At 43.9% G+C, this 144,179-nt stretch overlaps 1 protein-coding gene and 1 pseudogene across 1 annotated transcript; both read left to right on the top strand.

Annotated features, from left to right (window-relative positions):
* Positions 1–31,710: 31,710 nt before the first annotated feature.
* Positions 31,711–110,916, top strand: LOC121290916 (annotated as a pseudogene).
* An 8,296-nt stretch (positions 110,917–119,212) lies between these two features.
* LOC121290915 (lysozyme C-1-like) lies at positions 119,213–129,704 on the top strand. The gene is made up of 3 exons (XM_041211963.1): positions 119,213–119,342; positions 120,860–121,042; positions 129,631–129,704. The coding sequence occupies exons 1-3, from the start codon at positions 119,213–119,215 to the stop codon at positions 129,702–129,704; spliced, it is 387 nt and encodes a 128-aa protein (XP_041067897.1).
* The last annotated feature ends 14,475 nt before the right edge of the window (positions 129,705–144,179 follow it).

The raw sequence follows: 144,179 nt of genomic DNA, 5'->3' as shown, positions 1-144,179 counted from the left end.
AGAGTGAGTGTGTGTGTAGGAGAGAGAGAGTATGTGTGTGTGTGTATTTGTGTATGGGAGAGTGAGGATGTGTGTGTGGGTGTGTGTGTATTTATGGGTGAGTGAGTGTGTGTGTGTGTATGGGAGAGAGAGTATGTGTGTGTGTGTATGTATGGGAGAGTGATTATGTGTGTGCGTGTATGGGAGAGTGAGTATGTGTGTGTGTGTATGAGAGTGAGTATGTGTGTGTGTGTGTGTATGGGAGAGCGACTATGTGTGTGTGTGTGTATGGGAGAGTGATTATGTGTGTGTGTATGGGAGAGTGAAAATGTGTGTGTGTGTATGGGAGAGCGAGTATGTGTGTGTGTTTGTGTATGGGAGAGCGAGTATGTGTGTGTGTGTGTATAGGAGAGTGTATATGTGTGTGTCTAGGAGAGAGTGAGTATGTATGTGTGTGTGTGTGTGTGTGTATGGGAGAGTGAGTAGGTCTGTGTGTGTGAGAGAGTATGTGTGTTTGTATGAGAGAATATGTGTGTGTGTGTATGGGAGACTAAGTCTATTTGTGTGTATGGGAGAGTGAGTATGTGTGTGTGTGTGAGAGAGTGAGTATGTGCGTGGATGGGAGAGGGAGTATGTGTGTGTGTGTGTGTGAGGATGAGTATGTGTGTGTGTCAGAGAGAGAGTGAGTATGTGTGTGTATGGGAGAGTGAGTATGTGTGTGTCTATGGGAGGGTAAGTATGTGTGTGTATGAGAGAGTGAGCATGTCTGTGTGTTTATGGGAGAGTTAGTTTGTGTATGTGTGTATGCGAGAGTGAGTATGTGTGTGTGTGTGTATGGGAGAGTGAGTGTATGTATGGGAGAGTGAGTTTGTGTGTGTGTATGGAAGAGTGAGTATGTGTGTATCTATGGGAGAGTGAGTATGTGTGTGTGTGTATGAGAGAGTTAGTATGTGTGTGTGTTTGTGTGTGTATGAGAGAGTGAGTATGTGTGTGTGTATGGGGGTGTGAGTATGTATGTGTGTATGGGAGAGCGAGTATGTTTTTGTGCATGGGAGAGTGAGTGTGTGTGTGTGTAGGAGAGAGAGAGTATGTGTGTGTGTGTATGTGTGTATGGGAGAGTGAGGATGTGTGTGTGGGTGTGTGTGTATTTATGGGTGAGTGAGTGTGCGTGTGTGTATGGGAGAGAGAGTATGTGTGTGTGTGTGTATGGGAGAGTGAGTATGTGTGTGTGTGTATGAGAGAGTGAGTATGTGTATGTGTGTGTGTATGGGAGAGCGACTATGTGTGTATGTGTGTGTATGGGAGAGTGAGTATGTGTGTGTGTGTATGGGAGAGTGAGTATGTGTGTGTGTGTATGTATGAGAGAGTATGTGTGTGTGTGTATGGGAGAGCGAGTATGTATGTGTGTGTGTATGGGAGAGTGAGTATGTGTGTGTGTGTATGTATGAGAGAGTATGTGTGTGTGTGTATGGGAGAGCGAGTATGTATGTGTGTGTGTATGGGAGAGTGAGTATGTGTGTGTGTGTATGTATGAGAGAGTATGTGTGTGTGTGTATGGGAGAGCGAGTATGTATGTGTGTGTGTATGGGAGAGTGAGTATGTGTGTGTGTGTTTGTATGAGAGAATATGTGTGTGTGTGTATGGGAGACTAAGTCTATTTGTTTGTATGGGAGAGTGAGTATGTGTGTGTGTGTGAGAGAGTGAGTATGTGCGTGGATGGGAGAGGGAGTATGTGTGTGTGTGTGTGTGAGGATGAGTATTTGTGTGTGTCAGAGAGAGAGTGAGTATGTGTGTGTATGGGAGAGTGAGTATGTGTGTGTCTATGGGAGGGTAAGTATGTGTGTGTATGAGAGAGTGAGCATGTCTGTGTGTTTATGGGAGAGTTAGTTTGTGTATGTGTGTATGCGAGAGTGAGTATGTGTGTGTGTGTGTATGGGAGAGTGTGTGTGTATGGGAGAGTGAGTTTGTGTGTGTGTATGGAAGAGTGAGTATGTGTATATCTATGGGAGAGTGAGTATGTGTGTGTGTGTATGAGAGAGTTAGTATGTGTGTGTGTTTGTGTGTGTATGAGAGAGTGAGTATGTGTGTGTGTATGGGGGTGTGAGTATGTATGTGTGTATGGGAGAGCGAGTATGTTTTTGTGCATGCGAGAGTGAGTGTGTGTGTGTGTAGGAGAGAGAGAGTATGTGTGTGTGTGTGTGTGTGTATGTGTGTATGGGAGAGTGAGGATGTGTGTGTGGGTGTGTGTGTATTTATGGGTGAGTGAGTGTGTGTGTGTGTATGGGAGAGAGAGTATGTGTGTGTGTGTGTGTGTGTGTATGGGAGAGTGAGTATGTGTATGTGTGTGTGTATGGGAGAGCGACTATGTGTGTATGTGTGTGTATGGGAGAGTGAGTATGTGTGTGTGTGTATGAGAGAGTGAGTATGTGTATGTGTGTGTGTATGGGAGAGCAACTACGTGTGTATGTGTGTGTATGGGAGAGTGAGTATGTGTGTGTGTGTATGGGAGAGTGAATATGTGTGTGTGTATGGGAGAGCGAGTATGTGTGTGTGTTTGTGTATGGGAGAACGTGTATGTGTGTGTGTGTGTGTATGGGAGAGTGAGTATGTGTGTGTGTATGGGAGAGTGAGTATGTGTGTGTGTGTATGGGAGAGTGAGTATGTGTGTGTGTATGGGAGAGTGAGCATGTCTGTGTGTATGGGAGAGTGAGTATGTTTGTGTGTATGAGAGAGTCAGTATGTGTGTGTGTATGTGTGTGTGTATGTGAGAATGAGTATGTCTGTGTGTGTGAGAGAGAATGTGTATGTGTATGAGAGAATATGTGTGTGTGTATGAGCGAGTGAGTATGTGTTGGTGTGTATGGGAGAGTAAGTATGTTTGTGTTTATGGGAGAGTGAGTATGAGTGTGTGTGTGAGAGAGTGAGTATGTGTGTGTATGGGCGAGGGAGTATGTGTGTGTGTGTGAGAGGATGAGTATGTGTGTGTAAGGGTGAATGAGTATGTGTGTGTGTATGGGAGAGTGATTATGTGTGTGTGTGTCAGAGAGAGAGTGAGTTTGTGTTTGTGTGGGATAGTATGTGTGTGTGTGTGGGAGAGTAAGTATGTATGTGTGTATGAGAGAGTGAGTATGTGTGTGTGAATGGGAAGGTGAGTATGTGTGTGTATGAGAGAGTGAGTATGTCTCTGTGTGTATGTGAGAGTGAGTATGTGTGTGTGTGTTTATGGGAGAGTGAGTATGTGTGTGTCTATGGGAGGGTAAGTATGTGTGTGTATGAGAGAGTGAGTATGTCTGTGTGTGTATGGGAGAGTGAGTATGTGTGTGTCTATGGGAGGGTAAGTATGTGTGTGTATGAGAGAGTGAGTATGTCTGTGTGTGTATGGGAGAGTGAGTATGTGTATGTGTGTATGCGAGAGTGAGTATGTGTGTGTGTATGGGAGAGTGAGTGTGTGTATGGGAGAGTGAGTATGTGTGTGTGTATGGGAGAGTAAATATGTCAGTGTGTTTGGAAGAATGAGTATGTGTGTGTGTGTATGGTAGAGTGAGTATGTGTGTATGTATGGGAGAGTGAGTATGTGTGTGTGTGTATGAGAGAGTTAGTATGTGTGTGTGTTTGTGTGTGTATGAGAGAGTGAGTATGTGTGTGTGTATCAGAGAATATGTGTGTGTATGAGAGAGTGAGTATGTGTGTGTGTATGGGAGTGTGAGTATGTATGTGTGTATGGGAGAGCGAGTATGTGTGTGTGTATGAGAGAGTGAGTATGTGTTTGTGTATGGAAAATTGAGTATCTGTGTGTGTAGGAGAGAGTGAGTATGTGTGTGTGTGTGTGTGTGTGTGTGTGTGTGTGTATGGGAGAGTGAGTATGTCTGAGTGTGTGAGAGAGTATGTGTGTGTGTATGAGAGAATATGTGTGCGTGTATGAGAGTGTGAGTATGTGTATGTGTGTATTGGAGAGTAATTATGTGTGTGTGCATGGAAGAGGTAGAATGTGTGTGTATGAGAGAGTGAGTATGTCTCTGTGTGTTTGGGAGAGTGAGTATGTGTGTGTGTGTGTGTTTGTATGTATGAGAGAGTGAGTATGTGTGTGTGTATGGGAGAGTGAGTATGTGTGTGTGTGAATGTATGAGAGAGTATGTGTGTGTGTGTATGGGAGAGCGAGTATGTATGTGTGTGTGTATGGGAGAGTGAGTATGTGTGTGTGTGTATGTATGAGAGAGTATGTGTGTGTGTGTATGGGAGAGCGAGTATGTATGTGTGTGTGTATGGGAGAGTGAGTATGTGTGTGTGTGTATGTATGAGAGAGTATGTGTGTGTGTATGGGAGAGCGAGTATGTATGTGTGTGTGTATGGGAGAGTGACTATGTGTGTGTATGAGAGAATATGTGTGTGTAGGAGAGAGTGAGTAAGTGTGTGTATGGGAGAGTATGTATGTGTGTGTGTATATGGGAGAGTGAGTATGTGTGTGTGTTTATGGGAGAGTGAGTATGTGTGAGTGTGTGTGTGAGTGTGTGTGTGTATGGGAGAGTGAGTATGTGTGTGTGTGTATGGGAGAGTGTATATATGTGTGTGTAGGAGAGAGTGAGTATGTATGTGTGAGTGTGTATGTGTGTGTGTATGGGAGAGTGAGTAGCTCTGTGTGTGTGAGAGAGTATGTGTGTTTGCATGAGAGAATATGTGTGTGTGTGTATGGGAGAGTGAGCATGTCTGTGTGTGTGTATGGGAGAGTGAGTATGTGTGTGTGTGTGAGAGAGTGAGTATGTGCGTGGATGGGAGAATGAGTATTTATGTGTGTATGGGAGAGTGACTATGTGTGTGTGTGTCAGAGAGAGAGTGAGTTTGTGTGTGTTTGGGAGAGTAAATATGTATGTGTGTATGAGAGAGTGAGTATGTGTGTGTATGAGAGAGTGAGTATGTGTGTGTATGGGAGAGTGAGTATGTGTGTGTGTGTGTGTGTGTATGGGAGAGTGAGTATGTGTGTGTGTGTGTATGGGAGAGTGAGTGTTTGTGTGTGTATGGGAGAGTGAGTACGTGTGTGTCTATGGGAGGGTAAGTATGTGTGTGTATGAGAGAGTGAGCATGTCTGTGTGTTTATGGGAGAGTTAGTTTGTGTATGTGTGTATGCGAGAGTGAGTATGTGTGTGTGTGTATGGGAGAGTGAGTGTGTGTATGGGAGAGTGAGTTTGTGTGTGTGTATGGGAGAGTAAGTATGTCTGTGTGTTTGGGATAATGAGTATGTATGTGTGTGTGTGTGTGTGTGTGTGTGTGTGTGTGTATGGGAGGGTAAGTATGTCTGTATGTTTGGGATAATGAGTATGTGTGTGTGTGTATGGGAGAGTGAGTATGTGTGTGTGTATGGGAGAGTGAGTATGTGTGTGTGTGTATGAGAGAGTTAGTATGTGTGTGTTTGTGTGTGTATGAGAGAGTGAGTATGTGTGTGTGTATGGGGGTGTGAGTATGTATGTGTGTATGGGAGAGCGAGTATGTTTTTGTGCATGGGAGAGTGAGTGTGTGTGTGTGTAGGAGAGAGAGAGTATGTGTGTGTGTGTATGTGTGTATGGGAGAGTGAGGATGTGTATGTGGGTGTGTGTGTATTTATGGGTGAGTGAGTGTGTGTGTGTGTATGGGAGAGAGAGTATGTGTGCGTGTGTATGTATGGGAGAGTGGGTATGTGTGTGTGTGTATGGGAGAGTGAGTATGTGTGTGTGTTTGTGTGTGTATGAGAGAGTGAGTATGTGTGTGTGTATGGGAGTGTGAGTATGTATGAGTGTATGGGAGACCGAGTATGTTTTTTTGCATGGGAGAGTGAGTGTGTGTGTAGGAGAGAGAGAGTATGTGTGTGTGTGTATTTGTGTATGGGAGAGTGAGGATGTGTGTGTGGGTGTGTGTGTATTTATGGGTGAGTGAGTGTGTGTGTGTGTATGGGACAGAGAGTATGTGTGTGTGTGTATGTATGGGAGAGTGAGTATGTGTGTGTGTGTATGGGAGAGTGAGTATGTGTGTATGTATGGGAGAGTGAGTATGTGTGTGTGTGTACGAGAGAGTTAGTATGTGTGTGTGTTTGTATGTGTATGAGAGAGTGAGTATGTGTGTGTGTATGGGAGTGTGAGTATGTATGTGTGTATGGGAGAGCGAGTATGTTTTTGTGCATGGGAGAGTGAGTGTGTGTGTGTGTAGGAGAGAGAGAGTATGTGTGTGTGTGTATGTGTGTATGGGAGAGTGAGGATGTGTATGTGGGTGTGTGTGTATTTATGGGTGAGTGAGTGTGTGTGTGTATGGGAGAGAGAGTATGTGTGCGTGTGTATGTATGGGAGAGTGAGTATGTGTGTGTGTGTATGAGAGAGTGAGTATGTGTGTTTGTGTGTGTATGGGAGAGCGAGTATGTGTATGTGTGTGTGTATGGGAGAGTGTTTATGTGTGTGTGTGTATGGGAGAGCGAGTATGTGTGTGTGTATGAGAGAGTGAGTATGTGTGTGTGTATGTGTGTGTGTATGTGAGAATGAGTATGTCTGTGTGTGTGAGAGAGTATGTGTATGTGTATGAGAGAATATGTGTGTGTGCATGAGAGAGTGAGTATGTGTGTGTGTGTATGGGAGAGTGAGTATGTGTGTGTGTATGAGAGAGTGAGTATGTGTGTGTGTGTATGAGAGAGTGAGTATGTGTGTGTGTATGTGTGTGTGTATGTGAGAATGAGTATGTCTGTGTGTGTGAGAGAGTGTGTGTATGTGTATGAGAGAATATGTGTGTGTGCATGAGAGAGTGAGTATGTGTGTGTGTGTATGGGAGAGTGAGTATGTGTGTGTGTGTGTGTGTATGTATGGGAGAGTGAGTATGTGTGTGTGTGTATGGGAGAGTGAGTATGTGTGTGTGTGTGTATGGGAGAGTGAGTATGTGTGTGTGTATGAGAGAGTGAGTATGTGTGTGTGTGTATGAGAGAGTGAGTATGTGTGTGTGTATGTGTGTGTGTATGTGAGAATGAGTATGTCTGTGTGTGTGAGAGAGTATGTGTATGTGTATGAGAGAATATGTGTGTGTGCATGAGAGAGTGAGTATGTGTTGGTGTGTATGGGAGAGTAAGTATGTTTGTGTTTATGGGAGAGTGAGTATGTGTGTGTGTGTGAGAGAGTGAGTATGTGTGTGTATGGGCGAGGGAGTATGTGTGTGTGTGTGAGAGGATGAGTATGTGTGTGTATGGGTGAATGAGTATGTGTGTGTGTATGGGAGAGTGACTATGTTTGTGTGTGTCAGAGAGAGAGTGAGTTTGTGTTTGTGTGGGATAGTATGTGTGTGTGTGTGGGAGAGTAAGTATGTATGTTTGTATGAGAGAGTGAGTATGTGTGTGTATGAGAGAGTGAGTATGTCTCTGTGTGTATGTGAAAGTGAGTATTTGTGTGTGTGTGTATGGGAGAGTAAGTATGTGTGTGTGTGTATGGGAGATTGAGTGTGTGTGTGTGTATGGGAGAGTGAGTGTGTGTGTGTCTATGGGAGGGTAAGTATGTGTGTGTATGGGAGAGTGAGTATGTGCGTGTGTATGGGAGAGTGAGTATGTGTGTGTGTGTATGAGACAGTGAGTATGTGTGTGTGTGTATGGGACAGTGAGTATGTGTGTGTGTATGGGAAAGAGAGTATGTGTGTGTGTGTATGTATGGGAGAGTGAGTATGTGTGTGTGTGTATGGGAGAGTGAGTATGTGTGTGTGTGTATGGGAGAGTGAGTATGTATGTGTGTATGGGAGAGCGAGTATGTGTGTGTGTATGAGAGAGTGAGTATGTGTTTGTGTATGGAAAAGTGAGTATCTGTGTGTGTAGGAGAGAGTGAGTATGTGTGTTTGTGTATGTATGAGAGAGTATGTGTGTGTGTGTATGGGAGAGCGAGTATGTATGTGTGTGTGTATGGGAGAGTGACTATGTGTGTGTATGAGAGAATATGTGTGTGTAGGAGAGAGTGAGTAAGTGTGTGTATGGGAGAGTATGTATGTGTGTGTGTGTATGGGAGAGCGAGTATGTGTGTGTGTGTATGAGAGAGTGAGTATGTGTTTGTGTGTATGGGAGAGTGAGTATGTGTGTGTGTGTATGGGAGAGAGAGTATGTGTGTGTGTGTATGGGAGAGTGAGTATGTGTGTGTGTGTATGGGAGAGTGAGTATGTGTGTGTGTGTATGGGAGAGTGAGTATGCGTGTGTGTGTATGGGAGAGCGAGTATATGTGTGTGTGTATGTATGAGAGAGTGAGTATGTGTATGTATGAGAGAGTAAGTATGTGTGTGTGTGTATGGGAGAGTGAGTATGTATGTGTGTGTGTATCGGAGATTGAGTATGTGTGTGTGTGTTTGTGTGTGTATATATGAGAGAGTGAGTATGCGTGTGTGTATGGGAGAGTGAGTATGTGTGTGTGTGTGTGTGTGTGTGTGTGTATGAGAGAGTGAGTATGTCTGTGTGTGTGTATGGGAGAGTAAGTATATGTGTGTGTCTGTGTATGGGAGAGTGAGTATGTGTGTGTGTGAGTCTGAGAACCCTTAGATTAGTCATGAGCTGGTAACTTGAAAGAATAAAACAATATTCAAAATAATCTCCACACCCACAGCCCACGTATTTTTGTTCTTTCATAGGAAGTGGGCATCGCTGGCAAGGGAATCATTTGTTGCCCATCCCTAACTGCCCTTGAACTGTTGGCCTGCCAGGCCATTTCTGAGGGCAGTTAAGAGTTAGCCACATTGCTGTGGGTCTGGAACCAGGTAAGGACGGCAGACTTCCTCCCCTAAAGGGCATCAGTGAACCCGATTGGTTTTACAACAATCGATGATAGTTTTATGGCATCATCACTGAGGCTAACTTTCAATTGCAGATTTATTAATTAATTGAAACCAAATTTCACCAGCTGACATGGAGAGATTTGATCCCATGACCACAATGGTATTGACCTAGGCTTCTGGATTACCAGCCCAGTGACATTACCACTACCCCAACGTTTTTGGAAAGGCAAGGAGCATGGCCAGGATTTACGCCCACTCTCGCCCAGTGAGAGATTACATTCCCGCCAAACTGAATGGAGATTTAAATGTCTCCACTGGGTGGGTGGGTGGTGTGCAGTACACTCACAATGACTGGGCTGTAAATTCTTAGCCCTTAATTGTACCTTAAAGCAAAATACTGGAGATGTTGGAAATCTCAGTGAAAATAAAAGTTGGCAGTTCAGTGACTGAAAGAACCCTCTTTATATGGTCTATGTTTCAGAGATGAGGGTACTTGCTGACTGGACTGTCCCAGACGCTGCTACTTAGTGTCCTTCAATTCTCTCACACAGAGTTGATTGTAACACCGAGCTTTCTGGAATTTTCACCCAGTAAAATTGAGGGCCCTTCCCATTCAGAAGGAGGAGGGAAGATTCCTTACTCCCGAGAGCCTCTTAAGGCTGCACTGACAGTGAAAGAGCAGAACCCGGTTAATTCGCTGTGTGCTGAGTTGTGCAATGTGCACTCTGCTGTACACAGTACCACTCAGTCACTGTGGCCTCCACCAATAAGGAATAAAAGGACACCAAAGGTTATGGGGGAAGGCAAGAAAGTGAAGTTAAAGTCAGGATCAAATTGATGGGCAGGCAAAGACTAGATGACCCATCAAACCTGTCCCACACTCAGGACAGTTCAAGTGTCATAACAAGATACCTCCTTAGTCCTTCCCCATGTTATTGACTGTCAGAGCGGGCTTGAGGAGCAAATGCCTGACCCCTGCTCCTATTTCTTATTTCTCATGTTATGTTCACCATCAATTCTAATTCTCCTTCAACATCACACAGCATTCAGACTTAGGTGTGCTTTGCTGTTCCTTAATCCTCATTGGGTCAAAATCCTAAGATTCCCTATCTAACATCACCAATGGAGCTCAAGTAAGTAACAATTTAAGGAGAAAATCTCTCACCTCCTCCTCAGGGCAACTAAGGATGGCAAAAATATGCCCTGAGAAAGAGTAATACAAGGGATCCTAAGAAAGAATGGAAACTAGCCCTGAATTCCTAAATTGACGGGCAGGTGAAGACGAAATGATCCATCAATCCCGCCCCACACTCAGGATGGTCTGAGTGTCATAACAAAATATTTCCTTAGTCCCTCCCCATCCCCCCACACCCACTGCCTCTCCTTGTAATTTCCTAGGAGAGAAGTTTAAAAAGGACCAAATAAATGTAACAAAAATATCCAATTTCATGATTCAGATGTTTGATGAGTTTAACTTTTAGTTTGAGGATTGAAATTTCTACATGTGAGATAATGGAAGCACCTGGTTTGGGAGGCTGGTAAACAGACCCGAAAGTAATTGCAACGAAAGGCTGGCCTGTGTTTGTTTAATCAGGTCAGATTTGGAAGTGGGAAAACACTAAATAACAGGTAACCCTTTTCTGAGTCTTTTGGTGGGGACTGGATGTCTACAATTGTCTTTATCAGGGGTTTAAATTATTCAAATGACTTTGATTCTGGAGAGACAGGTAATGAAATAAGTTGATATTAAAACTGATATTAAGATGTGCGTTAAAACCTTAAAAGGAGACAAATGTAGCTGTTAGCGTTAATAGCTTTAAGTGTAGCTGTAAGAGCTCCTTCCAAGCATGATGGAAAATATAGCCAACACATAGGCATGATGGGTATGGTATTGTGGGAACCCAAGTTAATGACCTTCACAGGATGAGTTAGAGTGGTAAGAGCATAGACTGAGAGACATTAGGACCAAGGCATTTCCCAGCCTCCCAGTCAGATAATGAGACATCTGCTCATTAGATACATAACTGGAGATTGTGCTAGGCAGCACAGTGAAATGTAATTATTAACAGATAAATTGTGTCACAGACTTTGTATTGTGAAAGAGGGCCCTTGGAAAGGCAGTGAGGGCTGATCTCCCAGCATATGCTTGAATAAACCTTTGTTTGTTTCGAAAACTCACAGACTCGGGCGGCCTCTGTTTTTTAAATTCATTCATGGGATGTGGGCATCGCTGGCTGGGCCAGCATTTATTGCCCGTCCCTGGTTGCCCTTGAGAAGGTGGTGGTGAGCTGTCTTCTTGAACGGCTGCAGTGGTGTAGTTGGCAGGATCCTTGCAATACCGGGCACCGGCACCGGATCGAACGTTGAGAGCGGAGCACAGGTGAGTATGTTCATTTACCACCCATTGGACAGGGCAGTTGGCGCTCGAGCAGCACGCTAGTGGGTCAGTCTAAAGATCTAAACCAGCAAATGCCTCTGTGAGGATCGTAATTAAAGGTAGTGTGGTGCTATGAGCACAATTTGGATCCTTGGGTAAACAAGAAGGAAGGGATTATTGTAATTGCTTCTAGGGTAAACTAAAAGTGCAGTGAGAGAACTGATGCAGTAAAATGGTATTGACCGTTTCCAAGTGTCCAGTTTAGTTAAGAAAACCGGTGCGGTAAAATGGTACCGACCATTCCCTGGTGTCCGGTGGAGTGAAAGATGGGCAGGGATCCATCTCCTAGTAAGGAAGCACTACTAGTAGCCGGACCATAAGCACAACATCTGCCATGGCAGACAAAAAATTAGAGTAGGGATTCAGAAGGTCTCCCAATGTATTTTTGGTAAATACCTTAAAAAAAGAATTGATCTAAGTCACAAGAGCTGTTTATTCTGGAGAGACAGAGAGAGAGAGAGAGACACCCCGAGGGGGGTTAACAAGCAGTGACAGACAGGCAGGAGCAGAGGAAATGTGAGCTTCAGCCGTTTTCATTGTCCCTGTAGGTAGAGTCTCAAATGTCCCTTTACTCCCCCCACTGCTACCTGAAGTTTCATTTAGAATATGAAAGTTTTAAGTTGTTACGATGAATGTTATAAGAACGGAAATCCATACCATTATATATATGTGTGTGTTTATGCACAATGAGGTTTTTGTGTGCAAGGAAGATGTTGTATGTGAGCTTTAATGTGTTTTCTTCCCTAAATTGTCACTTGTGTGTGTGGAGTTCAGCACTTTGAGCTAAAGCCTTAGGTTGTGAGTTGTGTTAAAGGAAAAGTAAACTCAAACATTCCAATGTTTTGAGTATAAGGCTCGAGTTGAGATTTCTGTCCAAAATCACAGTTCAAAAGCATTTTGAAGATAAAACAGGGATTTCCTTGGCTCGAGGCGAATCAGCCTTTGCACCACCCCATTGCAGACCAGCAAGGAGGAGCTCTTTCCACCAGCTTCCAAACTGACTGGAATGGATGAATTAATTTTAACTCATTCTAAATTTTGAGGAAAAATTACCTTGAAATTCAGAAGGATTCTAGGGACACAAAAAGACGTAGGCACATAGTCTAGGTGGTTTCTATGGATGAAATAAGAAATAAATATGAAAGGAAATCTGCAACTCAAAAGCACTGTTATTTGAAACTTGGCATAATCTTGAGATGTGAAAAGTGCAGTGTAATTTAGCAAGTTACTTCTGAGTAACTAGGATGCTATCCAAGATAAAGAATATGTGTTGATAAACTTGGGGGGCTTTTAATGTGGATACAAATTTACATACATGAGAAAGAGGTAGTTTTAATTTTGATGGTGTGCACGACAGTTCTTATAAAGTTCGGGAGGTTCGGTTCCCGACAAAGTTCTCAAAAGGGAGTTTTTAATTTTAAAAGGTTTGACAACAATTGACGTTGATTCAAACACTGCAAGCTTTTTGTATTCGTAAGTCTGTACCCAAAATATAGGGCAAAATTTTAGCTCGGCAGTTGGGTAGGCACCCGACCTGTTCTAGCGTGAAATGATGCCCGTTAACATTGGCCGATCGCGTGGATGTCAACACGCAGTTGCGCGATAGTTCGGTCGGCGGGCGCCTGTGCTGGTGCCGGCAGTGCGCCCGCTGACAATTAAAAGGCCTGTTACGTCCATTAAGTTATCAATTAACATGAGGTTTTCACTGCCCGTCCAACTTAACCATTGGCAGGCAGGCAGACGGAAATACCAAGCAGCTTTTGCATTTTCTTTTTTTGGAAAGCTCGTCCAGGGGCAGAATGAGGTTTCCGAAAGCAAAATGCCGCTCACGTTTCAGGCTGGATGGTCTTTAACTGGCCCGCCAGCGTGAGATAGCTGTGCTGTGCTGATCGCAGCGATGGTCGGCTTTCTTGGCCCACCCGTCAAGGGCAAAACCCTGCCCTTAAAGTTAAGCGCAAGGTCTTGACAAAGTTTGGCAGAGACCAATTTTTGGCAGAGTTAATGGGCAGAATTTTGCTGTCAGTGAGCAGGGGTCGGGGCCCGCTCGCCGGTGCATAAAATAATGCAGGATGATGTTGGGCAGAACCCCCGATGTCATCCCGCCCCTTTTAAATTTTCAGGTAGGCAGGGGTGCAGCAAAATCAGCTGTCCATCCGTCGACCTGTCAGTGACCAATTGTGGCCATTGACAGATTCATTTAAACAATTGAAGGACCTGCCCATCCAACCTTAAGGTTGGTGAGCAGACCAGGAGCCCCGGCAGGCAATAGAAAAAACATGAAACCTCATCCACCGGCGGGATGAGGTTTCATGTAGGATTTAAACAGTTTAATAATGTTTTACTGTAATTTATGAACATGTTCCATCTCATGTGACATTGTCACATGAGGGGGGACGTGTTAAGGATTTTTTTTTTCTATTTTTAATCCGTTTAAAAGTGTCAGCGATCTACCTGAGGCTGCACTTAGCCTCAGGGAGATGTGCACTCTTTCTTGCGCAAGCAGGAAAGAGCAAGCTCTCGCATTTGGGGAATCTCCCCCCTCCCCCGCCTGCACAGGAAATGCATAGCGCTTCCTGCCGGACGTCATGCTGGACAGGCTTTAATTGGCCCGTCCATTTAAAATGGCAGCGGGGCCCACTTCTCCAGCGGGGATCAGCTCCCTGCCCCCCCTGAGATTGGGTCGGGCCTGACAGCCAGAAAATTCTCCCCTATGAATCTGGAATAATTTTAAAATGAAAGCAAGGTCAGACACAATCCGGTAGGTCACTTTTGCCAGACTGTTTGCCACGGTATCCATCCAATCCATTTTTGTGTAAAAGATGGGCAAGCTCACATTTCTGATAGACATACAGACTTGCCCCTGTGAGCAGGGCACTGAGAATGAGAAAGGTCTTGATCTTCCTGATCACCACATGAGGTGCAGTTATCCCTTTTGCCATTGGGTCAGGAGTCTGGGCCCTACACCCCACCACCCCCCCACCCCCCCACCAACTCCCCCACAAACCCTGCCCACCCCCCTCCCCCACCCCAAACAAGTGGACCATTATTACATTCATCAAATACGTTGAATTAAAAAAAACAACCAGTCTCCGAACAGTCTCCGAATTTTGGCTCCAATTCTTCAAAAGCATGAGATTTCCAGGAATATATTTCAAAATTTTCTCCTACCAGGAAGCTCGACAATCCATTTTTCTCTGAAAATGGTTACTCAGTTATCAGAAGATAACAAAGGCCGTTTGCTCCATGCAAATTCAAAGCTCTAATTTCCCCAAACTCACATCCAACTGAACTGTGAGCAAGTCCAGTGTTTCTCTCCTAGTCAAGTTGACTACAGAAAATCTTGCATTTATGTAGCGCCTTTAACCTAGAAGAACATCCTAAGGCATCGTGCAATTGTTGACACTGAACTGAAACAGGGCTCAGGAGGACAGGAAACCAAACACTTCGTCAAAGATGTAGCATTACGGTGCATTTTAAGGGAGAGGAGAGAGAGAGGTGGAGAGGCAAAGGGGTTTAAAGAGGGAACTCCAGAGCTTAGGGCATAGACAGCTGAAGGTACAGCCAATAATGGTTTAGTGAAGGAAGTGGGACATCCACAAGGAGCCAGATTTGGAGCATCACATGGTTCTTGGTGGGATGTAGGCCTGAGGAGGTTACAGAGATGAGGAGGGGGTGAAGCCTTGGAGAGGTTTGAACACAAGGAGGAGAATTTTATAATCAAGATTTAATGGACCAGGAGCCAATGTAGGCAATTGCATAAGTTGGGCCTGCTCTTATATATCAGAAGCTGGGAATCCTGCGGTGAGTAACTCACCTCCCACAGGTTGGCAATCAGGAGGTTGATGGAATACTCTCCATTTCCCTGAACGAGGGCGGCTCCAACAACACTGAAGAAGCTCAACACCAACCAGGACGAAATAGCTCACTTGATCGGCACCCCATCCACCATCTTAAAAATTCACTCCCTCAACCACTGGCACACAATGGCAACAGTGTGTACCATATACAAGAGGCACTGCAGAAACTCACCAAAGCCCCTTTGACAGCAACTTCCAAACCTGTGACCCTCCCACCAGGAGGAACAAGGGAAGCAGCAGACAGGAACACCACTTCCTGCAAGTTTCCCTCCACCTCAGCAATCCCCACATGAATAAATAAAAAAAGTCTTTGCTCTAACCATTTTGGAAAAGGGTTTTCACCTCAGCTGAACCAAGAACCTGGACCTTGCCAAGCCAACCCTTACCCCTAATACCTGGTGTTCAAAAGAATTATAAAGAGACACAATAATCTCTCATTTCTTCAAATGCTCTTTTGAAGTTTGTTTTCTTGTTTTCTCTGCACTTTAGCTTCCATGGGAGTTTCCTGAAGTGCCGTCAAGAACAGATTATTTATAAGAAATGCGGCTCTCCTCTCTTTTCAAGGACATGTACTATTCCTTTGTCCTCAGAAAGAACACACCACCACTCCTTAGCTATCAGGAGATAAGGAAAGAAACATGGGAACAGGAGGCCATTCATTCTGTTGAAACTCAAAACTCTAAAGCTACCCAATAGAACTTTAAACTGATCCAATGTTTATCATCTGGCACTTTCCCCAAACACTCATTCAGTCCATTACAACATCAGCTTCTTTCAAATAACTCTCATTTATATCCCATTGTTCTAACTGTCCTTCATTTACTGGAGTAATAGAGAAGAATTTCCCATTTCTATAATTACCAACCCATCATTGCAAAATAAATCGAGGGTTTTGGAAGGCCCTGTGCAGGGTGGTCAATTCCTGCCCTACCCCTCACCCACCTTCAAAGTCTGCCCTCCCTAAATTTAAAACTTGGTCCATGAATCACGCTTCTCTTTCAAAAACCTAATTTTGAACACAATCATATTATGGTAACCCTGTTAGTAGGTGTCCCCTCACAGTTAGTTTTTTGATCAATTCATTACTAAATCTAAAGTGCCAAGTTCTCTTGTTGGTTCAAGACTGTATTGTTCTAGAAAGTTGTCTTGAACGTACTCAAGACATTCCCTTCCCTTGGGACTCGAGCTGTTCTGCTTTGCCTAGTCTTAATGAAAGTTAAAGTCTCCAATTATAACATTTCTGCCCTGCACCAAGCTTCTCTGATCTCCATGTTGATGTCATGGATTCCACCTTCCATAACAGCACTTCCAACATGTCTTCCTTTCTCCTCATCCAAGGATTACCCCGAATGTGGTTGACAGGGCCCTCCACCATGCCCAAACAATTTGCCATAATTATGCCCTCACCCCTTCCCTTCCCCTTCTCTGTCATTTCCACCAACTCCAGCATGACACCACCACCAAACACATCTTCCTCTCACCACCCCCTGTCAGCATCCTGAAGGGTCTGTTCCCCCTGCGACACCCTGGTCTACTCGTCTATCAGCCCCAATACCCCATCCCCTTCTTATGGCATCTTCCCTTGAAATTGCAGGAGGTATAATACCTGTCCCTTTATCTCTGCACTCCTCACTATCCAGGTGAAGCAGCAATTTAATTGTATTCCTTTCAATTTAGTCAATTGTATTCACTGCTCACAATGCGGCCTCCTCTACAATGGAAAGATCAAACACAGACTGGGTGACTGCTTTGCAGAACAGTTTTGCTCAGTCTGCAGACGTGACCCTGACCTCCTGGTCACTCTCCATTTCAATTCACCCTCTTGCTCTCATACTCACATTCCTGTCCTCGGCCTGCAGCAATGTTTCAGCGAAGCACAACTCAAACTGGGGGAACAGCACCTCATCTTCCGATTAGACACTTTACAGCTTTCTGGACTCAACATTGAATTCAACAACTCCAGGCCATGAACTCTGTCCTCCATTTTGTATTTTTCCCTCCACTGCCAGTCTGTACCTTGTTCTCAGGTGCTGCTTTCAGACGGTGCTGACCTTTATTCTGTTTCCTTTTTCATTCATTCATGGGATGTGTCGCTGGCTGGGCCAGCACTTACTGCCTATCCCAAACTGCCGTTGAGAAGGTGATGGTGAGCTGCCTTCTTGAGCTGCTGCAGTCCATGTGGTGTAGGTACACCCACAGCGCTGTTAGGGAGGGAGTTCCAGGATGTTGACTGGAGTAACTGTAACTGTAAAGAATGTGGTGGCTGTAGCTTTAAGACTCATTGTACTGTGTAGCATCACGTGACAGTGTGAACGAATCAGCCCTAAGCGCAGGGAACCTTAGGGAGGGGCGGAGCTTTGTGTCTTGTTGTGGATCTTGATGGAAACATGTAAGTGCTGCTAAAGCCCTGTAAATAAAGTTCACTGTTTCTTATGATGAACATGTCTGGAAAATCAAGTCTGTAACAACTGCCAATCAGGATAAAGTGGTTCCGGTGCTGTCCCTCACCCAGTGAATGTGAATAACTTGTTTGAAACAGAAGAAAGCGTATGCCACTTTTTGGCAGGATCGATCCCTTTGACTCATCCACAGGGGATTATGGAGCAGCTCGATTTCTTTTTCCAAGCAAACAAATTAACAGTGGAGGAGAAATGGAAAGCAATTCTCCTAAGCACCTGCAGAAGTAAAACTTATACTTTAATCCATAGTTTGACGGCCCTGAACGCTCCTGATTGGTAGACCTCGTAAAGGGTCATTTTCATGCAGAGGTTCAAATTTAATTCGAGAGGAAACACCCAGGGTGAGACCATCGTAACTTTCGTAGCGAAGTTGAAAACAGCTAACTGAAAATTGTGACTTCAGGGAGGTCCTGAGCGACATGCTAAGGGATCATTTGATCTGCACAATGATGTCATTCAACGACAGTTATTAGCTGAAGTTAGTGTCGATTTTAAAAGAGCAATGGAAATAGCTCTTGCCATGGAAAGCATCGAGTGGGTTTGGCAGGCCTTCCAGGGTGTACAAGATGGTGCCGTTTTCCAGTTGGGGTGGTAAACCAGGGAGTCAGCCGCAAAGCGTGCGGCTGTACCTGTTACCCAAAAACTTTAAAAATATACCAGAGACAGCTCAGCAGCAAATCTGAAGATGAATTGCTTTCGATGTGAAAATAACCATGTCCCTGCAACTTGCCTTTTTAAAGAGGTGGAGTGCCATTGTTGTCATGATAAAGGGCACATACTGAAGCAATGTAAAGCAGGGCTGAGACAGACTCCCAGGCAGAAACTAAACTGATCAAAGTACATAATGTGGAAGCACCAGAAATCACCGATTCCGAAGTTTATTCTCTGTTTAATATGAAAGTAGGGAAAAGAGAGCCAATCACTGTTACTCTGCAGGTCAATGGAAAACCTTTGATTATGGAAGCGGATACTGGTGCATCAGCCACTGTAGTGGGGGAGCGCACGTTCAAATATTTAAACGAGGCTACTCACAATTGAATATGGGGCAGACTTCAGCCAAATTGAAAATGTATACTGGTGAAGCCATACAAGTGACAGGTATTGTCACTGTACCTGTTTATTACAAGCACCAGAAAGCATAGATCCCTGTGATTTGTATTGGAAGGTGAAGGACCAAGCCTTCTAGGTCGTAATTGGTTGAGGGGAATTAACCTTGATTGGCCAGTGAGATTTCAAAAAATAGCCGGAGGAGTTAGAAAAGGGACAAGGCAAGTACTTCAGGAAGGGCCTGGAGAGTCAAAGGACCTTAACAGGGCGCAAGAGCGTGTAGCCATTCAGCAACCAGGAAATTAAAACTGTCTTAAATAGCAGCATGGAAGAACAGCAGGAGAAACCCAAGGGGACTCTGCTGAATGACAGAATTCAAGATGAAGCGAGTGAGCTTCACAAAGAAACGGAAAACCTGCTGAGAGACCTTCACACACACTACACAGAACCCTCAGGTCAAAGTTTGTACCTCTGGAAAATTACGTAGAGAAGCAGAATGAATTTAACATCACTCTGAACAAACTGAAGAACCCGTTGGCAGAGAAGACGCAGCAATGTTCGAGTTTCCAGGAGGAAGCCAACAGATACAAGAAGGAGATAAAAGAGCTTAAGAATCAGCTGAGCGAAACAAAAGAGGCTTCAGAAGGAAAAGCCTTGGAACTTCCCAAAACGCAGGAGAGTGATGAAGCCAAGGGTAGCTCAAACCCTGAGCTGAGCCTAGTTGAGGTTTCACCTGAAGAGAAGCCTAAGCGACCACGAAGTCAAAATGAAGGATGAGACCAGACTCTGTGGTAGACAGAAGAAGACAAGATGGAAGCTGGTTTAGAAAAGACAATGAACAACAGCCCACACTACAACAGGTTCAACATCTTCAGACTTATTTATGAAGTGTTGCCTTCATACAAGATTAAGCCTAGTACTTCCCAAGTTGGATGGGAAGGTAGAGAACAGTCAATGGAATCAAAAAGTGACTCATGATTTGCACAGTTGAGAGCCAGAATTTGCTGTCGGTGAAACTGTGTTTGTACAAAGCTTCGGTATTGGATTGAGTTGGTTATCTGGTGTAATAACCTCTGTGGCTAGACTGTTGTCACACCATGTAGAAATGGAGGGCTGGATCACCCAAAAACACATGGCTCATTTGAGAAGAAAGGAGATGCCCTTACAAACCGATGTTCCACCTGTAACTATTGTAGAACCGGTGGACCTGGTTGTGATTGATCAACCAAGGATAGACATACCTTATGTCTCTGACAGAGTGGATGACACTGAACTGCCTGGGCCTAAGGAGGTACCTGGTGTTGCTGCAATTCCAGAAAGTGAAGATTCAGTAAGAGATTCCAAAGTCATGGAGTTACGATGTTCCACCTGGATCAGCAAAATACCTGAACTTATAGCTTCATTACCCGTGTATATATTGGTAATGTCATGAATGTAGTTGTTCTTGTAAATACAAATTGCAAAAAAAAAAAAATTAAAGGGGGAGGAATGTAGTAAATGTAGCTTTAAGGAATATAGTGACCAGAGCTTTAAGACTTATTCTACTATGTAGTATCACATGACATTGGGAATGAATCAGCCCTAAGCATGGAGAACCTTAGGGGTAGAGTTTATGTCTAGTTGTGGATCTTGACGGGAGCATGTAACTGCTGCTGAAGGTCTGTAAATAAAGTTCACTGTTTCTTATGAGAAACCTGTCTGAAAAATCAAGTCCATAACATTGACATGGTGACAGTGAAGGAATGGCGATATATTTCCAAGTCAGGGTGCTGAGTGGCTTGGAGGGGAACTTCCACATTCTGGTGTTCCCACGTGTCTGCTGCCCTTGTCCTTCCATATGGTAGCGGTTGTGGGTTTGGAAGGTACTATCTAAGGAGCCTTGGTGTGTTCCTGCAGTGCATCTTGTAGATGGTACACACTGCTGCCACTGTGCGTCGGTGGTGGAGGGAGTGAATGTTTGTGTATCGGGTGCCAATAAAGCGGGCTGCTTTGTCCTGGATAATGTCAAGCCTCTTGAGCGTTATTGGAGCTACACTCATCCAGGCATGTGGAGAGTATTCCACCACACTCCTGACTATGCCTTGTAGATGGTGGGCAGGCTTTGAGGAGTCAGGAGGTGAGTTACTCACCGCAGGATTCCTAGCCTCTGACCTGCTCTTTGGCCACAGTATTTATATGACTAGTCGAGTTCAGTTTCTGGTCAATGGTAATGCCCAGGATGTTAACACCTAATCCAGACCAATGCTTTGTTCCTTTATTGTCCCATTCCCACTCACCTTTCCTTTTACTCCAGGACAACTTTGTTATTTAATCTCCCCCACCCTCTAACTTATCCCTGACCTTCCCTTTTGCTCCATCTGACCTCCCTTCCCCTTTTTGAACAGCATAAAACCCATCATAATTCTGCCTCTGTTCAGCTCTGAAGAAGAGTCATATTGGCCTCGAAACATTAACTCTGCTTCTCTCCCCACAGATGCTGCCAGAATTGTTGAGTTTTTCCAGAACTTTCTGTTTTTATTTTGGATATCCAGCATCTGCATTGTTGCCTTTATTTCCTGCTACTTTATCCGCTATCTGGAGCTCTACAAACTCCCATCAATCTTACATCCTTTTCAATTCCTGTCAGTTTCTCCTGCCTGCTCACATTTACTGAGCTCTCTTTTGGATACAACATTACCTAATGCATTTCAACTGGTCAGAGGTCCCTAGTTGGAGATGTCTCAGTTTAAGAACCACTGTACAGTAAAGAGAATAGGTACTGCTGTATTTATTACTCATTATCTCACGGGTTAGCAACACATTGTCATACTGTAATGTTTAAACATCGAGCTGTTAGAGTGAGGGCATGATATTCTATCCTGAGCAGGACATTGAGTTAATGATAAGATGCAGAAGGTTTAGGGCTTGGACAGTATGTTTCATCCTGTGCTTTGAAGAACTGTCACACAGTGTGCACTGTTCATTATGACTCCAGAACATTAACCCACCCTGTCTCTATTCACCGTGTTCTCCTCGCTAACACCCACTCCTACCCTCCACCAGCCTCCACCTCCCTCCGCAAAAGGGAAGAGTTGCCAACACCAGAGTTCAGGCAATGGAAGTGTCCCATTGGCTCATGCTGGCAGTGGAGGAGGAACATGCTGTTGGCAGTTGTGAGGGGTGTAGGGGTTGGAGGGGGCAGTGACCTCTTTACAGGAATGAAGAAAGACACATCACAGCCCCTCCCATTGGGTTTAAGGCAGAGATATCTGCCACTCTTTCCCACAGAAGCAAAACCTGAGGGACAGCCTGGTCACCAAGCCTGATTCCTTCAAGCACACAGTGAGTCAGTACAGTTATCCTTCTCTGTAACTGGGCTGTGGGTTAGGAAAGGGAATCCCCATGTTGATACGCCTTGAGGAGTCATTTTAAAGAAACCTACATCTGACGTGTAAAATTCTGAAGGGACTTGATAGGGTTGATGCTAAAAGATTGTTTCTGTTGGTCGGAGAATCAAAAACATAGGGACACAGTCTCAGGATAAGGGCTGATCATTTAGGACTGAGATGAAGAGACATTAATTCACTCAAAGGGTTGCAAGTCTTGTAACCATGTTAAATGCTTTGCAAGATCTGAGTTCAGAACCTTGGGTGAAGCTGGCTCCAACTCTATCCCTGTCAAGTGTAAAATGTTTAAAATTCATTCATGGGATGTGGGTGTGGCTGGCTAGTCCAGCATGAATCCTTCATCCCAAATTGCCCTTGAGAAGGTGGTGGTGAGCTGCCTACTTGAACCGCTGCAGTCCATGCGGTGTAGGTACACCCACTGTGCTGTTAGGGAGGGAGGTCCAGGATTTTGACCCAGCGACAGTGAAGGAACGGAGATATATTTCCAAGTCAGGATGGTGAGTGACTTGGAGGGAAACTTCCAGGTGGTGGCGTTCCCATGTACCTGTTGCCGTTGTCCTTCTAGATGGTAGTTGTGATGACTATGGAGCAGACAGGTTTCATGAAGAAACGGTTCAACTTCATTACAAAGATATTTTTAGTGTTTGCACACTCAGCCAGATTTCTCATCAGAAAGGTCTCATCAAGACCCCCTCGGATTGCCCACGCTAAGAGCTCACTGTTCAGAGCCCCCACAATACATCACATGACCTGTGATTGGCAGGAGGGAGTCATTATACATCCACATTTCCTCCCTCTTTAGTTTTTTACAATTACTTTTCACAGAAGAACATATAAACAAACTGACAAGTTCAGGTGATTATAAATCAAGTCTCTGAGGTGTTCTTCTCATACGCTTCCTATAAGAGGTTCCTGAACAGGATCTGGAGTTGGAGTATGACACATATCATCGGAACTAGGCAGTTCAGGATTTGGCAACTCTTCTGAAACATCTGGAATGTCTGTTCTAGGTCAATCACACACCTCAGAAGTCGACGGTTCAACGTTAATGACAGGTTGATCAGCTAATTGTTGGAATGTCGCTCTGGCACGGATGTGATCTACGTGCTTACGGACAATTCTATCTCCCACTCGTCCTTGGAAAGGTAATGCAGCAGTCTCTGAAACAGCGGCTCCCGGAGCCCAGCAGGGTCCACTGCCGAAAATTACCGTGTCACCTACACTAAACGTGCGAGCTTTACTGTGTATGTCATAGTTAAATTTCTGATAACTCTAGTTCCGCACTACCTTCCCCTCTAAATTTGGAAACGCCAAGTGTAAACGTGTACACAGACAACATTTCATTAATTTCAGTGTTGAGCCCATTGTAGAATGTGGCATTGTACGATAACTGAAGAGAAACCAGGAAAGTCGAGATTCCAGAGTGCCTTCCGATAATATTTTCATTCCAGACTTAAAGTTTGTACAGCCTCCTCAGCTGTACCATTCGACGAGGGATGCCAAGGGGCTGTTTTAATATGTCGGATTCCATTCAGACCCATAAATTTCTGGAACTCTGTGCTGGTAAAGGCTGTACCATTATCAGAAATGACAATTTCAAGTAGGCCATTTATGCTAAAACAGTGACATAGCTTCTCAATAGTTGCGCTCGATGTGGGTGATTTGATTTTCTACACATATCCCCATTTTGAAAGTGCATCAACAATTAACAAGAGCATGGTACCGAAGAATGGTCCTACGTAATCAATATGTAGTCGAGCCAGGGGTCGACCAGGTCACTCCCACGGATGCAGGGAAGCTGAAACAAGCAACTTCTGTTGTTGCTGACAATGGAGACAGTGCTTGACCATGCTTTCAATGTCACTGTCAATGTCTGGCCACCATACCCAGTTTTATGCAAGCTTTTTCATCATTAATATGCCTGATGCGCATTGTGGACCTCTTTCAAGAGTGGCTCTTTACCTTATGATGGGACAACAACTCTTGAACTCCGCAACAAAATTCCATCTTTGCAGCTTCATTCTGTGTTCCTGACATGGAACAGTCTCAATCTTTCAGATACAGATGAGTTTGACCATCCTTGCAAAACACAGTCTCTGACTTTCGACAATATTGGATCTCTGTCCGTCCAATTTCTAATTTGTTTCATGCACACAGGCAAAGAATCCGAGAAATCCAATAATAGTGTTAATTCTTGCGGAACAGGAGAATATAGAATACTATCTGGTAACTGGAGACAACTGAGTGCATTTGCATTTGCAAAGTGTAGGCCAGGGCAATACATGCAAGTATACTCGTACGCAGATAATGTCAGAGCCCAGCATTTTATTCTTGCCGATGCTATTGGTGGACTGGCCTTATCCTGACTGAATAATTCCATTAATGGTTTATGACCCGACACAATGGTAAAATGTCACAGAATCACAGATTCATACAGTGCAGAAGAGGCCCTTTGGCCCATCGAATCTGCACTGACACATGAGAAACACCTGACGTCCCAACCTAACCCCATGTACCAGCACTTGGCCCATAGCCTTGAATGTTATGACGTGCCAAGTGCTCATCCAGGTACTTTTTAAAGGATGTGAGGCAACCCGCCTCCACCACCCCCCCAGGCAGTGCATTCTAGACCGGCACCATACTCTAGGTAAAAAAGTTTTTCCTCACATCCCCCCTAAACCTCCTGCCCTCATCTTGAACTTATGCCCCCTTGTGACTGACTCTTCAACTAAGGGGAACAGCTGCTCCCTATCCACCCTGTCCATGCCCCTCATAATCTTGTACACCTCGATCAGGTAGCCCCTCAGTCTTCTCTGCTCCAACGAAAATAACCCAAGTCTATCCAACCTCTCTTCATAACTTAAATGTTTCATCCCAGGCAACATCCTGGTGAATCTCCTCTGCACCCCCTCCAGTGCAATCACATCCTTCCTATAATGTGGTGACCAGAACTGCACACAGTACTCCAGCTGTGGCCTCACCAAGGTTCTATACAACTCCAACATGACCTCCCTACTTTTGTAATCTATGCCTCGATTGATAAAGGCAAGTGTCCCATTTGCCTTTTTCACTACCCCACTAACATGCCCCTCCGCCTCCAGAGATCAATGGACACACAGGCCAAGGTCCCTTTGTTCCTCAGAACTTCCTGGTGTCATGCTATTCATTGAAGACTTCCTTGTCAAATTACTCCTTCCAAAGTGTATCACCTCACACTTTTCAGGGTTAAATTCCATTTGCCACTTATCTATCCATTTGACCATCCCATATATATCTTCCTGTAGCCCAAGACACTCAACCTCACTGTTAACCACCCAACCAATCTTTGTGTCATCCACAAACTTACTAATTCTACCCCCTACATAGTCATCTATGTCATTTATATAAATGACAAATAATGGGGGACCGAGCACAGATCCCTGTGGTACGCCACTGGACACTGGCTTCCAATCACTAAAGCATCCTTCTGTCATCACCCCCTGATTCCTACAACTAGGCCAATTTTGAATCCACCTTATCAAATTACCCTGTATCTCATGTGCATTTGCCTTCTTTATAAGTGGGACCTTGCCAAAGGCTTTGCTGAAATCCATATAAACTACATCAACTACACTACCCTCATCTACACACCTGGTCACCTCTTCAAAAAATTCAATCAAATTTGTTAGGCATGAATTCCCTCTGACAAAGCCATGCTGACTATTCCTGATCAAACCTTGCCTCTTCAAGTGGAGATAGATTCTCTCCTTCAGAATTTTCTCCAATAGTTTCCCTACCACTGAGTGAGACTCACTGGCCTGTAGTTCCCTGGCTTCTCCCTACAACCCTTCTTAAATAGCGGAACCACATTAGCTGTTCTCCAGTCCTTCAGCCAGAGAGGAATTAAAAATTTGGGTCAGAGTCCCTGCGATCTCCTCCCTTGCCTCCCTCAGCTGTCTGGGACACAAATCATCTGGGACCTGGAGACTTGTCGACTTTTAAGCCTGCCAACACCTCCAATACCTTGTCACTCCTGATATCAATTTGCTTAAGAACCTCGCAGTCTCTTTCCCTGAGTTTGATGCCTTCATCTTCATTCTCTTGAGTGCAGACAGATGTGAAGTATTCATTCAACACTCTAGCGATGTCCTCTGGCTCCACCCATAGATTGCCCCCTTGGTCCCTAATGGGCCCTACTCTTTCCCTGGTTATCCTCTTCCCATTGGTATACTTATAGAATATTTTGGGATTTTCCCTACTTTTATCAGCCAGAGCTTTCTCATATCCCCTCTTTGCTCCCCTAATTGCTTTCTTAAGCTCCACCCTGCACTTTCTGTACTCCACTAACGCCTCCACTGATTCACTTCCCTTGTACCTGCTAAAAGCCTCTCTTTTCCTTCCCATCATATTCTGAATATCTCTGGTCATCCATGGTTTCCTGGGCTTGTTACTCCTTCCTATCACCCTCGGGGAACATGTAGAGCCTGTACCCTGCCCATTTCCTTTTTGAACAACCTCCACTGTTCCTCTAGATTTCCCCACAAGTAGCTGTTCCCAGTCTACCTTGGCTAGATCCTTGCTTTATTTTACTAAAATCCACACTCCCCCAATCCAAAACATTTTTTTGCAACTTGTCGATTTCTTTGTCCATAACAGACTTAAACTGTACCATGTTGTGGTCGCTATTGCTAAAATGCTCACCCACCACCACCTCAGACACCTGTCTGGCTTCATTCCCCAGAATTAGGTCCAGCAATGCTTGTTGGACCCTTTACATATTCACCTAAAAAGTTCTCCTGTACACATTTCAAGAAATCTACTCCATCCAAGCCCTTATCACTATGTCTATCCCAATTCATGTTAAAAAAGTTGAAATCACCTAATATTGTTATTGTTTTTACACACCTCCACAAATTGTGCACATTTTGCTCCTCAATCTCCCGCTGACTATCTGGGGGTCAATAATAAACACCTAACAATATGGCTGCCCCTTTTTTATTCCTAAGCTCTACCCACAAAGCTTCATTTGATTCCCCCTCCAAGATATCATCTCTCCTTACTGCTGTAACTGACTCCTTACCTAATAATGCAACACCTCCTCCTCTTTTAACCCCTCCCCTGTCTCACCTGAAGATTCTATATCCCGGAATGTTGAGCTGCCAATCCTGCCCTTCCCTCAACCATGTCTCATTGATGGCTACTATATCATAATTCCATGTGTCAATCCTCACCCTTAACTCATCTGTCTATGTAGGTACTGGTGAAACTTTTTTACACCAAATACTACAGATAATCCTTCTATTTCTAACTGAGAATAGCTTTCCTCAGCTTTGGAAAGAGTTCTCGAGACATAGCCAATGGGCTTTTCTGATTTATCTTCCATTTTATGTGATAAAATGGCTCCTACACCGTAAGTAGAGGCATCACATGTTAATACCAACTCTTTTGATGGGTCATAGTGCACCGATAAACACAACAAACGCAGCAATTTCTTTGCTTTCACAAAGGCTTCTTGCTGTTGTGAACCTTGTGAACAACGGTGGTTCTTTTTTAGCAGCGAGTGTAATGGAGCCAAAACAGTTGACAAGTTGGATAAGAAGTGGCTATAGTTGTTGATCATACCTAGGAAGGACTTGAGTTCTGTTACATTGGATGGTGGTGTGGCATCTTTAATTGCCTGAACTTTCTCTTCTACAGGATGCAATCCCCTGGCGTCCACCGTGTGACCTAGATAAGTGACTTCTGGCCTTTGAAATGTGCATTTTTCCTTCTTTAACCTGTACGCCGGCTTCCATGAATTTCTTAGCGCCTCCTCCAGGTTGGTCAGGTGTTCGGTCTTGGTTGACCCAGTAATGAGAACATCATCCAAATGCACTACCACTTATGGGAGTCCTTGCAAAGACTCTCTGTTGTTCCCTGGAAAAAAAGCGCATACTTGAGACTCCAAAGGGTAGGCGAGTGTACTGATGGATATCCTTGTGTGTGTTAATAATCACGTGCTATCCAGTTCTAATTGTTGGTTGGCATGGCTCATGTCCAATTTCATACAGAACTTGCCTCCAGCCAGCTCGTCTGTCTTTGGAATGTCGTACTTATCTAGTTTTTCTGCCTTATTTAAAGACAATTTATAGTCCCCACAGATGTGTGTGGTGTGGTCAGGCTTAACCACTGGAGTTATGGACGCTGCCCATTCCATGAATTGGACAGGTTGGGTGATGCCTAGCTTTTCTAGCTGGCACATCCGCCATTTCTTTCAATGTACAAGGCACAGGCCTGGCCTTAAAGAAATGTGGTGTCACCTGAGGAGCAACATGTATCTTGGTGTGCCACGCCTTTTAACTTCCCGAATTCACCCTGAAAAACCATTTTGTATTTCCTTAGAATTTCTGGGATTTCATCAGATTTGAGGTGAAATATCTCAGACCGGTCGAGTTTGATCTCCTGTCGCCAATTCCAAACTAAAGGACTGGGTCCCTCTCCTTTCACTATTATTACAGGCTGTTGGTCTGCCTGCCACATGTAAGTGACTGGGACAGTGGTGATGCCCTTCACTTGAATAGATTCTTCCATTTCAGTTCTTAATTTAGCAACTGTCTGCTCCAAGTTTATTGGCTGCCTTCCTTCATTAAGGTACCTGAAAGTGTGCTTTCCTATCACTGTAGTTGAGGCACCAGTATCCATTTCCTTTGTCGGTGGCTTCTCATTCACTTGTACTGTCACACGCTCAGTCTTTACAGCAGTCACATTATATAAGGAGTAAACATCAGTAGTAGCAGTTTCAGCCTTTGCTGTGCCCGTTACTTCTATCAAGTTTGTTTGCTATTTTGCAGACTGCTTCAATTTTGTCCAGCATTGCCTAACCACATGACCCTTCTTAGGACAATAATGACATTCTGCCTCTCTGAATTTACAGGCATCTGCTCCGTGGTCACCTCCACACCTGTAGTAATTTTGCCTTGAAACCAATGATGAAGCGTTTCTGTTCGGCTTCTTAATGTTTCTCACAGCGGCCATTGAATTAGGCTCTAATTCTGCGGGTCTGGCTTTCACACCTGGCTCGGTGGCAGGTTCCCACCCAACATGTGTACAAAATGATGAGGGGAATCGATAGAGTGGACAGGATAAAATTGTTTCCCTTGGTGGAGAATTCTAGAACCAGAGGACATAGGTTCAAGATAAGTGGCAGAAGGTGTAGGGGGGACATGAGGAAGAACTTTTTTACGCAGAGTGTAGTGGGTGTCTGGAATTCGCTGCCCAAGTTGGTGGTAGAGGCAGAAACTCTGAACTCTTTTAAAAAGTACCTGGATCTGCACCTTAAGTGCTGTAAGCTGCAGGGCTTTGGGCCGGGTGCAGGAAGGTGGGATTAGAAAGGGCACCTGGGTTTCCTCGGTCTGGCATGCACAAGATGGGCCGAATGGCCTCCTTCTGTGCTGTAACTTTTCTATGGTTTTATGGTGCTAACATGAAGTACGGCGTCATTATCCATGTGTTGCAAAGCCTGCGAGTCTCTGGCGGCACTTTCCATAGTGAGGGAGATGTCGAGGGTGCGTTTAAAATCGATATTGACATCGGCAGGCAATCAGCGCTGACTTCCCCTCGCCCCTCATTTCCCACGGCGCACAGCATATCCTTTAAAACGTCTCTGAAGTTGCCGTGTTCTGTTAACTGCTTGAGGTTCACTACACAGTTTGCGATGGACCCTCCCGGGGCCTGTCTCCTGAATTGAATTTAAAGCGCTGCGTTATCATGAATGGCTTCAGCTAGATGTGCGTTTTCAATAGGTCCACCAACTCGCCATATGACTTGGAGTTGGGCGCGCTCGGGTCTGTCAGGTTACCCATCAAGTTGTACGTTTTAGAGCCACATACACTTAAGAGGATCGTTTTCCACTTTTCTTCTGTGGTTATTTCATTTTCTACAAAGTAAAATCCGAGGCACTCAGCATGCTGGCTCCAATCTTCAATCTTAGCATCACAAGGGTCGATTCTTCTAAAAAGCGGCATGGCTGGTAAGTAGATTTTATCCTCGTCGCCAAATGTCTTGACTCTATGCAGCAGACAGGTTTCACCAAGAAACAATTAAACTTCATTGCAGAGACGTTTTTAGCGCTTGCACGCTTGATCAGGTCTCGTGTCAGAAAGCCTGCCCTCCCCCGGATTGTTCACACTAAGAGCTTACTAGGTAAAGCCCCCACAATAGTGGGTCATAGATTTGGAAGGTGTTGTCTAAGGAGCCTTGGTGAATTTCTGCAGTGCATCTTGTAGATGGTACTTACTGCTGCTACTCTGCTTGGATGGTGGGGGGAGTGAATGTTTGTGAATAGGGTGCCTATCAAGTGGGGCTGCTTTGTCCTGGGTGGTATCAAGCTTCTTGAGTGTTGTGGGAGCTGCACTCATCCAGGCAAGTGGGGAGTGTTCCATCACACTCCTGACTTGCGCCTTGTAGATGGTGGAACTGAGATGATTGACCTCCAACAACCACAACTATCTCTTCCTTTGTGCTAACGATGACTCCAACTAGTGGAGAGTTTTCCCCTGATTCCCAATGACTCCAGTTTTGCTAGGGCTCCTTGTTGTCACACTCGGTCGAATGCTGCTTTGATGTCAAAGGCAGTCACTCTCATCTCACCTCGGGAATTCAGCTCTCTTGTCCATGCATGAACCAAGGCTGTAATGAGGGCAGGAGCTGAGTGACTCTGGGGAAACCAAACTGGGCATCAGTGAGCAGGTTATTGCTAAGAAAGTGCTGCTTGATAGCACTGTTGATGACCCCTTCCATTACTTTACCGATGATCGAGAGTAGGCTGATGGGGTAGTAATTGGTTGGGTTGGATTGTCCTGTTTTTTGTGGACAGGACAAACTTGGGCAATTCAATGCTGGGTAGATGCCAGTTTTGTGGCTTTATTGGAACAGCTTGGCAAGGGGTGCGATAAGTTCTGGAGCATAAGTCTTCAGTACTATATCCGGCATATTGTCAGGGCCCATAAACTTTACAGTATCCAGTACCTTCAGCCATTTCTTGATGTGGAGTGACTTGAATTAGCTGGGGACTGACATCTATGAAGTGATCTGGAGGAAGCCGAAATGAATCTTCGACTTGGCACTTCTGGCTGAAGATGTGCTGGGCTCCTCCATCACTGAGGATGGGGATATTTGTGGAGCCTCCTCCTCCCCTGAGTTGTTTAATTTGTCTACCGCTGTTGCACTGCTCTGAAGTGCAGACATTCAGATAACAATTTAAACTGAGGCCTTTGATGCCGCCTCCAGTTAAGTTAATAATTAGCCTTGGTGCACAAAGGGCCATAGGCATCTTTCTCCTTTAGAGAGAAGTGGTGGAGCAGGAGGTGGAACGGCAGAATGTGAAAGAGGGGGGGATGAACAGGAAGAAGAGGGATAGTAAGCCCTTTTCTTCCTGGGCTCCATGTGAATGAAGAATTCCAGAGAGAACAGGCCTGAGGAGCTGAATGACCTCCTTCTGTTCCTGTTCCTCAATATGTTTTTTTTTTCACAACCCAGCCTCACATATTAAGAATGTGTCACCTGAACAATGTAGTGAGAGGCTGCTGGAACACAGGAGACTGGACCCAGCCTTCAGAAAGAGAGAGGGGAGGAAGTAGACAAATCTGTCCTGGTTCCCAGCTGTTTCTCTTCCTTCCCCTTCTATCACAATCTGATTATTGTTCAATCGGTGGGACACCGGGTAATTTAAAAACATTTTCTTTCTTTTGCTGTATTCCAGATTCATCTTTGAGGAACTTTGTGAGCTGAGCACAATATTTCTGTATAAGGGCAGAATCGATCCCAGACTCCAGCCTGTGCCAATGAAGACTCTCGTTGTTCTCAGTGTCCTGTTTATGGTCACAAGTGGCAAAGTCTATGAGAAATGTGAACTAGCCCGGATTTTCAGGGATAATGGATTAGATGGATTTGACGGACACAGCCTGGCTAACTGTGAGTCTCACTTCATCAGCACTATTTAACGGAGCTGAGTGCACTCAAACATCCCCGCTGCATCATCCAAGGCTTCCCCTTTACCTCATCTCCTCCCACGATGGTGATAATTTAAGGCCGCAGCTTCCTGTCGGTGGATGAGAGAGTAAAACACAGTGTGTGGTGCGGGGTTGGACTGTACAGGACTCCAGCACAATCACTGATGTTAGCTTGGGTGAGGTGACTGAACTGTGCCCCAGGATATTTGAGGGGAAAAGGAGAAGGAGCTGGAAAAAAGTCTCAGGGCAGGATTTTCCACCCTTGCCTGCCACCAGGATCGTCCAGTCCTGCCGAAAGACAATGAACTTTTGGTTGAGCCACTGAATCCCCCACATCGGGTACCCCCACAAAGGGAGTGGAAAATCCCGGCCTTACCTTTGTCCAGTTTTGTGCAATACCTGGTCATAGAGAGTAACGAACAAATGTGGGAATTTATGCTGCACCTGAGGGAGCGTCAAGCAGGTGGAGGGGTGTAATTGGGGGCATTAACAGCAGCCTCGTGCCCATCACATGCCTCACCCACACTCACCAATTGAAGCTCTTAAGTGACCAATTTATGACCACTGAAGGGCCTCTTCCCACCAAAGCTGGGACTCCTCCTGGCGAGGAGGTCGAAGCCAATTGTCTAAGCCGCCGGTGAAACCTGGCAGCCTGGGTACCCAATGCAAGCCACCCTCCAAAGCATTCCTACCCTGCATACGTCCCTCCACCTGCCCCGGGAACCATGGCCATCCATCTCCCTCACCAGAGCCTGCAAACCCAGCCCTGGTGGAACCCTAGACTTACTTAGAACCATGGAGCCATAGAAAAGTTACAGCGCAGGAGGAGGCCCACCTTGTCCATGCCAGCCCGAGGACACTCAGGTGCCCTTTCTAATCCCACCTTCCTGCACCCGGCCCAAAGCCCTGCAGCTTACAGCACTTAAGGTGCAGATCCAGGTACCTTTTATAAGAGTTTAGAGTTTCTGCCTCTATCACCAACTTGGGCAGCGAATTCCAGACACCTTCTACCCTCGGCGTAAAAAAGTTCTTCCCCCCTACACCTTCTGCCACTTAGTCCGGGTTCCATCACCGGTCCTCATCTATGGGACTGCCTGCAGTACCCGCACTGGTCACCGCTCCCTGTGGCACCACTGGGACAAGTGAACTGCCAGCCATTTGAATGGTTGGCAGCTTTCGGAGGCGGGTCTTCCTCTCCAATGGGGGTGGAAATCCCACCTCAAGCCAATAAAAAGCCATTCAATAACAGCAATATAAATGGTCTGCGAGTGAGAGAAGGGGGCAACAGAGCAAGACAGAGATAGAGGGACAGAGAAAGACTCTTTAACCAAAATTAAATGGAGCAGCTTTAGGACAAAGGCAACTGAGGGAAGGAGAAAGTAAATGAAAGATGGTTTCTGCTACAAGTGAACTTGAGGCTGTGGCATCATCTAGATTTCTGTAGGTGGCAATGTGTGTAGGCCAGAGACCCTGAATTAACATCCTGCCAAATTAGAAAATTGAACTACCCCCATTTGTCAGAGAGAAGCTGGATCAATGAGATCGAAAGATATAGAAAGATATGTTGATGGGGTGAGATGAAGTAAAGTGGGAAGAGGCTCAGATGCAGCATAAACACCAGCAGAGAACTATCGGGCCAAATGACCTGTTTCTGAGCTGTAAGATATTTTGTCATGAATTGTTTTATTGTGGCAAATATAGAAGGAATTCACCGATTGCTCTCAGAGCAGAGAATCTGCTGCCCACGACTGGCCATCATGTGACTTCATACATCATGTGGTTCACTGTTTAGGCCATCAGAATTATTAAAAATCGCTACAATCACTTGGTATGTATAGCTGGGCCAGAAGTAGGGTTGTCAACTCTGGTTCGATGTGTGATATACTTAAGTATATCTAGTCAATGCTTATAAGTATATGCTTCTTATACTTATATTAAGTATATATAAGGGGGCTCTGTTGCCCCCTTCTCTCACTCGCAGACCATTTATATTGCTGTTATATACTTAAGTATATATTAAGTATAATATCAATACTTGATTTTTGATCAAGGATTTGATCAAAGATTTGATAAAAAATATTTTAAAAATGTCTCCTGTGATCTTGCTTCTCAGAGTTTCAGACAGCAGTGTCTTACAAATTAACTTTCAATTCCTGGATGGTTGGCAGCTCTTGCATTAAGTGCAGTTTTGTCAGTATTAACCTGCTTCTTGGGACAGTTAACAAAAAGAGCAAGAGTTTAACATGAGAAAAATTGGTGTGTGTGATATGTTCTAACCAATATTGTTCTTGTACCATTTTAATTTTAGGGGTGTGCGTGGTTGAAAGTGAAAGTAAATTCAACTCAAATTTAAAAAGAAAAATGACCAAGTATGGGATTTTCCAGATTAACAATAAGAGATGGTGTGATGATGGTACCACCATATTCAGCCACAATCTCTGTCAGATCAACTGTACCAGTAAGTCAACCAACGCTCCATCAACTGTGCTTATTATTTTGGCTATCAGCTGTCTCTCAGTGGGCAGCCCTCACAACCTCTGAATCAGAAGGGTGTAGGTTCACATCCTGCTCGAGAGACTTGAGCGCAAACTCCAGGCTGGTATTTCCTGATGCAGTGCTGCAGGAGTGCGGCATTGTAGGACGTTCTGAGTTTTGGATGATATGTTAAACTGAGGCCCTGTCTGATGTAAAAGACCCTACGGCCGCTGTTTCCAAGATGAACAGGGGAGTTATCTATCATGTCCAGGGTGAATCTTTCTCCCTTAACAAATATCACCGAAGGAACAGATGATCAGTTTATCTTAACATTGCTCTTTGTGGGAGTTTGCTGTGTACATTTTTACTGCCAAGTTTCGTACATCACAATGGTAACTACACTTCAAAAAATATTCCATTGATTGTCAAGCACTTTGATATGTTCTGAAGATGTGAAAGGTGCTATATGAATGTAGAACACAAAATCCCATCTTCACATTGAGGATATCCTCCATCATGTTGTGTGGCACTAATAAACTGCCAAATAAAATAGATTTCAAAGAGAAGGGCAGCATTTGATGCAGTGTGCCATCAAGGAGCCCTAACAAAACTGAAGTTAATGGGAATTGGGGAAGAGTCGCTGCTGGTTGGAGTCATACCTAGCATAAAGGAAGATGGTTCTGGTTGTTGGAGATCAATCATCTCAGCTCCAGGACTTCACTGCAGGAGTTCCTCAGGGTAGTGTCCTAGACCCAACCATCTTCAGCTGCTTCATCAATGATCTTCCTTCCATCATAAGGTCAGAAGTGGGGATGTTCGCTGATGATTGTACAATGTTCAGCACCATTCATGACTCCTCAGATACTGAAGCAGTGCATGTCAAAATACAGCAAGACCTGGACAACATTCAGTTGGGCTGATGAGTGGCAAGTAACATTCGCAGCCAGACAATGACCATCTCCAACAAGAGAGAATCTAACTATCTCCCCTTGACATTCAATGGCATTACCAACGCTGAATCCCCCACTATCAAAATCCTGGGGATTACCATTGCTCAGAAACTGAACTGAACTAGCCGTATAAATATGACTATGGCTATAAGAGCAGTTCAGAGACGAAGAATTCCCAGGGTGCTAAAGGAGGTGGCCATGGAGATAGTGGCTGTGTTGGTTGTCATCTTCCAAAATTCTGCAGATTCTGGAACATTCCTGACAAATTGGAGGGTGGCAAATGTAACCCCATTATTTAAAAAATGAGGGGAGGAAAAACAGGGAATTACACACTGGCTAGTCTAACATCAGCAGTGGGGAAAATGCTAGAGTCTGTTATAAAGGATGTGATAACAGGACACTTAGAAAATATCAGCAAGATTAGACAAAGTCAACATGGATTTACGAAAGGGAAATCATGTTTGACAAACCTACTTTTTTGAGTTTTTTGAGGACATGGCTAGCAGAATAGATAAGGGAGAAGCAGTGGATGCAGCGTATCTGGATTTTCAGATGTCAGGAAGATATAATAATTCTTGTAACATTATTGAAATTTATTGTAAAATAGAGTAATAGTGAAATGTGTGTGTGTGTGTGTGTGTGTGTGTATATATATGTGTGTGACTTAATTTGATTGAAGGCAAATTATTCTGAATACTATGATGTAGACCTGGTAAACATGGGGGACGTTTAGACTGTAAGGTATAAAAGGACATTTGCATTTTCAAATGAACCAGGCTTGGTTGTTTTTAAAAGAGGAGTGAAATGTATCACCTAGCCAGGTGAAGTTTAGAAACAGTGTGTTTATTTTTCTCAAAGATTACTGGTGAAACTTAGTACTATGAGAGATTTTTATTATCAGGAAGGAAAAGTCCAAAGACATAGTGAAACAATGGGTATTTGCATTCAAAAGCGAAAATATGTATAAAGGAGTGAAGGCTGTGTGTAAGGGTAGGCAGTTTAAGATTCAACAATGTAAAAGGTTTTCAGCCTGTATGTACCAAACTGCTGCCCCCAGGGACTGAATTTAAGAGAACTCACTTTGAGTTCAGCTGCTCAGGATATTGTTTATTTTGCCTGGGCCTTTTAAATCTATGTGTTTTACTGTTGCCTCAGCAAAGGTGTAACTGGGAATCAGATTAACTTGGGGATTTAAAAGTTATTGTAGCAGTAATTTGTAGGCATATGCATGTGCTTGCAATCTTTTCTTTCATTAATAAATATTTAATTTAGTTTTATAAAAATCCTCTTAAGACCCAGTGGTCTTATTATTACTGAATTCAAAGCCCGTATCTCAAAACATACAAATTGAAAGTTAGTTGTGACAGTTGGTTCAAGTTCTCCTCTGGAACTTGAACAGCTCAGCATTTACCGTATGCTATGTCATAACAAAAATTGGGGGCCCTTTGCAGAATTTATTTTAAATTTGTTGATTGGGCTGGAGCTGGTGAATCTTAAGGTCATGAGTGCGAGAAGCACTTCATATTCAGGGGTTGGTGTGTAGTTGGTTTTTATGTAGTGGCAAGACTGCAAAATGTCTTTGACAATTGCTAAGTCTTAAACAAAAACAAAAACAGAATTACCTGGAAAAACTCAGCAGGTCTGGCAGCATTGGCGGAGAAGAAAAGAGTTGACGTTTCGAGTCCTCATGACCCTTCGACAGGTCTTGTCTAAGTCTTGTCTAAGTCTTGTCTGGTAGTTGAATGGAATTGGCAGATAATTTACAATTAGGATAACTTGCAGGGGTAGAGAAATCAGACATAATTGAAGGTGCAGCACAGCATTTAAAATTGGAATTGATATCTGACACTAGTGAGCCACAGCTGGGAGTAGTGAGGCTTCCGTTAGAAACGAAAAGGCTTGCATCTGAAAAAGCAAAGGAAATGAAAAGAAACTTGAGCTAGAGGCAGCAGAAAAAGAAAGGGCAGAAAAAGAAGGAGCATTTCAAAGGGAGAAAGTGGAAAGACAGGAGAAAGAAAGGAAGCTGGAACTGGAATTCCAGGCAAGAAAGAAGGATAAAGAAAGAGAGGCAAGGGAAATAGAGAAGAAAAGAGAAGCGGCAAACCAGCTTAAAAGGCTGGAATTTTTCTTTTTAATTTTGAGGAAAGTCCTGATGAGGAAAAACTTTTAACCTAAAACCCAGTGGGGAGGTGTTTAAATTTGTAGAAGCTGTTCCAAAGTTTGAGGAAACAGATGTTGGAGCATATTTTATTTCTTTTGAGAAGATAGTTAAACAGATTAAATGGCCACAGGAAAACTGGACATTGTTATTACAATGTAGGTTGGCGGGTAGAGCACATGAGGTTTATGCTTCACTGTCAGAAGAGGTATCGGTGAATTATGATGTGGTAAAAAAAGGCTATTTTGAGTGCATATGAGTTGGTTCCTGAGGCCTACAGGCAGAAATTTAGGAATATGAGAAAACAGCCTGGGCAAACTTATACTGAGTTTGAGAGGGTAAAACAAAGTAATTTTGACTAGTGGTTACAGGCAGTAAAGATAGAGATGACATATGCAGCCCTTAGAGAAGTATTTAAAAGTTTAGTCCTTTTGGTAGTGAGAACTCATGTGGAGGATCAGAGGGTTCAAACGGTAAGACGAACAGCAGAGATAGCTGATGATTATGAGTTAGTTCAGAAAAGGATTGAAAGTGGGAAGATAAAAGCAAGGTGGGTAGTCAGGGAAGAGAAGGAATTGGTGGAAATTCCCAGGAAGTTTTTTCTCAGAATAGAAAGGAAAGTGCTGAGGTTAGAAGTGACATTCAAAAATTGAAGTGTTTTCATTGTAATAAAGTTGGACACACAAAATATGTGTGCTGGAAATTGCAGGGAAAATCTGTTGAAATTATAAGCATGCAGAAAAGTTCTGGAAGTAAAAATACTGTGGGTTCTGAGGCACAGGTTTGTGTACAGGTAAAACAGGAAAAATTAGTGATAGGTAAAGAAGTGGGAATGTGTTTACAATTCACCCAAGAGAGTTCGGAGGAGCAAGTTGCAGAGATGTTTAAAGATTTTGTGTGTGAAGGGGCAATCCTTCCATGTACAGGGTGGAGTAAGTAAAGATGGTAAAATATTAAGAGACGCAGGGGTTATTCAATCCTTAATGTTGTGGGACGGTGATATTTGTTGTTTAGAGAGAGTATTGCAGGAACAGGTGATAATAAGTGGGGTTCATGGAGATGCTAAACTTTGTGCAAGGTAAATTTAAAGAGAAAATGGAAAACAAGCAAAATGACTGCTGGAGTAGTGGAAACTTTGTCCATTGCAGGGGTTCAATTTATTCTGGGTAATGATATGGCTGGATCACAAATGTGGGACATGCCTATGATAGTTGAGCAGCCTGTAGAAGTGTTTCCAACAGAAGTGTTGCAGAGAGAGCAGCCTGGATTGTTTCCAGGTTATGTGATAACAAGATCACAGGCTCATAGGTTGAAACAAGAAGAACAGGAGGATCAAGGGCAAGGAGAAGGTATTGAAGTCCAATTAGCTGTCATTGTGTTTGATAAAATTGTTCAGGAGGAAAGAACAGAGGATAATTCAGCTGAAGTATTTAACTCAAGGTGGTTAGTGGAGTTACAGAAAAAGGATTTGCAAATGCGACATTTATATCAGACAGCTTACTCAGAGACAGAGGCAAAATGTATTCCAGAATGTTATTACCTGAAGGATAATGTTTTAATGAGAAGATGGAGGCTGCATCATGTTTCAGCAAATGAAAGCTGAAGGGAGGTACATCAGATTGTTATCCCATTTAGGTGTAGAAATGAGATTCTGAGGATTGCTCATGAAATTCCAATGGAGCACCTTTAGGAATTAGAAACACACAGACGAAGATACAAACATGTTTTTATTGGCCTGGATTGCATAGGGATGTAATCAAATTTTGTAGAACACGTCACATATGTCAGGCGATAGGGAAACTACAAGCAGTGTTTAAGTCGGTACCTTTAATTCCAATTCCAACATTTGAAGAACTTTTTACTAGGGTAATGATTGATTGTGTAGGACCCTTCCCTAAGATGAAAAGTAGAAATCAGTACTTACTAACATTAATGGATGTGTCTACCAGGTTTCTTGAAATAATACCTTTGAGAAACGTTACAGCAAAGAAAATTGTGTTAACCAGTTTTTTTCACAAGATATGGTTTACCTAAAGAAATACAATCAGATCAGATTTCAAATTTTATGTCACAGCTGTTTAAGGAAGTAATGAACAGTTTGGGAATAAAATAGTTGAAGTCAACAGATTATAATCCAGAGTCACAAAGGGCTTTGGAAGGATGGCATCAAACTTTAAAAACTATGATGAGGGCATATAGCCAGAATTATCCACAGGATTGGAATAGAGGAATTCTATTCTTGTTATTTGCTATTAAGGATGCTTCTAATGCATCGACTGGTTTTAGTCCTTTCAAATTAGTTTATCGTCATGAGGTAAGGGGACCACTGAAATTGATTTCTGAGAAATTGGTGGGTCTAAATTCTGCAACTACTCTCCTAGATTATGTATCAAATTTCAGAGAGAAATGAGACAGAACATGTGAGTTGGCTAGGGAACACTTAAAGATATCACAGCAAGTGATGAAAGTGAAAGCAGGCAGGAAAGCTACAGCTCAGAATTTTGTTGCTGGAGAGAAATATTAGGTTACTCATTAAATGCAAGATTTAGTGGGCCTTACAGGATTGAAAGGAAGCTGAGTGAAGTGAATTATTTAATAAGTACTCCAGGTAAACACTCCAGATAGAAGAAAGAAGCAGAGGGTATGTCATGTAAATATGCTTAAAAAGTACTTTGACAGGGAAGAGGACCAAAAAGAGGTGTTAGTAGTCTTATTATTATTGAATTCAAAGCCTGCATCTCGAAACATACAAATTGAAAATTAGTTGTTTCAAGTTTCCCTCTGGGATTTGAACAGCTCAGCATTTACCATCTGCTGTGTCATAACACAGGAATAAAGTCTCATGTAAGTGGTTAGTATCTAAAATTAAAGCACATGGAATTGGGGATTGGGGGATAATAAAATGACACGGATTGAGAATTGGTTAGCAGGCAGGAAACAGAGAGCGGGAATAAATGGGTCTTTTTCAGAGTGGCAGGCGGTGACTGGTCGGGTACCGCAGGGATCAGTGCTTGGGCCCCAGCTATTCACAATATATATCAATGATTTGAATGAGGGAACCAAATGTAATATTTCCAAGTTTGCTGACAGCACAAAACTTGGTGGGAATGTGAATGGTGAGAGGGATGCCAAGAGGTTTCAAGGCAATTTAAACAGGTTGAGTGAGTGGGCCAAGACATGTCACTTTGGTAGGAAAAACAGAATGGCAGAGTATTATTTAAATGGTGATAGATTGGGAAATGTTGATGTACAAGGGACCTGGGTGTCCTTGTACATCAATCACTGAAGGCAAGCATGCAGATGCAGCAAGTAGTTAAACAGCAAATAGTGTATTGACATTCATTGCCAGAGGACTTGAGTGCAGGAGCAAGGGTATTTTACTGCAGATGTGCAGGGCCTTGGTGAGATCACACCTGGAGCATTGTGTGCAGTTTTAGCCTCCTTTCCTATCAAAGGATATACTTGCCATAGAGGGAGTGCAGCGAAGGTTCACCAGACTGATTCCTGGGATGGTAGGATTGTTGTATGAGGAGAGATTGGGCCGACTAAGCCTGTGTTCACTGGAGTTTAGAAGAATGAGAGGAGGTTTCATTGAAACGTGTAAAATTCTGACAGGGATGGACAGGCCGGATGCAGGGATGATTCCTCTGGCTGGTTGTTCTAGAACAAGGGGTCACAGTCTCAGGATATGGGGTAGGCCATTTAGGACTGAAATGAGGAGAAACTTCTTCACTCAGAGAGTGTTGAACCTTTGGAATTCTCTGCCACAGAAGATTGTGGAGGCCAAGTCACTGAATATATGTAAGAAGGAAATAGATATATTTCTCAACTCTAAAGTTGCCAAGGGGTATTGGGAGAGAACAGGAGTATGGCGTTGATATAGAGGATCGGCCGTGATAATATTGAATTGCAGAGCAGACTCAAAGGGCTGAGTGACCTACTCTTGCTCCTATTTTCTATGTTTCTGTGTTTCTATGAATTCTGCAGTACGTAGCTCACTTCCTGACTCCCCAAAGCCTGTCCACCATTTAATAGGCACAAGTCAGGAGTGTGATGGAATAATCTCCACTTGCCTGGAAGAGAACCTCTTATTGTGGGTTTATCTTGACATTTGTAGGCTTCTTACTCTTGAAGATATCTTGCTGGAGGCAATGGTCTTTTGTTCAAAAACATTTATTGATGTGCTAAATATTTACAAAGGTTAAATTATACAAGATGTAGCTGGAACTGCTCTCTGGGATACTACACACTCATCTCCAATCAGTGAGTGACAACACTATGACATAGCTCCTTGCGCACATGCTCAGTAGTTATCATTAGAGTTAACCCTTTACTCTACATCTCCCCTGAGTCTTTATCCCCATGCTATTATATACACATTCTCCTACACGATCCCCCAAAGTTCCTTCTCTTAAAGGGAGAGTTTCTTTGGTGGCTTCACCAGTCTTCCTGAATGAGTGTGGAGCTCCTTCTGAGGTAGATGAGAATCTTGTTGCTCCGTGGTCAGTTTGGGAAGGGTTGTCACTTCTGGTCTCCTTCATTTGTGGTCCTGTAGGAGTAACATTCTCTTGAGACTCAGGGTTTTCTGCCCATGCTGTTAATGGTTTTCTGTCCATTGAAATTAAGGCAGATCTAATCCTCCGAATAATGCCTGACTGAGTTTTGACCGGATATGATATCGGTTGTTGTAGTAGCTGAAGATATAGCCTCTCTGGCTGTCTACCAGGGATCACGTGATGTTCTTTGAGGATCCAACCAATGAACCCTAAATGTGAGCAATCCAGGGGTAGCGGGGCTTCCTGATGATCGATCACGTAGCATCTGAAAAGCTCTCTGTAATAAGGTTTATCTGTTTCTTGTTGAAACCTGTCCATTCTGTCAAGTCATTACATTCAGCGACGAGGGTAAAATAGCTCCAGTGCTGCACCTCGCCTTGTTAACGTGAGTCAGAAACACGGAGTTAAGTTGTCAAGATGGAGTTTTGTTATGGGGATCAAGAGTTGTCATCCCATCACAAGGTAGGGAGCCACTCTTGACAGAGCTTCACAGTGCACATCCAGGCATTTCAAAGATTAAAATGCTGGCACGAAGCTGTGACTAGTGGTCAGACATTGACAGTGACGTTGAAAGCATGGCCAAGCACTATCTCCATTGTCAGCAACAACAGAAGTTGCCTGTTTCAGGTCCACTGCATCTGTGGCAGTGACCTGGTCGACCCTGGGTTAGACGACGTGTCGATTACGTAGGACCATTCTTAGGTACCATGTTTCTGTTGGTCGTAGATGCACATTCAAAATGGATGGATGGAAACAAAGTCAGATTACCAACATTGAGCACAACTAGTGAGAAGCTGCATCATTGTTCTCGTAAACATGGCCTGTTAGAAATAATCGTTTCTGATAACGGTACAGTCTTTAGCAGTACAGAGTTTCAGAGATTCATTAAATCAAATGCAATCAGACATATTAAATTATCCCGATGTCATTGCTCATCAAATGAGCTGCACAAACGTTCAAATCTGGAATGAAGAGGTTGTCAAAAGGTACTCTAGAAACTCGACTTCCCCGCTTTCAATTATTGTATAACACCACATTCAACTATGGGTTCAACACTGTCTGAATTATCAATGAAACGCTGGCTACATACAAGGTTAAGTCTGGTGGTTCCAAGCTTAGAGGGGAAGGTAGAGAGGAATCAGAGTAATCAAAAATTGAATCACGTTATACATAGCAAAGCATGCACATTCACTGTCGGAGACACAATAATCATGCGGAATTTCATAAGTGGAGCTTTTTGGTTTCCTGGAGCCATTGTCTCAGAAGCTGGTCCCTTCTCCTTCCAGGCAGAAGTGGAAGACAGAATTGTTCGAAAACACATGGACCATATTTGTGACAGAGAGACATTCCAACAACCAACTATTCCGCCATTGAACCATCAATTCCTGTGGTGACAGATCGACCTAGAACAGAAATGCCCAATGTCTCAGTAGAGTTGCCAAACCTGAACTGCCACTTTCTAATGATGTATCTGGTGCTGCAGTTCCTGATCATGTCGATCCTGTGGGGGAACCACAAGTGGTAGAGCTATGCGGCTCTAACCTCTGAGACTTAATACTTAATGACTTGAAGTTGTATATCTACATATGTTGTTGGTTATTCAAATGTTCTTCGTAAATAGAAACTGTAAAAAACTAAAGGTGTGGGGGGGAATGTAGTAACTGAAGATATAGCCTTTCCTGCTATAGAATTGAATGGTCTTGATCCTTATGCCTCTGGTTAAACATACCAGCATGACTCACTGGGTTGGCTTCTTCCTTCTTCCTAGCTCGATCGTGGTCTTCCCCCATGACATTTGGTAGCAAGATGTGGGGTAGGAAAGTAAGTTTGGTCTTCAGACTATGGCCCATCTGAAGCTCACATGTGGAAAACACATCACCTGATGGTGTGGTGCGATGACCAAGTGCAGAAAGCTCAAATTTATCACTCTTCTTTAGTAAGCCTTTTGTAGTGCCTACTCCTTTCTCAGCTTCTCTGTCAGACTGAGGGTATATTGGGGAACTTTGGGCATGCACAAATCCATATGACGCTGTGAAGGATTGGAAACCGTTGCTGGTGAATTGTGTTCCATCATCAAAGATGACAATGTCCGGAATGCCATGTGTAGAGCATGTCTTCTTCAAGGAGATAATAACAGTTTCAGAGGTAGGGCCATGTGACTTTTGTACATCCATCCAGCAGGAATAATAATCTATCACTATAAGAAATATTTTCCCTGTCTAGTTGAACAAATCCAAGCCAGGGCATTTCCAAGGCCTCGATGGGAAGGATGAGGTCAGGAATGGCTCTTTCTGCTCCTGCCTGTGGATGACACAGGTGACACCGCTGGAGACCATCTGATCAATAGAGTGTAAAATCCCTGGCCACCATACTGACTGCAGTGCCCTGGCTTGACACTTGGTTATGCGAAGGTGCCCTTGGCGGATCTTCTGGAGGAGCTCCAGGCAGAGAGCACATGGTACCACCCTCTCACAGCGTACACCAGAAGGTCCTCTATGATGCTAAAGTGGTGCCACTGTCTGAAATATTGCCTCAAGACAGGGTAACTTGGAATGTATTCTGGCCACCCGCCCAGGCAGAATGTGTAAATGTGGATGCGCTCTTCATCTTGTCTTTGGGCACAAAACTCACAGAATTTCTGGCCTGTTGCCGGCTAATATTTGGTAGCCAAGGCTGTGAAGACTTCAACTTCTGCTATGGGGGCTTGATCTTCCAATGCTGGGTAAATGCTGGATATCCTGCACACAATGTATCAGCTGTAGTCTGATATTTGCCCTGTACGTACTCTGTGGGAGCATTGTACCGCGAGTCGATGTTGGAATCGCTGAATCCTGAGCGGCACCTTTGCAATTTCTTTTGCGTTCAACAGGATTACTAATAGTTTATGATTGGTCTAAATCTTAAAGTGCAGGCCCAATACATCATCAGAGAGTTTCTCACATGCCTAAGTCGCTGTGAGGGCTTCCTAGTCGATCACAGCATAGCGCTATTCAGCTTCGGCTAATGACCTGGACACACAGTAAACAGGTCTTCTTTTGCCATCATTTTGGACCTGGAATTGCACTGCTCCCATTCCCATTGCAGATGCATCAGTTGCCACAGTTGTGGGAAGTTCTGTGTCATAGTGAGCCAGGACCTCTGAGAATGTTGAGCAGAAAAGCCAGCATAGCTCTGATTATAAAAGTTGGTGAAGTCAATGCAAAAACACAAGATACTGAATTTAGGACGGAATTCCCCACACTACATTGCTTTTCCTTTACTTTCACTGGGCCAAAATCCTGGAACTCCCTTCCTAATAGCACTGTGGGTGTACCTATACCACATGGACTACAGTGGTTCAAGAAGGCAGCTCACCATCGCCTTCTCAAGAGCAATAAGGGATGAGCAATGAATGTTGGCTTTGCCAGCAATGCCCACATCCCATGCATGAATAAATTAAAGAAACAATCCTTTTCTGTGTTTCAATCTCCCAGCCCTGAGTTGGGTGGTGGTGTCGAGCTGTGGAAGGATCAAGGGGGAGGGCGGACACATTTCCTGGCAGAGAGGCTGACTAGTGACCAGGTCCTACTCTCCCATTTGTGTGTCAGCTCAGGGATCTTGGAGAGGTTCTCAGGCAAGGGAACATTCCCAATCTCTCCCAATTTGTAAAAAAGTGCTGAAGCTCCATGAGTTGAATCCTTTGAATTGAATCTGGGGTTAGGATCTCACTGCTTAGGGTGCACAATTTTTAACCCTTGCCCTGGTACAGACTCCAAATACCCCAACTTTAATTCAATCAGGTTGGTATAAATTACAGATGAACAACATCTACGCATACCTCTCAGGAAATGGTAAGGGCCATCTGGATAGACCTTGCTGGCAATAAGTGACTGAGACAATAGGAGCAGAAGCAAAAGGTAACTTGCATTCCTCTTTTGCCATTCACAACTTCAGGACATACCAAAGTGTTTTTACATATGAACATATAATTTAGGAGCAGAAGTAGGCCATTTGGCCTCTCAAGCCTGCTATGCCACTCAATAGGATCATGGCTGATTTGAATGTAACCTCAACCCCACTTTCCTCCATACCACGATAACCTTTCACCCCCTTGCTTATCAAGAATCTATCCAGCTCTGCCTTAACAATATTCAAAGACTCTGCTTCCACTTCCTCTTGAGGAAGAGAGTTTCAAAGACTCACAATCATCTGGGAGAAAAAAAAATTCTCCTCTTTTCTATTTTAAATGAGCGACTCCTTATTTTTAAGCAGTGACCCTTAATTCTACCTAATCATCCAGAAGATGATTGAATAATTCCAACCTCCAGAACATAGTATTGGCAGTGATTGGGATTGGTTCTATGCACATTATTTGTAGGGTGTTACTACCCTCCACTAACTGTATTTTGCTGCAGAAATTGCTGTTCCAATAACAATTCTCTTTTTAAAGAGAGCCTATGGGCTGGATTTTATGCTGTCTGCTAATCTCTGTTTTCTGTAAAATAGACTGTTCGCTGTGAGTCCTGCCCTAATTCTGAGTTGCTCTAGCCCACCCTGCGCTTCCCCGAACACATTGGCTGGCGCAATGGTGTCACTGTTGTAATGCTGGAACTGCAATAGATTTAGTTATTCCTTTCTATAGGTTTGTTGGATGATGATATCACTGACGACATTGAGTGTGCCAAGGAAGTCGCCCTTTCCCAACTTGGAATAGAGAACTGGTATGCTGATCCCTTATTCATTACTTTTTTCTTTCGCTAACTCTTTGAACATTCGTGTTGAGAATTCAAAATGGTGGAAAAAACAGATCTGAATGGAACCCCCAGCTGAAGGGCCAGTTCAGGACAATATCAAGGGGTGAAAAAAGTAAACCAAATCAATAAAACCACAAAATGGTGACATTACATCAAGAAAACAAGAAATTGTACTTTATTCTTCTGTTAATAAACCTGCCATATGTCTTATGTGCTGGAAGATAGGCTGTTGGGGGTGTAAGTATGGGAGTTGGAGTAAGAGCCAGAGTGACTGTAAGTCTAACGTCAACAGTAAGAAATGGTTTTAATATGTCAATGAACCAAGAGGAAGTTCAATCAGTTCTACATAAAACGATAACAGGAGTAGTTTTAATTTAGGATTTTTTTTAGCTCAAAGGGGGATATATGCAGGTTGTAAAAAGGTGTAAGTAAAGAAGGGAAGGATAAGATAATTTTTTTAAAAAAACCTAAGAATTAAAGTAGAGAAGAGCCTAATCATGTCTGGGAACAAAAGCGTTTCTAAAGAGACTGGTTGAGACAATAGATCAAAGGGAAGGAACACATTTAGGAAAATAATGAAGCCTATGGGGGTTGGGGGAGTAGCCATTTAGATCTCCCAGAAGACAGCAGGATAGCTGGTCAGGCCTGCCAGAAGACAGTGTGAACAAGGCCAGATCGGGAGAGCCAGTTGCTGTCAGCCTCAGAGGATACTCCAAGGAAAAAGGCACCGTGTGGTAAAAATTATCGGAATTCTATAGATTTTGAAATCTGTAAGGATAGTTACTGAACAGAAAATGGGAAGGTTAGCTCTAAGCATAGTTAAGATCTTGTGGAACTGTTTTAAATTAATGTTTACTGTGTGAAGCCATTCTTGTGTTTAAGTGTAATTGTGTTTTTATTTTTTAAAAAAACATGCACTCTTCTATAAAAATTATCACAAGTAGTTGGGGACATCATTTTCTGATTTCAGAACCTCTCCTCATATTATACAATTTGCAAAAACCATTTTGGTAAGTTTCCCTCCAGGATTTGGGCAACTGAGCAATTACCATCAGCCGAGCCATAGTAATTAAAACTCAGGGTTCAAAACTAAAGATGAGGTAATAAGACCGGATGATGAGGAGCTCCAAGACTTTGAAGAATCAGTAAGAAGAAAATGGCAACGTGATGAGACGTTCTAAGATTCTAAGGAAATGAAAGAAAAACAGTGATTTTTCTCCACAATTTAAGGAATAAAACCAGATCGGCCACCCACATCGACCCAGGCACCAGGAATGACAATGGCACTCTCAGCCCTGTCAAGCCTGAAAAATCCTCCTGATTAATATCTGGGGACTTGTGTCAAAAATTGGGAGAACTGTCCCACAGGCTAATCAAGCAACAGCCTGATATAGTCATACTCACTGAATTATAGCTTACAATGTTCCAAACACCCCAATCGCCATCTCTGGATCTGTCCTGCCATTGGGACAGTATATATGTCCTGTCCCACGGGCAGGACAGACCCACCAGATGTATATAGTTGTGCAGGAATTGGTCCTGATAGTTCTCAACATTGACTCTGGACCCCATAAAGCTCCACGGCACCAGGTCAAACATGACCCTCTAACCTCCGCCCCCTTCAGCTGATGAAACATTACTCTTCCATATCGAACACCAGTTGGAAGAATCACAGAGGGTGACGGGGAACAGAATGTACTCTGGGTGGGAGACTTCAAAGTCCATCACCTAGAGTGGCTCAGTAGCACCACAACTGACCGAACTGGCCAAGCCCTGAAGAACATAACTGCTGGACTGAGTCTGTGGCAGGTGGGGAGGGAGCCAACATGAGGGATAAACCTTGTCCTCACCGACCTGCCTGTGGCAGATGCACCTGTCCATTACAGTATCAGTAGGAGTGACAACCGCACAAGTCTTGGGGAGATGAAGTCTAATCTTCACATTGAAGATACCCTCCATCGTGTGTGTGGCACCACCACCGTGAAAAATGGGATAGATTGTGAACAGATCTGGCACCTCAAAACCGGGCAACCATGAGGCACTGAGGTCCATCAGCAGCACCAAAATTGTAATAAACCACAATCTGTAACCTCATGGCCCAGCATATCCCCCACTCTACCATTACCACCAAGCCAGAGATCAACCCTGGTTCAATGAAGAGTGCAGGAAGGCAATCAAATAACCTACTGGAGAAGAAAGCTCCACAAATATCCCATTCCTCAGTAATGGAGCAAACCTGCATAACAGTGCAAAAGACAAGGCCAAAGCATTTGCTACGATCGTCAGCCAGAAGTGCCAAGAGGATGATCCATCTCGGCCTCCTCTGGGGGTCCCCAGTACCACAGATGTCAGTCTTCAGCCAATTCGATTCACTCCATGTGATATCAAGAAATGGCTGAAGACACTGAATATAGCAAAGGTTATGGGCCCTGACAATACTTCAGCAGTAGCACTGAACACTTGTGCCCCAGAATTTGCCAAGCTTTTCCAGCACAGCTACAATACTGGTATCTACCTGACAATGTGGAAAACTGCCCAGGTATATCTGTCCACAAAAAGTAGGACAAATACAACCCAACCAATTATTGCCCCATCAGTCTACCCACAATCATCAGCAAAGTGATGGCAAGTTTAGCTGACGAGTGCTATCAAGCAGCACTTACTCAGCAATAACCTGCTCACTGACACTCACTTTGGGTTCTGCCAGGGCCATTCAGCTCCTGACCTCACTATTGCCTTGGTTTAAACATCGAAGAAAAAGCTGAATTCCCGAACTCCTGAACTGCCCTTGACACCAAGTCAGCAATTGACCAAGTGAGGCATCAAGGAGCCCAAGCAAAACTGAAGTGGTTGGGAATCAGGGGAAAAATCTTCACTGGCTGGAGTCACATCTAGCACAAATGAAGATGGTTGTGTTTTTTTTTTGATTCATTCATGGGATGTGGGTGTCACCTGCCAGGGCAGAATTTAGTACCTATCCCAAGTTGAGACGGCATTTGTTTTTTTTTTAAGAGTCATTACTCTTGAAAGACCCATTGCTGTGGGTTTGGAGGCCAGCAGATTTCCTTCCCTAAAGGGCGTTAGTGAACTGGGTGGATTTTTACAATAATTGGCAATGGTTTCGTGGTCATCATTAGACTTTTAATTCCAGATTTTTATTGAATTCAAATTCCATGAAGTCAGCTCACAACCACCTTCTCAAGGGCAATTAGGGAGAGGCAATAAATGCTGATCTAGCCAGTGGTGCTCACATACTGAAAGAAAAGAATTTGCTTACAGCAGCTTCCTGTAAGACTAACAATCCGATCGGAAGGTTGTGGGTTCAACCGAGATAAAACTTTGAGCACATTATGTATTTTTTTCACATATACATGGGTTTTGGGTATCGCTGGCTAGGCTAACATTTATTGACCAGCTCTGATGTCCTTTGAGAAGGTGATGGTAAGCCGCATTCTTGGACTGCTACATTCTTTAAGGTGTAGGTACACCCACAGAGCTAATAAGGAGAAATTTCCAGGATTTTGATGAAGTGACAGTGAAGGAATGGCGATATAGTTCCAAGTCTCCTGACTTGGATGGTGAGTGATTGGGAGGGAAACTTGCTGTTGGTGGGGTTAAGGTGTCATCCTCCAGACCTGCACTGTTGACGTGTCATCACTCAAATGAGACATTGTACTGCATTCTTATGTGGACATAAATAATCCCGAGGAGCAATTGATCACTCCTACAAAGTCACTAAAAGAGATTCTCTGTTCAATTATCTCATTCCTGTTTGTTTGGATCTGCTAGGTGTAGACTGGCTGTCATTCAGCCCAACTGGTCTGCTCTGTTGTTTATCCTCCTTTCATGCACACTCTCAGTATTTTTACTTCACCCAAGTGGAGGCGATGGCACAGTGGTATTGCTGATGGACTAGTAACCCAGAGACTCACAGCAAATGGTGGAATTTGAATTCAATTAAAATCTGGAATTAAAAGTCTAATGATAACCATAAAACCATTGTTGATTATTGTAAAAACCCATATAGTTTGCTAATGCCCTTTAGGGAAGGAAATTTGCTGTTCTTACCTGGTGTGGCCCACGTGTGACTCCAGACCCACAGCAATGTAGTTGACTCTTAAATGCCCTCTGAACAAGGGCAAATAGGGATGGGCAATAAATGCTGGCCTAGCCAGTGATGTCCACATCCCACGAATGAATAAAAAATACATAGAGTGGCTGGGACAAACAATCTGGATACATTTAAGGGGAAGCTGGATAAGTACATGAGGGAGATAGGAATAGAAGAATATACTGATAGGATTCGATGGAGTCATGTGGAAGGACACTCATGACATAAACACCAGCACAAACCAATTGGGCTGAATGGTCTGTTTCTGTCCTATCATTACTATGAAATACTATGTATAAATGCTGTGGGCTTCTACTTATTCAGTGTCCTTGTCCCTTCCACACTGACATTGTTTTCCATTGCAGGCCTGGCTGGAGAAAGAGTTGTTTGGGGCGAGATCACAGTCACATTCTGGATAATTGCCAACTGTAAAGATGGAAGAGACTGCTCTCAGCATTCCGCTTTGTACCCCTCCTATCGCAGCACGACACTCTTTACTAGTTAGCTTTGCATTGCTGGGACATTCACATCTCATTAAACTACACTTGCCAGAGATGGTAAGCAGTCAGGCCCCTGGGATCGTTTTCTACACATTTAGTTGGTAGGGCTGGGGCAAGCGGGGTCAGGAGTTATGACTTCCTTATCTGATCACCATTTGGAGGGAGGTCATGTGGACCTGATCCTGGAGATGTCCATTCCCTGCATCAGTGTGAATCACCATCCAATGTGAATCCCAAGGATTATTACCATGGAGTCCCTGAATCTGTTCCCTTCTCTCTGCTGAGTGTGAGGAGTTTGGAGGAGACTTTGATCAGCTTCAATGTCCCTGGGCTGTAGAGGGAGAAAATAAAGCAATGAACTGCCCCTGGTACAGTGCATCTGAACCCCAAGTGACGATGTGACACTTTTGGGACCTGAGTCTGGTTTCAAAACCTCCCTATGCTAGGAGAGTGTGATGGTGAGGGACAGAGAGGGCTACCATGAGACGTGTTAACTTGTCCCAACCTTGCACCAATTCTCTTCATTGCTTCCATTCTGCTTCTGTAACGCTTCCAGCTCCAGCTTTGTGGGTAATTTTTTTACAATTGTACCCACAAGAGTTTGAAATAAATAAATGCAGCAACACAATCTAAGAGGTCGGTGTCCATAACATTCTTTCAACAACAACCAGTTGTCTTTAACATAGTAAAACATCCTAAAATGTTTCAGAGAGGCATAATCAGATTTAAACAGAAAGTTCTGGAAATACTCTACTGGCCTGGCAGCAACTGGAGACAGAGAAACAGAGTCAACGTTTCAGGTCAATGATCCTTCTTCAGATCTGGGAATAATTAGAAACACAATAGCTTTATGTAGGTCAACTGGGAGGATAGCAAAATAACAAAAGGGAAGCTCTGTGAGAGGGTGGAAGATGGAAGACATTAATTAACAAAGAGAGTGGTAATGGGACAACTATAGGCACACAAGATGGGTCTAGAGGAGGTGAAAATGGCTGAATAATGAACAGACGTTCTCCACAAGAAAAACAAGAGCAAAACTAGATTAAAGCTGAAGTATGCAAAGAAATGGAAGCAAAATGGAGGCAGAGGTTATAATCAGAAATTGTTGAATTCAATGTTGAATCCTGAAGGCTTGAGCGCAACTAATCAAAAGATAATATGCTTGTAATGATTTAACATACTGAACAGGTTTCAACTTGAAACAGATAACTTTATTACAGAGAGATTTTCAGATGCTACATGCTTGAACCAGGTCCTCGACAAGAAAGCCCCGCCCCTGATTACCCACGCTTAGGGCTCATTGGTTGGAACCTCCAAAAACAATCATGTGACCCCTGGTAGTCAGTAGGAGAGGCTATACCTTCAATTATTACAATTTCTCCCCTTTTAATTATTTTGCAGTTTCTATTTACAGAGAACCTTTGAATATCCCACAACACATACATATATACAACTCAGGTGATTAAAGGTTAAGTCTCTGAGGTGGTTTCCTTATTTGGTTAGAGTGGTGTAGCTCTACCACTTGAGGTTCTTCCACTGAACTGACATGATCAGAAACTGCAGCAACAGGCACATTATTGGAAAGTGACAATTCAGGGTTTGGCAACCCTACAGAGACATCAGGCATGTCTATTCTAGGTCTATCTGTCACCTCAGAGATTAATGGTTCAATGTTAATCATAGGCAGAATAGTTGGTTGTCTCTCTATTCCTTAGATGACCCACATGTTTTCAAACACTTCAGCCTTCCACTTCCACCTGGAATGACAAGGGGGGACCAGTTTGTGAGACAATTGTACTTGGAACACAAAAGGCCCACTTCCAAAATTCCACATGAAAACTGTATTGCCTACAGCAAATCTTTGAGCTTTGCTTTGTATATCGTGGTTCAATTTTTGGTTACTCTGATTCTTCTCAACCTTCCCCTCTAAGCTTGGAAACACCAAGCTTAATCGCATATGTAGCCGGCGTTTCATCAGTAATTCAGACAGCGTTGAACCCGTAGCCGATTGTGGCTTGGAACGATAATTGAGAAGAAAGCGAGGAGGTTGAGTCTGTAGAGTACCTTCTGATAACATCTTCATTCCAGTTTTGAAAGTTTGTACAGCTTTCTCAGCTAAAACATTTGATGATGGAGGATGTGGTGCTGATTTAATATGTCTGATTCTATTTAAACTCATGAGTCTTCGGAATTCTGTACTGGTAAAGGCTGTACCGTTATCCAAAACGATGACTTCTGATAGTATACTATATCTACCTCCATTATTAGTGGCTTCCCATTCACTTGGATTGCCGCAGCGACAGGTTCAGATTTTACCACTGTGACATTGTATAGGGAGCAGATGTTGGTAACGGCAGCTTCAGGTTCTGTTGTATTATTCAATTCAATCATGTTGGTTTGCTGCTTTATGGGCGGTTTTGATTTCACCCTGCGTTGCTTTATTATGTGGCCTTTCCTATGGCAGTATTGGCATTCTGCATCCTTGAATCTGCAGGCGTCCAGTCCATGGTCACCCCAACATCTATAACAGATGCATCTTGGGGTGGCTGCTGAAGTGTTTCTACTAGGTCTTTTCACTTTTCGAACAGTGGGCATTGCCTCTCGCTTCCCTCCTGTGTCTCTGGTTTTCACGCCATGCCTGGTGGTAGGTTCCTGCCCCACATGGAGAACAGCGCCATGCTGTATGTGTTGTAAAGCCTGCGAGTCTCTCGCAGCACTTTCCATGGCTAGTGTTAGCTCCATGGCATGCTTCAAATCAATGTCGACTTCTGCGAGTAAACACGCTGTAAACTCCACAAACCAACCAGTCCCGCAGCATATCACTGAGCATGTCTCTGAAGTCGCAGTGCTCAGTCAGCGGCTTCAACTTCACTATTCAGGTTGTGATGGACTCTGTCGGGGCCCTTTCCCTGGAATTAAGCTTAAACCTCTACATTATTACAGGTCGCTTTGGCTGAAAATGCACTTTCCTGACATCTACTAATTCATTAAAGGACTTAGAATTGGATGCGTTCAGAGCTGACAGGCTGCGGATTGGATTGTATGTCATGCTACCACATAAGCTCAGGAGGATTGCTTTCTGCTTCTCCTCCGCAGTAATTTTGTTTGCTACGAAATAAAAACCAAGGTGCTCTTCATATTGGCTCCAGTCTTCCATAAACACATCAAAAGGATCGATTCTGCCAAAGAGTGGCATGGCTGGTGAGTGTTCATTACATTTCTCTTAAGACCTGATGTACTCACATTAACAAGTCGGAGCTATTTTACCCTCATCACCAAATGTAATGACTTGACAGAGCAGACAGGTTTCAACTTGCAACAGATAACTTTATTGCAGAGAGCTTTTCAGATGCTGCATGCTTGGTTCTCAACAAGAAAGACCCGCCCTCTGAATTACCCACACTTAGAGCTCATTGGTTGGAGCCTCCAAGAATAATCACGTGACCTTTGATAGCCAGTGGGAAAGGTTATACCTTCAATTACTACGGTGCTGTTCCTAGAGATTTTATGCAGCTTCATTGGCACACTACAGCCGGGTAAGAGTAAAAATATAAGCGTGAGAACAAGGTGGAGAATTTAAATGTCAGGCCTTCAAAAGTAACGACTAGGGGAACACTATTGTGGTTCTGGGAGGGAGGGGAAGGGGTGAGAGCATACAAAATGATTTGGATATGGCACAACCTCACCACAATTGGGATAGGGGTTGTGGGTGTTGGGAGACAGTATCTTTGGTTGAGAAATTTTGAGTATTTTGCTTTTATAATCAGATAATATTTGGCATCAATCTACATAAGAAGATACTAAGATGGGTGATGAAAATCTTTGTTGAGTGAATAAGTTTTAAGAAGCATCTTAAAAGAGGAGAGAACCACGGTTTAGGGAGGAAATTCCAGAGCTTTTGTTTCATAAACAGTCACTTGGTACAACAGAATTTGAGTATTGATTAAAAAAGAGACATGTCAAAGCTTTTCATCTTGCACTCATCAGAAGAGAAATGTAAGAGCACCAAATCTCAAAAGGAACAGCAACTTATACTGTGTGAGAAGAGGCTACTGATTTGTTACCCTGATTTGTTGACTCAGATTGACCAAGGCATTGCCATGGGGAATGAACTAGGTAATGGCTGTCCCCCAGGCCACAGGCCCTATGTAGCCCTAACTGCCAGCCCATCTTATGGCTTAAGGAGAAACTCTTTGAGGCGTGAGAGGAGAGCCATGGGGAACTTAACCAGTGAGAGCCAGAGCCATCCTGTACTGGAAAATGAACACAACATTTGTTGGGTAAATTTCAGTTGGACACTTGTGTAAATGGTATGTTAATTATATTGTTTAGATACACTGATGAAGGGCTTCATTTAATTAAGTACTTATCTATAAAGAGATGTTGCTGGGGCACTAGGTTGGCAAGTAGGAAGCAGGCATATATAATTGCTGCATTCTGTAAATAAACCTATTATCAAAAAAAGTATGAGTACCTAATTTCATACTACACCAACTGGCTTGGGATCGACATAAGAACTTGAATGTATTTGGGGGTTCAAAACCTTTGGCTTTGTCAACCTGCACCTAAGCTCTCCAGATTTAGATGAACAGAGTGTGTCAGTCAGGGGTAGCAATCCATATCTTGACCCTGAATTTGTTTCTTGACCCTGATTTACCAGCGCCATTGATCTCTCAGTTGCCCCTTCTTTATTCTGCTCTGGCAGTGCAGCATCTAACTCTAAAGTAATTTGTTGGTGTCTTTAATTGTCGCCGTTCCCAGAAAATGATTGAGGAGTTCAAATTCTTGTTCTACTCTCGCTCAGCATGTTCACTTTGTGTGGAGCTTTCCTGAGTATCACATGACATGTAATGTGGATTCCAAGGGAGCACCAGGGTTGTACACTCTTGCTTTGTGTCCATCACCTGGCGATTGTAAATACTGATCTCCTATTGTGGATATCTTGCAGCAGAGGCAGGAAGTATCAGGTGTGACATCGATAAATTTTGATATAAATGGTTGAACCTGTGCAACAGCATAATCTGTTTCCCGTTACTCACCAGACGCAATCATGTAGGCCACAAACTGAAGGGACATTGTGCATGGATCACTTCTCTACCCCTGTGAAGTTTAAAGTGAAAAATACTGGGGCCGGGATTTTCTGATCTCGCTGTGGTGGGACCCGTCACGGGAGATTTGCCAGCCTAACCAAAAACCCATTGGCTTTCAGAGGGATTGGATGATCCCAGTAGTGGGCGGGGCCAGAAAATCCCGCTCTTGGGAACGAAAGCAGAGGCTGAAATTATCAAAAGATCTTCAGTGCTGTTCCCAGGTGAGTCACTGGGTGAGAGCACCATTTTGGGTATCATCGCTGACACTAAGCATTAGTTTTAGTTTGATTGAAGCCATAGTTTTCATGAACCCGATTTCTCATAGACTCATAGATTCATAGACGTTTACAGCTTAGAAGGAGGCCACTCAGCCCATCTTGTCCATGCCGGTCAACAAAGTTCTGACTACACTAATCCCATTTTCCGGCACTTGGCCCATAGCCCTGGAGGCTATTGCAACGCAAGTAAATATCTAAATACTTCTTAAATATTCTTGTACCCTCAAGCCCTTGTTAAGAACCCCTAATTTAATGCATAGCAATTTGTTTATTCAATCACAGGATGTGGGCGTGACTGGTAGGGCCAGCATTTATAAACCCATTTCTGAATGCCCTTGAAAAATCTTTTTGAACACAACTAAGTGGCTTTTCAGGCCAATTCAGAAAGCAATTAAAAATCAACCACATTGATCTGAGGGCCTACGGTTACATCTGAGCCACATTTCCAGTTAAGGCAGGCAGGCACAAAGGACGTCATGTACCAGGTGGATTTTGACATCAACCCAGTAGTTTCATGGTCACCATTACAAGCTTTTCAATGCCACAGTTTTTATTTAATTATTGAATTTTAAATTTGCTAACTGCCATTGTGGGATTTGAACTCATGGGCTAGATTTTCTACTCCTCCCCACTGGTGGGCTTGAAGGTAGGGGAGAATCATTAAATCCAGCAGGCGGCCTGTCCCTTCCCCCACTACAATTATACCAGCGGCCGGTGTGGTGTTGTGTGGCCCACCCGCCAGTTGCCCAATTGAGGCCTGTAATTGTGTAATTAATTCCCACTTAAGGGCCTCATCCTGCTGCCACCTGCTAGATTCAGGCAGCGGGAGAGACCTGAGAAAAGCACCCAACCTGGCAGGTTTCTTCAGTAGACACCTGAGCCTATCAGAGTACACCCACCACCCCCCCACCACCCCCCCAACCACCCGACCCCCCGACGATTTTACACCCTGTCAGGTAGCCCTCCCTTGCCTTTGCCTCTCAAACTCCAAGCCCCCAACCTCATTGCTGCCACCCCCACCCACACTCTTTCCAGGGCCTACCAGCTCAGCATCCAGAGAGACCCCCAAATTCTGACCCAAACCCCGATCCAACGCTGCATGTCTTTGTCTTGAAGGCCTCTGATTGGCTGGCAGCTCTGAGGTGTAACTTCCTGTTCCTGAATTTGGCCATTAAATGGCTGCAGGAGAGCTGGTGTTCCCCTCCGCAGGCACCCCCCCACTTCCCCCCACCGACCTTTTAACTGGGGGTTGTGTGGAATCTGATGCCTTGTATTATTCAGCACCATATATCTGGATTGTAAGTCATGGTGTCTGGAGTACCACAATGCTATTTTACCCTCGCTATTTTATTTTCTTACCCTATGTAACGTTTCCAAGATTCAGAGTTCAAATCCCTCAATTTCAGTACATAACCCATGACTTGCTATCAATTACATATAAATCATCAGTTGATTAGATTCCAACAAGTGCTATCAAACAACATTTTCTCAGCAATAACCTGCTCACTGACACTCAGTTTGGGTTCCATCAGGGTCACTCAGCTCCTGAACTCCTTACAGCCTTGGTCCAAACATGGACAAAACAGCTGAGCTCGAGAGGTGAGACGAGAGTGACTGCCCTCGACATCAAGGCAGCATTTGACTGAATGTGGATCAAAGAGACCTGGCAAAATTGAAATCAGTGGAGTCGGGGGAAAACTGCTCTCCACTGGTTGGAGTCACACCTAGCACAAAAGAAAACGGTTGTGGTTATTGGAGGTCAATCATCTCAGTCCCAGGAATTTACTGCAGGAGCTCCTCAGGGTAGTGTCCTAGACCCAATCACCTTCAGCTGCTTCCTCAATGACCTTCCTTCCATCATAAGGTCAGAAACGGGGATATTCACAGATGACTGCAGGTTTTTCACGATTCCAGAAATACTGTGTTTAAGAACATAGGAACAGGAGTCAGCCATTCAGCCCAGCGAGCCTGCTCTGACATTTACTACGATCATGGCTGATTATCCATTTCAATGCCTTTTCCCCACACCATCCCCATATCTGTTTATATCATTGGTATTTAGAAATCTGTCAATCTTTGCTTTAAACATACTCACTGACTGAGCCCCCTAGAGTAGAGAACTCCAAAGACTCACAATCCTCTGAGTTCTCCTCATCTTGGTCCTAAGTAGCTTCCCCTTATTTTGAAATTGTGCCCCCTGCTTCTAGGCTCCCCAACCAGGGGAAACATCTTACCTGCATCTACCCTGTCTATTCCTTTAAGTATTTTGCAGGTTTCAATGAGATCACCTCTTATTCTTCGAAAAGCTAGAGAATACAGGCCCAGTTTCCCCAACCTCTCTTCATAGGACAATCCTGCCATCCTGGGAACAAGTCTGGTGAATCTTTGTTGCACTCCCTCTATGGCAATAATGTCCTTCCTAAGATAAGGAGACCAAAACTGCACACAGTAATGCAGTTGCGGTTGAACCAAGGTTCTATACAATTGAAGCAAGACTTCACTACTCCTGTACTCAAATTCCCTTGCGATAAAGGCTAACATACCATTAACCTTCCTAATTATCGACTGCATCTGCATGTTAGCTTTCAGTGGCTTATTGACGAGGGCACGCAGTCCCTTTGTACATCTACACTTTCTAATCTCTCACCATTTAAGAAATACTCTGCACATCTGTACTTCCTATCAAAGGGGGAACATTTTTCCACATTATATTCCATGTGTCATGTTCTTGCCCACTCACTAAGTCTGTCCAAATCTTCTTGAAGCCACTTTGCATCTTCCTCACAACACTCACTCCCACTCTAGCTTTGTGTTATCTACGGACTTGGTAATATTATATTTGGTCCCCACATCCAAATCATTAATATATGGAGTGAACAGCTGGGGCCCAAGTATTGATCTTTGTGGTACCCCACTAGTCACAGCCTGCCAATGTGAAAATGACCTATTTATTCCTACTCTCTGTTTTCTGCCTGTTAGCCAATTTTTAATCCATGCCAGTATATTACCTCCTATCCCATGTGCTTTAATTTTGTTAACCAACCTCCTGTGGGGGACTTTATCAAAAGCCTTCTGAAAATCCAAGTATGCTACATCCACCAGCATCCCTTGATCAATTCTGTTAGTAACATCCTCAAAAAACCTGAACAGATTCATCAAACCTGATTTCCCATTCATAAATCCAGCTGACTCTGTCCTATCAGATCATTATTATATAAGTGTCCATTTATCACATCCTGTATAACAGGTTCCAACATTTTCCCTACTACTGATGAAAGGCTAACAGGTCATTAGTTCCTCCTTTTTTCTTTCCCTCCCTTCGTAAATAGTGGGGTGACATTTGTTACCTTCCAATCTATAGGAATCATTACAAAATCTACAGAATTGTGGAAGATGATCACTAATACATCTCCTATCTCCATAGCTCTTTCAACACTCTGGGATATAGAATATCAGGTCCTGGGGACTTATCAACTTTCAGTCCCATTAATTTCGCCAATACAACCTTCTTACTAATACTAATCTGGGAGCAGCCTGAGTCCACATGCAGAAAGTCGTGGACAATACCCAGGCTTGGACAATAAGTGGCAAGTAGCATTCATCCCATCCCATATATCCATTAGCAATACACCCATCACAAAAATGGTGCAAGGATTTGTACATACAATCACCAAGCAAGTGGTCAACCTCCTGTCAATGAGATTCTTCAGTAATTGACTAAACTGCCCAGCTATAGCATCAGATCACACTTTGTAGCTCTTTATACTTTTCTCTCCAAGATCTTTCATTAACAGCTTAACGTTGTTCTATCAAAATCTACTTTAAGTTACATTTTTCCAATGAGGCACCTAATTCTTTGACATTGGAGAGCCCGCTCTAATGTTGCACATCTGTTCTAAACTTCCTTGAATAATTCCATCATTCATAATGCTGTAAATGTCTCTAAGACTTTTAGTAGCACACAACAGCAGCTTCTTTTCCTGGTCATACATATTTCTGAGTGACAAGATAATTAATCAGTCAGTATCCCTCAAATTACTGACTTCTTAAAAGTTGTTACTCGGTGAATTAAAAAAGAGGGCTATCTGGTAAAGGGTAAAAAATTGGCTTCAAGCGGAGGTATTTTTTGTGTTTGAAAAGAAAACAAACTTTGACATCATCACTGAAAGCAGCTGAATTAGAATCTTTTAAACGTGCTCAGTCATGCCTATCTTTAATCTTCGTGATTGCATTTTGAAATGATGCTTCTTTGTTCTCTGGTCACTTTGCTTTCAAAATCCTCTCAGCCTTCTCCTGTGTTGGTTGGATACCTCCACCATCTCTTTGGTGACCCAGGTATGTTGTACTTGACACCATAAAGCAGCACTTCATAGTGTCAAAGCATCAGCGAACATTCCCATTCTGACCCTTATGGTGGAAGGAAAGTCATTGATGATGCAGCTGAAGAAGGTTGGGCCAAGGACACTACCCTGAGGAGCTCCTGCAGTGATGTTCTGGAACTGAGATGATTGACCTCCAACAACCACAACCATCATCCTTTGTGCTAAGTATGACTCCAACCAGCAGAGAGTTTTCCCCCTGATTCCCATTGACTCCAGTTTTGCTGGGGCTCCTTGATGCCACACTGGGCCAAATGCTGCCTTGATGTCAAGGGCAGTCACTCTCACCTCACCTCGGGAGTTCAGCTCTTTTGTCCATATTCGAATCAAGGCTGTAATAAGGTCAGGAGCTGAGTGGCCCTGGCAGAACCCAAACTGAGCGTCAGTGAGCAGGCTATTTCTAAGCAGGTGTTGCTTGATAGCACTGTTGATGATCCCTTCCATCAGTTTACTGATGATCAAGAGTAGGCTGATGGGGTAGTAATTGGACAGGTTGGATTTGTCTTGCTTTTTGTGTACACATTATAACTGGGGAATTTTCTACCTAGCTGTATGGATGCCAGTGTTGTAGGTCTATTGGAACAGCTTGGCTGGGGATGTGGCAAGTTCTGGAGTACAAGTCTTCAGTACTAATGGCAGAATATTGTCAGGGCCCATGGCCTTTGCAGTATCCAGTTCCTTCAGCCGTTTCTTGATATCACATGGAGTGAATCAAATTGGCTGAAGACTGGCATCTGTGATGCTGGAGACCCCTGGAGGAGGCCAAGGTGGATCATCCAAATGGCACTTTTGGCTGAAGATTGTTGCGAATACTTCAGCCTTATCTTTTTCACTGATGTGCTGGGCTCCCCCATCATTGAGGATGGGGGTATTTGTGGAGCCTCCTCCTCCTCCTCCAGTGAGTTGTTTAATTGTCCACCCCCATTCACGACTGGATGTGACAGGCCTGCAGAGCTTAGATCTGATCCATTGCTTGTGGAATCACTTAGCTCTGTGTATTACTTGCTGCTTATGCTGTTTGACATGCAAGTGGTCCTTTGTTATAGCTTCAACAGGTTGACGCTTCATTTTTAGGTATTCCTGGTGCATCTCCTAGCATGCCCTCCTGCATCTTTATTGACCCAAGGCTGATCCCTTGGCTTGATGGTAATGGTAGAGTGGGGGATATGCTGGACCATGAGATTACAGATTGTGTTTGAGAATAATTCTGCTGCTGCTGATGGCCCACAGCACCTCATGGATACCTAGCCTTGAGTTGCTAGATCTGTTCAAAATCTATCCCATTTAGCACGGTGGTGGTGCCACATAACACGACAGAGGGTATCCTCAGTGTGAAGATGGAACTTCATCTCCACAGGGACTGTGCTGGTGTCATTCCTACTAATATTGTCATGGACAGATGCACCTGCTGCAGGCAGGTTGGTGAGGGCAAGGCCAAGTATGTTTTTCCCTCTTGTTGGTTCCCTCACCACCTGCCACACTCAGTCTAGCAGATATGTCCTTTAAGATTCAGCCAGCTCAATCAGTAGTGGTGTTACCGAGCCACTCTTGGTGCTGGACCTTGAACTCCCCCACCCAGATTACATTCACCCTCAATGCTTCCTGCAAGATGTTCAACATGGAGGAGTACTAATTCATCAGCTCAGGGTGTCAGTATGTGGTAATCAGCAAGAGGTTCCCTTGCCCATGTTTGACCTGATGCCATGACTCTTCATGGGTCTGGAGTCTTAATGACACCCAGGTCAAATCCCTCCCGATTGTATACCACTGTGCCGCCATTTCTGCTGGGTCTGTTCTGCCGGTAGGACAGGACATACCCCGGGATGGTGATGGTGGTGCCTGGGACATTATCTGTAAGGTATGATTCTGTGAGTATGAATATGCCAGGCTGTTTCTTGACTAGCCTGTCAGAAATCTCTCCCAATTTGACACTAGCCCCCAGATGTTAGTCAGGAGGGCTTTGCAGGGTCGACAGGGCTGAGTTTGCCATTGTTGTTTCCGGTGCTTAGGTCAATGCCAGGTGGTCTGCCCGGTTTCATTCCTTTTAGGCTTTTTAGTAGTTTGATACAACTGAGTGGCTTGCTAGATAATTTCAGAGGGCACGGAAGAGTCAACAATATTGCTGTGGGCCTGGAGTCACAAGTGTGCCAAACCAAGTAAATGGCAGCTGGTTTTCACCCCTAAAGGGAAGGGCATGAGTGAACCAGATGGGTTTTTACAACAATTGACACTGGTTTTTATGGTCATCCTTAGACTCTTAATTCCAGATTTTTATTGAGTTCAATTTTCACCATCTGCCATGGTAGTTTCAAACCCAGGTCCCCAGAGCATTACCCTGAGTCTCTGGGTTACTCGCCCAGTGACAATACCACGACACCACCATCTCCCCAAACCGGCCTTGGTTTTCTATTTTTCTAGCCATTCAAATGTTGCTATGATTCATTACTTACCTGTTTTATGCCCCGGGTCTTCACTGAAATTAACCCCCAGTGACTTTTATTTATCGGAAAAATCAGGTCAAATTTTTCACTTGTATTCATTGCTTCATAAGTATTGGATTCTGCACAAATTTCACTTAAGTTGCAGTTTTCTGCCATGGGCACGATTCACCTGAACAAACGAAATAGGAGCAGGGATAGGTCACTCAGCCCCTCGAGTCTGCTCTGCCATTCAATAAGATCATGGCTGATCTGAATGTAACCTCAACCCCACATTCCTGCCTACCTCCGATAAACTTTCACGCCTTTGTTTATCAAGACTCTATCTGTCACAGAATCATACAGTGCAGAAGAGGCCCTTTGGCCCATCGAGTCTGCACCAACACATGAGAAACACCTGACCTACCTACCTAATCCCATTTACCATAGTCTTGAGTGTTATGATGTGCCAAGTGCTCATCTAGGTACTTTTTCAAGGATGTGAGGCAACCCGCTTCCACCACCCTCCCAGGCAGCGCATTCCAGACCCTCTGGGTAAAAAAGTTTTTCCCCACATCCCCCCTAAACCTCCTGCCCCTCATCTTGAACTTATGCCCCCTTGTTCCCTATCCACCTTGTCCATGCCCCTCACAATCTTGTACACCTCGATCAGGTCACCCCTCAGTCTTCTCTGCTCCAACAACAACCCAAGTCTATCCACCCTCTCTTCATAACTTAAATGTTTCATCCCAGGCAACATCCTGGTGAATCTCCTCTGCACCCCCTCCAGTGCAATCACATCCTTTCTAAAATGTGGCGACCAGAGCTGCACACAGTACTCCAGCTGTGGCCTCACCAAGGTTCTATACAACTCCAACATGACCTCCCTACTTTTGTAATCTATGCCTCGATTGATAAAGGCAAGTGTCCCATATGCCATTTTCACCACCCCACTAACATGCCCCTCCGCCTTCAGAGATCTATGGACACACAGGCCAAGGTCCCTTTGTTCCTCAGAACTTCTTAGTGTCATGCTATTCATTGAATACTTCTTTGTCAAATTACTCCGTCCAAAGTGTATCACCTCACACTTTTCAGGGTTAAATTCCATCTGCCACTTATCTGCCCATTTGACCATCCTGTCGGTATCCTCCTGTAGCCCAAGACACTCAACCTCACTGTTAACCACCCAGCCAATCTTTGTGTTATCCGCAAACTTACTAATCCTACCCACCACATAGCCATCTATGTCATTTATATAAATGACAAATAATAGGGGACCGAGCACAGATCCCTGTGGTATGCCACTGGACACTGGCTTCCAATCACTAAAGCATCCTTCTGTCATCACCCTCTGGTTCTTATAACTAAGCCAATTTTGTATCCACCCTATCAAATTACCCTGTATCCCATGTGCATTTGCCTTCTTTATAAATCTCCCATGTGGGTCCTTATCAAAGGCTTTGCTGAAATCCATATAAACTACATCAACTGCACTACCCTCATCTACACACCTGGTCACGTCCTCAAAATATTCAATAAAATTTGTTAGGCATGACCTCCCTCTGACAAAGCCATGCTGACTATCCCTGATCAAACCTTTCCTCTCCAAGTGGAGATAGATTCTCTCCTTCAGAATTTTCTCCAATAGTTTCCTTACCAATGACGTGAGACTCGCTGGCCTGTAGTTCCCTGGCTTATCTCTACATACCTTCTTAAATAGTGGAACCACATTAGCTGTTCTCCAGTCCTTTGGCACCTCCCCCGTGGCCAGAGAGGAATTAAAAATTTGGGTCAGAGTCCCTGCGATCTCCTCCCTTGCCTTCCTCAGCAGTCTGGGACACAAATCATCTGGACCTGGAGATTTGTCCACTTTTAAGCCTGCCAACACCTCCAATACCTTGTCACTCCCAATATCAATTTGCTTAAGAACCTCACAGTCTCTCTCCCCGAGTTTGATACCTTCATCCTCATTCTCTTGGGTGAAGATGGATGTGAAGTATTCATTCAACATTCTAGCGATGTCCTCTGGCTCCACCCATAGATTGCCCCCTTGGTCCCTTTTGGGCCCTACTCTTTCCCTGGTTATACTCTTCCCATTGATATACTTATAGAATATCTTGTGATTTTCCCTAATTTTACCAGCCAGAGCTTTCTCATATCCCCTCTTTGCTCTCCTAATTGCTTTCTTAAACTCCACCCTGCACTTTCTGTACTCCACTAAAGCCTCTGCTGATTTGCTTCCATTGTACCTGCTAAAAGCCCCTCTTTTCCTTCTCATCGTAATCTGAATATCTCTGGTCATCCATGGTTCTCTGGGCTTGTTACTCCTTCCTATCACCCTAGAAGGAACATGTTGAGCCTGTCCCCTCCCATTTCCTTTTTGAACAACCCCCACTGCTCCTCTGTAGATTTCCCCGAAAGTAGCTGTTCCCAGTCTACCTTGGCCAGAACAGTTCTGTTGAAGGGTCATGAGGACTCGAAACATCAACTCTTTTCTTCTCCGCCGATGCTGCCAGACCTGCTGAGTTTTTCCAGGTAATTCTGTTTTTGTTTTGGATTTCCAGCATCCGCAGTTTTTTGTTTTTACGTTGGTCAGGTCCTGCCTTATTTTACTAAAATCCATTCTCCCCCAATCTAAAACATTTTTTTGCAACTTGTCTATTTTTTGTCCATAACAAACTTAAATTGTACCAGGTTGTGGTTGCTATCACCAAAATGCTCCCCCACTACCACCTCAGCCACCTGTCTGGCTTCATTCCCCAGAATTAGGTCCAGCAATGTGCCATTACTTGTTGGACCCTTTTCATATTGACCTAAAAGTGTCTCCTGTACACATTTCAAGAAATCCACTCCAACCAAGCCCTTAACACTATGTCTATCCCAATTAATGTTGGGAAAGTTGAAATCACCTAATATAATTACCCTATTGTTATTGTTTTTACACAACTCTGCAAATTGTGCACATATTTGCTCCTCACTTTCCTGCTGACTATCTAGCTCTACCTTAAAAATATTCAAAGACTCTGCTTCCACTGCCTTTTGAGGGAGAGTTCCAAATATTTTCAATCCTCTGGGAGAAAAAAAATCTCTTATTATCTGTCTTAAATCAGCAACCCCTTCTTTTTTAAAACAGTGACCCCTGGTTCTAGATTCTCTCACAAGAGGAAACATCATCTCCACATCCACCCTGTCAAGACCCCCCAGGATCTTAAAGGGTTCAATCAAGTCACCTCTTACTCTTCTAAACTCCAGTGGATACAAGCCTGATCTGTGCATTCTTTCCTTATATGACAACCCACCCATTCCTTACGTTTGTCCAATAAACCTTCACTGAACTGCTTATTAAGCATTTACATCTTTGTTTAAATAAGGAGACTAGTACTGTACACAGTGCTCCAAATGTGGTCTCACCAATGCTCTATACAACTGAAGCACAATCGCCCTATTTTTGTAATCAATTCCACTCACAATAAATTATAACATTCTATTAGCTTTCCTAATTACCCACTGTACCTGCATTCTAGCCTTTTGTGATTCTAGGGCACTGGGACACCCAGGTCCCTCTGAATGCCAGAGCTCTGCAATCTCTCACCATTTAGATAATAAGCTTATTTTTCATTCTTCCTGTCAAAATGAACAATTTTACATTTGCCCAATATGTCTGACATAGATTGGCTAACAACGTTGATCAGTTAAAATACAGTTTGTGCCGGAATCCTTTGCCTTGCCAACACAAAAGTAACCTGTTCAACAAACAATCTTCAGCCCTCCGAAAACAACTTTGGTATCAAACACACTGAATCTTATCTCTGGCAAATGTTTGGTTTCCTATCAGGAACACAGGGTGTGACTGAAGAAAAGACAGGGTACAGTTACAAAGATACCCAGCACCTAAAGCATACATTTAGACAGACTGGAAAAATGTAAATTCAGATGTTATTTCTGGACACTGCCCCCATCTCTGATGAAGGTGGATTTTCATGTGATAATCATTCAAATTGCCAATGGCTGCATTCGGTTGCTGAGTTTAGGCAAATTATTTTTGGGGAGCATCATAGCCGACCCAACTCTCTCCTCATCATCAACTACTAGAAAGAAAGAAAGATTTGCTTTTCATATTGTCAGGGCCCAAAGGACTTTTGCAGTCCATTTGAAATGCAGTCATTATTGCATTTTAACAAACATGGCAGCCAACAGGCTCCCATCCAACAGCAATGCGATAATGACCAGATAATTTGTTTGAGAGTGTTTGATGAGGGATAAATAGTGGATAGGACACCATGGATAGGACACCACGGGGCACCAGGATTCTCCTGCCCTGCATTGAATAATACAGTATGATCTTTTATATCTGCCTGAGATCACAGTTCGGCCTAGGCTTGACATCTCATCTGATAGATAGTCCCACTGACATAAAAATGTTCCCTCAATGCTGCAGTCAAGTTTCAGCCAGGATTATGTACTCATATCACTGAAGTGGGATTTGAACCATAAGGCCATAAGACATAGGAGCAGAAATTAGGCCATTCAGCCCATCGAGTCTGCTCCACCATTCAATCATGGCTGATAAGTTTCTCACCCCATTCTCCCACCTTTTCCCCATAACCTTTGATCCCCTTGCCAATCAAAAACCTATCTATCTCAGTCTTAAATACACTCAATGACCTGGCCTCCACAGCCTTCTGTGGCAATGAATTCCATAGATTCACCACTCTCTGGCTAAAGAAGTTTCTCCTCATCTCTGTTCTAAAGGTCTTCCCTTTACTCTGAGGCTGTGCCCTCGGGTCCTAGTCTCTCCTACTAATGGAAACATCTTCCCCACGTCCACTTTATCCAGGCCTTTCAGTATTCTGTAAGTTTCAATCAGATCCCTCCTCATCCTTCTAAACTCCATCGAGTATAGACCCCAAGTCCTCAAACGTTCCTCATATGTTTTGCCATTCATTCCTGGGATCGTTCTCGTGAACCTCCTCTGGACCCTCTCCAGGTCCAGAACATCCTTCCTGAGATACGGGGCCCAAAATTGCTCACAATATTCTAAATGTGGTCTGACCAGAGCCTTATAAAGCCTCAGCAGCACATCCCTGCTTTTATATTCTAGTCCTCTTGAAATAAATGCCAACATTGCATTTGCCTTCCTAACTACCGACTCAACCTGCAAGTTAACCTTAAGAGAATCCTGGACTAGGACTCCCAAGTCCCTTTGCACTCCAGATTTCTGAATTCTCTCCCCATTTAGAAAATAGTCTATGCCTCTATTCTTCCTACCAAAGTGCATGACATCACACTTCCCCACATTGTATTCCATCTGCCACTTCTTTGCCCATTCTCCTAACCTGTCCAAATCCTTCTGCAGCCTCCCCCCTCCTCAATACTACCTGTCCCTCCACCTATCTTTGTATCATCTGCAAACTTAGCCAGGATGTCCTCAGTTCCTTCATCTAGATCAATAATGTATAAAGTGAAAAGTTGTGGTCCCAACACTGACCCCTGTGGAATTCCACTAGTCACCACCATCCTGAGAAGGACCCCCTTATCCCCACTCTCTGCCTCCTGCCAGACAGCCAATCTTCTATCCATGCTAGTACCTTGCCTCTAGCACCATGGGCTCTTATCTTACTAAGCAACCTCCTGTGCGGCACCTTGTCAAAGGCCTTCTGGAAGTCCAAGTAGATAACATCCATTGGCTCTCCTTTGTCTAACCTACTCAGTACCTCCTCAAAGAATTCTAACAGGTTTGTCAGGTATGACCTCCCCTTGATGAAACCATGCTGACTTTGCTCGATTTTACCATGCACTTGCAAGTAATCTGAAATCTCATCCTTAATAATGGACTCTAAAATCTTACCAATGACTGAGGTCAGGCTAATCGGCCTGTAATGAACCTATAACTATCTCAGTCAGCAGCAAGTGTGCTATCACTAAGTCAGTACCTACAGTATGGTACTTTTGCCAATCTTTTGCTGAAGTCATGAAGTCACAGTGGGCAATCAGGAAGACCCTAGGAAATCAATAACTAGCTGTTATTAATTATAGCTAGGTTTAAAGGGACAGCCACTAAACCAAATCAAACAAAAATGTATATTGCTGAAAAAAGACATTGTGTTGAAGCTTTTCGTCTTGCACTCATCAGGACAATTGCACGAATACCAATGTCAGGGAAGCAACAACTTTATACTGTATGAGAAGAGAGTGCTGGTTGGGTGGCAAGTGGTCTCTGATTGGTAGAGGCATTGCCATGGAGAATATATCTGTTAATGTTGACTGACAGTTACGTTGAAAAGAATAAAAGAAAGGGTTGTATTTTTATAGTACCTTAATAACCTCAGGACATTTCACTGTGCTTCCAAAGTTATCTCCTAACCTCACCAGTCCTCTCATGTGGACATGGACAATTGTTCTTTAGAAGAAACTGGAAACAGCCAATTAATAGTACAGAACTTGAAAAGAGAGCCGAAGCTTTTCATCCTGCACTCATCAGGACAAAGGAATACCAAATTTCAAACCATCGCTACAATTTATACTACAGGAGAAGGTGGTGCGAAAGCAACATATGTTAAAATGCAGGGGCCTGTTCTGTGCAAACAAGGACCTGTCCCCTGGGGAGGCAGGGATGTAGTGGTATTGTCAGTAGACCGGCATTCCAAAAATCCAGTGTAATGCTCTGGGGATCCCAGGTTCAAATCCCACCACAGCAGATGATAAAATTTGAAAGGCAATTTGGGATGGACAATAAATGCTGGTCTAGTCAGTGACACCCACATCCCATGAACAAATACAAAAGGAACATTTTCAAGTGTGTGCTTTTTCTGAATTATCCTGGAGCTACGAGAGCCAAGAGTTCCCCCATTGCTTTCTCCATGGCAATGCCTCAGCCAATTAGAGTCAACCTGCCAACCAATCAGCACCCTTTTCTCCTGTAGTACAAATTGTCGCGATTGTTTCAAACTTGGCATTCTTATGTTTGTCTTGATGAGTACAAGATGAAAAGCTTCACTAACGTGTCTCTCTTTTTAGCAGTACTGGAAACTATGCTGTGTGCTGCCACATCCTGCAATATATACCTTTATAAGCATAAGTAAGAAACTTTCAGAGACCATAAGAAATAAGACCATAAGAAATAGGGAGGAATAGGCCATTTGGCCCATCAAGCCTGCTTTGCCATTTAGTAAGATAATTAATCCGATTGTAGAATTAACTCCACTTTCCTGCCTGTCCTCCCTAACACTTGATTCCCTTGTCAATCAAAAATCTGTTGAACTCAGCCTTGAATATGTTCAAACACCCAACCTCCAGTGCTCTTGGTGAAAGAGTTCCAAAGATTAATTACTTTCCGAGAGAAGAAATTCCTCTTCATCTCCCTCTTAAACGGGAGACACCTTATTTTTAAACTGTGCCCCCTAGTTCTAGATTCCCCACAAGAGGAAACATCCTCTCGGCATCTAACCTGTCAAGACCCCTCAGAATCTTACATGGGCTGAACTGTACGCTGATCGGGCGGCCGCGTGCCTGACCCAATCGGGCGTGAAATCGCACAAGAAGACTTTGGGTGAGTATCCCAATGTCATCCCGTGCTCACCGCAATATTTCAGTTGGCGGACGTGCACAAAAGTCGGAAGAGCACCCGCCAACAATCAAGAAGGCAATTAAGCCCATTAACGGCGCAATTGTCTGTCATGTTACGGTGCCCTTCCAACCTTACAGTTGGCAGACAGGCAAATCGGCCTGGCGGCCTTTGCGTTTTTCAACAAATCTCATCCAACCGCAGGATGAGATTTCTGTAACGAAATGAAATATAAATAAATTTCTGTGGGCAGTCTTTTCATACGCTTAAAATTTCAGGCGATTTATTATGATGCGTGGGCACTTTTTTCAGCTTTGGAAACCTTTAGTTTTGATTTTCCAGCTCTTCAGCTCCATAAGGCAGCTCTCTGCCTTCAGGAAGCCTTCTCCCTTCTCTCAGCGCTCGCCCGCACCTGCCAGAAACGGCATCGCCCACCCTCCACCCCCACCCCCCACCCCCCCACAAGCCCGGCAGTGCTGAGCTTTGCAACACGCATTTCGCACTGGCTGGTCGTCAGTGGGCCAGCCAGTGTGGAATCACGGTCCGGGGACGATCGCGGTCGGTTATCCGTTTCCCGGTTGATCCCAGGCCCGCCGATTGCACCCGCCTGTCCAGCTGAAAATTCAGGCCCATGTTTCAATAAAACCACCTCTCATTCTTCTAAACTCCAAAAAGTATAGACCCAACCTGCTCATCCTTTCCTCATAAGACATCACTTTCCTTGCAGGAATTAGTCTAGTGAACCTTCTCCAAACTGCTTCCAATGCAAGTAAACCCTTCCATAGGTGAGGGGACCAAAACTGTACACAGGACTTGATGTGCAGTCTCACCAATGTCCTGTAAGACTTCCCTACTTTTATACTCCATTTCCCTTGCAATAAAACCAAAATTCTATTTGCATTCCCAATTACTTGCTGCACCTGCAAGCAAACTTTTCTCTGATTCATGTACAAGGACTTGCTGATTGCTCCGTATGGAAACATTCTGCAGTCTCTCTCCATTTAAATAATATTCTGCTCTTCTATTCTTCCTGCCAAATGGTCAACCTCACATTTTCCCACATTTCAATCCTTCTGCCAATTTTTTGCCCACTCACAACTTTTTTACATCCCTTTGCAGGCTCCTTCCATGCTCCCAACAGCTTGCTTTCCTACCTATCTTGGTATCTTAATAAAATTTGGCTACAATACAATCGGTCTCTTCATCCAAGGCAATAATATAGACCATAGATAGTTGAGGTCCTTACACTGAGCCCTGTGGCACTCCACTAGTTACCGTTTGCCAGTCTGAAAAGACACATTTATCGTAACTCTCTGTTTCCTGCTATTTAGACAATCCTCTATCCATGCTAATATATCACTCCCAACACTATGGACTTTTATTTTGTGTAGTAACCTTAGCTAGTCATGGGTGATGCATCCTCCTTGTAGAGTCCTTCTTTCTTTGTTGAGAGCTATGAACTATCTCCTAAATGTCTGTCACTGCTTTCCTATTCTCTTAACTTATAACATATTTTCTCATTCCACTTCAGCCAACTCTGTCCTTATACCCTTGCAATTGCTTTTATTTAAGTTTAAGACACTAGCTTCGACCCAAGTCTCTCACTCTCAAACTGAATATGAAATTCCATCATGTTATGATCACTCTTACCTAAAGGATCTTTTACTATGAGATCATTTATTAATCCTGTATTGTTACACACTACCAGGTCTAAAACAGCCTGATTGGTTTCAGGGTGTATTATTCTAAGAAATTGTCCTGAATACACTCTATGAACTCATTCTTCAGCCTAACTTTGTCAATTTGATTCATCTAAACTATATGAAGATTAAAATTTCCCACAATTATTACAGTATCTTTCTTACAAGCCTCCATTTTTTTCTTGATTTATACTGTTGGAGCCTATTGGTCTTAACGTAGAAGCATTTTAATCAATAGTGAATTCAATGATCATATGGATGGTCTCAGATACTTACTCTGGGTATTTCTGTTAGAATTGTGTGCCACTTATTAGTGGAGATATGTCAGGATTGAGAGTTATTGACTCACCATCTTAGACAATGGGCTAATCGGTGCACGATGTTGAAGAGTCATCCCAATTTCAGCACTATGGCTTTTCAAAGATCAACAGGAGACATTGAATGTATTGCTAGGAAAATAATAGGTAGGTGCATGGCAATTGTTGAATGCATGGGCACTGAGAGTTATATTCTTAACAAAAAAAGTGTTGTTTGGTGGTACAGACCTTGAGAATTGCTAACGAAAAAGTGGACAAGCCTGATGACTGGAAGAAGTCAGTCTAATAACATTGGCGGGAAAACTACTAGCGACCATTGACAAGGAAAAAATCAATTCTAACTTGGAGAAGCTCGGCTTAATAAGAGAGTTGTACAGGTTTCTTAAAGGAAAGTCATGGGAGGCTAATCTGATCGACTTCTTTGATGAAGTAACAGGACAGGTTAATGAAGTTAGGGCAATAGAAGGAATTCAATAAAGTACCACATAACAGACTTATTGGTAAAATAGAAGCACTTTGGATTAGGGGGTGCTGATTACTTGGGAACTTAATGGACAGGAGGCAGAGAAGAGTGCTTTTCTGACCGGAGAGAAGTTTTCATTGAGGTCCTCTGTAAGGTCGATATTGGGACCATTACTTTTCTTGTTATAGAAAAATGACCTAAACTTGAATAATATGAAGTAAAATTTTGAAGTTTGCGGATGTTACTAACCTTGGTAATGTAGTAAGGGATGAGATATATGGCAGCACATTTCAGGAGGTATCAGCAGTTGAGTAAAACGGACAGACGTGTGGAGGATGAAATTTAATGCTGCACAGGGTGAAGGGATGCACTTTGGGACAAACCACTTGCAGAGGTCGTACAATCTAAATGGCATTATTTTGGGGAAAGTGCAAGAGCCGGGGGACATTAGGGTGCACACTCGCAAATATTTGAAAGTAGCAGGGCAATATTGATAAGGCGGTTATGTAACTAGATGGGATATTTGGCTTTGTAAATGAAAAGACAATATAAAACTTTACAAATCTCTGGTTAGGCCTGAGCTGGAGCATTGTGTCCAATGCTGCACTACACACTTGTGGGAAGTATGTCAAAGCCTTGAAGAGGGTGCAGGGGAGCATTAACTGGTTGGTAACAGGGGCAAAGGTTTTCAGTTATATGGAGAAACAGGGATTGTTCTCCTTAGAGCAAGAGAGGATAAAGACAAGATCTTATAAGAAGGGTTTTGATAATGCGGGTAGAGGAAAACTGTTTTTTTTTCTGGTAGGTTCGTTGATAAGAGATCATAGGAAAAAATTGGCAAAAGAACTCGAGGTTAAACTTGGAGAAATGGTTTCTCACAGGTGGTTGCTAAGACCTGGAATGTACCATGTGAAAGGATGGGGAAGCAGGTGCCATAGAAACTTCCAAAAGACGTTCGTACACTTAGTCGAAGAGCATTAATTTGCAAGGGTATTGGGAAAAGGCTTAAAGTGCTCAGCTCTTTCAAAGAGCCAGAACAGGTACAACAGGCCAAAAGGCCTCCTGTTCTATGATTGTTCCATTTGACAGATCAGGTCAGCACTAAAGCTGGGCCCTTTGTGATTCTAAATTAAATGGAATTGCATAGAAATTTACAGCTCAGAAACAGGCCTTCTCACATCCATCTACACCTAACCCTATTCAAACGTCCTTCTATCCCTCTCCCCTTCAAGTGCTTAACAAGCCTCCTCTCAAACCCATGTGGTACCAAGTTCTACAGCCTTACTGAAGTATCATCATAAATGGTCCCATAGTCAGCTGGAAACAAGGTAATTTAGCAACTTCCAAACATTTGTCAACTTTATACAGCTATGTACAGGGATGGGTAAGCACGAGGTTAATTCCTGAACCACCTCTCACTGAGCTCTCATCACACGTGATCTGACACTGATGATGTATATTAGTTATTAGCACAATAGCTACTAACCCTTTCTACTAAACTTACCACTTTGTGTACCCCTTTCTGCATTCCCTATACAACTTATTGATGTCTGTCTTGTATTCACAGCCCGTAGTTTTGATCTCTCTACATCTACCTTATCAAAGCTTTCATAATTTTGCAGATCTCTATAGTAACCCCTCAGTCTTTTCTTTATGACAGGATAGTATCCCGGCCTATTCAAGCTTCCTTGATAAACATACCTTCTCAGTTCTGGTACCACCCTCGTAAAGTTACTTTGAACCTCCTCCAGTGACTGCATTCTTTTTATGATATGATGTTGTTCCAATCCCCGTAGGGGGTCGGAAGCCAAAATAGCCAACAAAATTTACCAAATGACCCTCAAATGAAGAAATTACCAGCAAGGTTCCACGAGCTCAAATCAAACATGAATAAACAGTCAAAAAAATACTTCAAACAAAATGGTAAATTTCACTTTAAGTTGTCGGTACAATGAGGAGACATCTTTCACAACCACAAGAATTTTCCTTCGCCCTTCGTATAAAATTGTCTCTTTACCCTCTCTTGCTCTAAGGAGAACAATCCCTATTTCTCCATATAACTGAAAACCTATGTCCCTGCTACCATTCTGTTAATGCTCCCCTGTACTCTCTTCATTATATAGCTACACAGTTCCACAATATGCTGTTCTTTATTCATGCAGGATAGGTCAGGAGCCCTAATCAACAAAAGCTTTCACCCTCAAGTGTCATGGGCATGATTATCATCAACAAAGCACACTTCTGTGAACCCTCTCTCCCTCGGATGATTACAGTTCTGATGGTGTAGCTTTCCAGGGTTCTTTATCAACCAACTAACCAACAACATCCCAATTTACGGTTTGGCCACTTCTGACACACAGCTCTCTACTGTCTCTGAGTTATTCACACAGCTTTCCAGGTTTCAGATCATTTTTAGTCACCTCGCACAGTTCCTCCAAGAGCTCTCGCCTCCTTTTCTGCCAAACACAAAAGCTGACTTCTTCCTGAAAGTGATTTGCTTCTTCTCCTCACAAGAATTCAGTGTATTCCTCTTTCTGTACTCCACTTTATCTTTGCGTCTGCATCTGGGTCTTATCCCTCTAGCCCCTCTGCTTGTAGCTTTCCTTTGTGTCTGGCAGCCACAGCATTCAAATCTTAACTTCCTTCCTGTTGGCATGTTCGAGGGTCGTGAGTGGACCAGTATTTTTTATAGCGTAATCCAAGAAAGCTCCAGTTGAACCCATTGAAGTCATTTTCCAACGTTCTTAAAAACAAGCTGTTAGGACTAACAAAGGCTCATTATAAGTATAACATAAATTCTCTACTTTGCAATTCTATCCCTCTAGAACATATGGTCTTATGTCACTGCTCTTAGTGATTTATGTATCAGTACCCTAAGGTTCCTTTGATACTTCAACCTTTTTAGATTCTTATTTTTCATAGTATAGGCCTGCCCTTATCTTCCTCCCAAAGTTTAACGTGTTGCGTGGAATCGTCCCAGATTGGCATTAAGTGCGGTAGCGGGTGTGAAAATGGTTGTTTTACCCGCCAGCTGCAAAGGGGGTTTTCACACTGTATTGTCCCCTTCTTGGTACTTCCCACCTGATTAATAATATACTCACAGGAAACACTGCAGGTCGTTGGCGGACAGGCTCGGATTGGCCCGCCACGCTGTGACCTCAGCGCTTCCTCGCTCTCCGGGCGCCACATTTAAAGCGCACCAGAGCGCAGCCTACTTCATCCCTTCAGACCAGGGCTGTCCCAGGTCTCAGATGACCCCGAAAGTAAAGAAGACGTCAGCCCCCCGAAATTTAGTGATACCTCTCAGGGGCACCTGCTGGACGCAGTGGAAAGCCAGCACTGTGCCCTCTATCCCAACTCTGTGGGCGCAGCAGGTCCACCAGAGTCACCAATTCAGATGGTGGACAGGTTCGGGGGAGTCAGAGATCACAGAATTCCCAGCCTCTGATCTGCTCTTGTAGCCACAGTATTTATGTTATTGATTCAGTTAAGTTTCTGGTCAATGGTAACCCCAGGATGTTGAAGGTAGGAGATTCAGCGCTAGTAATATTGTAGAAAGTCAAGGGGAGAGGGTTTGATTCTCTCTTGTTGGAAATGGTCAATGCCTAGCACTTATGTAATGCAAGTATTGCTTGCCACTTAACACCTCAAACTTGAATGTTGTCCAGGTCTTGCTGCATGCAAATGCAGACTGCTCCTGTATCTGAGGAGTCATGGGTGGTACCAAACACTGTGCAATTATCAGCAAACATTCTGACCCATTGATAGATGACAGGAATTGATGAAGTAGCTGAAAATGATTGGACATGGGACACTGCCCTGAGGAACTCCTGCTGTGATGTAAAAACAAAAAGTGCAGACACACTCAGCAGATCTGGCAGCATCTGTGGAGAGAGAAAGAGAGTTAATGTTTCGAGTACATATGAGTCTTCTTCAGAGCTAAAGACAAGTGGAAATGTGATGGATTTTATATTGTTTAAGAGGAGCCTGGAGCAGCTGGGGAAAGGTAGAAGGTCAGGGATAGGTGAGAGCTAAGGAGAGATTGACAAAGATGTCATGGACACAAGGCAAAGGGAGTGTTAATGGTAGCGTTAAAGATTAAAGAAGGTGCTGATAGTGGCATGAAGGTAAGAGCAGAATGTGTTAATAGAATGTGTTATTTCAGATTACCTCAGTCAGAAGTGCTGAGTGGATGACCCATCACAGATGCCAGTCTCCAGCCAATTCGATTCACTCCACCTGATATCAAGAAGCGGCTGAAAGCACTGGATACTGCAAAGATTATGGGCCCTGACAATATTCCGGCAATAATGCTGAAGACTTGTGCTCTAGAACTTGCCGCGCCCCTAGCCAAGCTGTTCCAGTACAGCTACAACACTGGCATCTACCCGGTAATGTAGAAAAATGCCCAGGTATGTCCTGTACACAAAAAGCAGGACAAATCCAACCCAGGCAATTCCCGCCCCATCAGTCTACTCTCAATCATCGGTAAAGTAATGATAGGGTCATCAACAGTGCTCTCAAGTGGCATTTGCTTAGAAATAACCTGCTCACTGATTCTGAGTTTGGGTTCTGCCAGGGTCACTCAGCTCCTGATCTCATTAAAGCCTTGGTTCAAAAATGTACAAAAGAACTGAACTCCCAAAGTGAGAGTGACTGCCCTTGACATCAAGGCAGCATTTGACCTCGTGTGGCATCAAGGAGCCCTAGCAAAACTGGAGTCAATGGGAAAACTCTCCACTGGTTGGAGTCATACCTAGCTCAAAGGAAAATAGTTGTGGCTGTTAGAGGTCAATCATCTCAGTCCCAGGACATCACTGCAGGAGTTCCTCAAGATAGTGTCCTCGGCCCAACCACCTTCAGCTGCCTCATCAATGACCTTCCTTCCATCATAAGGTCAGAAGTGGGGATGTTCGTTGATGATTGCACAATGTTCAACACCATTCGTGACTCCTCAGATACTGAAGCAGTCCATGTCCAAATGCAGCAAGACCTGGACAATACCCAGGCTCAGGCTGTCAAGTGGCAAGTAATATTCACACCACACAAGTGCCAGGAAATGACCATCTCCAACAAGAGAGAATCTAACCATCACCCCTTGATGTTCAATGGCATTACCATCACTGAATCCCCCACTATCAACATCCTGGGGGTTACCATTGATCAGAAACTGAACTGGTCTAGCCAAATAATTACTGCTGTTTCAAGAGCAGGCCAGAGGCTAGGAATCCTGGAACGAGTGAGTCACCTGACTCCCCAAGAGCTTGTCCATCTACAATGTGCTAGTCAGGAGTTTGATGGAATGCTCCCTACTTGCCTTGGATGAGTGCAGCTCCCATTACACTCAAGAAGCTTGACACCATCCAGGACAAAGCAGCCCGCTTTGACGGGCACCACATTCAACTCCCTCCGTTACTGATGCAGCAGTGTGTACCATCTACAAGATGCACCACAGGAATTCACCAAGGCTCCTTAGATAGCACCTTCCAAACCCATGGCCATTACCATCTAGAAGGACAAGGGCAGCACATAGATGGGAACACCACCAATTAGAAGTTCCTGTCCATGTCACACACCATCCTGACTTCGAAATATATCACGTTCCTTCACTGTCGCTGGGTCAAAACCCTAGAACTCCCTTCCTAACAGCACTGTGGGTGTACCTACACCACAGGGACTGCAGCGGTTCAAGAAGGCAGCTCACCACCACCTTCTCAAGGGCAACTATGGATGGGCAATAAATGCTGGCCCTGCCAGCGACGCTCACATCCCCTGCTGAATAAAAAGAAAATTCCAGCATCCTCCGTATTTTGCATTCATCCTGCAGTGATGTCCTGGGGTTGAGATGAGTGGCCTCCAACAGCCACAACTATCTTCCTTTGTGCTCATATGACTCTAACCGGTTATGAGTTTCCCCCCACCCTCCAAAGCCCATTGGCTTCAACTTTGCTCAGCCACTCAATCATCCTGATGTCACACTCAGTCAAATGCTGCCGTGACATCAAGGGCATTCTCACCTCACCTCCTGAATTCAGCTTGGACCGAGTCTGTGATCCAAGTCTTATGCCTCTGTAGTTATTGAAATTGACTGCAATGGCTTCAGTTTCGGGGAAATATCTGCTCAATTTTCTTACTTTGTTTCAATTAAGTGGCTGGGATTGAATCTCAGTACAAATTTAACTAAATCACAGCTTTCTCTCATGGGCACATTCAGTATCTGGTGCATCAACATTGAATGAATCACCATCCAATTAAAGCATAATTTTTTTCCAGTGGCTTTTTGCATTGTCAAGGCAAATGGCACCTTTTCAATCAACAACCTCTATCACTCCAAACACATTGAATCCTATCTTTGACTAAAGTACGCAATATTTGCTTTGTTATCAGGAGCATAGTGTGTCAGTTAAGGAAACACAGGGTGTAGTTACAAATATCTAAACTATATGTTATTGTAAACTTAGTGATTTTTAAACAGAGTGAAAAAGTATAAAGTATAAGTGTGTGTGATAAAGACACATAAAGTGTGCGTGACCGAGATAGATAGGTTCTTGATTGGTAAGGGGATCAAAGGTTATGGGGAGAAGGCAGGAGATTGGGGTTGAGAAACTTAGCAGCCTTGATTGAATGGCGGAGCAGACTTGATGGGCTGAATGGCCTAATTTCTGCTCCTATGTCTTATGGTCTTGTGATAAAGTATAAGTATTGTTGTTACTTTCAGGATTTCCCCTCCCATCTTGCTTAAAGGCACATTTCTGTGTAACAATTGTCCAAATGGGCAACGTAGATGTTCAGTTGGTGAATGCAAGCAAGTATTTATGGAGAGCATCATAGCTGCCCCAGCACCTTTCTCATCACAATAGACAATAAAAACAAATCAGCATTTATATTGGCCGGACTTTTACAGCCGTGGAGATGGGATGGTAAAATGGGGCGAGCCATTCTAAAACCCAGTGACTTCAGCAGGAGCATAAAATCCAGCTGTCATAAAATTCCGCCTATTGAGATTTTCATGCCCTCGGAATTTTGCAGAATGCTTCACAAGCAACTAATTACTTATGAAGTGTAGTTACCGTTATATAGTCAGAAAAACTGCCCCAACAACAGCGTGATAATGAACAGATAATCTGTTTATGGATGTTTGTTGAGGCATAAATATTGGTCAGGATGCTGGGGAGAATTTCCTTCTCTTCTTTGAACATTGCTTTGGGATCTTTTACTTCCAACTGTGATCCCTGGTTTCCGCAAGTAGATCACTGGTTTCATGACTCATGTGGAAGACAGCGCCCCAACACTGCAGCGACCCCTTCCTCTCTGTCTTCCTCTCCACAGATGCTGTCAGACCTGCTGAGTTTTTCCAGCTATACTTTTTTTTGTTTTTGTTTCAGATTTCCAGCATCTGCAGTATTTTGCTTTTATCTTACTGCAGCAACAACCTCAGCCCTGGATTGTCAGTCCTGGATTCTGTGTCCAAGTCTCTGAAGTGGGACTTAAACTCATGAGCATCTCATTCAGAGGCACGAGTTCGACACTGAGTCAAGGCCGACGATAAGGTATTTCTGCCAATCACCTGCTGAAATCTCTGTGGTCAATCAGGAAAAGCCCTAAGGAAATTTCTGGCAGCCATCAATTGTAACAGGATTTAACGAGACAGTCACTAAACGAAAACTTAAGCAACAAAATACACTTTATTTTGGTCACAGTGAAGGGATTTACAATTGACCAGAAACTTAACTGGACCAGCAACATAAATACTGCAGGTCAGGGGCTTGGAATTCTGCAGCAAGTAAATGACCTCCTGACTCCCCAAAGACTGTCCACCATCTATGTTTTAGCCCCTACTCTGTTTTGTATCTTTTTCTCTGTCCTCCTGATCTATGCTTTCCCTGCTGATATGAAAGGTGTGTATCTCCACGCAAGACCAGATGGGAAAATTCTCAGCCCATCAAGACTGAAAGCCATTCCACCCATTGAGTCTGCACTGGCTCTCTGATAGAGCATTCTGCCTGGTCCCACTCCCCTGCCTTAATCCTGTAACCTTGCACATTCTCTCTTTTCAGGTAGCAATCCAATTTCCTTATGAATACCTGCTGATGCAGCTCTAGTTGCTCAGATAGAAGGAAGAGCTTCAAAGGATATAGATGAGTTCAAGTTTATGGAGCATGGATGACAGGAGGTCGGCCAGGACTGCATTAGAATAGTTAGGTTGAAAGGTAGCAAAGGCACGTATGAGTGTTTCAGCACCCTATGAGTTGAAGCAGGAGTAAAGACAGGCAGAATTACAGAGGTGGAAGTAGTGATGCAGTGGATATGTGGTTGAGAACTCAGCTCAAGTTTAACTGGGGTGTGAAGGTTGCAAATAGTATGGGTCATCCTCAGACTGTGACCAGGGAGAGAGATGGAGTCAGTGCCTAGGGAATGGAGTTTATGGTGGAGAGTGAAAACAATGGCTTTGGTCTTCGCAATATTCAGTTGAAGGAAATTTCTGTTCATGCAGAACCGGATGTTAGCCAAACAGCATGACAAATCATTGATGGTAGAGGTTTTGAGAGAGGCAGTGATGAATAGAGGTGGGTGTTGTTATGTTTTATGTCTTGGAGATATGCAGAGATGATACACAAGATTCTATCTGTGTAGCAGAAGTTTTACTCAATGCTTTAAAATGTCTGCTCTCTTCACAGTACTACAGTATCTTTACAGTGCAGAAGGAGTCTATTCCACCCATCAAGTCTGTACTGGCTCTCTGAAAGAGCATTCCACCTAGTCCCACTCCCCTGCCTCATCCCCGTAACCTTGCACATTCTCTCTTTTCAGGTAGCAATCCAATTCTCTTTTGAACACCTGGATCGAACCTGCCTCCACCATCCTTTCAGGAAGCTTGTTCCAGAATCCAACCACCCTCTGCATGAAAAGATTTTTCATCACATCACAGCTTACCTCATTTTAGATTATTTTTCTAAATGACCACACCAAGGCTCAACTAATCACAAGGCGGTCAATGGTCAACAGACACATATAATGGAATTCTGAACAATTGAACAATTTAGCACTACACCTTACATGTGGGGCCTGATGTTGCATTTTTGGATAATGTCACCAACCGGGAGAATGTCGATGAGAAACAGAAGGGGATCAAACCTAGATCCATCAGCGCCCCCAGAAATAACTGTGCGGGAGCAAGGAGACAAGCTATGCCTGATGATATGAACATACTAACAAGGAGCAGGAGTAGACCATTCAGCCCCTTGAGCCTGCTCTGCCATTTAATAAGATCATGGCTGATCTGATAGTAACCTCAAATTTGCATCCCACATACCCCCAATAACCTATCACCCCCTTGGTAATTAAGAATCTATCCAGCCTCTGCCTTAAAAATATTCAAAGACTCTGCTTTTCAGGAAGGGAGTTCCAAAGGCTTTCAATCCTCTGAGAGAAAAAATTTTTGCTGCATCTCCATTTTAAATGGGCAACCCTTATCTTTAAACAGTGACCCTTAGTTCTGGACTCTCCCACAAGAGGAAACATTCTCTCCACATCCACCCTGTCAAGATCCCACAGGACCTTATATGTTTCAATCAAGTCATCTCTCACTCTTCTAAACTCCAGCGGATACAAGCCCAGCCTGTCCCACCTATCCTCAGAAGACAACCCACCCATTCCAGGTATTAGTCTGGAATTGTTCTGGCTATGACTGCATAAATCAGAATGGAAATAAGTAGGGGAGATCCGATCAGCTGTATGATAGAAGGGAGGCATTGGAGGAGGAGGATAGCGTGGGCAATGAACAACAGACAATAACTGTTGGCCTTTCCAGTGTTGCCCACAGCCTGAGACTGAATTTTAAAAATACACACTGACATAGAATTCACTTGTGAAACAGCACCAATCATTCCCTTTCTTTTCTGTAATTGCACATTTCAATTTTGAGCTTCCAGTGAATCAGCTAGAAACTGAACATGATAAATCAGTTGTTACCATCTGGTTAGGGACCAGTGACCTTTTGTTTAAAGGGCGGAATTTTATAGCGGCAGGATTTTAAGGTCCTGCCAAAGTCAATGGAGTTTAGAATGGCTCACCACATTTTATCGCCCCCTCCCCACCCTGACAAGGCCATAACATTCCAGCAATAGGGGAATAAACCCACAAGATTCCATGGTTTTAAACAAATAAATTAAACTTTTCTATACAAAGTGGAAAAGTAAACCAATTTACAACAGCTTTCTTATACTCTGATATTAGAATTACCATGAGGTAAATATGAATTAATGGACAAACTGTGGTCAAACACACCGCACTGCACATTAAATGGCATATGTGACCAAGACAGATCCCACGGATTTGTCAGCAACCCACCCCGATGTCAGTGACCACAGTGAGTCACAATATCTTGTTAAAATTCTGTCTCCCTCACAAGAGATTCCAACTCTTCACTTTTGAACATCTAGCCTCTGAATTCCCTCAAAAGCAGCTCTGCCTTGTGCTTCCTCAGATTGGCTACCTCCCAATGGTTAAATTTCTTATCTGAGATTGCAGTCCAGAGGATTCACACAAGTTAGACCCCTGCCTCTAATCACCAGCACAGCTCCAACTCTTTTGCAGACCGCTAGCTTCACTAATCTGGCACTGCCCCTGGGTTTCTCTGAACCCCAGTCTCCCAGCTGCACTGAGCTATAAATGGCTCCACGGGCTTCTCTGGGAAGCCAGAGTCTATTGGGCTTGTTCTGTTGGAAAAAATGGAGCCTTTATTGGTCCTTAATGGCTCAATGCTAATCCTGGTTGGAAATGCACTGTGTTTATGGTTCATGTTAATATTTTAGAGGAGTTGTTTAGTTCTGGGATGGTTAAAGCTTAACTGCAGAAAATTGAATAAATACAGCCAAAGCAGATAGGAACAGTTTGCTCAGAACCAGTGATCTTCCATCACATTTTGAGCTCCCCAGTCTTCTTTGAGCCCAAATTGCCTAGAGTGTGCCAACAGTTCCCTGGGCTTATCTGTGAGCTGCAAACCACACAAGGTCCAAACTGCAACCTTCACTGTAGCAAACAACTCCCTGGGCTTTTCTGAGCCCTAACTGCCTGAGGCCCACTAACAGCAAGCATCTGTTTGGTATGTAGCCTCATCCCAGCTGCAGAACACTCCCCTTCACAGCAAACACTCCAGCGAAGCCCACATCCTGTAAAATGAATAATAAAAAAAGAATGAAGGGTAGTGTCCTTTAGGGAAGTAAATCTGCCATCCTTACCTGGTCTGGCCTACATGTGACTCCAGGCTCAGAGCAATGTGGTTGACTCTTAATGCCCTCTGAAATGGCCTAGCAAGCCACTTAGTTCTCAAGGGCAATTAGGGATAGGCAATAAATGATGGCCAAGCCAGTGATGTCCACATCCCATGAGTGATTTTTTAAAAAAAATTCAATACAGGAGAACAAAGTAGTAAAACGGGAAATGAGGGTGATAGAATAGCAGGAAGGGACAGAGAAATAAAACCCAAGAATACACCAGTAGTCAAGACTAGATGTTGCAACAATAACAAAAAGACAAAACTTAAGGCTCTGTTTGTAAATGCATGTAGCCTTCATGACAAAGTAAATGAATTGATAACGCACATTGAAGTAAATAAACATGAAGGAATAGCCATTAAGGAGACATGGCTGCAGGATGAAAAGTATTGCTCCTTCAATATCAAAGGGTATATGATATTCAAGAAGAATAGGAAGCTAGGTAAAGGTAGAGAAGTAGCACTGTTGATCAAGGATGATATTTGTGCAATAGTTAGACATGACCTTGGTTCAGGAGGTCAGGGTGTAGAATAGGTTTGGGCAGAGATGAAGAATATTAGGGGAAAGAAGTCACTAGTGGGAGTGGTAGATAGCTTGCCTAACAATAACTACGAATTGGGACAAAGTATACAAGAAGAAATATTGGGTACTTGTGATAAAGGGACGGCAATAATCATGGGTGATTTTAATCTACACATAAACTGGAAAAATCAAATTGGAGGACAGCCTGGATGAGGAGTTCATAGAATGCTTTCAAGGTAGTTTCTTAAAAGAGCATGTTCTGGGACCAACCAGAAAGCAGGTTATACTGGTATTGTGAAATGTAACAGGATTCATTAATTACCTCAGAGCAAAAGGCACCCCTAGGTAGCAGCGACCACAATATGATTGAACTTTACATCCAGCTTGAAAGGGAGAAGAGTGGGTCTAAGACTAATATTTTAAACTTAAATAAGGGCAACTATGTGAGTATGAAAGCTGAGCTAGCTGAAGTGAACTAGGATACTAGGCTACGCGACGAATCAGTACAGAAGCAGTGGTAAACATTTAAGGCGATATTTCAGAATACAGAATATGTATATTCCAACTATAAAGAAAAATTCTAAAGGGAGGACCCACCATCCGTGGTTAACTAAAGAATTTAAGGAAACCATTGAACTTAACAAAAAAGCATACAACTGCACAAAGATGAATTGCAGGCCAGATGATTAGTCAGAATATAAAGAACGGCAGAGAATGACAAAAAGGTTAATCAGGGATAAGAAATTAGAGTATGAGAGTAAGCTAGCTAGAAATGTAAAAATGGATAGCAAGAGTTTCTACAAGTATTTAAACAGAAAAAGAGCAGGTAAAGTGAGTGTTGGTCCTTTAGAGAGTTAGAATGGGGAGTTAATAGTAGATGATAAGGAAATGGTGGATGAAATGAACAAAGATTTGCTTCTGTCTTCACCATAGAGAATACAAAAAACATTCCAGTAATGGCTGTAAATCAGGATGTGAAAGGGAGAGGGGAACTTGGTGAAATTACACTCACTGGGGAAGCAGTACTGAGCTAACTGATGGAGCTGCTGGCTGACAGGCCTCTGGGTTCTGATGGACATCATCCTAGGGTCTTTTAAAAGGTGGCTAATGAAGTAGTAGATCTGTTGGTGTTAGTTCCTTAGATTCTGAAAAAGATCGATCTGACTGGAAAGCAGCAAATATATCCCTTCTATTCAAGAAGGGTTGGAGGCAGAAAACAGGAAAATATAGGCCAGTTAGCTTGATGTCTGCCATGGGGAAAGAGTTAGAATCGATCATTAAGGAGATTATGGTTGGGTACTTAGAGAAACTCAAGGTAATCGCAAAGCGTCAACATGGTTTTATGAAAGGGAAATCAGGTTTAACCAATTTATTGGAGTTCTTTGAAGGAGTAACATACACGTGGATAAAAGGGAGACTGTAGACGTGCTGTACTTGGATTTCCAGAGGCATTTGATAAGATGCCACATCAAAGCTTATTGTGGAAAATAAAAGCTCATGGTGTAGGGGGTAACGTAGTAACATAGATAGAAGATTGGCAGATAAAAACAAAAAAACTGCGGATGCTGGAAATCCAAACCAAAAACAGAATTACCTGGAAAAGCTCAGCAGGTCTGGCAGCATCGGCGGAGAAGAAAAGAGTTGACGTTTCGAGTCCTCATGACCCTTCGACAGAACTTGGATTCACTCAAGTTCTGTCGCAGGGTCATGAGGACTCGAAATGTCAACTCTTTTCTTCTCCGCCGATGCTGCCAGACCTGCTGAGTTTTTCCAGGTAATTCTGTTTTTGTGTTGTAGAAGATTGGCTGGCTGGCAGAAAACAGAGAGTATGCTTAAATAGATCTTTGCCTGATTGGCAGGATGGATGGATTGACGAATGGAACCCTGCAGAGCTGTGTGCTGGGGTTTCAGCTTTTTACAACTTATATCAATGACTTAGATGAGGGGACTGAAGGCACGATAGCTAAATTTGCAGATAACACAAAGATAGGTAGAAAAGTATTTTGTGAAGAGGACATAAAGAGGTTGCAGACAGATATAGATAGGTTGAGTGAGTGTGCAAAAAGATGGCAGACAGAGTATAATATGTGAAAATGTGAAGTTGTTCACTTTGGCAGGAACAATAAAAACCAGTATTACTTAAATGGAGAATGGCCGCAGAAATCCGAGATGCAGAAGGGTCTAGGTGTTCTGCTGCATGAATCACCAAAAGTTAGTATGCAGGTACAGCAAATAATTAATAAGGCTAATGGAATGCTATCCTGTATTACGAGAGGAATTGAACATAAAAGTAAGGATGTTATGCTTCAGTTATACAGGGCATTGGTGAAACCACATCTCACATATTGTGTGCAGTTTTGTCCTCCTTATTTAAGGAAGGATGTAAATGCATTGGAGGTGGTTCAGAGGAGGTTTATTAGATTGATACCTGGAATGACTGGGTCATCTTATGAGGAAAGGTTAGATAGACTGGGCTTGTTTCCACTGAAACTTAGAAGAGTGAGGGGTGATTTAAGTTCATAAGATCCTGAACGATATTGACAAGGTGGACATGGAAAGGATGTTTTCTTTTGTGGGTGAGACCAGAACTAGAGGGCACTGTTTTAAAATTAGGGGTTGCCCTTTTAGAACAGAGATGAGGAAAAAGAATTCTCTCAGAGCGTTGTGCAACTTTGGAACTCTCTGCCTCAATGGAGGTGGGGTCAATGAATATTTTAAGGTGGAGGTAGATAAGTTCTTGTTAGGAAATGGAATCAGAGGTAGATGGGAATGTGGAATTCAAAACACAAACAGATCAGCCACGATCTTAATGAATGGTGGAGCAAATCTGAGAGGCTGAATGGCCTACATCTGCTCCTATTTCGTATGTTCATATGTATATATTACAGCCTTGGTTCAAACATGAACAAAAGATCTGAACTCCAAAGAGTGACTGCCCTTGATATCAAAGCAACATTTGACCGACTTTGGCATCAAGGACCCCTAGCAAAACTGGAGTCAATGGAAATCAGGGGGAAAACTTTCCACTGGCTAGAGTCATACCTAGCACAAAGGAAGATGGTTGTGGTTTTTGGAGGGCAATCATCTCAGTTCCAGGACATCACTACAGGAGTTCCTCAGGGTAGTGTCCTAGGTCTAACCATCTTCAGCTGCTTCATCAATGACCTTCCTTCCATCATAAGGTCAGAAATGGGGATGTTCACTGATGATTGCATAAAGTTCAGCACTGAAATGGGGCTTTCGAGCTGTATAGCAATCATGGGGTAAAAATGATTCTCAAACGCTATCTTATTAGGTGCAAAAGCAACAAAACAACTTTATTGCAGACACACGTGAGTCACACGGTTTGTTTCAGTAAACAGTATCACAAACACACCTGAGGACATCTCCGTTCTGAAGATGAGCCATACGGACTCAAAACATTAACTCTGTTTTTTTTCTCCACAGATGCTATTAGACCTGCTGAGTTTTTCCAGCATTTTCTGTTTTTGTTTCAGATTTCCAGCATCCACAGTATTTTGCTTTTATCTCCTGAGGACATCTTGCTGGATGATTGGTGCTTAGCACCCACTTTGATCCAGCAAATCTGTTCTGGACAGACTGCTCAGCGCTGATGTTATTTCCACAACTGAAGACGATGAATCCCACCAAGATGAGCTGTCCCTGGCTCCAAAGTTGACCTTCATGTAAAAGATTTCTCTCCTTCCATGACAGGGGTGGATGGACGTTGTCTGGGGCCATTTGGTCCTGACAATGGCCTCCTCCATTTCTTAATTAGATTAAATGATGATGGTTATCCTGTGTCATTGCTCTGATGTCCTAAATCCCTGTCCCGCTTAATGGTATCAGTTTTGTTGTAGTCTGCACTGTGATTGTAATGCAATTAGAAAAGCATATAAACTGCTTGAAACTCTGTTTTGTTGGAGAAGTCTCCTGGTTTACCAGTAGAGATTGCCTCCGCACTGGTGTAAAAAAATAAAGGCTGCTTGATGTTTGAACGAAAGACCCTCTGTTGAATGTTGGTTTGAAATACTCCACAACAGCGCCATTTGCAACTCCTCAGATACTGAAGCAATCCATGTCCAAATGCAGCAAGACCTGGACAATATCCAAACTTGGGCTGACAAGTGGCATGAAACAAAAGTGCCAGGCATTGACCATCTCCGACAAGAGAGAATCCAACATCCAATGTTCAATGGCATTACCATCACTGAATCCCCCACTGTCAACATCCTGGGGGTTACCATTGACCAGAAAACAAACTAGACTAGCCATATAAATACAGTTACTACAAGAGCAGGTCAGTAGCTAGAGATCCTGCAGCGAGTAACTCACCTCCTGACTCCCCAAAGCCTGTCCACCATCTACAAGTCAGGAGTTCGATGGAATGCTCTCAACTTTCCTGGATGAATGCAACTCCAACAACATTCAAGAAACTTGACACCATCTACGAGACGCACTGCAGGAACTCACCAAGGCTCCTTAGTCAGCACCTTCCAAACCCATAACCATTCTATCTAGAAGGTCAAGGGCAGCAGATAGATGGGAATACCACCACCTGGAAGTTCCCCTCCAAGTCACTCGCCATCCTGACTTGGAAATATATCGCCGTTCCTTCACTGTCGTTGGGTCAAAATCCTGGAACCCACTCCCTAACAGCATGTGGGTGTACCTGCACCACATGGACTACAGCAGTTCAAGTAGGCAGCTCACCACCACCTTCTCAAGGGCAGCTGGGGATGGGCAATAAATGCTGGCCCAGCCAGCGAAGCCCACATCCCTTCTATGAATTAAAAAAAAAATCAGAGTTAAGGAAAGAAAAACTTGCATTTATATAGAGTCTTTTTGCAGCCTAAGAATGTCCCATTAAGTGATACATCCATGTTCTTTTTGAAGGGTAGTCACTGTGGAAGCGTTGAGAATGTGGCGGTTTATTTGCGCACAACAAAAATCCACAAACAACACCTCAAAGATGAATCAATTGTATGAAATGTTATAAACGTATTGATGTGATAAATTCACTTACCTGCACATACAGGCAGGCTCTCTGGGGACTGACAACACTTTCCTTATTTCATTCTTTAAGTTCCCAGCTGCATGGGACAAAAGCAATGAACAATCATTTGTGACTGGTGCCAATTAATGAGGCACAGACCCGCAATTCCACTTCATTACGGGCGGGTTACCACACCCATAGAACTATATCCCATATCTGTTGTGCCCAGAGGCTCCCAGGGAGGCAGTGGAAATGCTTTTGATATGTCCCCGAAGCATTCCTGATGAGGTCAAACATCTCCACTGAATCACGGGAATTCCTGGCTTGTGACTGATGAAAATGGAGAAGGCTCATCCCGGAAGGCACCGAGCACATCAAGAGACTTTGGCCGGGATCCTCCAGCTCCGTCAGGCTGGGACCCACAGCCGGAGATTCCGCGGCCCAGCCAAAGTCCATTAACCTTTGTCGGGACCGGACCATCCCGGTGGCAGGTGGGGCTGGAAAATCCTACCCTTTGTCAGGAGTGCGCTCTGGTGAATTCAAGACGTCAGAGGGAGCGCACAAACTTCCAAACAACCCATCTACCCAACTCTTCAAGCACCACCTGCCCCGCATGCAGCAGAGTCTGCAGATTTGGCACTGGCCCCATCAGCCATCTCAGATCCCATCGAACCAGAGCAGAAGCAAGTCATCCTGGATCCCAAGGGACTACCTAAGAAGAAAATCCCAGCAAGAGGCAATGGTTCCACTGGGGTGGGTGGGGCAAAGAATTTAGCAAAATATTTACTCAATTTTTTTTTTAAAGTCCGCACCCACAATGGGGAAGGTGTTCCAGGATTTTGATCCAGCAACAGCTAAGATTAGTTCTCAACTTAAAGTTTATTACATAGCAGCTTGCTGACATGTACATATTGAGCATTTAGCCTGGGGTACTGAAGATATTGAGCATTTAGTGCAGAATCACATGGGCATATTCAGTGCAGGACACAATATCACATGGAGATACTGAAGATTTATTACTGTATCAGGTGAATGTATTGAACATTCTGAAAAGTCTTGTGTTGGCATATTCAGTGTCTGCTACAGTAACAGCACAGAAGGGAAAACCATTTGGGCCAGCACCCTTATTTTTACTGGTGTTCCATTTTAAGGTATGCGAGACAAGTCCAGACCAGTATATTCTTATTTCCTAGTTTTTACTGTTTTTCCATCTGGGGAGGATTTCAATTTCCTCATCAACTTTGAAATAATATTTTCCTATCTTCCTGGGGCTATGAGTGTTGCTAGAAAGCCCATCACTTATTCTCCATCTCTCGTTGCCCTGGCGAAGTTGGTGGTCAGACCTCCACGTTGAACCATTGCTGTAAAGCCCATGTTGTAAAGGTTGGGAGTTCCAGCATTTTGGCCCAGCAACAATGAAACGACGACAAAACGTCCAAGTCAGGAAGACGCATGAGCCAGGATGGAATGGATATGGTTTGTTTCCGGAGGGTGTGGAGCTGCCTTATCACCTGGAAAATACCTTGTGTATTAAGCACATTAGATTGCATGCAAACGAGAACATATTTAAGTTTTGTATGTTATCAGGGGCACAGGGTGTGAAGAAACCACAGCGAACAGTGGAAAATTTGTGTTTCATTTGGCATCTAAAGCCCATGTCATCAGGGAGTTAACTGATTTATAGCAACATAGGACGCATTTAAATAATGATGCAAAACCTTCAGCTTGTTAAAATTGGGTTGCCGCATGTAATTGCTGATGGTTCTCGGATGTGTTTCCTTAGGGGGCCAGCACTTATCGAATACCCATTCATCACCTGAACACCAGGAGTCTGCAGCATTGATCGTGACATGTTTACACCTCCCTATCCTTGGGCTACCAAAGACAGCAGCTGCACCCAAACAGCCATGTTGGCTTAAATTTACAAACTCAGGGTGCTTATTTTAATTGAAAAGTACCTAATAGCACCTTTCAATTAAACTCTGAGTTGTAAGAGTGCTTGTCCGACATCCAGTATTGGATAAGCAAATATTTTCTCCAATTAAATATTGGGTTGTATTTGATAAGCTATTGTCTTAAGCTCACAGAACAAACCTTTATCCCCTAACCACTGATTCCATTCCCCTTCCTTAGCCACTGTGAAGCTGAACTGGATTTTTTTGCAACCTTGGTGCCCCATTTGACAATGAGACACCAGCTCCGAGACTACCTACTTCCACCTGCATGATATGTCTGTCAGCCGTCACAATCTTAGCCGATATGCTGCTGAAAGCCTCACTCATGCCTTCGTTGTTCAGCTTTGACTTTTGAATGTTGTCTTGGCTGGTCCCTCAACCTCTGAAAGCTTGAGCTCACCCAAAACCTTGCTGCCTGTATCCAGACTCACACCAAGTACATTCACCTGTCACCCCTGAGTTTGATGAGCTACATCAACTCCCAGTCTTTTCATGCCTCAACCTTAAAATTCTCACCCTTGTTTTCAAATCACTCCATTGCCTAAAGCCACCCCCCACCCCACTCCTATCTCTGTAATCCCCTCCAGCTGCGATCTCTTCACTACTCCAATTCTGACATCTTGTGTGTATCAATTTCTATTGCCCCATTATTAGTGATGGTGTTTTCAGCTGTCTAGGTCCGAAGTTTTGGACTTGCCTCCTCCAAATCTTGTCTACCATTATCTCCACCTTTAAAACACTCCTTAAACTGCACCTCTTTGGCCAAGCTTTTATCCATCTGCTCATGTCAAATTTTGTTTGATAATTGCTTTGGGATGTTTTACCACATTAAAGGGTGCTATATAAATGAAACTTGTTATTGCCTTTTTGTTCCATTGCGCTGATGAGTTCAGTGACATCTAATTGTAACTATAAATGCTGCAGCATTAGAACTCTACACCTGGAGATTTTGATTCAATATCAGTCATGACAAACACACTTTCATCAAAGTCCCATGCATCTACAATCTGATGAAGAGAGGAATGGCCACCCACAGGTAGTACCCCTGTCTTGGTTTGAATACCAGATATCTTACCAGGAGATCTGTTTAATGTTACAATTACACACTCTTCCCCCTCTCACTGTTCAGTAGTTTCTGCTGGAAAATGCTTACATTTGGCTGCTGAAACAGTGCATGTTGCCAATGCTCAAACTACTTGATGCCTTCACATGCTTCCTCTTCTGGCTTCAGCATATATGTGTGAAGAACATGCAACATATCAATCCAGAGAAAGACTTCATCTTACACGAAATTAAAGCCCATCAAAATCTTGCATAAATAATCGTTACTAACTACTAAGGCAAGAAGGCAGCAATCAATGCAATTATGCGAACCCATCAATACTCCACATACACAATGGCTTTCAGTTCAAGACTAGTTGCGGGGACAGGAAGACAATGATAAACATCATGCGAGCCCATTAAAAACAACGAGACAACAATCACCTGAAGAAGCCCACCAAAATCAGACAAAGAACTAACCTTGATTTGGATTTGGATAAGAAATTCAAAAACACCGTATAGCTGGGCCACCAGTTACGAAGGGGAGGAGGGTGAACAGTTGGGAGTGGTTGATGCCGAGTTTAAGCAGGGAGCTGAGCCAAGCCATGTCATGTTAACTTGTAATCATTGAGGGATAAACCTTGGCACAAGGTCACCTTGTCAAACTGTTCTATGCAAACATTATTGAAATGTCAGATTGGCCTCAGTTCAATATTTCAGCTGATGAACAACTCAATCAATAAAACAGAATCAACATGCAGGCCTTCATGGGCCTAACCTCCTGTCTGCAGAGTTTTACACTTAACTCAGCAGTTTAAAAGTCCAAAAGTCAAATCCTTGTTGATGATAGGAAAAATATGGGTATTTTGAGAACCCTTCAACCAGCCACTGGGTGATTTGCACCTTTAACCTCACCAAAGCTGATAAAAGCCCCTTCTCACCATGAGGCTCCCCACTGAATTTGATGGCTATTGAGATATTGCTGGGCTTATGACATAATTTAAATTAACCCCGCCACATCCTTTTAAGGCAGGTATTGTTTGTCGGAGCGCACCCTGCAAATGATGAGCTTTATAGTCCTCACATGCCTTCAAGCTTGGGGGCCCATGAAAGGACAAATGAAGCCGGGTTGGGAGTGGGGGGCCCACTTCAGCAGCCAGTAGCTTTCCTCTTCAGCTGTTTTTCACTGTACCCCCAGGCGTCGACCAGAAGTGCAGCAGGTACAGTTACACAGGTGTAGTAGACAGACTACAGCAACTGTCCCTGACACCGGCAGTAAGATCTCAGATTTCTATGTCAGAATTACCATCTGGAACCTGATTTTAATTGTGAAGCTGCCTATTCTCGTCATCATTGAATGGGCGTCATTGCTGTGATAGGCAATGGATTTAATTTTTGATCAAGGCAATGAGAAGGTTGTGTCTACAGAGGGATCATAACTCCCACAAGAACATCAATTAACTTACCACAATTCAGATCAAATCAGACCACGAAAATTAAAAAAATGAATGAATTTATATAAATATGTATTTTTCCCCCAGCCGGTTGAGGATCTTTGCAGGGCACCCCCCACCCCCTCACAGCTCAGGTAGCTGAGTTGGATGATAACTGGACGCAGTTCCAGGGATGTTGTTTCAAATCCTACATGAGATTTTACATTTCTCCTTAAGTGTTTTAATCAAAAAATGTTTTTATTGATCTTTACCAAAAATTCAAATGTACAATTAATTTTCCACCCTCTGAGTTCACTGGAAGTTGGGAATCTCTTTTACTAAAAATTTCATGATGATATTTCTTCAGCATTCACTGAATCATCAGAAGCATATTTCACAGCGGCGACAGTTGATGAATGGTTGCTAAAGTGGATACAAGAGCTTGCAATTGGTTAAGGGCTGCACGGTATTGTTGGTCAGTGTCAAACGAATTTGTTGGTTTTGACGCAGCCACTGACACTCTGACACGAACACGGGATTCGGATACTGTGCAGGAAGCGCACAGCCGTTTTTTTTTACCCGTCTTGACAGTTTCCCTGTGCTCGTCTTGCCATCCACACTCACGCTAGCATCAAAAGGCAATAATTGTCAGCAAAGCCGCTTCAACACTCAGAAGGGGCCCACTCAGTCAAATGCAAATTGCATAGAATTCTTTCAAAAAAACGACGTTTTGGTTTTTTTTTTATTCATTCATGGAATGTGGGCATCGCTGGCTAGGCCAGCATGTATTGCCCATCCCTAATTGCTCTTGTTCAGAGGGTATTTAAGAGTCAGTCACATTGCTGTGGAGTCACATGTAGGCCAGATCAGGTAAGGACAGCAGATTTCCTTCCCGAAAGGGCATTAGTGACCCAGACGGGTTTTTACAACAATCGACAATGGTTTCATGGTCACCATCAGACTTTTAATTCCAGATTTCTAATGAATTCAAATTTCACCATTGGCCGTAGTGGGATTTGAACCCAGGTCCCCAGAGCATTACCTTGGTTCTCTGGAATACTAGTCCAGTGACAATATCACTATGAGATGTGACACATGTGAAATATGAAATGCCTGTGAGGCTAAAGGCACCTTTGGACTTATGGGGGAGATTTTTCTCCCCATCGGGGGGTGGAAGAGGGGGCGGGTCGGGGGCTGAGTGCTGCCATTTTACGTGGGCAGGCCAATTAAGGCCAGCGCAGCGTGACACGCGCCCAGAAGTGCTGAGCACTCCCTGTGCGGACGGCGGGGAGGATGGAGAGTCGGGGCCTGTGCTCTTACGTGCATGTGCACCAAAGAGTTTAGAAATCACCCAGATGCACAGAGCTGCCTCAGGGAGGTTACATTGATTCTGAAAATTTTAAATAAAGGAAACAAAAATTTCAGACATGTCCCCTCACGTGACAGTGTCACATGAGCTGGGACATGTCAATGAAGTTTAATTTAAAAACGTATTTGATTTATAAATCCTTCATGAAACCTCATCCTGTCCGCGGGCGAGGTTTCACCATAAATGCGAAGGCCACCTGGATTCTCCTCTTGCCCCCCCCCCCCCCCCCCCCGCCGCCAACCTCCAGGTTGGACGGGCAGCCCTGTTAATTGTCTCAATTACTTTTTAAAATGGCCTTAACAGGCCTTGAACAGTTCAGCGGGCACGCAGCCGTCTCTGGTGCACGACTGCCAAACTCAAGATCGGAATGACGCCCGGTGACCACACCCCACACACTGATCAGAAGATTCAGGCCATGGATCCAAATGCTTTCAACTGTAGATTATTTGATAGAAAGTGATTGCTATGAGTGGTCAACAGCTCTGCTCTTATTAGTTCCTGAGATACAAAAAGACAAACCAGATGGTCCTTGGTCCATTTTGGTTGAGCATTTCCAATGTTCATATAGAAGCAATGCAATAATGTTCCCGTTGGATTTTCACTGCTTCTATTTACGATGGTTGGGATGACTTGTTCCATTCTTTATGAGTCAAGAATGTTGACCTCACCTGATTTTCATTCATAACTTTCTCAAGGTACAATAAAGCACTTCCCTCATATAACTGGGCTACAAGGTTCTCCTCCTTGGCTTGCTCGTTTTAGTCTTTTTCTTACTTTTCCTTCAAGTCACTTTTTCTCTCTCTATGCACTAGCTTTTTCCCTTCACGTTATCCCTATTTCTGACACTAGATTTTAAATCTAAGTCACCCTATTTCTTTTGTGTTTTTCAACCTAGCTTCTCTATCCTCTGCATTCATTGGTCAGGGTGATTGGGTGCGATGTTCCCACGGCTCCAGTGATGATACTGACATCATTACTCCATTATCAAATCAACGTTACAGCAACTTGTGAGGCAAATATAGTGGCACGCCAGATGCGAGCAAAAACGTCCACTTAACATTCGCCGTCAAACCTGCCTGTGCAGGTTTGAGTCGATCAGTCTAGTTTCCCTAACCAATCACTGGATTATCAATGTTCAGCATGATCGGTGGTGTCATTTCCCTTTTACTGATCACCCAACACTAATGCCAGGCCCTTTGCCATTCTGAATGACATCGGACAATTAACCAATCAGCCAACACTAAACTGCATTGTTTCAGTGATTCAGTTAGTCTCAACCTTCTCCTCATCTTCAATCCTTGCTCTCTCACAGCCAGGCTTTTCTGGCCAATGTATCATGCTTGTATCTTGCAGAATTCCCTCTGTGTAACGGGACTGGTGTCAGGTGTGTCCATACCTTTCTCTTCACCTCCAGGCGAGGACTAAGATAAATGAAGTCAGCCCCACACACCTTTGCTCCCTCCCTTCATGATGCAGTGCTTGGTTAGTCACAGCATGACATTAGGAACTTGGCATTAATCTGGCAAACATAGTTTATCCTGGGTGTTTTTTTTTCCCCCAGTTCCTGTTTAATTAGGTTGGTGGAACTGATAACCTCATGCATGATTCTGTATAAAAGTGCAGCCAATAGCAGACCCAGACACATCTCCTGTAATGACAATGAAGACTCTTATTATTCTCGGTGCCCTGCTCGTGGCCGCCAGTGCCAAAACCCTTACACGATGTCAAGTTGTTAAAGCTGTAAAGAATTCTGTACTGACCGAATTCCCCCAATACAGCGTCGCAGACTGTGAGTAACACTCTCTCTATTTTACAGACTGTGAGTAACACTTTCTTGATTTTCTATTGAAGCAATGCCAAATGCACTTGCAGATGGTGACTGTAGTTTCCTGTTGTGACTCTCTCAGTCAGTGAGTAAATGTGTGATCCGTTATTGGGGCCAGGGGATAGGAGAGCTTGGTCCAGTTTGAATAAATTGATCTTAGCCAACTTCAGTTTGTTTCAAGACTGATGGAGTAAGGCAGGGAAAATCATCGAGGGTCCTTACCCTTGATCACTACCCTCCAAGTCCTTCTGTGCATATTCGCAGAATGATAGAGTACTGAAGGGGGCCATTCAGCCCATTGTTCTACATCTGGCTCTTTGAATTGACTATCCAATTACTTCCTTGCCCCTGTCCTTTCCCCATAGCCCATCCATATCTCCCCCTTTATCTGTCTATCCGGTTCCCTTTGGAAGGTTATTATTGACCTGTTTCCACAATCCTTTTAGGCCATTCCTAACAAACTGCTTCATTAAAAAAACATCCACAGTTCGCCTCTGGTTCCATTATCAATTACTTTAAACCTGTGGCCTTTGGTAACTCAACCTTCTAATGCTTGAAAGAATTGTTCCTTATTTACTCTTTCAAACCCTTAATGATTTTGAACACTTCTAGTAAACCTTGCCTTAACTTTCTCTGGTCTAAGGAAATGTAACTTTTCTTGTTGCTTCCCATAGCTGAAGTTCTGCATCTCTGGTGCAATTCTAGTGTGTCCCCATTAAAATGAGTACTGTCTCACACTGTGGACATTCCCCCATTCCCTTAGCCTTAGGGACGCAGCCCTGAATGGATATGACATACAACTGATTTGGTCATTCACCACCCAGGTCCCACTGGACCACACAAAACACTATTGAGTCCCGCTCCCATCTGCTAAAACTGCTCGCTATTCCAGCATCATCTTGGAATGCAAAGGTAAGCCTCGGTTCTTTCCTCTATTGCAAAATGTCTTCTTAAAATGAAAACAGAAAATGTTGGAAAAACTCAGCAGCATCTGTGGAGAGAGAAACAGAGTTAACGTTTCAAGCCCGTATGACTCTTCAGAGTGAAAGAGAAGTAGAAATGTGATGGAATTTATACTGTTTAAGGGGAAGGAGGGTGGGTGGAGCAGGTAAAGCAGGATAGAAAGTCAGCGGTAGGTGGGGACTAAGGAGAGATTGACAAAGATGTCACAGACACAAGACAAAGCGGGTGTGAATGGTTGTGGTTAGTGCTGAAGAAGATGCTGATAATGGCATAAAGACAAGAAAGCAGAATATGTGACTAGCAGGACAAGGGTCAGCACTCTGTGAAAGAACAACTTGGAAACAAGTGGCAGATGGCCCTGTAGGGTTGGGGTGGAGGTGGGGGCAGTGGTTGGGAAAAAAGGGATAAAAAATGGATAAAAAGGGGAGTGATAAAGCAATGAATAAAAATAAGTCTTCTTAAACCCTCTCCCCCAACCCCTCCTCCCCCCGTCACCTCCATTTGCACTTCCAACAACAAGTACAAGAAGCTCATTGACTTCACTGTCACTAAGATTGAGATGGTCCGAACATTGCCTCTGTCAGTTTCTAAACTCCCACTAGCCAACCTGACCAGATTTCCTCTCAGATCTCCTGAACATGTAACTTTCTCTAGTTTATCTCCTGTCTCCTATATCCCCTCTCGGAACTCATCTTCTCCAAAAGACTTAGCTCCTGCTCTCTTAACCTTATTCCTATGAAACTACTGACCACCTAAATTCCCTCCCAGTCTCTATGTTAGCTGATATTAATCATCATCTAATAGAACTTGAGCATTACAGAAAAAAGGGACTTCTTTTGTCAAAGCTTTTAATCTTGCACTCATCAGGACATTTCAGAAGAAAATACCAGTGTCAGAGGAAACAATATAGTTATATTTATACTGTATGACAAAAGAGTGTTGATGTATTGGCAAGTGGACTCTAATTGGTAGAGGCATTGCCATGGAGAATGCACCAGTTCATTGTGACTGACAGTTAACTGCCAAACATTGTATGAAATTTAAACCAGGCAGCTTGATTTGGATTGGTCAAGACATTGCTCTGTAGAATGAACCAGCAAATGGCTATCACTTATTTTGATAAAATTTTGATAAAAACATGTTGTTTCTCCTGACATTAGTATTTTCTTACAAATTGTCCTAATGAGTGCAAGAGAAAAAGCTTAAACAAAAATGTTTCTTTTCTCAGCAATATTTATCTGATATTGTTAACAGGCCTCTCCCTTTCTTCAGGTACTGTCCCTCTCCCCTTTAAATTTGCCATCATCAATCCTTTCCTCAAAAAACCAACCCTCTGTCCTAACAAACTACCATCACCTCCAACCCCCTTCCCCTGTCCAAATCATTGACCAAATTTCTGTCCCTATCGTTTCTTGAACTCTGTGGTTAAATTCTTCCAATCAGGTTTCTGCCCTGCTATAGTACCAAGACAACTCTTCTCAAAGATACAAAGTACATCTTTATGACTAAGACAAAGATAAACTTTCCCTCGTTGTCCTTCTTAACTGGTCTGCAGCCTTTAACACATTGGTCACACTATCCCCTAACTTCTCCACTGAGGTTGCATTAGCCTGATTCCATCCTTATCTATCCAATGATAGGCAGTGAGTGACTTGCAATGGCTTTTCTTTCCACTCCTGCACAGTTATCTCAGGTGTTGCCAAGGATCCATCCTTGTCCCTGTCGTGTTGCCTCCCGGTGACATCGTCTGTAAAAATATCAGTATTCACATGTACGCTGATGACTCCTAACTCTACCTCACCAGCCCTCTCACTTCCAATGTCCCTAAATTATCAGACTGATTGTCTGATATCTGGTACTGGATGAGCAGTTATTTCTTCGAATTATGTATTGGGAAGACCAAAACCATTTTTTCCCGTCCCTCTACAACTCTGTTCCCCAGCTCCCCAATCTGCCCTCTTCCTGGTGACTATCTGATGTTGAACGAGAGTGTTCACAATCTTGGTGTCATACTTGACCCCAAGATCAGCTACCAATCAGATATCCACGCCATCACTAAGTCTGCCTACTTCCATCTCTGTAACATCATCCAACTGCCTCAACTCTCCATTTGCCTGGATTAGTGTAACTCCAACAACACCCAAAAAGCTTGAAACCATCAAGGACAAAGCAGCCACTTGACTTCCATCCCATCCACAAACAATCACTCCCTCCGCCACCGACGAACAGTGGCAGCAGTGTGTACCATCTACAAGATGCACTGCAGAAACTCACCAAGACTCCTTCCAAACCCACGACCACTACCATCTAGAAGAACAAGGGCAGCAGATACATGGGAAAACCACCGGCTGGAAGTTCCCCTCCGAGCCACTCATCATCCTGACTTTGAAATATATCACCGTTCTTTCACTGTCGCTGGATCAAAATCTTGGAACTCCCTCCCCAACAGCACTGTGGGTGTACCTACAGCACATGGACTGCAGCGGTTCAAGAAGGCAGCTCACCACCACCTTCTCAAGGGCAACTAGGTCAGAAATTTCCCTGCGTCGGGGTGGTTGTCCAGGAGCTGGCTCGAACCCAATTGGCGCCCCTGATTGGGGCCATGACGCCATTTTAGGTGGGTGGGCCAACTAAGGCCCACCCAGCATGACACACGCCCAGAAGCGCTGAGCGCTCCCTTGTGTGGGTGGGGGAGGGGATTCCCTGCGTCTGTTCCTGCGCTCTTTCATGCGTGGAGCTGCCTCAGGGAAATTAAGTTCGGAATGTGGCTCATCGCCTGCTCGCCAACCTTAAGGTTGGGCGGGCAGCTCAGGTTATTGTTTTAATTGATATTTAAATGGCCATAATGGGCCTTTGACAGTTCGGCGGGCACACAACTGATGCCCGCTCGATGTCACCGCGCATCATTTTACGCATCGGCGAGCAAGCCCCGCTGACCCGAAAATTCTTCCCCTAGGGGTGGACAATAAATGCTGGCTTAGCCAGTGATGCCCACAAACCATAAACGAATAATAAAAAAAGATCTGCTGCTGAAACATTTAATTTGGGTTTGACTTTTCTAATGAATTCCTTGTTGGCCTACCCACATTCTACCCTCTGTAAACCTGATGCCATCCAAACTCTACTGCCTATGTTCCAACTCAAACCAAGTTCCATTTACCCATCACCCTGTGCTCGCTAACCTGCATTGACTTGATTTTAAAATTCTTGTTTTCAAATCCCTCCATGGCCTCACCCCTCCCTATCCCTGCAATGTCCTCCAACCCTCCAAGATATTTGTTCTATTCTTTATTCATTAATCTCCACCACCCCCAGCTCAACACCCCCCACGACCCCACCGCCACTCCCCAATGGCCCTAGTGGGGTCAGTTTGGCTGCGACATCGTTTAAAGAGGACTTTCCAACACTAAAATTCAGAACTCAAGAAGTTAGCAGGCACTATTGACAGCACACAAGAGCAATCAGCAAAATCAGGCCCCAGCTTGTAAACTTCTCCAATTCTCCCAATGACTGTGAACAGACTGTAGATAAGAGAGTTCCAGTAGCCTGTTCTGTGCTGCTAGTCCCCTCTTTCATTCTTTCTCTCCTACGTGTCAGCTGTGGCTCAGTTGGTAGCACACTTGCTTTTAAATTGCAAGGTTTTGAGTTCAAGCCAAGGCCTTAACACAAAATTCAAGGCTAATACATCAGTGTACAGAGGCAGTGCTGTACAGCCTGGGGTGCTATCATTTGATGGGACATTAAACTGAGGCCCCAGCCTGCTCTGGTGGAGATAAAAGATGCTATGGCATGATTTTGAAAAAGGTCAGGGGAGTTCGCCCCGGGGTTCTGACCAATATTTATCCCTCAATCAACCTCAGAAAAAACAGACAATCTGCTCATTACCACATTGCTGTGTGTTGGCTTTTGCTGAGCGCAAATTAATTGCTGTGTTTCCTACATTCCACAGTGACTACACTCGGAAGGAAAAGTACTTCATTGGCTGTAAAGTGCTTTGAGATGTCTGGTTATCAAGAAAAGTGAGATATAAATGCAAGCCTTTCTTTGGTTCCCTCATTTACGTTTATGTTATGATGGTGGAACATGAGAATCTCCAAGGGAATTTACCTTGAGGTTGCTGAGAGACAAAGCTCATTGTATACTGTCCCCAGTGTATGAGGGGCAGTGTGAATCACATTTGCATTTGTCACATATTCTAACCTAGAGCATCTTGTGTTCATTTTAATTCCAGGGGTATGCTTGGCCCACTCTGAGAGTCAATACAACACACTTGAAATTGGCCATGACACAAAGAATGGAAAGGACTGGTCAACAGACTATGGGATTTTTCAGATCAGTAGTAAATGGTGGTGTGACGATGGAAAGACTCCAAATTCTGAGAACGGCTGTGGGATGAAATGTAGTGGTATGTGAACCAATGCAATGTCAGCCTCAGACTTACTTACTTAGAGATTTAATTTGACACAGAGAAGGAGAACACAAAAGTAAATCGCTAACCTAGTTTACACCTCACCCCAATTTCATTCACACTGGCTTAAATAGGTAAAGAAACCTAACGCAGTGTAACACGAGCTGCCGATTCAATATCACCCTCAATAGAAGTAACAATCAACCCGCCTTGGTACCCTGAGGGAGAATTTCCTCCCCGTTGGGCAGGCTGGTCAGGAGTGGGCACAGGTGGGCGGGGAGCCAATCGCTGCCTGCGATCACTGCGCACTGCCATTTTACATGGGCAGGCCAATTAAGGCCAGTCCAGTGTGACGTGTGCCAAGTAAAGTCTGCTCTACCTGGGAGGGTGGGGGGGGCGTGGGGGAGGGAGAGTCGGGGCACGAGCTCTTTCATTCATGCTTGTGAAGGAGCTCAGAAATCTCCCTGAAGCATGGAGTTGCCTCAGCGGGATTAACTTCAGTTATAAAGTTTAAAATAAAGAAATTGGAAAATCATTTACGCATGTCTCCCCTCATGTGAGAGCGTCACACGAGCTGGGACATAATTATGAAATGTTTAAAAAATTTTTATTAATTTAATAAACCCTTCATGAAATCTCGTCCCGCCCGTGGATGAGGTTTCCTGAAAAATGTGAAGGTCGCTTGGGCTCTCCGTCTGCCCTGTCCAATTGGTTAATTAGTTTATTAATGGCCTTAACATGCCTTTGGCAGCTCGGCGGTTACCCAGCCGACATCACCGTGAGTCAGGGGCCTTCCTCCGCCAGGCGGACAGAAAATTCTGGCCCTGATCAACATTCTTCACTCAACCAATGAAAAATAGGCCGATTACCTGGCCATTCATCTCAGTGCTGCTTGAGGAACACTGCTGTGGTTAACACGCCTGACATGTTATCCTGATGGTGGTATAGTGCTAACGTGGTAATGGCACTACACGACTAATCCAGAGACACGCATTAATGGTCTGGGGAGCTGCTGGTGGAAGATAAATTCAATTAATAAATCTGGAATATAAAGCTAGTCTCAGTAATGGTGATCATGAAACTATCATCAATTATTATAAAAATCCATCTAGTTCACAAATACGTTTAGGGCTATGCAATCATATCCTGGTAACCTGCACCATTGGGACCTTTCAATCTAGAGCTTTCTAATTCTGTATTGAAACACAGGTTAGATATAAACATTGATTCTAATATCACATTTCTTTTATTACTGTAGATTTCTTGAACAACGATGAGACCTTAAAAGCTGACATTGCTTGTGCAGCAAAAATAGTGAAACAACAAGGAATGGAGGCCTGGTATGTTAAAGTGTAGATCTTTCTCTCCCAAATTTGATATATAAAGTTGAGGTTGTAATTGAGTGAAGGAATGATGCTGGTTTCCATATCCAGGTTAGAAATAATGCAATGATGTTGTGGGCACACACAAACATCTCACTATAAACAGACATTTCAGGGATCAGCGAGGAATGTGTTATAAAGATACAGTGAGAGTGTTACAGTGAGCATGTGTTATAGAGAGTGTTGCAGTGAGGGTGAGTTATAGAGAGTGTAACATTGAGAGTGTGTTATAGAGAGTGTTACAGTGAGAGTGTGTTATAGAGAGTGTTACAGTGAGGGTGTTATAGAGAGTGTTACAGTGAGGGTGATACAGATAGTGTTATAGTGAGGGTGTGTTATAGAGAGTGTTACAGTGAGGGTGTGTTATAGAGAGTGTTACAGTGAGAGTGTGTTATAGAGAGTGTTACAGTGAGGGTGTGTTATAGAGAGTGTTACAGTGAGCATGTGTTATAGAGAGTGTTACACTGAGAGTGTGTTATAGAGAGTGTTAGAGTGAGGGTGTGTTATAGAGAGTGTTACAGTGAGTATGTGTTATAGAGAGTGTTACAGTGAGGGTGTGTTATAGAGAGTGTTACAGTGAGGGTGTGTTATAGAGAGTGTTACAGTGAGGGTGTGTTATAGAGAGTGTTGCAGTGAGGGTGTGTTATAGAGAGTGTTACAGTGAGGGTGTGTTATAGAAAGTGTTACAGTGAGGGTGTGTTATAGAGAGTGTTACAGTGAGGGTGTGTTATAGAGAGTGTTACAGTGAGGGTGTGTTATAGAGAGTGTTACAGTGAGGGTGTGTTATAGAGAGTGTTGCAGTGAGGGTGTGTTATAGAGAGTGTTGCAGTGAGGGTGTGTTATAGAGAGTGTTACAGTGAGGGTGTGTTATAGAGAGTGTTACAGTGAGGGTGTGTTATAGAGAGTGTTACAGTGAGGTTTTGTTATAGAGAGTGTTACAGTGAGGGTATGTTATAGAGAGTGTTACAATGAGGCTGTGTTATAGAGTGTGTTGCAGTGAGGGTGTGTTATAGAGGGTGTTACAGTGAGGGTGTGTTATAGAGAGTGTTACACTGAGGATGTGTTATAGAGAGTGTTACAGTGAGGGTGTGTTATAGAGAGTGTTACAGTGAGGGTGTGTTATAGAGAGTGTTACAGTGAGGGTGTGTTATAGAGAGTGTTACAGTGAGGGTGTGTTATAGAGAGTGTTGCAGTGAGGGTGTGTTATAGAGAGTGTTACAGTGAGGGTGTGTTATAGAGAGTGTTACAGTGAGGGTGTGTTATAGAGAGTGTTACAGTGAGGGTGTGTTATAGAGAGTGTTACAGTGAGGTTTTGTTATAGAGAGTGTTACAGTGAGGGTATGTTATAGAGAGTGTTACAATGAGGCTGTGTTATAGATTGTGTTGCAGTGAGGGTGTGTTATAGAGAGTGTTACAGTGAGGGTGTGTTATAGAGAGTGTTACACTGAGGATGTGTTATAGAGAGTGTTACAGTGAGGGTGTGTTATAGAGAGTGTTACAGTGAGGGTGTGTTATAGAGAGTGTTACAGTGAGGGTGTGTTATAGAGGGTGTTACAGTGAGGGTGTGTTATAGAGAGTGTTACAGTGAGGGTTTGTTATAGAGAGTGTTACAGTGAGGGTATGTTATAGAGAGTGTTACAGTGAGGGTGTGTTATACAGAGTGTTACGGTGAGGGTATGTTATAGAGAGTGTTACAGTGAGGGTGTGTTGTAGATAGTGTTACAGTGAGGATGTGTTATAGAGACTGTTACAGTGAGGGTGATACAGATAGTGTTACAGTGAGGGTGTGTTATAGAGAGTGTTGCAGTGAGGGTGTGTTATGGAGAGTGTTACAGTGAGGGTGTGTTATAGAGAGTGTTACAGTGAGGGTGTGTTATAGAGGGTGTTACACTGAGGGTGTGTTATAGAGGGTGTTACAGTGAGAATGTGTTATAGAGAGTGTTACAGTGAGGGTGTGTTATAGAGAGGGTTACAGTGAGAATGTGTTATAGAGAGTGTTAGAGTGAGGGTGTGTTATAGAGAGTGTTGCAGTGAGGGTGTGTTATGGAGAGTGTTACAGTGAGGGTGTGTTATAGAGGGTGTTACAGTGATGGTGTGTTATAGAGGATGTTACAATGAGGGTGTGTTATAGAGAGTGTTAAAGTGAGGGTGTGTTATAGAGAGTGTTGCAGTGAGGGTGTGTTATAAAGAGTGTTACAGTGAGGGTGTGTTATAGAGAGTGTTACAGTGAGGGTGTGTTATAGAGAGTGTTACAGTGAGGGTGTGTTATAGAGAGTGTTACAGTGAGGGTGTGTTATAGAGAGTGTTACAGTGAGGGTGTGTTATAGAGGGTGTTACAGTGAGGGTGTGTTATAGAGAGTGTTACAGTGAGGGTTTGTTATAGGGAGTGTTACAGTGAGGGTATGTTATAGAGAGTGTTACAGTGAGGGTGTGTTGTAGAGAGTGTTACAGTGAGGATGTGTTATAGAGACTGTTACAGTGAGGGTGATACAGATAGTGTTACAGTGAGGGTGTGTTATAGAGAGTGTTGCAGTGAGGGTGTGTTATAGAGAGTGTTACAGTGAGGGTGTGTTATAGAGAGTGTTACAGTGAGGGTGTGTTATAGAGGGTGTTACACTGAGGGTGTGTTATAGAGGGTGTTACAGTGAGAGTGTGTTATAGAGAGTGCTACAGTGAGGATGTGTTATAGAGAGTGTTACAGTGAGGGTGTGTTATAGAGAGTGTTACAGTGAGGGTGTGTTATAGAGAGTGTTACAGTGAGGGTGTGTTATAGAGAGTGTTACAGTGAGGGTGTGTTATAGAGAGGGTTACAGTGAGAATGTGTTATAGAGAGTGTTCGAGTGAGGGTGTGTTATAGAGAGTGTTGCAGTGAGGGTGTGTTATAGAGAGTGTTACAGTGAGGGTGTGTTATAGAGGGTGTTACAGTGAGGGTGTGTTATAGAGGATGTTACAATGAGGGTGTGTTATAGAGAGTGTTAAAGTGAGGGTGTGTTATAGAGAGTGTTGCAGTGAGGGTGTGTTATAGAGAGTGTTACAGTGAGGGTGTGTTATAGAGAGTGTTACAGTGAGGGTGTGTTATAGAGAGTGTTACAGTGAGGTTTTGTTATAGAGAGTGTTACAGTGAGGGTATGTTATAGAGAGTGTTACAGTGAGGCTGTGTTATAGAGAGTGTTGCAGTGAGGGTGTGTTATAGAGAGTGTTACAGTGAGGGTGTGTTATAGAGAGTGTTACAGTGAGGATGTGTTATAGAGAGTGTTACAGTGAGGGTGTGTTATAGAGAGTGTTACAGTGAGGGTGTGTTATAGAGAGTGTTACAGTGAGGGTGTGTTATAGAGAGTGTTACAGTGAGGGTGTGTTATAGAGGGTGTTACAGTGAGGGTGTGTTATAGAGAGTGTTACAGTGAGGGTTTGTTATAGAGAGTGTTACAGTGAGGGTATGTTATACAGAGTGTTACAGTGAGGGTGTGTTATACAGAGTGTTACGGTGAGGGTATGTTATAGAGAGTGTTACAGTGAGGGTGTGTTGTAGAGAGTGTTACAGTGAGGATGTGTTATAGAGAGTGTTACAGTGAGGGTGATACAGATAGTGTTACAGTGAGGGTGTGTTATAGAGAGTGTTGCAGTGAGGGTGTGTTATAGAGAGTGTTACAGTGAGGGTGTGTTATAGAGGGTGTTACACTGAGGGTGTGTTATAGAGGGTGTTACAGTGAGAGTGTGTTATAGAGAGTGCTACAGTGAGAATGTGTTATAGAGAGTGTTACAGTGAGGGTGTGTTATAGAGAGTGTTGCAGTGAGGGTGTGTTATAGAGAGTGTTACAGTGAGGGTGTGTTATAGAGGGTGTTACAGTGAGGGTGTGTTATAGAGGGTGTTACAATGAGGGTGTGTTATAGAGAGTGTTAAAGTGAGGGTGTGTTATAGAGAGTGTTACAGTGAGGGTGTGTTACAAATAGAGTTACAGTGAGGATGTGTTATAGAGATTGTTACAGTGAAGGTATTTTATAAAGTGTTACAGTGAGGGTGTGTTATAAAGAGTGTTACAGTGAGAATTTGTTCAGTGAGGAGTGTATTATAATAATTGTCAGGGCAGGTGCCGGAGATTATTGCTGTGATGTGTGTGTTAAACTTTTTATTATAGTGAGGGTTGTGGTATACAGATTTTTACAGCTTATTAACTTCCAGAAAAGAAAAGGAGCAATTTACAGGGTTTTGGCAAAAGAGGAAGGGAGTGGATCTAATTAGGGGGCGACAGTGAAAAGGCAAGGGAGTGGGACTAGGTGACTTGCTGTTGTAGAGAAACTGGCACAGACACGATGAGGCAACTGCTCCTAGTATGCTATTACCATTCTATGATCCTATGATTCTATTTGTCCATCCCATGTCACAGCAATGTATAACTAGACGTAGCATCTACCCGGCTATGTGAAAAATTGCCCAGGTATATCGTGTACAGAAAAAGCAGGACAAATCCAACCCGGTCAATTACTGTCCCATCAGTCTACTCTCTATCATCAGTAAAGTAATGGAACGGCTTATCAACAGTGCTATCAAGCGGCACTTGCTTAGCAATAACCTGCTCACTGATGCCCAGTTTTGGTTCTTCCAGGGCCATTCAGCTCCTGACCTCATTATGGCCTTGGTTCAAACATGGACAAAAGAGCTGAACTCCCAAGGTGAGGTGAGAGTGACTGCCCTTGACATCAAGGCCGCATTTGACCAAATGTGGCATCAAGGAGCCCTAGCAAAACTGGAGTCAATGGGAATCAAGGAAAACTCTCCATTGGTTGGAGTCATACCTATCACAAAGGAAAATGGTTGTGGCTGTTGGAGGTCAGTCATCTCAGCTCCAGGACATCACTGCAGGAGTTCCTCAGGGTAGTGTCCTCAGCCCAACCATCTTCAACTGCTTCATCAATGACCTTCCTTCCTTCATAAGGTCAGAAGCGGGAATATTCACTGATAATTGCACAATGTTCAGCACCATTTGTGACTCCTCAAGATACTGTAGTGGTCCATGTTCAACTGCAGCAAGAGCTGGACAATATCCAGGCTTTGGCTGACAAGTTGCAAGCAACATTCATGCCACACAAGTGCCAGGCAATGACCATCTCCAACAAGAGAGAATCCAACCATCACCCCTTGATGTTCAATGGCATTACCATCACTGAATCCCCCTGTGTCAACATCCTGGGGGTTACCATTGACCAGAAACTGAACTGGACTAGCCATATAAATACTGTGGCTACAAGAGCAGGTCAGAGACTCAGAATTGTGCGACGAGTACCTCCTGACTCTCCAAAGCCTGTGCACCATCTACAAGTCACAAGTCAGGAATGTGATGGAATACTCCCCAATTGCCTGGATAAGTGCAGCTCCCACAACACTCAAGAAGCTTGGCACCATCCAGGACAAAGCAGCCTACTGGATTGGCACCACACCCACAAATATTCACTCCCTCCACCACCAACGCACAGTAGTGGCATTGTGTACCATCTACAAGATGCACTGCTGGAATTCACCAAGGCTCCTTAGACAGCACCTTCCAAACCCACGACCACTACCATCTAGGAGGACAAGGGCAGCAGATAGAAGGGAACACCACCACCTGGAATTTCTCCCCCAAGTCATTCATCGTCCTGACTTGGAAATATATCACTGTTCCTTCAGTATCACTGGGTCAAAATCCTGGAATTCCCTTCCTAACAGCTCTGTGGATGTGCCAACACCACATGGACTGCAGTGGTTCAAGAACGCAGATCAACACCACCTTCTGAAGGGCAATTATGGATGGACAATAAATGCTGGCCCAGCCAGCAAAGCCCATATCCCATGAATGAATTTTTTAAAATGTTTCTAAGTACAGGTATGCTCCTGATTAGAGGGTATAGAGCTCATTTGAGAGCCTGGTCTAGCCCAATACAGAAGAATTTCTAGTGCATCCCTAGAATTAGTAACATGCATATGTCCCTGAATGGTTGCTTCACCCTCAGGAGAATGGAAGGAAACTTTGGAGGGCAGGGAAAGATGATCCCAATACTCCCCGTCAATAATAAATAAATAAATATTACTTCTCCCTGACTGACCTAGTGTTTCTGATGCTTTGGTTTTGCAGGAGCAGCTGGGTCGAGAACTGCAAGGGGCAATGGATCAGTTATTACACCTACTTTTGCTTCTGATTGAGATGGAGCAGATCCTGTTGATCAAATCCACTCGCTTCAACACATCGTAGCATGGGACACTCGCAGTGGATAGCTCTGCATTGTCAAGACGGCTGGGAACCCAGTCAAAGAAGGTTTCTGTCACAGCTCATTCAAATAAATACAAGCAAATATCAAACCTCAAGTGTTTCATTCTATTAAATAATTGAAATGTTGATGAACTTGGGATCCTGTTGTGAGGCTTAGAGGCTTTCCTGTGGGTGAAAGCAAGTGCTTAGGTTTGTATCCCTGGTTAGGTTTTCCTGAAACAAGACTAGCCTATCGCCAGAAATCCCAAAAAGAAAATGGTTCTGGCTGGCAGGTGACAGTGGAGAGGTGGAAGGTGATGCAGGGTGTGTCAACAGAGTTGGGGGAAAGGACCCGGTTGACTGGAGGAGGGGAAAGGATGAGGGAGCCGAAGACATACTTAACAACCACCACACTTCTAAAATCAAAAGTGAGGGGAGCCTTGTGTTGGGTGGGCACACGGGCTGCATGGCAGTGTGGTCAGTAGGTGGGCAGGGATGCAGATGGACAACTGAAAGAGAGCCTCAGCAGGCAGCGTTGAAAATTCTCAGGATTTTGAGGTGAGTGTGATGGGTGAAGGCTCAGCATGCATGGGAGAGTGCTTGCGCTAGGCTACAAAAGGCCCTGCCACATACACACTTCTCCATGCAGATTTACTCGTGGTCCGGCTGTGGGCAGTTGAACTGATAGTGGAGGGGGGGGGGGGGGGGGGTGGGGGGGTGGGGGGGGGGTGGAAGCAGGTGGGGGGACTTGTGAAACTTGCCAATGAAGCTGAATAATAACATCACACGTTATCCAGTGAAAGTGAATATATTTTCAAATTATGAAGTGACAAAATGCGTTCACCCATGCAACACTCGTAATGAGAAATTTTTAACTTTTCTAGGCCTACCACTTCTACTAGGTTCCGCCCTGACATCTGCAGCAAGGGTGGAAACAGCCTGGGCAATTATTGGTCCTGTTGCCTCTGATGACTCTGGTGTGCGTCCTCTGAAAAGCTGAAGCCTCGAGGGCCCTGACTTGCTTTGACTGTGCTTATGTGGGCCGGCTGCACTCTCTGCGGTGTCAGAGGATGAGGTTGAAGTGGTCACATGCAAAGGGCACTCGGAGGGAGGGGACAGCCTCTGAGATTCCTGAGTGAATGTCCCAGGGGTGTCCAGCTGTCGTTCCCCCACCCTTTGGGTGCCTGAGGGCCCCGGCCCGACTCCTTGAGGGGAAGGAGCACCTGGAGGGATTTCGAGGTGGGCCATTTCCCTCTTGCGTTGCCACTGCAGGAACTCACCCATGACTACCATGATGGAGTGCAGGTCTGTACACATCTGTGTTCTGCTGGACCAGGGTCTCCATGGCATCTGCCATTCTCCCCATGGAGAACGCCATATATGCACTGGTGGACACCACTTCATCAGAGAGCAGATGGACACACTCCTTCTGTGCCACTTTGTTGAGAGCTTCCAATGCTCAGCATGATGTTCCCTGCCTTCTGCTGACTCTCCACAATGAGGTGGAAGGCCGAATCCAGAGGTTCATCATCCGATTGGGAACTCACAGATGCCTCTTCCCCAGCAGTCCTCGGAATGCTGGGGAGCTCGTCAGAAGCTGCCTCCTCCTGCTGCAGACACGTGTCTGTGCGGTGAGCACCAGATTGTGAACCCGAGCCTGCTCTAGATCTAGGTCCCACCGAGGTGTGTGTCTCTGCGCTGGTGGAAGGTTTGGGTAAGCGCTGTGACGGGTCTTCCAAGCTACTTATTTCCAGCTCTTCAATGGGCTACCTTTGCTGGAGGTGTAGACCTGGATAGAGCTGAGGGACGGGCTGGCTGAATCTGTCAGTCGCTTGGAAGATCTCCCCGTGAACTAAAGTAGAGATAATTAGTGCAGCAGAGTCAAAAGCAGGAGAGGGAGCTCTCACAGTTGCATTGAGAGAGGGATGATGAGGTGCAGGATTCTCATGTGGGTGTTCACTGCCAACCTCACCGTCCCTGCAGGCATGGTCCATGTCCTCACCAGTCAGTGTGATGGCACACTCCTCAAAGTGAGTGGGGGGGGTCTAATGTGCGCCACTCCATCCCCGGTCTGGGACCTCTCCCTGCTGTTGTGAGCCAGCATCTCCTGCTTGAAAGCAGGTGGAGAGAGTGTGAGCAGGATGCGGGGCACTGTGTGGAATATTTGAGTGGTGAGCGGAGCCATGGGCAGGGCGAGTACGCGAGCTCAAGAGGATATAAGTCTGAGGAAGATGTGAGGGGGTGTGTGAGAGTTAGTGGTGTTGTCCCTTGAGGTGTGAGACCCCTGTGGGTGTGTGATGGGTTTGGGAGTGTGTGAGTTGAGATCGATGAGGAGAGTGAGTTAACCTGGCAGAATGGATGAGACTGTTCAGCCTCTTCCTGCGCTGGGTGGCTGTCCTCTTTTGCAAGGTGTCGGTGCTGCCACTGCTTCCAATGCTGGGTTGGTGACCTTGCTTGCTGGTCTTCGTCCAGAGCGGCATTAGAGGGCATCGCCGCGTCGATTAGCTGCTTCAGGGAGGTGGTGCTAAATCTTGGGGCAGCAGGGTTCCTCCCTGTGGCAGCCATCAGTTCCCAGCAGCTTCCCACCTGAAGAGTGCCTGTTCTTTGCAGGGGCGGCCTTTAAACATGACACCCGGTTAACTGAAGGCCTGAAGTGACGGCAGGGAGTGTGAATAAGAGGGCACTCCGCCAGCGAGCCGGTGTGTTTCCTGGGAATGTATAATTAATGAGGCGGGAATGGGACGATAAGACGTGAAAACCCACCATTGCGGCCACCGGGTAAAATGTCCTTTTTCCCACTCGCTATTTAGTGCAAATCTGGGATGATTCCACCCATTGTGTTCAGCTCACAAAGTTCCTCAAAGATGAGTCTGGAATACATCAAAAGAAAGAAAATGTTTTTTTAAATTACCCAATGTCCCACTGATTGAACAATAATCAGATTGTGACAGAAGGGGAAGGAAGAGAAACAGCCGGGAACCAGGACAGATTTGTCTACTTCCTCCCCTCTCTCTTTCTGAAGGCTGGGTCCAGTCTCCTGTGTTCCAGCAGCCTCTCACTACATTGTTCAGGTGACACATTCTTAATATGTGAGGCTGGGTTGTGAAAAAAAAAACATATTGAGGAACAGGAACAAAAGGAGGTCATTCAGCTCCTCAGGCCTGTTCTCTCTGGAATTCTTCATTCACATGGAGCCCAGGAAGAAAAGGGCTTACTATCCCTCTTCTTCCTGTTCATCCCCCCCTCTTTCACATTCTGCCGTTCCACCTCATGCTCCACCACTTCTCTCTAAAGGAGAGAGACGCCTATGGCCCTTTGTGGACTAAGGCTAATTATTAATTTCCAGGAGAGGGCAGCGGAGGCCTCAGTTGAAAGTATTATCCGAATGTCTGCACCTCAGAGCAGTGCAATGGTCCCTTGGTACTGCACTGGGTGTGTCAGCCTGGATTATGTTCAAATCCCTAGAGTGGAAATTGAACTAAAGGCTTTCTGACTTGGAGTTGAGATCGTTTCCCACTGAGGCTGGAGGATTTGAACCTGACTGGCTGTGCAGTCATTCTGCAAGTGGACATTTGCAGGTACAGAGAGTGTGAGAGACGGCAATCCACTTGACAAGGAATAGAGTTGGAGCCAGTTTCACACAGGGCTCTGAATTCAGATCATGCAAAGAGTTTAACACGGTTACAAGAAAACACTAGAAAAAGAGCAGGATTAGATCTTATGGCCCATCCAGACTGCTCCTACATTCTGTACGATCTTGGCTGATCTTGGGCTTCAACTCCACTTTCTCGCCCATTCCCCTTGCCCTTGACTTTTCGAAGAGACAACAAATCTGCTATCCCAGCCTTAAATGTATTCAGCGATGTAGCATCCACAACCCTCTGGGGTAGAGAAGTCCATAGATTCACAAACCTTTGAGTGAAGTAATTTCTCCTCATCTCAGCCCTAAATGATCAGCCCCTTATCCTGAGAATGTGCCCCCATGTTTTTGATTCTCTGACTGTTATGGCTGGGATGGGAGGGGTGAGTGAATTATCAAGCCCCACTGCTCCACAGATCGTACCATTAATTTAAATGTTTAATTTTCTCCCCAAAATGACCAACTATGTACCATATCTCTAGCACCCAGAAGAAAAGAGACCGACCAGACTTCTTTCAAAAATTCAGAATGAGTCGGGGGTTGGGGAGGGGCGGTGAATAGAGACAGGGTGGGTTAGTGTCCTTGAGTCATACTGAACAGTGCACACTGTGTGACAGTTTTTCAAAGCACAGGATGAAACATACTGTCCAAGCCCTAAACCTTCTACATCTTATCATTAACTCAATGTCCTGCTCAGGATAGAATATCATGTCCTCGCTCTAACAGCTCGATGTTAAAACATTACAGTATGACAATGTGTTGCTAACCCGTGAGATAATGAGTAATAAACAATCGACAATGGTTAAAAGTCTAATGATGAACATGAAACCATTGTCAACTGTCGTAAAAACCCAACTGTTTCACTAATGCCCTTCAGGGAAGGAAATCTGCCATCCTTACCTGGTCTGGCCTGCATATGACTCCAGACCCACAGCAAATGCCCTCTGAAATAGCCTAGCAAGCCACTCAGTTCCCAATGGCAATTAGGGATGGGTAATAAATGCTGGCCTACCCAGTGATGCCCCCATCCCATGAGTAAATATTTTAAAAAAATACAGCAGTGCCTATTCTCTTTACTGTACAGTAGCTCTTAAACAGAAACTCCAGCTAGTGGCCTCTGGCCTGTTGAAGTGCATCAGGTAATGTTGTGTCCAAAAAAGAGCTCAGTAAAGGTAAGCAGGTAGTAGAAACTGGCTGGAATTGAGGAATTGTAAAGGACGTAAGATTGATGGGAGTTTGTAGAGCTCCAGATAGCGGATAAAGTAGCAGGAAATAAAAGCAACAATGCAGATGCAGAAATAAAAACAGAAAGTTCTGGAAAAACTCAACAGTCCTATGGGGAGAGAAGCAGAGTTAACATTTCGAGTCCAATATGACTTCTTCAGAGCTGAACAGAGGCAGAATTATGATGGGATTAATGCTGTTCAAAAAGGGGAAGGGAGGTCAGATGGGGGCAAAGGGATAAGTTAGAGGGCGGGGGAGATTAAATAACAAAGTTGTCCTGGAATAAAAGGCAAGGACAGTGGGAATGGTGGTAGTAAATGAACAACACATTGGTCTGGATTAAGTGTTAATAATAAATTAAAAATCAGTAACGTCTAGCAAAACACAAGAACAAGGTACAGACTGGCAGTGGAGGGAAAAATACAAAATTGAGTACAGACTTCATGGCCTGGAGTTGTTGAGCTCAATGTTGAGTCCAGAAAGCTGTAAAGTGCCTAATCGGAAGATGAGGTGCTGTTCCCCCAGTTTGAGTTGTGCTTCACTGAAACATTGCTGCATTGAAATGGAGAGTGACCAGGAGGTCAGGGTCACGCTTGCAGACTGAGCAAAACTGTTCTGCAAAGCAGTCATCCAGTCTGTGTTTGATCTTTCCATCGTAGAGGAGGCCGCATTGTGAGCAGTGAATACAATAGACTAAATTGAAAGGAATACAAATAAATTGCTGCTTCACCTGGATAGTGAGGAGAGAAGAGCTAAAGGGACAGGTATTATACCTCCTGCAATTTCATGGGAAGGTGCCGTAAGAAGGGGATGGGTATTGGGGCTGATAGACAAGTGGACCAGGGTGTCGCAGGGGAACAGACCCTTCAGGATTCTGACGGTAGGGGGGAGATAGGGGGGGTGGTGAGAGGAAGAAGTGTTTGATGGTGGCATCATGCTGGAGTCAGTAGAAATGGCAGAGGATAATCCTTTGAATGCAGAGCCTGGTGTGGTGGAAAGTGAGGACAAGGGGGGAAACCCTATCAGATACTGGGATGGGCAGGATGGGGTAAGGGCATAAGTGGGAAAAATGGGTTGAACATAGTTGAGGGCCCTGTCAACCACTGTGTTGGGATGGGGGCAGTCAAGGTAATCCTTGGATGAGGAGAAAGGAAGACATGTTGGAAGTGCTGTTATGGAAGGTGGAATCCATGACATCAACACGGAGATCAGAGAAGCTTGGTGCAGGACAGAAATGTTATAATTGGAGACTTTAACTTTCATCAAGACTAGGCAAAGCAGAACAGCTCGAGTCCCAAGGGAAGGGAACATCTTGAGTACGTTCGAGACAATTTTCTAGAACAATACAGTCTTAAACCAACAAGAGAACTTGCCACCTTAGATTTAGTAATGAATTGATCAAAAAACTAACTGTGAGGGGACACCTACTAACAGGGTTACCATAATATGATTGTGTTCAAAATGAGGTTTTTGAAGGAGATGCGTGATTCATGGACCAAGTTTTAAATTTAGGGAGGACAGACTTTGAAGGTGGGTGAGGGGTAGGGCAGGGATTGACCACCCGGTGTAGGGCCTTCCAAACACTCGATTTATTTTGCAATGATGGGCTGGTAATTACAGAAATGGGAAATTCTTCTCTATTACTCCAGTAAATGAAGGACAGTTAGAACAATGGGATATAAATGAGAGTTATTTGAAAGAAGCTGATGTTGTAACGGACTGAATGAGTGTTTGGGGAAAGCTGCCAGATGATAAACATTGGATCAGTTTAAAGTCCTATTGGGAAGCTTTAGAATTTTGAGTTTCAACAGAATGAATGGCCTCCTGTTCCCATGTTTCTTTCCTTATCTCCTGATAGCTAAGGAGTGGTGGTGTGTTCTTTCTGAGGACAAAGGAATAGTACATGTCCTTGAAAAGAGAGGAGAGCCGCATTTCTTATAAATAATCTGTTCTTGACGGCACTTCAGGAAACTCCCATGGAAGCTAAAGTGCAGAGAAAACAAGAAAACAAACCTCAAAAGAGCATTTGAAGAAATGAGAGATTATTGTGTCTCTTTATAATTCTTTTGAACACCAGGTATTGGGGGTAAGGGTTGGCTTGGCAAGGTCCAGGTTCTTGGTTCAGCTGAGGTGAAAACCCTTTTTCAAAATGGTTAGAGCAAAGGCTTTATTTATTTGTTCATGTGGGGATTGCTAGGTGGAGGGAAACTTGCAGGAAGTGGTGTTCCTGTCTGCTGTTTCCCTTGTTCCTCCTGGTGGGGAGGTCACAGGTTTGGAAGTTGCTGTCAAAGGGGCTTTGGTGAGTTTCTGCAGTGCCTCTTGTATATGGTACACACTGTTGCCATTGTGTGCCAGTGGTTAAGGGAATGAATTTTTAAGATGATGGATGGGGTGCCAATCAAGTGAGCTATTTCGTCCTGGTTGGTGGGGGTTGAGCTTCTTCAGTGTTGTTGGAGCTACCCTCGTTCAGGGAAATGGAGAGTATTCCATCAACCTCCTGATTTCCAACCTGTAGATGGTGAGTTGCTCATTGCAGGATTCCCAGCTTATGATATATAAGAGCAGGCCCAACTTATGCAATTGCCTACATTGGCTCCTGGTCCATTAAATCTTGATTATAAAATTCTCCTCCTTGTGTTCAAACCTCTCCAAGGCTTCACCCCCTCCTCATCTCTGTAACCTCCTCAGGCCTACATCCCACCAAGAACCATGTGATGCTCCAAATCTGGCTCCTTGTGGATGTCCCACTTGCTTCACTAAACCATTATTGGCTGTACCTTCAGCTGTCTATGCCCTAAGCTCTGGAGTTCCCTCTTTAAACCCCTTTGCCTCTCCACCTCTCTCTCTCCTCTCCCTTAAAATGCACCGTAATGCTACATCTTTGACGAAGTGTTTGGTTTCCTGTCCTCCTGAGCCCTGTTTCAGTTCAATGTCAATGATTGCACGATGCCTTAGGATGTTTTCCTAGGTTAAAGGTGCTACATAAATGCAAGATTTTCTGTAGTCAACTTGACTAGAAGAGAAACACTGGACTTGCTCACAGTTCAGTTGGATGTGAGTTTGGGGAAATTAGAGCTTTGAATTTGCATGGAGCAAACGGCCTTTGTTATCTTCTGATAACTGAGTAACCATTTTCAGAGAAAGAAGGATTGTAGAGCTCCCTGGTAGGAGGAAGTTTTAAAAAATATTCCTGGAATTCTCATGCTTGAAGAATTAGAGCCAAAGTTCGGAGACATTTCAGAGACTGGTTGTGTTTTTATTCAACTTATTTGGCACGTTCAATAATGATAGAGTTGTGGGGGGTGGGGGGGGTGGGAGGTAGGGCTCGGACTCCAGACCCAGTGGCAAAAGGGATAATTGCATCTCTGTAGTGATCAGGAAAATGAAGACCTTTCTCATTCTCAGTGCCCTGCTCACAGGAGCAATACCGTATGTCTATCAGAAATGTGAGCTTGCCCATCTTTTACACAAAAATGGATTGGATGGATATCGTGGTTACAGTCTAGCAAACTGTGAGTCTCATATTCTCTATCCTAGAAGATTGTAGCTGAAGACTCTTGCCTCTAACCTTGACTTTCTTTTTATACTGAATTCTTAACATCTTATTCCGTTTTAAGTGCACAACTTGTAGCTTTTCTTGATAGTTTAACTCGTTGAGTGCACTGCCTTGTGTGGAGCTGAGGTGCACGGATGTGTGTTGTGTTCACTTGTTCTGTATTTGATTACTTGAGACTGTTTACTGTTGATGTCACTGTATTTGATTAGTTAAACCTGGGTGTGGTCTAGGAGAAAAGTCAACAAGTTGTAGAGGTTGCTGGAACCAAAGAGCTGTAAACATGGAGCAGATATTTAATAAAAACTTGCACAACTAAAATTCCGACACAATAAAAACTGGTGTCTCAGGTCTGCAGAGCTTCAAGGTATAAAATATCACTGTGTCTCCTGCCAATGCGAGATGACCACAGAAGATTGCCACTGATGCCCATCTGAGCACATGCACTTCTCTGCACATTCACAGAAAACCATTGATATCATTGGCCGAATGCATCGGCAGCAAATTCAACCCGGTTAATAATGTTAGAAAGTAAAACCTCACATTTCCATGGTTAATGTTAACCAAGCTAAGTATGTCACAGATTGTGCAAGAGAAAACAGTGCATTGTATTTGACTTCGTATTAAAAGAAAACAGAGAATAGCAAAATGTTTCAGGTATTGATGAGTGAGTGAGCTGCCAGGGTTCTGGTTCCAAAATCCACTCGCTAGGATTGTTAACTTAATTTCGTTCAGTTCTCATTAGGATTGCTGCGATTTTGAATTTTGCTTTAAAAAACAAAAAGAAACTAAATGGAGGATGAGTATCACACTGAAGTTGGGGGATTGAGTAGAGTTCTGATCTCCGTTGCTTGCAATGACATCATGGAGTGAAGCGGTACAACTGTGCATGTACCACGTTGGCAGCAAAACGCAGCCATAAAATATACAACCACCAGGAGGCTCTAGTCGAAGCACAGGGAAGCACCCAAATGAACTCAGTTCATGGCTCACTACAAGTAGCCTCAGCTATTCCTGGGCTGGAGAGGGAGGAATAGAGTATGCAGGAGGGATAGCTACCAGTGGTCTCCTCTTGGAAGGTGCAGAGATCCTGAGGGGAAGGCTTCTGTTGGGCAATTCATCATGGGTCAGTTGGACAACCCGTGTTTCCAACCATTTCCCAAGCTTGGGAACTGTAAGCTCAATATCTCCATTTCTGGGCGTGAGGCATGATTTGTAGGGAGCTCTGAGAACATGCAAACTTCACAAAGTTTCCTGGTTTCCATTGCTGTGAATGTGTTCTTTTCAATCCAGACCTGCCCCATCATCCAGGTGTATAAGAAGAGAGATTGTAATTGTAAATGGAGCTGGCCAAGACTGAATAGAGTCTTATCATGTGGATTTATGCGAGGCAGGGTGGTATGGTTTGAGAAGGGGGAGAAGAGGGGGTGTCAGAAGGAATGTCTAACTAAAGGCTATGATTTGCCTTCATTTTAGGGGTGTGTTTAGTTCAACATGAAAGCAATTATAACACAAGTATAGTTGGACACAATAGGAGAGACGGAAAGACTCTATCATCAGACTACGGGATCTTTCAGATCAACAGCATCAGGTGGTGTGAAGATGGTCAGACTCAGAACTCAAAAAAGTTAAGGAATGGATGTAGGAAGAGCTGTAAAGGTAAGAAATGCAGCACATCATTAAAATGCTCCATATAAGATCCTGGACTGGTTTTAATCTCCTGAGGGGGTGGTTAGAGATGAATTTTTCCACAGTATTATTTCCCTTACATTATGGTCTCGGGTGGAGACCAGTCACTTTTAAAAATAAAAAAACTCTCAGTTATTAACTGAAGGAATTAAGCCACAAGGTTTCATGTTTTAAACAAAAGCTTTAACTGTACAAGAAATAAAGAAAGCAAGTATTGCTAACAACAATTAATCTTTAAGCCTGACAATCTCAACAGGACACTCACTGTTCTACTTTTATTTCCGCCTAAGAGTTCCCCTATACTTTCCCGGATCTTGAGGTTCCCTTCACTTCTGCAGCCAAATCTAAGTGTGCCACAACTCTCTGGGATTCACTTTGATTCTCCTCAGTGTTCCACAGTTCTCTCAGGTATGAGGTTCCTTAGGGTCCTTCCACTAGCGAGCAGCTAGGAAACTCATCAACCTTCCTTCAACACCTCACTATTGTGAACATCCCAGCTCAAGCATCCAAAACTGACACCAAAATCAGAAAACACCCTTGGTTTCCTATAACCTTTTCCTAGTGGTTTACAGATCCTGGCAGATTTTTCTCTCTGCTTGTCTCAAAGCAACTTTCAGGCTCCAACTGCCTGTGCTGAGAAATCACACTGATAAAACCAAATCAAAATATATTTCCCTGAAATTTATCCCCATGGCAACATGACACACCTAGAGTGGCCCTTCACTCATTATCTCCAATTCTTAAACATTCCCTTTGTTCTGGGAAACCATTTGAAAGTTAAATGACTGATGAAGACAACAGTCCCCACCAAAAGACTCAGAAAAGGGTCACCCGTTATTTAGTGTTTTCCCACTTCCAAGTCTGACCTGATTAAACAAACACAGGCCAGCCTTTCGTTGCAATTACTTTCGGGTCTGTTTACCAGCCTCCCAAACCAAGTGCTTCCATTATCTTACGTATAGAAACTTCAATCCCCAAATTAAAAGTTAAACTCATCAAACATCTGAATCATGAAATTAGATATTTTTGCCACATTTATTTGGTCCTTTTTAAACTTCTCTCCTAGGAAATTACAAGGAGAGGCAGTGGGTGTGGGGGGATGGGGAGGGACTAAGGAAATATTTTGTTATGACACTCAGACCATCCTGAGTGTGGGGCGGGATTGATCTCGTCTTCACCTGCCCGTCAATTTAGGAATTCAGGGCTAGTTTCCATTCTTTCTTAGGATCCCTTGTATTACTCGTTCTCAGGGCATATTTTTGCCATCCTTAGTTGCCCTGAGGAGGAGGTGAGGGATTTTCTCGTAAATTTGTTACTTACTTAAGCTCCAATGGTGATGTTAGATAGGGAATCTTAGGATTTTGACCCAATGAGGATTAAGGAACAGCAAAGCACACCTAAGTCTGAATGCTGTGTGATGTTGAAGGAGAATTAGAATTGATGGTGAACATAACAACATGAGAAATAAGAAATAGGAGCAGGAGTAAGGCAGTTGTCCCCTTAAGCCAGCTCTGGCAATCAATAAGATCATGGCTGATTTGAGTCTGACTTTAACTTCACTTTCTTGCCTTCCTCATAACCATTGACCCCCTTGTGGATCAAAACTTTGTTGAACAAATCTGTTTGACAAATTTGTTAGAGTTGTTTGAGAATGTAACAAGCAGGGTGAATAAGGGGGAATCAGTAGATGTAGCGTATTTGGATTTTCAAAAGGTATTCAGTAAGGTGCCACAGGAAAGATTACTACACAAGACAAAAGCTCATAATATTGTGGGTGATATATTAATGTGGACAGAGAATTGGCTAACTAACAGGAAAGAGATTGATGATAAATGGGTTATTTTCAGGTTGGCAAACCATCATCAGTGGAGTGCCATAAGGATCAGTGCTGGGGCCTCATCTTTATTAATGACATGGATGAAGGGACTGAGTGTGGTCAAATTTTCTGATGATGCAAAGATAGGTAAGAAAGTAAGTTGTCAGGAGGGCACAAAGAGTCTGCAAAGGGATATAGATAGGTTAAGTGATTGGGCAAAAATAGGCAGATGGAGTATAATGTGGGAAAATGTGAGTTTGTTCACTTTGGTGGAAAGAATATGAAAGCAAAATATTATTTAAATGGAGAGAGACTGCAGAATGCTATGGTACAGAGGGACCTGAATGTCCTTGTACATGAATCACAAAATTAGTATGCAGGTACAGCAATTCATTGGGAATACAAATGGAATGTTGGCCTTTATTGCAAGAGGAATGGAATATAAAAGTAGGGAAGTCTTGGTACAACTGGCATCGGTGAGACCACACCTAGAGTGCTTTGTACAATTTTGGTCTCCCTTTTTAAGGATGGATATATTTGAATTGGAGGCAGTTCAGAGAAAATTTTTCAGGCTGATTCCTGCAATGAAGGAGTTGTTTTATGAGGAAAAGTTGAGCAGATTGGGTCTATACTCATTGGAGTTTAGAAGAATCAGAGGTGATCTTATTGAAACATGTAAGATTTTGAGGGGTCTTAACAGGGTGGATGCTGAGACGATGTTTCGCCTTGTGTGAGAATCTAGGACTAGGGGGCCACAGTTTCAAAATAAGGTGTCTCCCATTTAAGTTGGAGACGAAGAGGAATTTCTTCTTTCAGAGGGTCATTAATCTTTGGAATTCTCTTCCACAGGGGGCAGAGGAGGCTAGCTGGTCATGTGACAGAGCTGTTCTTTAACAATGGTGGTTCAGTGAGTCTTGCCTCTGAGTCAGACAGTTCTAGGTTCAAGCCCCCTCTAGTGACTTGAGTCAAAAAAATCCAGTACAGTACTGAAGGAGTGCTTCCTTTTGGGTCAGATGTTAAGCTAAGACCCTGTATGTCTCTCAGATGAATGCAAAAAACACTATTGCACCACTTTGAAGAAGAACAGGGGAGTTATGTCTCATGTCCTGGGCCAATATTTATCCCCCAACCAACATCACAGAAACAGATCACCTGGCCATTTTCATATTGCTGTTTGTGGGAGCTTGCTGTGTGCAAATTAGCTGCTATGGTTCTTGCGTTGCAACAGAAACTACACTTTAAAAAAGCACTTCATTAACTGTGAAGTGCTTTGGGTTGACCTGAGGTTGGGAAGGTTTCTGTGTAATTTGCAAGTTCTTACTTTTTTTTAATTGGTGGAGGCCACAGTGACTGTGTACAGCAGAGTGCACAATGCACAACTCAGCACACAGCGATTAACCGGGTTCTGCTCTTTCACTGTCAGTGCAGCATTAAGAGGCTCTCGGGAGTAAGGAATCTTCCCTCCTCCTTCTGAATGGGAAGGGCCCTCAATTTTACTGGGTGAAAATTCCAGAAAGCTCGGTGTTACAATCAACTCTGTGTGAGAGAATTGAAGGATACTAAATAGCAGCGTGTGGCCTAGTCCAGTCAGCAAGTACCCTCATCTCTGAAACTTAGACCATATAAAGAGGGTTCTTTCAGTCACTAAACTGCCAAGAGTTTCTGCAACTTCTATTTTCATTGTGATTTCCAACACCTCCAGTATTTTGCTGTAAGCTACAATTATAGTCTCCATCTTTCCAAAAACATTGGGGTAGTGGTAATGTCACTGGATGAGTAATCCAGAAGCTCAGGTCAATACCCTTTGGGTCATGGGTTTAAATCCCACCGTGGCAGCTGGTGGAATTTGACTTCAGTTAATTAATAAACCTGGAATTAAAAGTTAGTCTCAGTGACGATGCCATGAAAATATCATCGATTGTTGTAGAAAAAAACCCATCTGGTTCACTGATGCCCCTTAGGGAAGGAAATCTGCATTCTTAACCCAGTCTGGCCTACATGTGATTCCAGATCCACAGCAATGTGGTTGACTCTTAACTGTCCTATGAAATGGCCAAGCAAGCCACTCAGTTCAAGGGAAATTAGGGATGGGCAACAAATGCTGGCCTTGCCAGGGATGTCCACATCCCATGAAAAAATAAAAATTCCTGAACTGTTGCCATGGCGAACATTTTAAGCGTTACAATATGAAGTTAAGGACAGGAATGTCATTGGCTCATGTCAGTTGGTATTTTTAATACCTTTTTCTGGGTTTTACATTTTACCTTTTCCCGGTTAATTTAAGTGGTAAAGAAGACTAGGTTGGGGTCCGAGCTGCAAGCCCGGTTAAGTCAACCTTTAACGCAAAGCGACATCTAAGTAAAGGAATTAAAGTGTGCATTAAAAACAGCTATCCCAAGGATCATTAAGTCTCTGATTGCCAATTAAATAGCTTGTGAACACTCGTTCAAGAGGCTCGACACCATTTTGTGGCAATTGGCAGCCCCACTTAAAAGTGACCAATTCAACAGGAGTAAAGCATTTGTTGGTGAGTGTTTTGAGTGCTACTGAAATGCACGTTCAGCTTTCAATGTTCACTTGCATATTGAGATTGACTGACTGCGTTTGAAGAGGACTATTGAGACATGTCAGGTGACTTTCTGGGAAACTTTGTCAAGAATTCCACCAGAAATTCTCTGTGAATTTCACCTAAATAGAGTGAGTGCTGTGCTACTGTACTTCTACTGCCATTGTAGGAGATTTCCAGGAGGTTAGCAGAAATGCTTTCAGAATGCCCTCAAAGCAGAGGTCTAACATTTCCCACTGACTCAGGGGAGTCCTTGGCTTGTGACTGATCAAAATGGAGAAGGTTTATTTGCAAAAGCAACTTGGACACCGAGATACTTGGTCAGGAAGACGCAGAGGCGAAGTCAGGGCATCAGAGGGAGCGCACAAACCTCCAAACTCATCTACCTGACCTTCCAAGCACCACTGCCCCACATGTGGATGAGTTAGCAGATCACACATTAGATTTATCAGCCTTGGCAGAGCCCGACAAACCAGAATGGAAGCAAGTCATCCTCGATCACATGGGGCTGCCAAAGAAGAGAGACTGTAGTTTATTGGAGACCTTACAGGAGTGACCAGGACATAGGGAGTGGTTAATCATGGGATCTTTCTAGGTGTTCCTCTTGAGGAGGGACAGAGGAGAAGAACAGAACAGCTGAGTAGCATCAGCTGCTGGAGGAGAGATGGACAGGGCTCCAGATTTAGGGGCTTACTGCATGCTCCAAAAGCTAACGATCGTGAGAGACCGGAGTTACCACCAGCAATTGTGCAAGAGGGTCAAACTCAAATGGCATGTTGGCCTTTATTGCAAGGGGATCGAAGTACAAGACTAAGGAAGTGTTGTTACGATTGTATCAGGAATGAATGAGAACACACCAAGGGGAACCTTTCCCTTTGGTGGAGGGGTCAATAACCAAGGGGCATAGATTTATGGTAAGGGGCAGAAGGTTTAGAGGGAATGTGAGGAAAAAATTCACCAGAGGATGGTGGGAATCTGGAACTCGCTGTCTGAAAGGGTGGTAAGGGCAAAAACCCTCATTACTTTTAACAAGTATTTGGATGTGCACTTGCAATTCCATGACATACAGGGCTATGGGCCTAGTGCTGGAAAATGGGTTTGGGATAGTTAAGTACTTGTTTGACCGGCGCAGACTCGATGGGCCGAAGGACATTTTTTGTACTGTAGACCTCTATAACTCTATGACTGTATGACACACGGAGAACTGTTTGGTCCACATATCTAAGGAAATATATATGCCTTGGAAGTGGTACAGCAAAGTTCACTAGATTGGACCCCATGATGAGAGGGCTGTCCCATGATGAGAGGCTGAGAAAATTGGGCCTCTACTCTGTAATTTAGAAGTATGAGAGATGATCTTGTTGAAACCTACAAGACTCTGAAGGGGCAGGAGAGGGTAGACACTGAGAAGTTGTTTCACCTGGCAGGGGAATCTAGAACACGGGGATACAGTCTCAGGATTATGGGTCGACCATTTAGGACTGAGCTGAGGAGAAATTTCTTCACACAGAGGGTTGTGAATCTTTGGAATTTTCTACATCAGAGGGTTTTGGATGTTTCATTATTGAGTATATCCGCTATCAGAATTTGGAGCACTGTGGCTACATGCTTTAGCTTCCAAGACGTAGGATCCAGCAGAAAGTCCACCATCTGTGCTCAATCCTTTCACCCCCACCACTGCCCCCCCTCCCCCCACCCCCTTCCCCATGAGGTCAGCTGCTTCCCCCATATCCTTGAAAGAAGCAACTCAATCCACAAGGTTCTCATTGTTCAGTGCCAGGCCCTCTGCAATGCTAGATTGTGCAGAGCACAGCACACCACCATGGTACATAAGACGCTCAGTGGGACATACTGAAGGCCTCCACCCAATCAATCTAGTCACTTGAATCGTATCTTTCAGAGACCTACGGCCTACTCAATGGTTGCTCGGATTGCCCAGTGGCTGATGATGTACCTCACCTCTGCACCCATGCATGGGTTACTGACAGGTGTTGGTAACCTTGTCTTCAATGGGTAGCCCTTGTCTTCTAATATTCATCCCTACAGGTACAGAGGGATGGGTATAGCTGTGGCACCTGGAACTGTCCAAGTGGGTAGGCAAACTGGCTGCTTCCCGGGACTCATGCACACCAGCTGCAGATCAGCTGGACACTGAGCTTGTGAAAGTCTTCCCTGTTGATGAAGGCTGCTGGCTGGTCAGCGGGAGCTGATCACAGCCATGTAGTTCATCACACCGTGCACTTGAGGGAATCTAGCAATGGCCCCTCAACACAATGGACCTCTCTGCCAGACTGTCCAGCTCAGCCTGTCACCAACCCTCTTAAACAGGCATTGTTCACCTCCTTGATGCACTGATGCACCACAGACTGATTCACAAATATCTTCACTGGATTGCTGAAAAGACCCTGAGGCATAGAAGTTCAGCACTACAGTGACAGTGATCTTCAACACCACTGATATTGGGGGTCCACTACCATCCATGTGGCTCAGCTTCTTCTCCAGCAGGACATCCAGATCAGTGATGTCCTCTCTGGAGAGGCGCAGTCTTCAGTGCCATTGCCATGTGGACATCTGCAGGTAGTTGAGCTTCAGAGGATAGAAGCTCTGAAGAGGATATCCTTTTCTGTGCACACGAAGCACCTAGCATGCTCCTCTGGTCCTTTCACCATTAGCATTCCCAGCCAAGGTTGACCCTCCTGTGGGCATGAGGTTGCTAATCTCCCACTGTCAGTGCTTGCATTTCATTGAACTTCGGAAATAGGAGCAGGAGTAGGCCATTCGACCCCTCAAGCATGCTCTGCCATTCAATCAGGTCATGGCTGATCATCTACCTCTACGCCATTTTCCCCACTCTCCCCATATCTCTTGATGTCATTCGTACTTAGAAATCTATGCATTCCTGTTTCAAACATGCTCAACGATTGAGCTCTCACAGCCCTCTGGGGTAGAGAATTCCAAATGTTCACCACCCTCTGAGTGAAGGAATTCATCCTCATTTCAGTCCTAAATGGCCTTCTTATTATCCCAGACTCACCAGCCAGGGGGAACATCCTATCTACATCTACCCTGTCACACCTTGTAAGAATTTTGTAAGTTTCAATGAGGTCACCTTTCATTCTTTGAAGCTCCAGAGAATACAAGTCCAGTCTCCCTATTCTCTCCTCAGAAAACGATCCCGCCTTCCCAGAGATTGGTCTGGTGAACCTTCGCTGCACTCCCTCAATGGCAAGTATATCCTTCCTTAGGTAAGGAAACCAAAACTGTACACAATAGTCCAGGTGCAGTCTCATCAAAGCTCTATACAACTGCAGCAAGACATCTTTACACCTGTACTCAAATCCCCTTCTGATGAAGGCCATGTAGCATTTCCCTTCCTAATTGCTTGTTGCTAGCTAGCTTTTAGTGACTGATGAACAAGGACACCCAGCTCCCGTTGGACATCAACACTTCTTACCTCTCACTTTTAAAAAATATTTCACTTTTTTTTCCATTAAAGCGGATAACTTCACACTTATTCACATTATAATCCATTTGCCATATTCTTGCTCACTCACTTAACCTGTCCAAATCCCGTTGAAACCTCCTTAAATTCTCTTCACATGTTATATTTCCACTTAGTTTTGTGTCATCAGCAAATTTGGAAACATTACAATTGGTCCCCACATCCAAATCATTTATGTAGATTGTGAACAACAGTGGCCCCAGCACTGATTCTTGCAGTGCCCCACTAGAAACAACCTACCTTCCTGAGAATGACTTGTTCATTCCTACACTCTGTTTTCTGCCTGTTAACCAATTCTCAATCCATGCCAGAATATTAGCCCATCAGATGGAAAGATTTGATTGCTCGTGAGAAATGAAACAAATTTGAATGTGCACTGACGAAGATGGATTTACAACTCATACCCAACATGAGGCACATTCATCTCCCCAATGCCCGTTCAAAAACATGTTATCCCTCCCCATATGTGAAGGTGATGTCTAATTGAACTTATGTCAAATCCTCAGGTTTCTGGCTGTTTCTCCTGTGTGAGGGGAACACATGATCATTCTTGATCACAGGTCAAGAATGGTGGGATGTTTGACTGTGGGAAATGACATCTGACCCTCAGCTAGGCTGATAATTCCCTCGGAGTTTCTCTTGATCACCTACTCTTGCTTTGGCACAATTGGCAGATGTCTCGTTTACAAACTTAATCTGGGGTTTCTGCCGAAGCAACGTGATGGAAACCAATGCAGAGAACCCATGAGGAAAGTCTCCATGCTAAAGTATACGTACTGAGTTTTGTGGAAGTGGTCACTCAATGGTGTTCAAGGGTGGAGAGTGCGGCTCAATGTTAAACTGAAGCTCTTCTTACCACTTGTGAATACGGAATAAGTAATACCAGTCACTTACCCTGAACACCCTAAACAAAACGGTTGTGATAGTAAGTTTGGAAAGGCTGAAGCTCAAACTTCACGGGCCTAAACCTCTCAATCCCATACAGGCACTACACCATCACATGTAGATCACGTCTACAATAAAGAACAACATTTCCATTACTGGACTAAATCAGTTCCTTCAAGATGGTGAATAGAGGACAGTGGATTCAAATCATTCACCAATCAAATGCATAGAATGTGATAACTTTACATAATTTAACCTCGGCTGACAATACAGGTTAGCCTATCACATCTTCATTGGAGTTTCAACAACATCAAGCTAACTAGTAAATGAATCGCACAGCTGAGCTGCTTGCAGTAACTGGGTCCAAAACCTTGGCTCTTCCACCCGTTAAAGGGCACATTCATTGAGAAAAGCGGTCAGATCCATTGTCTCACAGGGATATGCCCACCCTCGCCTATGAAAGAAAAGAGCATCAGGTATGAGAGAACTGTGCCAAAGGCCAACGAGAGTCCCAGCAAACATTCATATTTCTTGACAGGCATCGGGAGCTAAGGACAGTTTTGTAACCAAGTTTTGTCTGCCCTCTCCTGCTTGAACCAGGAATGGGCTGCAGTTGTCTTGGTGCTGACAGGTCTCCAGCACTTCATTCAAGCACTCATTCCCCATGTGCGAGAGGTCATTTCACAATAGGTCATTCTCCTGCTTATGCTGGGGATGATGCTGTGATACTGAACAATCCAGCAACTTGAGTGTTGCTAAAAAAAAGAGACATACTATCAAAGCTTTTCATCTGGTGCTCATTAGGACAACTACTCAATATAAACCAATAGCAAAGGGAAGAACAATTTATATTGCATGAGAAGAGGTTGGTTGGCAAGCGGACTCTGATTGGTAGAGTTGTCTCCATGGAGAATGCAGCAGGGTACGGTAACTATTAACTGCCAAGCTTTTGTTTTAAATTGAGGCAGGTTGACTCTGATTGGTCAAGGCATTGCCATGAGGAATGATCCAGGGAATGGCTGTCCTCCAAGCTTTTGTTTAGTTGGAAAAGACAAAAAATAATCAGAGTCCACTTGCCAACCAATCAATATTCTCCTCTCATGCAGTCTAAATTGTTGTTCCCTTTACTGCTTTATCCTGTGCGGCTATCCTGATGAGTACAAGATGAAAAGCTTCAATTATATGTCTCTGTTTTCAGCAATACTGAAGTTCTGTACTACCAAACGACTACTCCACCATCTGCTGGTAAAGAAGTCACCATTAACAGACCAGTTTGCATCAGACATTTGAGAACCAGCGTTTAACTAGGAAAGCAAATAGGCTGAGCAACACAGAGAGCAACAAAGCAACTGGACCCCACATGGATTACTCCAATGCTTTCCTCTTATTTTCCACATAAACTTCATTCCATCCAAAACTCTGCTGCCAACATCCTATAACATAACAAGTTCCGCTTACCTATCCCACTCACACATTGAACCCATCTTTATTGACCTATACTGGATTCCAGTTCTCTAATTTGTATGGCCCTTTTGATCTCTCTAACCTCATCCAGTACTGATACCATATCCCCAACCCCCACTTTCCTCCGAATCCTACCATAGTTGGTGGCTGTGCACTTCACCATCTTGATTCCACATCTGGAAAACATTCCGACTCTCCATTTCCCTGCATAAACTTGACTTGTACTGAGTTTAGAAAGTTAAGGAGTGCTCTAATCAAATTGCTTAATTTATGAAAGGATAAATCAGATACAGAGAAGTTAATTCCTCTAGTGAGGTGTTCATAACAAAGGGGCATAATATTCAGGGCTATGTCACTCAGAAGTGAAATCAGGAAGCACATTCTCACACAAGGGAAAATGAAAATATGGAATTGTCTCCCCCAAAATACTGTGTTTCTGGGTCATTTGAAAGTTGCACAACTGAGAGCGGGAGATTATTGTTAAATCTGGGTGAAAAGAGAGATGTGTTGTTGAAGCTTATTGTCTTGCACTCATCAGGACAGATGCAAAAATGCCAAATTTCAAATTTCAGATTATTCAGATTATTTCAGGTTACTGTTGGGTAAATTCTCATGGAATATGCAGCAAAATCATGTAAAAGAAATTGAGATACGGATCAACCATTATTTAAGTGAATGATGGAACTCCCCTGAGGGGGCTGAATAGTCTATTCCTGTTTGTACGTTCTCTTCTCTTTTTTGGAATTCCTTAAAAACTCTATCTAGCATCTCCTTCTTGGATTACATCGTTTTCCTCAGCCCTCTGTGAAGCACTGTGGGACGTTTCCATGCATTAAAAGATGGTTAAAATTTGCTTGCATAATCCTCAATAACCAACTGCAAACCTTCCCTGGGTATAGCTGTGTCCTTTCCCCTTCCTGGTTCCGAGGTGAGAGGTAAATCTCACTGACTCCATCTCTAGAGGCTTTTAGTGTGCCCCTATTTTATCACTTTCAGCAATGCCCATTGATATTCAAACCTGAAAAGGAGCATTCTCCTACATTTTGCACGTGAATTAATCAGTCACTGCAAGAGATAGAGCTATCAAGAACAGCCTAGGAACTAAAAGCAATCATGGCAAGCCATCATATTATATTCAGACACCAAGCCATTGATCAGTGAATGAGCCAATCAAATTAGTTTCCCTCCAATGAAGAATGTTTCCAATGAAGGGAAGGAGATACTTGGTCTCTTACATTGTAGCTGCAGCTCTTGTAGACCATTCTTTCTAAAAGGTTGCAAGGTTGCAGTGTTTGCAGACACCAACCTATTACCCCCAAATGCAAATGATATTTAGCAATAACTAGAGGCAAAACAATAAACAAGGTTTAACTTACATGGAAACAAGGTTTAACATACTTGGAATGTCGTCGTTGGAACATCACCACCCGTTTTGAAAGCATTATGGTATCTGCAATGTCCTGAATGACAAGATCTACAAAGAGACATACGATGTGATATTAAAGTAAGTGAAAAGCAAGACAAAGTGAACATGAGTTATTAGGCACCAGGTATGAAACTTAGAGAGTTCAGTGTTGGTCAGGAGGTCATGGTGAGAAACTACTGAGGTGATAAGGACAAGTATGTCTTTGGCATTGTTTTAAAGAGAGTAAGTACATTCACATATCTGGTGAATATTGTATAGAGATACTGTCACTGTCATGTAGATCATTTGCTTAAAAGAGAAAATCTGACAAAGGGAGAGCATGATAAACCTCCAATAGTCTGAATCCATCCAACAGTCCCAAGTGAAAGTCAGAAAAAAAGTGCAAGTTGCAAAGAAACTGAAAGTTTGCTAATTTCCCAGAATCTATCGGTAGGGCAAAGTGCGTCAATGACAAATCAATCAACTTCACAGTTCCAACCATTAAGGGGAGTTGGTCGTCAAAGTCAAAGATGTTGAAGGAGCAGAGTTGAGCTAATGGAAATGGAAGGAGATACCCAGAAAGAAAGAGAACGAAGCCAGGTTAATTGAAAGGATGTAGGAAGAAAGAAGAAATAAATGTTTCTTTTTATTATTTCATGTCAAATGATGATATTTTTGTTGCGCACAGACTGGTGTAATGGAAAAAGGTTTTTTTTTTAACATGTAAGTTACTCTGGTTGTATCGTCATGTATGTTTTGGTTGTGATTACAGTAAAAGCACCTGTCCAACCCAACATGTTAAATCTTCTGGTATTGTTGCTGTTGGTTTAGTTATATTGCATTCTGGAAAATTAGCATTTACATGTACCATTTTACATTTTATTCTATAAGATTTTTTAAAGTAAGATGGGAGTATAATATATTGCAAGATTTGTGCATTTATTTCTTGAGCTTTCTGCTGCCCTCTCTGTGGGGAGGGATAAATAAAGTTGTACAATAATGGCTGCCTGCTGTGAGTTCACATGTTAATAACAGTTACAACAAAAATACCTTTTATCACTAAGATTCTGACAATCCCAAAGGTATTGCTAATGGTTTCAAGAGTTATTTCATAAACAGTGAACAAACCTCCGAAACACCACAGATTGCAAAAAAATTTAAAGATTTCCTTATTGATTCTTATGTTGCTTCACTGTTTGTAATTCCTCCTGACCAAGGTGAAATAGTGAAGAATTAATTCACTTGGGACAAGTAATTTCACTGGTCGTGTTAAAATAATCAATAGCTATTGAAAAAAGCAGTCTTAAACATTGTTGTACCAATTTGTAAATAAATCAACCTCCTTAGCCCAATAACTACTGCCCAATTTTCATACAGTTGAGATTTTCAAGAATCTTAGAATATAATGTTTATAAGAGACAATGGACCATAACTGCTGAGCTCAGGGCATTGTACCGGGGGGATCTCGTAATGATGTGCTGGGAAACCACACCCCCACCCACTGCTGGACCTTCACAGGTAAGGTTTGCATGACAAGTGCCCGGAAGAGCAAATTTCTCCAGAGCAATTGCCCTGTACTGAGAACCATCCCAAAATGTGATTTAAACGACAAACTTTGGATGGTTCCGAATGTGTTACATCAATGGTTACCCAAAAAAATGTGAGAAGAATCAAAACCACTTCTAACGTCTGGGTAACTAATGTACAGACCGTCACCCCAACGCCTGACCTGACACAGCAGCTGCCGCCTCACCCTCCACCCCAAGGCCCAACCCAACTCAACCCCCTTCCCTCCAGAAGACCGACTCAAACCCCCTCCCCATCGAGGCCCAACTCAACCCCCCCAACCCACAAGGCACAACCCCCCCCAATCCTCCAAAGCCTGATGCTCTCCTCCTCTCCTCCACCCCTCACCCATGAAGCCCCCCCCACCCCCCAATCAAACCCACTTGCCTTGTCAAAGACCCTTGAACCTGGCTGGACCTTTAAACTTACCTGGTCTATGAGTGGTAATTGTGGTTTTATTTAGTGTATAATGTACCTTTAAGAATAATATTTCTTGGGAAAGAACACATGATCTGTAGTAACCAATGGGAGAGTAGCGTGAGCTACCTCAGCAAACAGTATAGAGATAGAGTTGGAGTTGAAAGCACATGTGTAGTTGCTGCTGAGTATGTTGTAAATAAACTTAATGTTTCCACTAAGAAACATTTCAGATCAACACTATTACTAAAAGTACAATTCAGCCACTCTACAACACTAGGTCAGCTGGTGACATTAGAAAGGGGGCGTGACTTCCATCCCTTTGACTGAGCAGCCCTTCGATGCTAAGCACTGGCGAATCACTGCAGTACTTGGATGTCACCCAGCCTGAGTTGGAATGTCCGGCGAGATAGCATCACCTGCATTTCAGGGTAAGTGCTTTCGAGTGAAGTGACAAATTGACTCAATTGCCACTCCATCGGAAGTTACGGCCCATATCCCTTTTTGTCATGTCAAATTCTGTTGAACTCAAATCAAGATGATTTCAGCCAGCATCATCCCACTGACATGTTTGATAAGATATTGAACTCTTTAGCACAGGAATAGGGGTTATTGTGGATCTTAGTAAAGACTTCGATATGCTGGATCATTCTATTCTACTTTCTCAATTACATTATTCCAGAGTTAGAGGAATTGGTCTTTCATGGTTCTTTAGCCACATTACAGACAGAAAGCAATTTGTATGTTTTGATTCAATTTGTTATGATTTTTAAGTATTAAATGTGAAGTACCACAGGGCTCCATTCTTGGCTGCTACTATTTCTTATATACACTAATGAGATATTAAATGCTTGTTTAGTCCAACGATACATTATTTTCACTGACGACACCAATATATTCTATTCACATTGCAATATAGAGGAACTTGACTCTTCATCTTAATTTGTGAACTGCCAAAATTAACCACATGGTTTTGTAGTAACATGTTATTCCTAAACTTACAAGAGGCAAATGTTAATCACTTGAAACCTAAAAAACTTTACCAGTGAAGGATTCTCAATTTGGAACTAAGATCAATCGAGTAGATATTGATGGAAAAGAGAGGACATCATTCTTCAGTGTTGTGATTGATGAGTTTTTAAATTGGAATGAATAAATAACAAAAGTGTCAAAAAATGTTTCTCATTGCATAGGAATATTGTGTAAATTACGATATAATTTGCCAGTTCAAGTATTATTTACTGTGTATAACTCTTTCTTTTGCTGCATATAGCCTCCTGTAATAATGTGTGTGCAAATTAGATCCCTAAATTTTCTACATTACATCAGTGACTACAGTTCAAAGTGTACATTTTTTGGCTACAGAGCCCTTTGAGATGTCCTGAGATTGTGAATGGTGCTGTATAATTGAAAGTCTCCCATCTTCAATTGTGAAAGTCCCATCTGCACAAGAGCTGTAGCAATGTAAGGAAATGGCCCACCATGAGGAGGAAAAGAGAGGCTTTTAGCAGGTAAAAGGGAAGCAAATCAGCGAAGGCATTAGTGGAGTACAGAAAGTGCAGGGTGGAGCTTAAGAAAGCAATTAGGAGAGCAAAGAGAGGATATGAGAAGGTTCTGGCTGGTAAAAGTAGGGAAAATCCCAAGATATTCTATAAGTTTATCAATGGGAAGAGGATAACCAGGGCCCATAAGGGACCAAGGGGGAAACCTATGGGTGGAGACAAATGACATCGGTAGAGTGTTGAAAACAATTAATAAAATAGATTCTAGGAGAGAAAGAAAACAAGGGCTTTTTTACTTGAATGCTGAATCACTCACCATCCACGCTTCTCTGAAGGCCTTGGTTTGAAAACACAGTCCTTTTTCTCCTCATCTCGCTCTTAAGTTCTCTTTCGCCATCAAATATATACATAACAGTGCACACCCCTAGGAAGGGAAAAACATGTTTGCATGTTGCACCGAGAATGTGACCCACAATCCATATCCTGACAAGCTCATTGGGGTCAGTCTGGAGTAGCTTGGCCTTTGCAAAAGCTTTCAGCCCTCTTTTTTTTCCATCTGCCCAACTCCCCACACACTCCTGGACTAAGGACCCATTCAATTTCTATCGGTGCCATTTGTAATTGAGACGCCATGTCCATAGTTCAGATATTTTTGAGAAGCATCTGTTTGTTTAAGCATATTAGTGAAACATTGTGCGGCGTGGAACTTGCATGTTGAGTATTCCAAAACAAAAAGTGCAATCTAAGACCCTCTACTACATAGAAAAGTTCAGAGCTGAGATTGATGGATTTTTGTTAGGGAGGGGTGTTCTTCTTGAGTTCTCTGCCTGAAGGCCACAGTACCACGGCCTCCACATCAGAGATAGGCCAAAGAGGCAGCTCCTGAATCTCTCCCAGCCGGAACAGGGATGGAATCCTATGCTGTTGGCGCCGATTTGATCAACATCAGCTATCAAACCAACGGGCTACATACAGCAGCCCAACAACATACACTTTTACATGGGTGCTATGGATAGTGACGGTAGAGGCTCCAATTTTCTTTCCATCACATTGATGGAATCTATAGGAATCTCCCCCATTCTTACCCCTGCATTGGTGTGTGTCGTAAGGATTTACAAGTTTAGACCCAGCCTGCGTCATGAACGTGCCTACACATCTTCCCTTCACCCCCCCGTCGGCATTCCGTAGGAATCGTTCCCTCCGGGACACCCTGGTCCACTCCTCCATCACCCCCTACTCCTCAACCCCCACCTATGGCACCTCCCCATGCCCACGCAAAAGATGTAACACCTGCCCCTTCACTTCCTCTCTCCTCACTGTCCAAGGGCCCAAACACGCCTTTCAAGTGAGGCAGCATTTCATCTGCATTTCCCCCAACTTAGTCTACTGTATTCATTGCTCCCAATGTGGTCTCCTCTACATTGGAGAGACCATACATAAACTGGGCGACTGCTTTGCAGAACACTTGCGGTCTGTCCGCAAGAATGACCCAAACCTCCCTGTCGCTTGCCATTTTAACACTCCACCCTGCTCTCTTGCCCACATGTCTGTCCTTGGCTTGCTGCATTGTTCCAGTGAAGCCCAACGCAAACTGGAGGAACAGCACCTCATCTTCCGACTAGGCACTTTACAGCCTTCCGGACTGAATATTGAATTCAACAACTTTAGGTCTTGAGCTCCCTCCCCCATCCCCACCCCCTTTCTGTTTCTTCCCCCTTCTTTTTGTTTTTTCCAATAATTTATATAGATTTTTCTTTTCCCACCCATTTCCATTATTTTTAAGTCTTTTATGCTCCCCCACCCCCACTAGAGCTGTACCTTGAGTGCCCTACCATCCATTCTTAATTAGCACATTCGTTTAGATAATATCACCAACTTCAACACCTCTGTCTTCTTTTGTTCTTTTGTCTGTGACATCTTTTGATGATCTGCTTCTATCACTGCTTGCTTGTCCCTACAACCACACCAACCCCCTCCACTTCTCTCCCCCCACCCAACCACCAGCCCCCTCCTCCCACCTTAAACCAGCTTATATTTCACCCCTCTCCTTGGATTCACATAGTTCTGCTGAAGGGTCACGAGGACTCAAAACGTCAACTCTTTTCTTCTCCACCGATGCTGCCAGACCTGCTGAGTTTTTCCAGGTCATTCTGTTTTTGTTATGAACATGCCTTCCTTGGCCAAAAGGTCCTGTAGTGGGACTCAAACCCACAGCTCCTGGCTCAGAGGCAGGAAGGTTATCCACGGCATGGATTTATAAAGGGGAAATGGTGTTTAAATAACTTATTTGGGTTTTTTTGATGAGCTAACAGAGAGGGTTGATGAGGGTAATGCGATTGATGTGGTGTACGTGGACTTCCAAAAAGCATTTGATACAGTGCCCACAACAGCCTTGTGAGCAAAGTTAGAGCTCATGGAATAAAAAGGACAGTGGTAACATGGCTGTGGAATTGGCTGAGCAACAGGAAACAAAGTGTAGTGGTGAACAATTGTTTTTTGGACTGGAGGAAGGTTTATAATAGAGATCCCCCGGGATATGTGATTAGACCCTGCTCTCCCTGATAGACATCAATGATCTAGACTTCAGTTTTCAGAGTACTATTTCAAATTTGTGGACGGTGTCAAGCTTCTTGAGTGTTGCAGCTGGACTCATCTAGGCAAGTGAGGAGTATTCCATCATACTCCTGACTTGTGCCTTGTAGTTGGTGGACAGGCTTTGGGGAGTCAGGAGGTGAGTCACTTGTCACAGGATTCCTAACCTCTGACTTGCTCTTGTAGCCATAGTATTTATATGGCTAGTCCAGTTCAGTTTCTGGTCAATGGTAACCCCCAAGATGTTGATAGTGGGGGATTCAGTGATGGTAATGGCATTGAACATCAAGGGGCAATGGTTATATTGTCCCTTGTTGGAGATGGTCAATGCCTGGCACTTGCGTGACGCAAATGTTACTTGACACTTGTTAGCCCAAGCCTGGATATTGTCCAGGTCTTACTGCATTTGGACATGGACTGCTTCAGCGTCTGAGGAGTTGCAACTGGTGCTGAACATTTTGCAATCATCAGCAAACATCCCCACTTCTGACCTCATGATAGAAGGAAGGTCATTGATGAAGATGGTTAGGCTGAGGGCACTACCCTGAGGAACTCCTGCAGTGATGTCCTGGAGTTGAGATGATTTGACCTCCAACAACCACAACTATTTTCCTTTGTGCTAGGTATGACTCCAACCAGTGGAGAGTTTTCCCATTGACTCCAGTTTTGTTAGGGCTCCTTGATGCCACACTTGGTCAAATGCAGCCTAGATGTCAAAGGCAATCACTCTCACCTCATCTCACCATGTTTGAACTAAGGCTGTAATGAGATCAGGAGCTGAGTGGCCCTGGCCAAATTGGGCATCAGTGAGCAGGTTATTGCTAAGCAAGTGCCACTTCATAGCACTGTTGATGACCCCTTCCATTACTTTACTAATGATGGAGAGTAGGCTGATGGGCTGAAAATTGGCTGGGTTGGATTTGTACTGGTTTTGTGTACAAGATATACCTGGGCAATTTTCCACATAGCCAGGTAGATACCTGTGTTCTAGCTGTACAAGAACAGCTTGGCTAGGGATGCGACAAGTTCTGGAGCACAAGTCTTCAGTATTATTGCTGGAATATTTTTGGGGCCCATAGTCTTTGCAGTATTCAATGCCTTCAATATTCCAAGGTAGCCTTCAAGAGGCAGGAGCAGCACTGCAATCCTCAGTGCATTCATGGCACTATGACAGCAGTGTTGCAAAGTGCTTCAAGGAAGTCAGTCATCACTCAATGGTTCTCGCCTTCATGCCTGAGGTTTACTCTGAATCTGCACTGGAGCGTTTCTCCATGGGCAATCCTTCATGCAAAACAAGTGTTCAGGCCTCAACATCATACTGAGCACCCAGCACGAGATCATTCTTCAGGATGCAGTCCTCTGTAAATCTTAGGCAAGGATGCAAGCCTGCGAGTCAGCTCACCTTTCAGTGAACTATGTGAGCTTCAACAGCAACATTGCCTGATCGTGGTCAAGCACTCACAAGCCTGTCGCTATCTGGAGTCTCCACTGTACCCATGCAGCCTAGCCTTGGTATCTGCTGGCCTGAAAATGCAGACACTCCAAGTGAACTTCAACTACTTCAATCACTGATAATATGGAGCACCCACTAGTGGAGCTTCACTCTGATCCCAAATGAGGCCTCCGCATTTTCATTCCACCAGTCTCAGATACCCACATGTAAACCAGGCACACTGATGGCATTGTAACAATCACATAACCACGTCCCGTCAGAGAACTGGCACAGAGTTAGTCAAGAGACGCTAGCCACACCTTCAGGTCCAGAGTAGCATCTTTCCATGTCACAGTCCATCATCTGGGGCCTTGGCACACACCTCCGATCTCGCATAGTCATTGCCCTCAAGCAGGAATCTCAGGACTCACCACTGTTAGCTGGGTCCATGGCTCTGCATCATTCAGGTGAAGAGGTGGGGCCGATGACTGGGGTGATGTCTAGATGTAAATGCAGACATGATGTAATGCTGAAGTGCATAAGAGCCCTGAGTATTTGGTGGATATGTAACCCACACTCAAACCTGACAGGCATTAAATGGAGGCCATTGAGAGAAGTACCGACTGAGATTGACCGCAATGCAGGTCGTCATTCAGTCCTCTAAGGTCCAAATTGAGCAGCCTTCAGTGCACAAGCATCAAGAGACGAAACCAGATTGCAGCCTCTAAACTCATGAGCCACATGACATGAACCTCTCAGGCAGATCTCTGTGATGCATTGCCCAAACACCATGTTCTTAGCTTTGCTCATGTTGCTGCTGAGTTGAGAATGGCCAGGACAGTAATGAGATGGTGGGAAACACCATAGACTTGAAGCACACGATGGGACATATGTGAGGAGGGGAGGCACCTATTAAACATATATGACCTTAGAGCGTCATATCAGATACAAAAGACACTAGGTGAGAAGTTAACAGTAACAAGACATACTAACATATGTGGAAAGTATATACGGATTGTGGACACCCGTACCACCTTCGTGCTCTTAGTATTTCTTAATTTTTCTCACCCTACCACTATGTCGAGGTGCTTCCCTGCCATCCACAGCAGAGATGGAGCAGTCTCCTGACTGCTGGACACTGTTGCCTGTGACAACCTTGGCGGGCATCCTCTGGAGGGCTGAGGTTTGGAGGGCCTTCACCTTCTTTAGGTTTCCTGCTCAGGGACAAGTGCACTACCCTTGGCCTGAGGAGCTGGAGTTGCTGGGCTCATAGGAAGAGGAGAGTTGGAGCGGTTAGTCATCCCAAGAGAGTCCAGGGTGGATTGCCCCAGGGTATGCTCCTCCTCTCTCTGGGTGTCCGAGGGCCCCTCCCTGACTCCTTGAGGAGAAGGGGCTACTGGAGGGAGATTAAGGTGCCCCATTCCCTTCTCGCCTTGCCAATTCTCGAATGCTCTCATGGTTATAGCCATGGTGTGCGGGTCCGAGCACATATCCAGTACAAAGTCCTAGACCAAGGTCTCCACAGCGGTTGCCACCCTTCTAATGGTGACCTCAGTGTGCTGGCATATCAGCATAATGACATCAGAGTGAAGGCGGACATACTTCTCCATCCTCCATTGAATCCTGGTGACAGCCTCTGACGGCCCTGCCTGCTGTGCCGCTGTCTGTCTTCGGAGCTACAACGTCCCTCCATGGGCTGATTCCAGAGGTTTGCCATTGGACTCGGACTGAGCAGGAGCCTGGCCTCCAGCAGTCCTCCGAGTGTTGGTGACCTTGGCAGTCACTGCCTCCGCCTGCTGTGGACCCAGATCTTTGCTGTGCTCAGCAGATGGTGACCTCGAGCCTGCTCTAAAACTACTCGCACTGGTGGAGGGTGTAGGCGAACGCAGTTGTGGCTTTACATTCAGTGGATCCTCAGGATTCTCATCATGATGGTCTGGAGGCTCGGGCTGATGGGTTGGCTGCCTGAGGCCCTCTTCCTTTTCCTGCTGGTGCCTGTTAAAGAGAGATAATATAATTAGTGATTGGCTGCATCTTCACCCACATTAAAAAGTACTCACAGTTTTGGCTGGCGTTTGAGGAGCTGTTGATGGGTCCTCACTGGTTTGTTGGGAGATGCCGATCTCACCTTTGGCACAAGCGTGGTTCCAGTCCCTACTGGCCAGTTTTGCTGCCTGCTCCTGGTATTGAGCGATTGGCCTGGGCTCTGGCATTCCCCCTCCAGGCTGAGATCTCTCCCTGTTGCTGTGGGCAATCTGGTCCTGCATAAAGACAGCTGGACAGACTATGAGGAGGACCATTGCTAAAGCAGGTGATAAGCTTGCCTGCCTTCTATGTGTGCTGAGTGGACCTATGTAAGGACTGAAGACACGACTTGTGTAGGATGTGACATGAGATGAAGATATAATAGTGTGTGTTAGAATCAGTGGTGATGTACGTTGTGCCATAGTATGTGAGATCCCTGGTTTTGCAATTTATATTTATTATGAGATGTGTGCAAAGAATTCCAAAGTAATAAGTCCATCAAGACATTTAGAGATCTTTAAAATTAAATTAAATTATTTATTAACAAAATATAAAAGATTTCAAGCACATACATAAAACTACAGATTACTTACTACAGTAATAACTCCTAAAATTCTTAATTAACCTAACTCCAGTTATACCCCCTTTAAGGCAACTGTCCAAAATAGATTTTAGATTTAAAACAAACTCAGCAAGTTAACACAATACCCTGGACAGTGGAATTTGTTATATAGCAGACTTATGTACACATGCAGATGGCTTTCTCAAGGCTCTTTCATACACTCCTGTTAGATCTTACACGGTCTTCTGACACATAGCCTTTCATTCTCCTTTATATATGTTTCTCTCTTTTTAATATGTGAATTCTATTGTTCAATATGTCTTTGAAACTGTATCTCCCTCATTAAAACTTTCATGTTGCCACTATATATTTTCAGTAACCTTTGGGAAAAATAAACACATTCCTTCGCCTTGCTTATCTGGTTAGTTGTAAACAGACTAAGAACCCTTTGAAATTCAAATCTCCCTTAATTTATCTAAAAATGCAAATTCCCTTCACGCCTTACATGCTAAGCTAGCATCAATGTTTGCTCGTTAGCATGTCAAGCACCTAGCTTCTTTTGATGATTTTGACTACAAAATGTAATTAATTCACACACAGACAGAAAAAACACAACAGCCCCCCCCCCACCGGCAACCACCCATAAACCTACTTCACAATAAACCAGAAAAATATTTGGAAAAGTATCATACTCTCATCACACACAGAAACCCACCATGCCAGCCGATGGAACCCACACCGCCATTCACACCCACCACCGCACTTTGTCTCCGGAGTGGAAAATTCCACTCAAGATAAAAGAAAGAGTGCAATTCTAACACAGGGAGCAGAAGGGATCTGGGCGTATACATATATAAATTTTTGAAGGTGACAAGACAGGTTGAGAGCACGCTTAATAAAGCATATGGCATCCTGGAATTTATTAATAGGAGCAGAAAGTACAATAGCACGGAGATTGTGTTAAACTTGTATGAAACGCTGGTTTAGCATCTAGTGGCGTATTGTGTCCAGTTCTGGGCACCACACTTTAGGAAGGATGCGATGGCATTCGAGAGAATGCAGAAAAGATTCAGTTGAATGGTTCCAGGGATGATGAACTTCAATTACGTAGATATATTGGGGAAGTTGGGGCTGTTTTCCTTGCAGAACAGAAGGCCGCGAGAGGGTTTGACAGAGGTATTCCAAACCATGGCGGGACTGAACAGAGTGGGAGAAACTGTTCCCATGGGTGGGAAGGATCAAGAACCACAGGACACCAATTAAAGATGAGTTGCAAAAAAGGCAATGGTGATATGAAGACCCTTTTGCACAGCATATGGTTAGGATCTGGAATGCCCTGCCTGTGAGTCTGGTGGAGGCAGATTCAATTGAAC

This window comes from Carcharodon carcharias, chromosome 18, assembly GCF_017639515.1.
Source record: "Carcharodon carcharias isolate sCarCar2 chromosome 18, sCarCar2.pri, whole genome shotgun sequence".
NCBI lineage: Eukaryota > Metazoa > Chordata > Chondrichthyes > Lamniformes > Lamnidae > Carcharodon > Carcharodon carcharias.
This window is presented reverse-complemented; position numbering and strand designations above follow the sequence as displayed.

Excerpts from the sequence above, each read along its gene's own strand:
- LOC121290915 (XM_041211963.1), top strand. The coding sequence starts at position 119,213 with ATGAAGACCTTTCTCATTCTCAGTGCCCTGCTCACAGGAGCAATACCG. Across the intron at positions 119,343-120,859 it reads TGGTTACAGTCTAGCAAACT|GGGTGTGTTTAGTTCAACAT; the intron begins GTGAGTCTCATA and ends CCTTCATTTTAG. Across the intron at positions 121,043-129,630 it reads ATGTAGGAAGAGCTGTAAAG|ATGTCTCGTTTACAAACTTA; the intron begins GTAAGAAATGCA and ends CACAATTGGCAG.